The sequence below is a fragment of the Gorilla gorilla genome, chromosome 6 (assembly GCF_029281585.2).
Source record: "Gorilla gorilla gorilla isolate KB3781 chromosome 6, NHGRI_mGorGor1-v2.1_pri, whole genome shotgun sequence".
In the NCBI taxonomy this organism is placed as follows: Eukaryota; Metazoa; Chordata; class Mammalia; order Primates; family Hominidae; genus Gorilla; species Gorilla gorilla.
Window position 1 is genome coordinate 87,617,309 of NC_073230.2, and position 121,896 is coordinate 87,739,204.

At 52.3% G+C, this 121,896-nt stretch overlaps 7 protein-coding genes across 7 annotated transcripts; all 7 read right to left on the reverse strand.

Annotated features, from left to right (window-relative positions):
• Nucleotides 1–11,367: 11,367 nt before the first annotated feature.
• Nucleotides 11,368–39,617, reverse strand: MUC17 (mucin 17, cell surface associated). Its single transcript, XM_055347861.1, has 13 exons — nt 33,833–39,617; nt 32,771–32,823; nt 29,262–29,475; nt 22,259–22,390; nt 21,398–21,525; nt 20,988–21,046; nt 19,729–19,880; nt 18,678–18,746; nt 18,397–18,556; nt 17,212–17,373; nt 16,923–17,020; nt 12,230–12,375; nt 11,368–11,442 (listed from the first exon to the last, which is right to left on the reverse strand). The coding sequence occupies exons 1-13, from the start codon at nt 39,615–39,617 to the stop codon at nt 11,368–11,370; spliced, it is 7,233 nt and encodes a 2,410-aa protein (XP_055203836.1).
• A 4,876-nt stretch (nt 39,618–44,493) lies between these two features.
• LOC129523904 (mucin-17-like) lies at nt 44,494–50,102 on the reverse strand. The gene is made up of 2 exons (XM_055347862.1): nt 44,892–50,102; nt 44,494–44,514 (listed from the first exon to the last, which is right to left on the reverse strand). The coding sequence occupies exons 1-2, from the start codon at nt 50,100–50,102 to the stop codon at nt 44,494–44,496; spliced, it is 5,232 nt and encodes a 1,743-aa protein (XP_055203837.1).
• A 232-nt stretch (nt 50,103–50,334) lies between these two features.
• Nucleotides 50,335–56,204, reverse strand: LOC129523905 (mucin-17-like). Its single transcript, XM_055347863.1, has 3 exons — nt 51,569–56,204; nt 50,510–50,547; nt 50,335–50,385 (listed from the first exon to the last, which is right to left on the reverse strand). Exons 1-3 carry the CDS (start codon nt 56,202–56,204, stop codon nt 50,335–50,337), a joined length of 4,725 nt encoding a protein of 1,574 aa, XP_055203838.1.
• An 11,168-nt stretch (nt 56,205–67,372) lies between these two features.
• On the reverse strand, nt 67,373–88,080 carry LOC101147131 (mucin-12). Its single transcript, XM_019030451.4, has 11 exons — nt 80,661–88,080; nt 79,603–79,704; nt 77,413–77,540; nt 77,015–77,079; nt 73,725–73,876; nt 73,282–73,353; nt 73,030–73,192; nt 72,076–72,237; nt 70,479–70,555; nt 68,458–68,546; nt 67,373–67,716 (listed from the first exon to the last, which is right to left on the reverse strand). Exons 1-11 carry the CDS (start codon nt 88,078–88,080, stop codon nt 67,675–67,677), a joined length of 8,472 nt encoding a protein of 2,823 aa, XP_018885996.4. The 3' UTR covers nt 67,373–67,674.
• A 67-nt stretch (nt 88,081–88,147) lies between these two features.
• LOC134758806 (mucin-12-like) lies at nt 88,148–94,595 on the reverse strand. The gene is made up of 2 exons (XM_063708064.1): nt 88,483–94,595; nt 88,148–88,207 (listed from the first exon to the last, which is right to left on the reverse strand). Exons 1-2 carry the CDS (start codon nt 94,576–94,578, stop codon nt 88,148–88,150), a joined length of 6,156 nt encoding a protein of 2,051 aa, XP_063564134.1. The 5' UTR covers nt 94,579–94,595.
• Nucleotides 94,596–94,645: 50 nt separating this feature from the next.
• Nucleotides 94,646–104,325, reverse strand: LOC134758807 (mucin-12-like). The gene is made up of 2 exons (XM_063708065.1): nt 94,981–104,325; nt 94,646–94,705 (listed from the first exon to the last, which is right to left on the reverse strand). Exons 1-2 carry the CDS (start codon nt 104,323–104,325, stop codon nt 94,646–94,648), a joined length of 9,405 nt encoding a protein of 3,134 aa, XP_063564135.1.
• Nucleotides 104,326–104,392: 67 nt separating this feature from the next.
• On the reverse strand, nt 104,393–121,660 carry LOC134758808 (mucin-12-like). The gene is made up of 2 exons (XM_063708066.1): nt 104,728–121,660; nt 104,393–104,452 (listed from the first exon to the last, which is right to left on the reverse strand). The coding sequence occupies exons 1-2, from the start codon at nt 121,642–121,644 to the stop codon at nt 104,393–104,395; spliced, it is 16,977 nt and encodes a 5,658-aa protein (XP_063564136.1). The 5' UTR covers nt 121,645–121,660.
• Between the last annotated feature and the right edge of the window lie 236 nt (nt 121,661–121,896).

A 121,896-nucleotide genomic window follows, 5' to 3' on the forward strand; every position in this document is an offset into this window, starting at 1 on the left:
ATTAGCTGGCTGTGGTGGCGTGCGTCTGTGGTCCCAGCTACTCAGGAGGCTAAGGCAGGAGGATGACCTGAGCCCGGGAGGTGGAGGCTGTAGCGAGCCAAGATCACACCACTAAACTCCAGAGTGGGTGACAGAGCAAGACTCTGTCTCGAAGGAAGAAGAAAAAAAAAAAAAAGGCTGAGTATGGTAATGCTTGCAATCCCAGCATTAATTACATGCTTGTAATCCCTTACTTTGTGAGGCTAAGGTGGGTGGATCACTTGAGGTCAGGAGTTCGAGACCAGCTTTGCCAACATGGTGAAACCCTGTCTCTACTAAAAATAAAAAAAAATTAGCTGGGTGTAGTGGCACACAGGAGCTACTCGGGAGGCTGAGGCAGGAGAATCATCTGAGCCCAGAAGGTGGAGATTGCAGTGAGCCGAGATCATGCCACTGCACTCCAGCCTGGGCAGCAAGAGTGAAACTCCGTCTCAGAAAACAAAACAAAACAAAACAAAACAAAACAGAGGGAAATTGGCTGGGAGTGGTGGCTTACGCCTGTAATCCCAGCACTTTGGGAGGCCAAGGCAGGTGGATCACCTGAGGTCAGGAGCTCGAGATCAGCCTGGCCACCATGATGAAACCCTGTCTCTACTAAAAATACAAAAATTAGCCAGGTGTGGTAGCAGATGCCTGTAATCCCAGCTACCCAGGAGGCTGAGGCAGGAGAATCGCTTAGACCTGGGAGGTGGAGGTTGCAGAGAGCCGAGATTGCACCACTGCACTCTAGCCTGGGTAACAGAGCGAGACTCTGTCTCAAAAACAATAAAAAAAATAGAGGGAAATTGATTCACAGAGACAGGCCTGCAGTGGCAATGCCACATGAAGACAAAGGCAGGGATTGGAGTGATGCTTCTACGAGCCAAAGAATGCCAAAGATTGCCAGCCGACCACTGGGAGCTGGGGGGAGAGGCATGAACAGATTCTCCCTATGGGCCTCATAGAAAACCAGCCCCGTGGATACCCTGGTCTTGGACTTCTGCCCATCAGAACTGTGGGACAATAGATTTCTTTTGTTAAAGACCATCAGTGTAGTACTTTGTGATGGTGGCCCCAGGGAACTAGTATGAGCAGTTAGCTCCGCCCTGAGGTGTGTATGAGGTCTTGATCTGGTGCCTGGAGGATGAATCTTGTGGGGACAGCCGGGCTCATCCTCAGGCTCCTGGGCTCAGCCTGCCCTCCAGGTTTAAGCAGCGAAGCCACAGCAAACCCTTGGCCGTTTTAGCTTCAAATCAGTGCAGTGGTGCTCTGTGGCATCTCTGACTTATTGAGCCAAATTTCAGGCCTGGATATTCTCAACTCGGGTGTCTGCAACGCAGCCTCCTTCCGTAAGGGAGGAAGATGAGAAAATGCTGAATGCTTGGGCCTCTCAACTCTGACATGAGAATGCCCAAAAGGTCGTCTCTGCTGCGTCCATCTGGTCTACCTCTGCAGCATAGAAAGAGATACTTCCAGTGCTGTTGACAGAGGCTTCTCCCTGCTCAGGGCAGAGAATCCCAACACTGTGTATGTGTCAGGAGAAACCTGGCTCTGCCAGCCATGAGCCTGGGCTTGGACTGGTATTAGAGATGGGCAGTCCGCTTGCCTGAGTGTGCTATCATAGTGGGAAGCAAACATGCGCAGGGCCTGGCCCAGTGGCTCATGCCTGTAATCCTAGCACTTTGGGAGGCTGAGGCAGACACCTGAGGTCAGGAGTTTGAGACCAGCCTGGCCAATATGGTGAAACTCCCTCTCTACTAAAAATACAAAAATTAGCTGGGCGTGGTGGTGGGTGCCTGTAATCCTAGCTACTCAGGAGGCTGAGGCAGGAGAATCACTTGAACTCGGGAGACGGAGGTTGCAGTGAGCCGGGATCGTGCTGCTACACTCCAGTATGGGTGACAAGAGTGAAACTCTGTCTAAAAAAAAAAAAAAAACCAAACAAAAAATGCACATTGCAAGTCTACCCCAGGCAAACCACTTAACTCTTCACTTTCCTATCAGTACAAGGGCGATAAACATATTTGCTCCACAGAGATGTGAAGATCAAATAAAGGAATGCTGTGGTTTCAACCCTTTTCCATGTCTGGTCGGGAGGTGGAGGTTGCCGTGAGCTAAGATTACGCCACTGCACTCCAGCCTGGGTGACAGAGTGAGACTCCGTCTCAAATAACAACAACAACAACAACAAACTATATTAATAAGGCTGAGTGCAGTGGCACATGCCTGTAATCCCAGCTACTCGGGAGGCTGAGGCAGGAGAATCACTTGAACACAGGAGGCAGAGTTTGCAGTGAGCCGAGATTGCACCAGCGCACTCCAGCCTGGGCGACAAGAGTGAAACTCCGTCTCAAAAAAAAAAAAAAAAAATCAAGGGAAATATGATTGCATCTGCAAGGCTGGAGGCCACAGTTACCAGGGATGACAGGGCTCCAGCCCCTGGCAAGCCCTGCATGGTGGCCTGAGGGCTGTGGTCTCACTCTCTCTGGAAGCCTGGAATCCTTTCAGGGCATGCTGGGTTGAGAAACGGAGGTTGGGGAGCTATGAATTAATGTGTATGCATGAATCCTGGTACCAGCCCTGACTTATACCAATGGCTCACAAAGGGCTGCGTGATTATTGCAATCAGGGCAATTTTGGAAGGCATGGGAAATGCCTCCACCTGGCAGGGGCTATCAGTGGCCTGTGTTGGTCATGGAGAATAAAGTCATGCAGTCCTCACCTGGCATTACGGGCCCTCTTTTCCCAAAGATTCACAGTTTGAATTTTTATTTATTTATTTATTTTGAGACGGAGTCTCACTCTGCCGCCCAGGCTGGACTGCAGTGGCGTGATCTTGGCTCACTGCAAGCTCTGCCTCCTGGATTCACGCCATTCTCCTGCCTCAGCCTCCCGAGTAGCTGGGACTACAGGTGCCCACCACCACACCCGGCTAATTTTTTTGTTTTTGTTTTTTTTGTATTTTCAGTAGAGACAGGGTTTCACCGTGTTAGTCAGGATGGTCTCGATCTCCTGACCTCGTGATCTGCCCGCCTCGGCCTCCCAAAGTGCTGGGATTACAGGGGTGTGCCACTGCGCCTGGCCCAGTTGCTCTTGACCTTAGCACACCACAGCTCCTGGAACTCCACCTTGATGATGCTGACTTGACTGCCTGCCCCCTCTTCGCCTGCGCTGCCTCCCGCCCTTGGCTCCCACCAGGAGGCACTGAGCTAATCAGGCTGATGATCACCCAGGTTCAATTCCACTTTCCCTGGCTACGACATGCTGTAAATTTCCTTAGCTTCCTGGCTCCCCTGTGAGTCCTGCCTCTTGTCAGGCGGCCTGACTTAGGAAGCCGCCAGCTCCCCGACCTGCTGTATCATCGCAGATGAATCAGGCCTGCCTACCTTGGGGGTGTCATTTCAACAGGCCCTACAGAGTCACATCACCCACCGCAGCAAAGCACGACTGGTCACGTCTTCCCCCAGGTCTAGCACAACCTCTGGAGATCTAAACGGCAAGACCCTCCTGTTCTTCAAAAGCCATGTTATAATCTGCCTGCAAGAGAGCTGAATTTTACAAGATGCTTTGGAAAATGATTTCCCTCATCTCCATGCATCTCCAGGGCGGGGGAGAGGCATACATTTTCATTTATTGGTCAGGAGATGGTCCTTGAACTTCCAGCCTCCTGTCATTCTTGCCCCACCCCCAGGGTGTCTGGTGACTGAGGGTGACCTGAAAAGACTCAGAGGAGGAGAAGGAGAAAGATCAGACGCTGTGTTTATGCTCAAGCCAAGGGCCCCCTGGGATGCAGAAATAAGCTCTGCTTACCATTCCATTTGTCTTGATCCCTTCCAGAAAGGGAAAGGCTCGGCCGTGGGAGGAAAGCAGAAGACAGACAGCCCCAGGGGGCCCACAGCTTGCACTGCCTGAGCTGGGCTCTGTGGCCCACAGGGACTGGCTTTCTGTGGGGTTGGTGTAAGCATGCGTGAAGTAACCAGAACAAGTGAGAACTTGGTCACGTCGTGTTGATACAAGCCCAAAAGGATTATAAGAAGGACAGGGTGAATGTAACAGGAGACAGTTTTTTGTTTTTGTTTGAGATGGAGTCTCCCTCTGTTGCCCAGGCTGGAGAGCAGTGGCATGATCTCGGCTCAATACAACCTCTGCCTCCCAGGTTCAAGCAATTCTTCTGCCTCAGCCTCCCAAGTAGCTGGGATTACAGGCACCCGCCATCATGCCCGGCTAATTTTTGTATAGCCGGAGTTTCACCATGTTGGCCAGGCTGGTCTTGAACTCCTGCCCTCAGGTGATCCACCCACCTCGGTCTTCCAAAGTGCTGGGATTACAGCGTGAGTCACTACGCCCAGCCAGTAGATGTTTAAAAAACTTTGTGGATACGCCTGTAATCCCAGCACTTTGGGAGGCCGAGGCGGGTGGATCACTTGAGGTCAGGAGTTCGAGACCAGCCTGGCCAACATGGTGAAACCCCCCCCCCCCCATCTCTACTAAAAATAACAAAAATTAGCTGGTGTGATGGCAGGTGCTTGTAATCCCAGCTACTAGGGAGGCTGAGGCAGGAGAATTGCTTGAACCTGGGAGGTGGAGGTTGCAGTGAGCTGAGATCATGCCACTGCACTCCAGCCTGGGTGACAGAGTGAGACTCTGTCTTAAGAAACAAAACAAAACAAACAAACAAACAAAAACAACTTTGTGGAGATGAGTTGTTTTTGTTTTTTGTCTTGAGATGGGATCTTGCTCTGTGGCCCAGACTGGAGTGCAGTGACATGATCATAGCTCACTGCAGCCTCCAACTCCTGGGCTCAAGTGATCCTCCCACTTCAGCCTCCCAAGTAGCTGGGACTACAAGTGTGCATCACCATGCCTGGCTAATTTTTTGTAGAGATGGGGTCTTGCTATGTTGTCCAGGCTGGTCTTGAACTCCTGGGCTCAAGCAATCCTGCTGCCTTGGCCTCCCAAAGTGTTGGGATTACAGGCATGAGCCACTGTGCCTGGCCAAGAGAGATGAGTTTGTTTGTTTGTTTGTTTGTTTGTTTTTGAGACAGGTTCTCACTCTGTTGCCCAGGTTGAAGTGCAGTGGTGTGATCTCAGCTGATTGCAGCCTCGACAATCCAGGCTCAAGCAATCCTCTCACCTCAGCTTCCCAAGTAGCTGGGACTACAGGCACGCACCACCATGCCCAGCTAATTTTAAAACTTTTTGTAGAGATGGAGTATCACCATGTTGCCCAGGCTGGTCTTGAACTCCCAAGCTCAAGTGATTCTCCTGCCTCAGCCTCCCAAAAAGGGGAGGGATTACAGGCATGAGCCACTGTGCCTGGCCAAGGGAGAGAAGTTTTAATTAAAGTTAACAAGCATTCACGGCATCTTCTATGCACAAGGCACGGTGTTAGGTGCTGTGGGGTACAGAAAGTAACAAAGCCTCATCCTCACCCTGGAGCGAACAAGGGGAAATGATGAACGCAATGAGAGAAGTAGACAAAGGTGGTATCAGAGAGGGCTTCCTGGAGGAAGTGGAATTGGAGTTGCAGGATGGGTCAGGTTCTAGAGAGAGATATGTGGGAAGAGGAGGGTAGAGAAGTGGCCAGGAGGCCGAGTGCAGTGGCTCATGCCTATAATCCCAGCACTTTGGGAGGCCGAAACAGGCGGATCACCTGAGGTCAGGAGTTCGAGATCAGCCTGGCCAACATGGAGAAACCCCGTCTCTAATAAAAATACAAAAATTAGCTGGGTGTGGTGGCACGTGCCTGTAATTCCAGCTACTGGGGAGGCTAAGGCAGGAGAATAGCTTGAGCCTGGGAGGCGGAGGTTGCAGTGAGCCGAGTTCACACCACTGCACTCCAGCCTGGGTGACAGAAGGAGACTCTGCCTAAAAAAAATTAAAAAAAAAAAAGAAGGAGCTGCAGGGTGGCAGTTCGACAACCCACGTGCCACGTGGCCTGGGACATGGGTGGGTGGCGGAAGAGATGGAGTCAGGAGGAAAATGAGATCAGATTCCAGGGACATTGAAAACCATGCTGAGGTGGAGATATTGCTTTAATCAGAGGGCCAGGGCGTTAGTGTTGGAGCAGGTGAACCGCATAACTGGGAAGGCAATGGTGGGCTGTGGCAGGAAACAGTGATTGGCAGTGGGACAGACCACAGGGAGAGCAGCCGGTGGACGCCATGGGTTGGGTGCAAGGAGATGCCTGTGAACAGACTCAAGGGTCGGCAGGAGCAGCGCTGAAGGTCAAGCAGTGGTACGTGTGCACCTGCGTGACAGTGAGGAACGGTGCAGGTGACCCGAGGTGAGCACGGAGGGGTGGTCCCTGAGTGCCTCTTTGCCTTTAGGTCCTGTGTTAGTCCGTTTTTACATTGCTATAAAGCAACACCTGGGGCTGGGTAATTTCTCAAGAAAAGAGGTTGTATTTTGGCTCTCGGTTCTGCTGGCTGTCTGAGAAGCATAGCGGCATCTGCTTCTGTTGAGGGCCTTAAGAAGGCTCACAAACATGGAGGAAGGCGAAGACGGAGCCAGTCACATGGCGCACGCGCGAGAGAGACACGGGGAGAGAGAGAGAGAGAGAGAGAGAGAGAGAGAGAGAGAGAGAGAGAGAGAGAGAGAGACAGAGAGACAGAGAAAGTGCTTTTCTGGCGCACGCGCGAGAGAGACACGGGGAGAGAGAGAGAGAGAGAGAGAGAGAGAGAGAGAGAGAGAGAGAGAGAGAGAGACAGAGAAAGTGCTTTTCTTTTCTTTTCTTTTCTTTTTTGAGATGGAGTCTCGCTCTGTCGCCCAGGCTGGAGTGCAGTGGTGCAATCTCGGGTCACTGCAACCCCCACCCCGCAACAGGCTCAAGTGATTCTCCTGCCTCAGCCTCCGGAGTTGCTGAGATTACAGGCGCGGGCCACCACACCCTGCTAAGTTTTGTATTTTTATTAGAGACGAGGGTTTCTCTATGTTGGCCAGGCTGGTCTCGAACTCCTGACTTCAAGTGATCCACCTGCCTCGGCCTCCTAAAATGCTGGGATTACAGGCATGAGACACCATGCCCGGCTTATTTGGAGACAGGCTCTCCCCCTGTCACCCATGCTGGAGTGCAGTGGTGCGATCATAGCTCACTGCAGCCTCAACCTCCCAGGCTCATACAATCCTCCCGCCTCAGCCTCCTGAGTAGCTGGGATTACAGGTGTATGCCACCATGCCTAGCTAATTTTTTTAACTTTTGGTAGAGATGGGGGCAGGGAGGTCTCACTAGTTTGCCCAGGCTTGTCGCAAACTCCTAGGTTCAATCAATCCTCCCGTCTTGGCCTCCCAAAGTGCTGGGGTTACAGGTATGTGCCACTTTGCCTGGCCTAAACTCTTTTGAACAACCAGATCTCCCATGAACTAACTGAGTCAGAGCTCATTCATTTCCAAGGGGATGGTGCTGAGCCATTCATGAGGGATCTGCCCCGATGACTCAGTGCCACTAGGCCCCACTACCGACATCGGGGATAACATTTCAACATGAGATTTGGAAGGGACATGCATCCAAACCATATCAAGCCCCCACCAGACCCCTCTTTCTGTGACTTAGTGTATCTGCCTCCAACTATCTCTTTGCATCTCTATGCATTTGGATTTCTTGGTTTCTGCAAAGTGACAGGGCCAGCCTTCTGTCTTGCTTCAAGTCCAGCAATCACTCTTGTATGGTTGGAGGAAGAGAGAGAAGAAACTTAAGAGGGATGAGCTGCAAAGAGAGAATTATGACAGGGAAGCTGATGTAGTAATAGCTCATGTTTTCTCTCTCCCACTCTTTCTCTTTTAGAATTTTTTATATGCCAGAATTTGTTCCAAGCATTTTACATGTATTAACCCACTTTATCCCAAGAGTGGTCCCATGGGGAGGGCACATAAGTGATAGATAAGAACGCAGATTTGAGTCGGGCACTGTGGCTCACACCTGTAATCCCAGAACTTTCAGGAGGCCGAGGTGGTAGGATCGTTTGAAGTCAGGAGTTCGAGACCAGCCTGGGCAACATAGCAAGACCCCTGTCTCTATTTTTAAAATGTTAAAAATTAGCTGAGCATGGCAATGCACACCTGCAACTACTTAGGAGGCTGAGGCAAGAAGATTGCTTGAGCCCAGAAGTTTGAGGCTGCAGTGAACCATGATCGCACCACTGCACTCCAGCCTGGGTAACAGAGCAAGGCCCTGTCTCAAAAAAAAAAAAAAAAAGAACACAGGTTTGACCAGATGCCACCCTGTTTTCTAATCCCAGCCTCATACCCATTGGTTTCATGATCTTGGGCAAGTTGCTAGGATGTCTGCCTTGGTTGCCCTCATTGGTGGACTGGGAATGATGAAAGGTACTTTGCACATGGTAGGTGGTCATTGGGTTTATTTTTCTTTTTGAATACAGAGTTGTTTTGCTCTTATTGCCCTGGCTGGAGTGCAATGGTGCAATCTCGGCTCACTGTAACTTCTGCCTCCCAGGTTCAAGTGATTCTTCTGCCTCAGCCTCCCAAGTAGCTGGGGTTACAGATGTGTGCCACCACTCCTGGCTAATTTTCCTATTTTTAGTAGAGACAGGAATTCACCATGTTGGCCAGGATGGTCTCAAACTCCTGACCTCAGGTGATCCACCCGCCTCAGCCTCCCAAAGTGCTGAGATTACAGATGTGAGCCACCACGCCCAGCTACTCAGTTTTTTTGTTGTTGTTGTTGTGTGTGTGTGTGTGTGTGTTTTTTTTTTTTTTTACAGCTGAGGGAGCAGAGGTTCAGAGAGAAGAAGTTACTTTCCCAAGCTCACGCAGGTAGTAAATGGCTCACCAAGAGTGGACCTGGGCAGCCTATGGGTCTGGGTGCTCTGACCTGCCTCTCCGTTTCACAGATAGGATGAGAGAGTGGGAAGGTGCTGAGATTTCAGTTCCAGATGGGATGTGGGGTCTGTAGCCCTGTTAAGTCCCCCCTCCCATGGCCACAGATGCCTATGGGAGGCAGGAGGCAGGTCTGAAAGTAAAGATGTATGAATTCAGCTCAGTTTTGGGAACTGAGGATTGTTCATTACTGGGTATGTACTCCAAGGAAAAATAAACTATTCTACCCCCAACACACCTGCACCTGTAAGTTTATTGCAGCACTATTCACAGTAACAAAGACATGGAATCAACCTAGGTGCCCATCAGTGGTGGATTGGGCAAAGAAAATGTGGTACATGTACACCATGGAATACTATGCAGCCATAAATAAAACAATGAAATCGTCCTTTGCAGCAACGTGGATGCAACTAGAGGCCATTATCCTAAATGAATTAACACAAAGACAGAGAACCAAATACCGCATGTTCTCGCTTATAAGTGAGTGCTAAACGTTGAGTGTACATGGACGCAAATATGGGAACAGTTGACACTGGGGACCCCAAAATCAGAGAAGGAGGGAGGGGGTCAAGGGTCGGAAAAATACCTGTTGGGGCCGGGTGTGGTGGCTCATGCCTGTAATCTCAGCATTTTGGGAGGCCAAGGCAGGCAGATCACTTGAGGTCAGGCATTCGAGACCAGCCTGGCTAACATGGCAAAACTCCGTCTCTACTAAAAACATAAAAATTAACCAGGCATGGTGGTGCACGCCTGTAATCCCAGCTACTCGGGAGGCTGAGGCAGGAGAACCACTTGAACCCGGAAGGCAGAGGTTGCAGTGAGCTGAGATTGTGCCACTGCACTCCAGCCTGGGTGACCACGAGTCTCGGTCTCACAAAAAAAAAAAAAGAAGAAGAAAAGAAAAAAAAAGAAAAACTACCTATTGGGTACTATGCTCACTACCTGTGTGACAGATTTATTCATACTCTAAGCCTCAGCACCACACAATATACCTTTGAAACAAACCTGCACATGTACCCCTTGAGTCTAAAAATTTAAAAAAAAGGTCAGGTTCATGGTAATTTTTTATTTGTAATTTTTCTAATTTTTAATTTCCAATTTTGCTTAATTCGAAAAAATACATACCACTTTGGAGCAAATAGGACACAACGTTAACAACTGATAACTCCAGATGAAGGTTATATGGGGTTCACTGTTATATATACCTATATATGTGTAATTTTTTTTTTTTTTTTAAGACAGACTCTCTCTGTCACCCAGGCTGGAATGCAGTGGTACGATCTCCGCTCACTGCAACCTCCACCTCCCAGGTTCAAGCCATTCTCCTGCCTCAGCCTCCTAAGTAAGTGGGATTACAGGCATGCGCCACCATTCCCGGCTAGTTTTTGTATTTTTAATAGAGTCAGGGTTTTACCATGTTGGCCAGGCTGGTCTTGAACTTCTGACCTCAGGTGATCCGCCTGCCTCGACCTCCCAAAGTGCTGGGATTACAGGCGTGAGTCACCACGCCCAGGTAGGGTTCACTTTTTTAACTTTATTGTTTTAACTTCCCTGTAGATTTGCAAATTTTCAAAATTAAAAAAAAAAAAAAAAAGGCCGGGCATAGTGGCTCATGCCTGGAATCCCAGCATTTTGGGAGACAGAAGTGGTTGGATCGTTTGAGCCTAGGAATTCAAGACCAGCCTGGACAATACAGCGAAACCCCGTCTCTACGAAAAAATTAAAAATTAGCCGGGCGTGGTGGCCGGCATCTGTGGTCTCAGTTACTTGGGAGGCTGAGGCTGGAGGAATTCTTGAGCCCAGGAGCTCAAGGTTGCAGTGAGCAGTGATCACACCACTGTGCTTTGGCCTTTGCGAAAGAGTGAGACTTTGTCTCAAAAAAAGGAAAAGAAAAGAAACAATTTTGATGGCAAATATGGAAATGATCAAGTGTAACGGAATATTTTTGTCACAGGAGAGGCCAGAAGGGGACCGCTGAGAAACGGCATGGTGCCTGCAGGTGCTCAGAGAGTCCAGTAGGGGGAAGCAGAGTCCAGGTTCTGTCTCAGGTTAGGCTTTGAAGCGGGTGGCGGGTGGGACAGACTTTCAAGAATACCATGAATCCTGAGCGGCATGGCTGGAATAACAATAATTATTAAAAAGCGTCCTAGGAATATTAAGAAGGACAGCGATGAAAGAGGCTTTAGAAATAACCTAGTCCTTATTCGGCAGAAGGCAAGACTGAGTCCAAATAGATTTTTCCCAGATTTAACCCAAGGAATTCACGAGAAGGCTGGAAATAGAACCCAGGTCTCTATCTCTTTAGATGCATGGAAAGAAATAAAAGCCCGTTTTCAGAAGGAGAGCTTGGAAAATTTGGTTTTCTTTGGTAGGAAGTGAGTCTCTCTCTCTCTGTCTCTCTCTCTGCCTCTCTCTCTCCCCCCCCCCCCCGTGTGTATGTGTATGTGTGTGTGTGTGTGTCTGTCTGTCTGTCTGCCTTGCCTCTTGGACACCAGCAAATGGTGTCAGTGGAGTTCAAGGAATGGTCCTCTTTCCACTGCAAATCTCTCTCTTGTTGTCTTCAACCCCAAAAGCATCCGATTTTATGTTCTGGAGGAGAGAGAGAGAGTCTGGGAGGTTAGAAACAGGAGCTATGGGAAACAGGAGGAAAAGATCTGGGAACCATGAAAATTGTAATAAAATTGCTTTATTATTTTTAGTTACTACAAATATATATTATAATATTTACTAAGGAAAAAATCAGAACTCATAACAATAAGAACTTAAAAAATACCCACAATCTTATATACCAAAGGTAAATGCTCTATATTTAAATACAGGTGTTTTTCATGAAGATGGTATGCAATAATTCTTATGAGAGCATTTTGTGATATGTAAAGTGCATGCAGTCCAGTGTGCAAGGGGTCATGGTTGTAAACAGCGGGTCGAGGGCGCTGTCCATGGTACTGAACCCGGGGAGACGAGGGGAGGAACATCTCTGAGCTTGTTTGGAAGTGCTAGCAGGGAAGTCCAGACAGGTACTTGTATGCCTTTGACTGAAGCATGGTCCTCCTCTATCAGAGAAGGTCGTCCTCTCGTCCTCTTCAACTGAGCATGCAGCTTTAGGAGGGACACATATGGGGCAGCGAGGGAGGACGGGGACACCTGCCTACTCAGCCAGATCAACCAAATCAATCCTGGCGATCAATGGGGTCATAGATGTTGCAGTCAGAGTACCCTCAAATCTGGAGCGTCTTTGAAAAATGAGCAGGAAAGCCTAGCCTGATATCATGACAAGCCCATTGGAGCTTCCACGGGTTTCTATTTGAGAATCTCCCAGCACTGCTGTCTCTCCTCTTTCTCCTTGGTAAGTACAGGGCTTGTTTCCTGTACTTACAATGGGAACATTGAGTTCCCATGGAAGGCTCTCAATGGGAAAATGCTCCACCAAGCTTAGCCGGACTGGGATCTCCTCACTCCCAGACTTCTCAGCTCCATGCCTTAAAATGATGTCGTCATTACCTGAGGCCTCTGAATTCGGATCTGAAAAGAGAGATAAAACCAAGTGAGAGCTCAGCCCATGAGGAATTTGGGATTCTGGAAGCATAGGAGGATTGGGATAGGAAGTGTTCTGTTAAATTATTTTTATTTTTTATTATTTTTTTGAAACAGGGTCTTACTCTGCCATCCAGGCTGGAGTGCAGTGGCACAATCACAGCTCACTATGGCCTGTAACTTCTGGCCTCAAGCGATCCTCCCACCTCAGCCTCCCAAGTAGCTAGGACTACATGTGCACACAACCACACCTGAATAATTTTTAAATTTTTTGTAGAGATGAGGTTTCACTATGTTGCCCAGGGTGATCTCAAACTCCTGGGCTCAAGCGATCCATCCACTTCGACCTCCCAAAGTGCCGGGATTACAGGTGTGAGCCACTGTACCTGGCTATGATTATTATTTCTTTTATAGCAACAGAGTCTCACTTTATTGCCCAGGCTGGTCCTAAACTCCTGACTTCAGACAATCTTCCTGCCTTGGCCTCACGAAGTGCTGGGATTGCAGGCATGAGCCACCGCACCTGGCCTAAGTGGTTGGTTTAGAACTTGTCCCATTACCTGGATTCTAGCACAAACCAATTGTGCCTTCCCCTCCCCGCCAGGTAGGTTTACAGTTATCCTTGCTGGAGATTTCATCCTTGCCCAAAGGGCTATGTCAAGGGAACATAGCACCTGAAGACGTTCACACTTGTTATTTCTCCTACCCTCAAATATCCATCTAGTTTAAATCATATTAAGGCAGTGATCAAGGAGTGGTCACTTTTTGCCCAAGTGACCAATCTTGGCCTTAATCATGAGGGGAAAACCTGATGTTATATACTTGTTGAAGTGAGGCGATAGCATTATCTATGATATAACAAAAATGTTTAATCTGATTCCAGTTAAGCCTCTAGACCCAACCTCCAGTATTTCCAATCCTAGGATACCTCTAATACCTCTGATACTAAGGATGGGGGGGACAAGTTAGATGACACCATGAAACAAACCAGGAGTGTGAGACATTTTTCAAGACAACCATCCTAGACTCTTAAAAAAAGCAGTATGTTAAAAAATGTAGGAGCCCATTCTAGATTAAAAGACCAAAGAGACATAATTGAAGTCAGTGAGTGAAATCTGTTATATCTACATCTGAGAAAAAAAAATAGTAATAAAAGATGTCCTTGGGCTAATTGGAAACATTGGGTACCAGACGATATTGTGAAGTTATGATCAATGTATTGGATATAATCGTGGTATTGGGAAGTGTGTGCTGAAATGGTTACAGATCAAGTGTCAAAATGTTGGCAGCTGACTTTCAAATTATTCAGCAAAAATTAGTGAATAGATCAATACAAAGAAAGAAACATATGGCATGTTAAGCCTTGTTGAGCTAGATGGAATATGTAAGTATTTACTGCACTGCTATTTTGACTTTTATGTGTGTTTACAAATTAAAATAACTAAGTAAGTTGGCCATCAAGGATGTACTTAGAGTAGGGAAGGAAACCTCCGAACCTGAAGCCTCAGGGGTCAAGGGAAAGTGATTCTACCTTGCTACTTAGCTTTTATTCTTCCCCTGAGTTAGGCTTGTTTCCTGGCAGTATGGACCTGGGAGGATCACCTGGACCAATAAACTGTAAACATGGTTCTGTTTTTCTGAAGGTCCTACCATGTAGGAAAGGAGAAGAAGAAAGTCGCAGGGTTGGGGGAGGCCAGCATCCCATCCAGGCCCTTCTTACCTTTGTTTCAGGGTCTATGTGTCTCAAGGAGGGCTGGAAATTACTATAGATGGACTCCAGGTGGATGGAATCATCATCTTGTGGAGGGATGGAAAGCACCATGGAAACAGGAGGTTAGAAGGACAAACTTTCATCTCTCCCTTTAATCCCATCTGATGGAGGATGAGACAGTTTTTCTCTACCCCTAGGAAACTGCAAACCCTTGAAAATGTGACAAACTGTCAACATTACCTGACTCAGCAGCTCCCTAATACAGGCATATTAAGGCTATGAATTTTCTGAGTACAGCTGTAGCTGCATCCCACAAGTCTTGACACTAATTTCTCACTTTCACTATAATCTCTTATCTGATCCATACATTATTTAGACACTTGAAAAAAAATTCCAAAGATACGGGATTTTTGTTTTTGTTTTCCAAAACTATTTTTGTTATTGATTTCTAACATACTTGCATTATGGTCAGATAATATCGTCTGATTTAAATACTTTTTTATAAGTTTTTTGAGGCTTTTTTAATGGCCTGTGTATGGCCATCCTTAAAAGTTTTCTTGTGGACTCAGGTAATAAATGTGTACCCTCTATTTGTTGAATGCGGTGTTCTGTATTGTATTAAGGCTAATTATTTTGTACAAAAGTTCTGTAATCCTCACTGACTTTTGTCAATTACTAAGAGAGGCGTTTTAAAAATATCTTACCATGTTGGTGAATTTGTTAATTTTTTTCTTGCAGCTTTGTCAGTTTTTGCTTTATCTATTTTGAGATTGTACTAACAGAGCAAACAAATTAGACTTGTGTCTAACAGAGTAAGCCATTTCCTAATATTGATCATTTTTATACCTAGTAATTCTTTTTGCTTTAAAGTTTATGTGCCTGCAATGAGTACAGCTATACACAAAACAACAGACACTTTGTTTAGTATTACCCTGTTTTGTCTTTTCTACACTTTTGTTTCTAACCTTTGTGTTTCTATTTAACATGTACCTCCCACCGACAGTGGATACTTAGATTTTTTTTAAAAAAATCCTTTTTAAACTAGAGTTTAATCTACTTATATGTATTATGATTTGTGATATATTTGCATTACATCCTATCATTTTATTTTCTATTTTCTATGTGTCCTATCTCCTCTTCCTCTTCCCCTTCCTCCTCCTCCTTCTATGGAATCTTGCTCTGTTGCCCAGGCTGGAGTGTAGTGGTGCGATTTCAGCTCACTGCAGCCTCCACTTCCCAGGTTCCAGCGATTCTCCTGCCTCAGCCTCCCAGGTGGTTGGGATTACAGGCACATGCCACCATGTCCAGCTAATTTTTGTGTTTTTAGTAGAGACGGGGTTTACCATGTTGGCCAGGTTGGTCTGACCTCAGGTGACCCACTAGCCTCAGCCTCCCAAAGTGCTAGGATTACAGGCATGAGCCACATTTTTTTTTGTTTTGTTTTAGAGACAGGGTCTTGCTCTGTTGCCCAGGTTGGAGTGCAGTGGTGCAATCATAGCTCACGCAGCCTTGACCTCCTGGGCTCAAGTGATCCTCCTGACTCAGCCTCCTGAATAGCTAGGATTACAGGCATGCACCACTGTGCCTGGCTAATTTTTTTAATTTTTTGAACTCGTTATGTTGCCCAGGCTGGTCTTGAACTCCTGGCCTCAAGAGATCCTCCAGCCTCGGCCTCCCAAAGCATTGGGACTGTAAGCATGAGCCACTGCGTCTCACCTCCTTTTTCTTTTTCTCCCTTTCCTGCCTCTTTGTGGGTTGACTGGACTTTTCCTCATTCTAATCTTCCCCTTCTTTAGAATTTAAAGACTATTTTGAGAAATTTCTCATTCCACCTATTTCCTTCTTTAGAATTTAAAGACTCTATTTTTAGAAATTTTAACATGTGCATTTAACCTAGCAAAATCTAATGTTAGTCTCTTTACTGAGGTACAACTCCCCTGCTAATGAGCTCACCCACTCCCGAGCACTAATCTGTGCACTAGAGAAATCTACCACCCTCAAGGAACCTGTGTCTCCCCAGTGGTTCAGTTCACTATGCCCCATCCAGGGTCTCACAGGAGTCAGTAATGGAAATAAGGTTTTAGCTGTGGAGCCAAACATTTTGGAGTGGGAAATATTTTCCCCCTTCAGTCTATAAGCCTCAGGGTCTTCCCAGGTGCCTCCTAGGTACTCTTTTTTTTTTTTTTTTTTTTTTTTTTTTGACAGGGTCTTGTTCTGTTGCCCAGGCTGGAGTGCAGTGGTACAATCACGGCTCACTGCAGCCTCCATCTCCCAGGCTCAAGCAATTCTCCTGCCTCAGCCTCATGAGTAGTTGGGACTCCAGGTGCATGCCACCATGCCCAGATAATTTAAAATTTTTTTTCTTTTTTTTTTTTTTTGAGACGGAGTTTCGTGCTTGTTGCCCAGGCTGGAGTGCAATGACACAATCTCAGCTAACTGCAACCTCTGCCTCCCGGGTTCAAGTGATTCTCCTGCCTCAGCCTCCCAAGTAGCTGGGATTACAGGCACCTGCCACCACGCCCAGCTAATTTTTTTGTATTTTCAGTAGAGACAGGGTTTCACTATGTGGTCCAGGCTGGTCTCAAACTCCTGACCTCAAGTGGTCCACCTGCCTCAGCCTCCCTTTTTTATTTTTATTTATTTATTTTTTTTAAGAGATAGAGTTTTGCTGTGTTGTTGCCCAGGCTGATCTTGAGCTCCTGGCCTCAAGTAATACTCCTGCCTTGGCCTTTCAAAGTGCTGGGATTACAGGTGTGAGCCCACCGCACCCCCAGCCTGTTTCCACATTTTGAGCCATTCTGAGTTCAGAGAGGAAGGCCAATACCTTGGCAGATGTCAAAGCCAATGTTTTGGAAGGTCCCAGGAGCTGGTCCACCGCCCTCTTCTTGCCACTTGTATAACTGAGACAATCTGTACTTTTGCCTATTGATGGAAACATCAGAGAGACCCCATTAGGACTGGGGAACAGGAATAAGGACCAGGGACAAGCTGTATCCCCATTTTTAGCTGCCCCCACTGCCCACCTAGATGATGAAGTGATTAGAGACAGAGGGTTCAGAGGAAGAGGAGGAGCTGGAGGGAGTTGGAAGAGGAGGTGGTAGGGGCTCGCTCACCGTTTCACCTCTCTCTTGGAGCGGAAAACGAGCATCAGGAGAGCTACCAGGATGATCAGCATCAGCACGACCCCTGCCCCCACGAGGCCATACACCAGACTCTTCTGGGTGCCCTCGTTACAGGCCTCCCCACTGTACCAGTGAGTTTCCGTGGTCACGCAGCTGAAATGGGAGAGAAGCGGCAGGTTGGGGAGAGAGAACGGAGTCAGCACCAGCTTCAGACCTGGGCCCTGCCCAGTGGGTGTTTAATGAAGAGGAGGCAAGAAGAGATTGCCAGGGGGCATAAAGCAAGGCACCCCGAGGGGATAAACAGAGATGAAGACCAGCATCCCTGGAGGTGGTCCTCAAATGAGCTCAATTCCCACTCCAGGCTTTTAGATTTTGCCTCCAGTTGCAACCCAGGACCTAGGACGGTTGGCCCAACCCTGGGTCTTCCCTGGGCTGCACCCCCAGGGACTCCAGGACCCCACAGTGATCTTGCATCCACCCATTAACCTCCTCACTTCCAGCCTTCCTCTCTATCTAGAAAGCCAGGCTGCAGCCCTGATCCAGAGCTCCCATTACACCCCTGAAGCTCTTCTTCCCTGCTGCCTTGAGATGCCCTCTCTAAGCCCTGTTCCTTTCTTCCCCTTTCCAGCTTGTGACCCCCTCTTCCAGGAAGCCTTCCCAAATTAACTACTCAGGTCTTTGCCCACATGTGGCTTCTTCCCGCACCTGATGCTCCAGCTGTTCTCTCTCTTTGGTTCTGTTTAAAGTGACAATGTTTTTCTTTGCTTTCCTACCTCTGTGACTGGGCTAGAGGGCTTCTCCCCACTCCCCATATGGGTGTGTAACCTTCTGTTTCTATTTCACCAGCAGAGGATCTTGTTCTCTCTCTGGAGAGAGAGCAAGGCTCTGTCTCTGTTCCCTCAGTCGGACAACCTTCCCAGGAGGTTGTCACCGTCCTCAGCCCTCCTTAGCACAGAGAGGACATGGTTAGGCTGTTCTGGACACAGCCTTGGAGCTCAACTACTCATGTTTTTCCCTTATCCCCAACCCAATTCCTCTGCAGCTGGACACATTCAGGAGACGCTGGGACCTAGTCCCATGACCTTGGTCTCCAGGCAATGCCTGGGGTGAAGCCCTGCAGGGGTGGGGAGGACCAGGACATCTGGGCTGGGCTGGAGGAGATGGGGGAGCACTCACAGGCACCGGGGTCCACTTCGAAACATCTGGCACTTGCCGAAGTTACAGTTCTTGGAGACATTGAAGCGAGGCTCACAGGGGCTGATGCAGTATGGCTTCTGGTCCCGGTACTCCACTACGAAGTAGTCTCCATATTCCTTGGCCGTCTTCCGGCAGTCCTCTGGTGGGGGGTGCAGGGGCAGGGAGCAGCCGTGATCAGGGGGCTGGGGGGACACTGTCCCACTCCTCCTGGGCTCCCCACCTCTCCAGCCTTCCCCCAGACCCCTTGTGTTATCACCTACCTTCAGGGTCGTACTGGGTCACCGTAATGTTTTGCACTTGGGTGCCAGTGGTGTTGAAACACATCATGGCTGTGAAAGAGACACATAAAACCCCTCAAGACACATACACGCTTGTTCTGCGTCCTCAGGGAGCTGAGACATGTGTGTGTGTGAGAAGGGGGTGGGCTGTGATGGGGAGGTGGGAATCCGGCCCCGGCAGAGGGGCAGCATCAGCCTCGCGTCCAGTGACCCTCCAAGTGTCCTGAGCCTTTTTGTCCTATGCCTCCCTTTTCTCTCTTATTTTCTTTCTTTTTTTTTTTTTTTTTTTTTTTTTTTTTTTTTGAGATGGAGTATTGCTCTGTCACCCAGGCTTGAGTACAGTGGTGCAATCTCGGCTCACTGCAACCTCTGCTTCCTGGTTTCAAGCGATTCTCCTGCCTCAGCCTCCCAAGTAGCTAGAACTACAGGTGCCTGCCACCATGCCTGGCTAATTTTGTATTTTCAGTAGAGATGGGGTTTCACCATGTTGACCAGGATGGTTTCGAACTCCTGGCCTCAAGTGATCTGCCCGTCTCAGCCTCCCAAAGTGCTGGGATTACAGGCATGAGCCACCATGCCTGCCCAATGCCTCCTTCTTCCGTCTTCTGCCATGATCCACACACTTAGATGAACCCCTGTGTAACGAGGCCCATGGGTCCTCATTTCCAGCAGACTCCCCTGTCCTATAGCCCTTAGTCCTGGCGCCCTGCAAGATCTGGTCTGCTTGTATGTCTGGCCTTGCAGGTTCCAGGACAAATTCCTGGATCTCCATGTCCTCCTACTCTCTCCATTTGCCTTTGTCCCTTCCCCTACCCCAGGGAAAAAAATGGGCCAGAGGATGATGAAGGTTAAAGACTCTCTCGGCCCAATCCTGGGGCTTCTTTGCGCTGCAACCCCAGGGACTCTAGGACCCCACAGTGACTCTTGCACCCACCCATTAACCATCCTCACTCCCAGCCCTCCTCTCTATTAAGAAAGTCATGCCCCAGCTCTGATGCCTTCTCCCTTCCCTCCCTGGAAGCCCAGAGTTTACCTGAGCAATTATCATTAATCATTATTTGCTGCGCGGTCACTTTTGTGATTTTCTCTTTCACTACTTCGGTGGCATTGTCCAATACTGTCTTGTATTCTGGTGTGTACTTGGTTCTTAGGAGGACGTCATGCTCCACCACCACACTGCCAAGACTGAAGAGGGAAGGGAAGACGTCCTGGGGTCAGAATTGGGTGCTTACCTCTAGAATCTGTACCAGGCAAGCTTCACCCTCTCTGATCCCAAGGGAAGGCAGAGCTGGGGGCAGGACAGTTGGGGTGATGACTCTGTCCTAGGCATTTGGGGCAGGACAGTTTGGGGTGATGGCTCTGTCCTACGCACTGCACTGGGCCCCCTGCTATAGGAGTTCTCCCAGCAGCCTGTGCCTAAGAGAACTTTCCACAAAGGGAGTCTCCGGGAGGTCTTAGGGAAGCCTCAGCGATGAAGATGGATGGAGGAATGGGAACCACAGAAGAGGCCATCCTTGAGGTTTTTGGGTTTTTTGTTTTAGAGACAGAGTCTCACTCTGCTGCCCAGGCTGGAGAGCAATGGTGCGATCCTGGCTTACTCTAGCCTCTGACTCCTGGGCTCACATGATCCTCCTGCCTCGGATTCCTGAGTAGCTAGGTCTACAGGTGTATACCACCATGCCCTGCTAATTTTTGTATTTTCTGTAGAGACAAGGTCTTGCTGTGTTGCTCAGGCTGGTCTTGTGCTCCCGGCCTCAAATAATCCTTCCACCTCGGCCTCCCAGAGTGCTGGGATTACAGGTGTGAGCTACTGCACCTGGTGCCTCCTACATTTATATATTGAAGCCCTAACCTCCAGAACCTCAGAATGTGACTATATTTGGAGATAGGGTCTTTAAAGAGGTAAGTAAATTAAAATGAGGCCATTAGTGTAGGCCCTCATCCAGTCTGACTGGTGTCCTTATAAGAAGGGGAAATTTGGATATGCAGAGACAGGCAGCAGGGAGATGTGCACAGAGGAAAGACCATGCAAAGACACAGCAAGAAGGCAGCCACCCACAAGCCAAGGAGAGAGGCCTCCAGAGAAACCACACCCACCCAGACCTTCATCTTAGACCTCCAGCCCCTAGAACTGGGGGAAATAGATTTCTGTTGTTTAAGCCGCCCCATCGGTGGTATTCTGCAATAGCTGCCTGGGCACAGTAATGCAGGGGGCACAGTTCTAATTGCCTTTATAACTATGACCACTGCTTCCACGCCACAGACCCTCTTCCCACGGGCCCAGACACTTACCGTAGCTTTGTGATGTTCACCCCGACGTACTCAGGGATCCCAGAATACACAATATTCATCTGAAAGGCAAGGGGCCACTGTGTCATCCCAGAGGGACCATGGGGCCTTTCCGTGGGACATCAGGAGGTCACAGGACCAGGGGATGATCCTGTCCCGCAGCATCGTAGCAAACTCATCAAATGGAGTGGTTTCTTTCCAGAGACCTGCTCCACCCCAGGGGCCTCCTGCAGCTCCCAGGTAAAACCTGGCCTCATCTCTTCCCTCCTCCACTGGCAAGCCCTGAGGACATGGGGGCATGAGAGAACTCCCGCACATCTAACAAGGGAACAGCCCCCAGCTACCTTCTTACCCTACGGACTCTGCTCTGGGGGGAACTGAGTAGCCATGGGGCCTTACTCTCCCAGACTTACCTGTTCCGTGAATGTCTGATTGAACTCCTGGAATTCCTGGGAAGAGTGGTTTTTTAGCTCTTCGGTGAACTTCACACTGGTCACTGTCACAGTCAGTTCCATTTGGGCAGAGATAGTCTCCGGTGGCCCTGAGGCGGGTAGACTTACTGAGCAAAGCATCTCTGAGTTTCCTACTCAGAAGATCTGCCCCCAGCCTGGGTGGAGGGAGTGAGCTCCATTGTATTTTATGGTAAAATTTTGTGCCAAATTTGTATCCAAAATACACCTTCTTGTTTTATTTTCTTTTCTTTCCTTTTTATTCATTTTCTTTTCTTTCTTTATCACATTCCCTCTTTCTTTCTTTCTTTTTTCCTTCCTTCCTTCCTTCTTTCTTTTTTTTGACAGGGTATTGTTCTGTTGCTCAGGCTGGAGTGCAGTGGTGAGATCATAGCTCAGTGCAGTCTTGACCTCCTGGGCTCAAGCAATCCTCCCACATCAGCCTCCCAAGCAGCTAAGACTACAAGTATGCACCACCACACCCAGTCAAGTTTTTGTTTTTTTTTTTTAAATAAATAAATTAGATCTCAGTATGTTTCCCAGGCTGGTCTCAAGCTCCTGGCCTCAAGTGATCCTGCCTCATGCTCCCAAAGCACTGGAATTACAGGCGAGAGCCACCGTGCCTGGCCTATTTTATTCATTTTGTAATGCTTTAGCATTCGTAGCACTGGGTGGAAACAAAACAAAACAAAACAAAACAAAAAACACCACAGCCCAGAAGAGGCCCTATTCCTGGCCTCACATCAAGGTGGGGCAGGAACTGGTGCTTGTATGGAGGTCGGGTCCCAGGGCATGGGGTGGGGGAAGGCCTGGGGTTGCACTCACCTATGTCAATGCTGCTGACCACCTCCTCACACAACTCCCCATAATAGAGGTTGGAACACTGGCACTTGAGCCCATCCCAGGTGCCTCCATTTTTGCAGCGAGAGGCCGTATTCTGGCACCCATCTCCAAAGCCTGTGGAACAATCACAGAAGTTTTCTTTCCAAGTTCCTCCATTGAGGCACCTCACTGGAAGGAGCAGGGATCTACTGTGGTTACATGTTGAGCACAGCACTTTACAGCTTACAGTGCGTTTGCACGGACACTGTCTAATTTGTTTGTTTTTTGAGTCCGAGTTTTACCCTTGTCGCCCAGGCTGGAGTGCAATGGCGCGATCTTGGCTCACTGCAACCTCCACCTCCCAGGTTCAAGTGATTCTCCTGCCTCAGCCTCCTGAGTAGCTGAGATTACAGGCGTGTGCCACCACACCCAGCTAAGTTTTTGTATTTTTAGTAGAGATGGGGTTTCACCAGTTTGGCCAGGCTGGTCTCAAACTCCTGACCTCAGGTGATCTGCCCACCTCAGCCTCCCAAAGTGCTGGGATTACAAGTGTGAGCCACTGCGCCCGGCTCCGACACTGCCTAATATGATACTCTCATGAGACCCCAGGGGTGCACAGGACAGTTACTATTATCCTCACTTCACAGATACGCAAAGTGAGTCAGAGAGAGGCTAAGCCACCTCCGGATGGGTCCGAGTGCAGGCTACACTCCACCCAGTCCTAGTCCAGCATGCTTGACTTTACCCCAAAAACGTGAAGAAAGAGAAACCTGGTATTGTGAGAGGTGAGCGACACAGTCAGGGCTGAGGAAGGGAGAACCCGGGTGAACTTGAACAGTCTAGATTCCACCCAGGTTGAGAATTAGATGGTCGTTATTCCTCAACACCCACTTTGGAAAAGCCCATACTGGCAATCGTTACTGTTATGACTCATTCTGATTCTTTTTTAATTTACTGGGATGTGGAGTTTGAGGGAGGAGTTTAGATCTTATTTTATTTATTTATTTATTTTAATTTTTTTTTTTTTGAGACGGAGTCTTGCTCCGTCGCCCGGGCTGGAGTGCAGTGGCGCGATCTCGGCTCACTGCAAGCTCTGCCTCCCAGGTTCACGCCATTCTCCTACCTCAGCCTCCCAAGTAGCTGGGACTACAGGCACGCCTGCCACCACGCCCAGCTAATTTTTTGTATTTTTAATAGAGACGATGTTTCACCGTGTTAGCCAGGATGGTCTTGATCTCCTGACCTCGTGATCCACCCGCCTCAGCCTCCCAAAGTGCTGGGATTACAGGTGTGAGCCACTGTGCCGGGCATTTTATTATTTTTTTTTTTGAAACAGAGTCTCACCATCTCATTCAGGTTGGAGCGCAGTGGTGCAATCACAGCTCACTACAGCCTTGACCTCCTGGGCTTAAGCAATCCTCCCACCCTAGCCTCCCAAGTAACTGGGACTGCAGGCATGAATCACCATGCCTGGCTAATTTTTAAAATTTTTCTGTAGAGATGGGGTATTGCTCTGTTGCTCAGGCTGGTCTCAAACTCCTGGCCTTAACAAATTCTCCAGTCTCAGCCTCACGAAATCCTGGGATTACAGGTATGAGCCATCATGCCCAGCCTAACAACTCCTTTTTAAATTGCAATTCAACAAATAAACTCCTCTTAGTTTAAATAGGTAGGAAGTAGTGACAGCCAACTCTAGAATATCTGTGCCAATCAACCTGGAAAATCTAAAGCTCTGTTTTCTTTGGCTTTTCTTGAAACTCGCTGTGCCTGGGTAGATCAGTATTCAAGGTGTATTTTGTCTGGGGAAGTGCACGAGGTATGTATAGACTCTGCAAAGACCTGCCTCACCTCTGCCTTCCGGTTTACCCTAAACAGACTCAGAGAGCAGGATCCACACTTGTGAAAATCACAGCATGCAGCCTCTATTTATGGGCTTTTGCTCCAAGACGTTTGGAAAGAATAGAAGAGAGAAGTCAAGAGTCCTGGGCACACTGGAAACCCATACATCCTAAATCAGTCTCCTCCCTCTATCTCTCTCCCGCTTTCACTACTGAAGATGTCCAGACCTGAGCTAAGTGCCAAAACACAAGCTAGTCAGAAACAACAGAAGCAGATGCTGGGGCGCGTTCACCCATTGCTCAACAGTCTAAGGGAAGGCCAATCTCTGGGGAAGAAGAGGAAGACAGAAGGAGGACAATCTGCTTCAAAGATGTGACCCAGATGGTGGGTCCAGTGGCATTGCAGCCACCTGGCCTTTGTCGTGAGACACCTACGAGGCTTCCTGGAAATACAAGGTCCAGATCTCCCACCTGAAAATTCTCAGACCACTCATCTGAGAATCAGAGAGCTCAAGAAGACAAAGATATATTGGAGACAATCCAGAGAAAAAAGCCATATGATAGAAAATCCAGCCAGGCACGGTGGCTAACACCTGTAATCCTAACACTTTGGGAAGCTGAGGCGGGTGGATCACCTGAGGTCAGGAGTTCAAGAACAGCCTGGCCAACATGGTGAAACCCTGACTCTACTAAAAATACAAAAATTAGCTGGATGTGGTGGTGTGCTCTGTAATCCCAGCTACTTGGGAGGTTGAGGTGAGAGAATCGCTTGAACCCGGGAGGTGGAGGTTGCAGTGAGCCGTGATTGTGCCATTGCACTCCAGCCTGGGCAACAAGAGTGAAACTCCATCAAAAAAAAAAAAGAAAAAAGAAAAGAAAAGAAAAAAGAAAGAAAAGAAAAGAAAAAAGTTCAGGCAAAGTAGAATTCAGCAAAGGAAAAAAATCACAAAGTCCAGAGAAAACGTAGTAGTCAAAACCTGAAGAACCACCCTTCATCATCATCAATTCAAGATGGGATTGGGCAGTTCTGTGGGCAGACACAGATCATATACCTGTGAGCCTATTCATCTAAATAAATCAGTGTTTTCAAGTATTTTAATTAGCATACTTTAAAAAATGTATGCAAAATATTCTTAATCTGGGAGTCATACTCACAGGTCTATTAGTATATTACATGATTCATGTAATAAAATATGCAGGATATTATAATAGCAGGTATTGAATGGTGCAACGCTCACCCTAACAAGAGAGAAGAAGGCTGAGTGAAAGTTCTTGAGTCAGAGAAAGGAAAGGGATACGTAAGGACAGCAAAACACTCATAGGCATTGGAGGTAGAATTCAGAGCTGACAGAAGTGAAGGAATCTTCTTTTGCTTCTATAGTGGGTGCTCAGAGGATAAGATGAATCAAAATAAAAGTGAATGGTGGCAGAGATACTTGACAAAGGTACACATGAATGAATTGGCAAAAACCTTCTGCAAAAAAAAAGTTCGTACTTTAGTATGAACAAAATCAATGAGAAAATCCACTAGAAAGTTTACAAAGTAAACTAAAAAGTTTAAAAGAAAACAAACCACTCAGAGTTAATAACATCATGGCCCTCTCCCTCTCCCTCTCCCTCTCCCTCTCCCTCTCCCTCTCCCTCTCCCTCTCTTTCCACGGTCTCCCTCTGATGCCGAGCCAAAGCTGGACGGTACTGCTGCCATCTCAGCTCACTGCAACCTCCCTGCCTGATTCTCCTGCCTCAGCCTGCGCAGTGCCTGCGATTGCAGGCGCACGCCGCCCCGCCTGACTGGTTTTCGTATTTTTTTGGTGGAGACGGGGTTTCGCTGTGTTGGCCGGGCTGGTCCCCAGCTCCTAACCGCGAGTGATCGGCCAGCCTTGGCCTCCCGAGGTGCCGGGATTGCAGACGGAGTCTCGTTCACTAGGTGCTCAATGGTGCCCAGGCTGGAGTGCAGTGGCGTGATCTCGGCCCGCTACAACCACCTCCCAGCCGCCTGCCTTGGCCTCCCAAAGTGCCGAGATTGCAGCCTCTGCCCGGCTGCCGCCCCGTCTGGGAAGTGAGGAGCGTCTCTGCCTGGCCGCCCATCGTCCGGGATGTGAGGAGCCCCTCTGCCTGGCTGCCCAGTCTGGAAAGTGAGGAGCGTCTCTGCCCGGCCGCCATCCCATCTAGGAAACAAGGAGCGCCTCTTCCCGGCCGCCATCACATCTGGGAAGTGAGGAGCGTCTCTGCCCGGCCGCCCCGTCTGAGAAGTGAGGAGACCCTCTGCCTGGCAACCGCCCCGTCTGAGAAGTGAGGAGCCCCTCCGCCCGGCAGCCGCCCCGCCCGAGAAGTGAGGAGCCCCTCCGCCCAGCAGCCACCCCATCTGGGAAGTGAGGAGCATCTCCGCCCGGCAGCCACCTCGTCCGGGAGGGAGGTGGGGGGGCCAGCCCCCCACCCGGCCAGCCGCCCCGTCCGGGAGGGAGGTGGGGGGGCCAGCCCCCCGCCCGGCCAGCCGCCCCGTCGGGAAGGGAGGTGGGGGGGGGTCAGCCCCCCGCCCGGCCAGCCGCCCCATCTGGGAGGGAGGTGGGGGGGTTAGCCCACCGCCCAGCCTGCCGCCCTGTCCGGGAGGGAGGTGGGGGTTCGGCCCCCCGCCTGGCCGGCCACCCGGTCCAAGAGGTGAGGGGCGCCTCTGCCCGGCCGCCCCTACTGGGAAGTGAGGAGCCCCTCTGCCCGGCCAGCCGCTCCGTCCGGGAGGGAGGTGGGGGGGTTAGCCCCCCGCCTGGCCAGCCGCCCTGTCCGGGAGGTGAGGGGCACCTCTGCCCAGCCGCCCCTACTGGGAAGTGAGGAGCCCCCCCGCCCGGCCAGCCGCCCCGTCCGGGAGGTGAGGGGCGCCTCTGCCGGCCGCCCCTACTGGGAAGTGAGGAGCCCCTCTGCCCGGCCAGCCGCTCCGTCCGGGAGGGAGGTGGGGGGGTCAGCCCCCCGCCTGGCCAGCCGCCCCGTCCGGGAGGGAGGTGGGGGGGTCAGCCCCCGCCCGGCCAGCCGCCCCATCCGGGAGGGAGGTGGGGAGGTTAGCCCCCCGCCTGGCCAGCCGCCCCATCCGGGAGGTGAGGGGCGCCTCTGCCCGGCCGCCCCTACTGGGAAGTGAGGAGCCCCTCAGCCCGGCCAGCCGCCCCGTCCGGGAGGGAGGTGGGGGGGTCAGCCCACCGCCCAGCCTGCCGCCCTGTCCGGGAGGGAGGTGGGGGGTCAGCCCCCCGCCTGGCCAGCCGCCCCGTCAGGGAGGGAGGTGGGGGTGTCAGCCCACCGCCCAGCCTGCCGCCCTGTCCGGGAGGGAGGTGGGGGTTCGGCCCCCCGCCTGGCCAGCCACCCCATCCGGGAGGTGAGGGGCGCCTCTGCCCGGCCGCCCCTACTGGGAAGTGAGGAGCCCCTCTGCCCGGCCAGCCGCCCCGTCCAGGAGGGAGGTGGGGGGGGTCAGCCCCCTGCCCGGCCAGCCGCCCCATCCGGGAGGTGAGGGGCACCTCTGCCCGGCCGCCCCTACTGGGAAGTGAGGAGCCCCTCTGCCCGGCCACCACCCCGTCCTGGAGGTGTACCCAACAGCTCATTGAGAACGGGCCATGATGACAATGGCGGTTTTGTGGAATGGAAAGGGGGGAAAGGTGGGGGAAAGGTGGGGAAAAGATTGAGAAATTGGATGGTTGCCGTGTCTGTGTAGAAAGAGGTAGACATGGGAGACTTTTCATTTTGTTCTGTACTAAGAAAAAATTCTTCTGCCTTGGGATCCTGTTGATCTGTGACCCTACCCCCAACCCTGTGCTCTCTGAAACATGTGCTGTATCCACTCAGGGTTGAATGGATTAAGGGCGGTGCAAGATGTGCTTTGTTAAACAGATGCTTGAAGGCAGCATGCTCGTTAAGAGCCATCACCACTCCCTAATCTCAAGTACTCAGGGACACAAACACTGCGGAAGGCCGCAGGGTCCTCTGCCTAGGAAAACCAGAGAACTTTGTTCACTTGCTTATCTGCTGACCTTCCCTCCACTATTGTCCTGTAACCCTGCCAAATCCCGCTCTGCGAGAAACACCCAAGAATGATCAATAAAAAATAAAAAATAAAAAATAAATAAAATAAATGGGTAAATGATAATTAAAAAAAAAAAATAACATCATGGCATACAAAGTGCAATGGAATAGAGACATGCAGAATACAAAAGAGAGAAAACAGGACTTCTGGACAGAATACTGGAGATTGAGGTGCCCAGGCAAAGAGAGGTAATGCTGTGTTCAAAAAAGGGGAACTTGTGCAAGAAACAGTGAGAGCAGAGAAGTGAGAGAGTGCTGAGACAGAAAACCTTGATGCAGGTTTTATCAAAGGGAAGACAAGTAAGTCAGAGCAAAAGGAGTTTAGGAGTAAATGTTTAAGAAGAAAACCACAAAAAGTAGTGAGTGGAGATTGAAAAGAAAGGTCAGTTTCAAAAAGGAAAATTCTTTTGAAAAGTGTCTGTTCTTATCCTTTGCCCACTTTTTGATGGGGTTGTTTGATTTTTTTCTTGTAAATTTGTTTAAGTTCTTTGTAGATTCTGGATATTAGCTCTTTGTCAGATGGGTAGATTGCAAAAATTTTCTCCCATTCTGTAGGTTGCCTGTTCACTCCATGGAATACTATGCAGCCATTAAAAAAGGACGAGTTCACATCCTTTGTAGGGACATGGATGAAGCTGGAAACCATCATTCTGAGCAAACTATCACAAGGACAGAAAACCAAACACCACATGTTCTCACTCATAGGTGGGAACTGAACAATGAGAACACTTGGACACAGGGCAGGGAACATCACACACTGGGGCCTGCCATGGGGTAGGGGGATGGGGGAGGGATAGCATTACGAGAAATACCTAATGTAAATGATGAGTTAATGGGTGTAGCAAACCAACATGGCACACGTATACATAGGTAACAAACCTGCACGTTGTGCACATGTGCCCTAGAACTTACAGTATAATTTTTTAAAAAAAGGAAAATTCAAGAAATCACTTACATGTTGTGGTTGTTGGCACAGTAGGAGTTGAGGTGGGGTTGCTCTTAATTGTAGTATTCGTGGGGACAGCGGTGGTGGTCACTGTGGGGGAGGAAGTGGTCCGTGTGCTGGGTTTTGTCCTGGTGGTCATGGTAGTGACAGCCTCAGGGTTCACAGTCGTGGAGGAGGCAGAGGTTGTTGGAGGTGTACTGGAGTGAGCAGGAGGAAATATAGGTGGGATGGTTTGAGAAGTAATTGTTGACGGCCTGCTGGATTCTGATGAAGGGGTCACAGGACGGGTGGTGACAGAAGTAGAGGTGTGAGGTGTACTGGTTGCAGAAAGCGTTGATGCAGAAGTAGTGCAGCCTCTGCTGGTTGTGCTGGGTGTGCTGGGGGCAGTAGACATGGTCACATATGTGAGGGGAGCTGCAGTAGTCATTGCGGGTGTTGTAAATTCCTTAGTAGTTGAAAAAGATGTGGTGGTACTACTACTAGAGGTTGATGGTGTGTTTAGTTCAGTGGAAGTTATCACAGGGGTAGATACAGCACCAGTTGTTGCAGGAATGACATCAGCAGTAGAACTGGTGACAGGAGTGCTGGGAATAAAAATGGTTGTCCCAGGTGTGCTTCCTTCTGTGATCACTGATACAGATATGGTGGTGGCTACAGGAATTGTGGGAGGTGAAGCAGTGTCAGTAGAAGGGGTAAAAGTTGTGCTTGTGTAAAGAGGAGGTGTCGAAGCTGTGCTGGCCCCAGGAGAGCTAGTTGGAAGTGTGGTGCTGACAAGAAGAGTTGTTAATGGAGTGCTTCTTTCACTGGTAGTTGAAATACGTATGGTAGCGACTTCAGCAGGTATGGAGAATGAACCGGCTTTGGTAGAGGTGAGCAAAAGTGTGCTGGTATCACCAGGAGGTGTTGAAAGTGTGCTGGCCTCAGAAGGACTCGTCACAGATATAGGGCTGATGAGGAGAGTTGTCAATAAAGTGCTTCTTTCACTCGTAGTTGACATAGGCATGGTGGTGGTGCCTTCAAGAGTTGTAGGAGATGAACTGCCTTCAGAGGCAGTGGTCATGGACATGCTAGTGTCAACAGATGGTATGGAAGGGGTGCTACTCTCAGGAAACCTCGTAACAGGTGTGGTACTGACAAGAATAGTGGTCCCAAGGGTGCTTATTTCCATGGGCATTGACACAGACATGGTGGTGCTGTCAAGAGTTGCAGAAGATGAAATGGCTTCAGTAGAAGTGGTCACAGGTGTGCTGGTGACAACAGAAGGTGTGGAAAGGGTGCTGCCCTCAGAGCTGGTCACACATGTGGTGCTGACAGGCATAGTTGTTAATGGAGTGCTTCCTTCACTAGGCATCCAGATTGGCATGGTGGTACCTTCAGGAGTCACAGGAGATGAACTGACTTGGGTAGAAGTGGTCACAGGGGTGCTGGTGTCAAAAGGAAGTGTTGAGGCTGTGCCAGCCTCAGAAATGGTCACCGATGTGGTGCTGACAGGCAAAATTGTTAATGGAGTGCTTACTTCACTAGGAGTTGACATTTGCAGGGTGATAACTTCAGGAGGTGTAGGAGTATAAGTGGTCTGAGTAGAAGTGGTAACAAGTGTGCTTCTGGTAACAGAAGGTGTGGAAGGTGTGCTAGCCTCAGAACTGGTCACATGTGTGCTGCTGAGGGGCATAGTTGTTAATGAAGAGATTCCATCACTTGCAGTAGACATATGCTTAGTGGTGACCTGAAGAGTTACTGGAGATGAACTGGCTTGACTAGAACTGGTAACAAGAGTGTGGGAGTCAACAGGAGTTGTTGAAAGGGTGCTAACCTCAGAACTGAACACGGGCATGGTGCTGACAGGCATACTTGTTAGTGGAGTGCTTCGTTCACTATAAGCTGAGGTTGGCATGCTGGCACCGTCAGCAGTTGTAGGAGATGAACTGGCTACAGAATAAGTGGTCACAGGTGTGCTGGTGTCAGCAGGAGTTGTTGAAAGTGTGCTTGTTTCAGAACTGGCCACCGTTGTGGTGCTGAAAGGCACACTTGTTAATGTACTGTTTCCTTCACTAGGAGTTGAGGTTGGCAAGCTGGTACCTTCAGTGGTTGTAGGAGATGAACTGGCTTCAGTAGAAGTGGTCACGGGAGTGTTGGAGTCAACAGGAGTTGTTGAAAGGGAGTTAACCTCAGAACTGACCACCGGCGTGGTGCTGACAGGCATACTTGCTAATGTAGTGGTTCCTTCACTGGGACTTGAGGTTGGTATGCTGGTACCTTCAGCAGTTGTAGGAGATGAACTGGCTTCAGTAGAATTGGTGACAGGTGTGCTGGTATCAACAGGAGTTGTGGAAAGGGTGCTAGCCTCAGAACTGACCACTGGCATGGTGCTGACAGACATACTTGTTAGTGGAGTGCTTCCTTCACTATAAGTTGAGGTTGGCATGCTGTCACCGTCAGCAGTTGTAGGAGATGAATTGGCTTGAGAATAAGTGGTCACAGGTGTGCTGGTGTCAGCAGGAGTCGTTGAAAGTGTGCTCGTTTCAGAACTGGCCACCGTTGTGGTGCTGACAGGCACATTTGTTAAAGGAGTGCTTCCTTCACTAGGAGTTGAAGTTGGCATGCTGGTACCTTCAACAGTGGGAGGAGATGCACTGGCTTCAGTAGAAGTGGTCAAAGGAGTGTTGGAGTCAAGAGGAGTTGTTGAAAGGGTGCTAGCCTCAGAACTGGCCACCGGCATGTTGCTGACAGTTATACTTGTTAATGGAGTCGTTCCTTCACTAGGAGTTGAGGTTGGTATGCTGATACCTTCAGCAGTTGTAGGAGATGAACTGGCTTCAGTAGAAGTGGTGACAGGTGTGCTGGTGTCAACAGGAGTTGCTGAAAGGGTGCTAGCCTCAGAATTTACTACCGGCATGGTGCTGACAGGCACACTTGTTAATGGAGTATTTCCTTCACTAGGAGTTGAGGTTGGCATGCTGGTACCTTCAGAAGTTGTAGGAGATGTATGGGTTTCAGTAGAGGTGGTCACAGGTGTGCTGGTGTCAACAGGAGTTGTTGAAAGGGTGCTGATTGCAGAACTGGCCACCGTAGTGGTGCTGACAGGCATACTTGTTAATGGAGTGCTTTCTTCACTATAAGTTGAGGTTGGCATGCTGGTACCTTCAGCAGATGTAGGAGATGAACTGACTTCAGTAGAAGTGAGCACAGGACTGTTGGAGTCAACAGGAGTTGTTGAAAGGGTGCTAGCCTCAAGACTGGCCACTGGAGTGGTGCTGACAGGTATACCTGTTAATGGAGTACTTCCTTCACTAGGAGTTGAGATTGGCATGCTGGTACCTTTAGCAGTTGTAGGAGAGAAACTGGCTTCAGAAGAAGTGGTCACAGGTGTGCTGGTATCAGCAGGAGTTGTTGAAAGGGTGCTAGCCTCAGAACCGGCCACCGGAATGGTGCTGACAGACACAGTTGTTAAAGGAGTGCTTCCTTCACTACTAGTTGAGGTTGGCAAGCTGGTACCTTCAGCGGTTGTAGGAGATGAACTGGTTTCAGTAGGAGTGGTAACCGGAGTGTTGGAGTCAACAAGAGTTGTTGAAAGGGTGCTAGCCTCAGAACTGACCACTGGGGTGGTGCTGACAGGCATACTTGCTAACGGAGTGCTTCCTTCACTAGGACTTGAGGTTGGTATGCTGGTACCTTCAGCAGTTGTAGGAGATGCACTGGCTTCAGTAGAAGTGGTGACACGTGTGCTGGTGTCAACAGGATTTGTGGAAAGGGTGTTAGCCTCAGAACTGACCACTGGCATGGTGCTGACAGGCATACTTGTTAGTGGAGTGCTTCCTTCACTATAACTTGAGGTTGGCATGCTGGCACCGTAAGCAGTTGTAGGAGATGAACTGGCTTGAGAAAAAGGGGTCACAGGTGTGCTGGTGTCAGCAGGAGTTGTTGAAACTGTGCTCGTTTCAGAACTGGACACCATTGTGGTGCTGACAGGCACACTTGTTAATGGAGTGCCTCCTTCACTAGGAGTTGATGTTGGCAAGCTGGTACCTTCAGCGGTTGTAGGAGATGAACTGGCATCACTAGAAGTGGTCACCGGTGTGTTGGAGTCAACAGGAGTTGTTGAAAGGGAGTTAACATCAGAACTGACCACCGGCACGGTGCTGACAGGCATACTTGTTAGTGGAGTGCTTCCTTCACTATAAGTTGAGGTTGGCATGCTGTCACCGTCAGCAGTTGTGGGAGAGGAACTGGCTTGAGAATAAGTGGTCACAGGTGTGCTGGCGTCAGCAGGAGTTGTTGAATAGTTGCTCGTTTCAGAACTGGCCACCGTTGTGGTGCTGACAGGCACACTTGCTAAAGGAGTGCTTCCTTCCCTAGGAGTTGAGATTGGCCTGCTGGTATCTTCAGCAGATGTAGGAGAGGAACTGGCTACAGTAGAAGTGGTCACAGGTGTGCTGGGGTCAGCAGGAGTTGTTGAAAGGGTGCTAGCCTCAGAACTGGCCGCCGGAATGGTGCTGACAGACACAGTTGTTAATGGAGTGCTTCCTTCAGTAGTACTTGAGGTTGGCAAGCTGGTATCTTCAGCGCTTGTAGGAGATGAACTCGTTTCAGTAGAAGTGGTCACCGGAGTGTTGGAGTCAACAGGAGTTGTTGAAAGGGTGTTAGCCTCAGAACTGACCACCGGCGTGGTGCTGTCAGTCATACTTGCTAACGGAGTGCTTAGTTCACTAGGACTTGAGGTTGGTATGCTGGTACCTTGAGCAGTTGAAGGAGATGCACTGGCTTCAGTAGAAGTGGTGACAGGTGTGCTGGTGTCAACAGGAGTTGTGCAAAGGGTGTTAGCCTCAGAACTGACCACCGGCATGGTGCTCACAGGCATACTTGTTAGTGGAGTGCTTCCTTCACTATAAATTGAGGTTGGCATGCTGTCACCGTCAGCAGTTGTAGGAGATGAACTGGCTTGAGAATAAGTGTTCACAGGTGTGCCGGTGTCAGCAGGAGCTGTTGAAACTGTGCTCGTTTCAGAACTGGCCACCGTTGTGGTGCTCACAGGCCCACTTGTTAATGGAGTGCTTCCTTCACTAGGAGATGAGGTTGGCAAGCTGGTACCTTCCACGGTTGCAGGAGATGAACTGGGAACAGCAGAAGTGGTCACTGGTGTGTTGGAGTCAACAGGAGTTGTTGAAAGGAAGTTAACCTCAGAACTGACCACCGGCATGGTGCTGACAGGCATACTTGTTAGTGGAGTGCTTCCTTCACTGTAAGTGGAGGTTGGCATGCTGGCACCGTCAGCAGTTGTAGGAGATGAACTGGCTTGAGAATAAGTGGTCACAGGTGTGCTGGTGTCAGCAGGAGTTGTTGAACGTGTGCTCGTTTCAGAAATGGCCACCGTTGTGGTGCTGACAGGCACACTGGTTAATGGACTGTTTCCTTCACTAGGAGTTGAGGTTGGCAAGCTAGTACCTTCAGCGGTTGTAGGAGATGAACTGGTTTCAGTAGAAGTGGTCACCGGAGTGTTGGAGTCAACAGGAGCTTTTGAAAGGGTGTTAGCCTCAGAACTGACCACCGACGAGGTGCTGACCGGCATACCTGCTAATGGAGTGCTTCCTTCACTAGGCCTTGAGGTTGGTATGCTGCTACCTTCAGCAGTTGTAGGAGATGAACTGGCTTCAGTAGAAGTGGTGACAGGTGTGCTGGTGTCAACAGGAGTTGTGGAAAGCGTGTTAGCCTCAGAACTGACCACCGGCATGGTGCTGACAGGCATACTTGTTAGTGGAGTGCTTCCTTCACTATAAGTTGAGGTTGACATGCTGGCACCGTCAGCAGTTATAGGAGATGTACTGGCTTGAGAATAAGTGGTCACAGGTGTGCCGGTGTAAGCAGGAGTTGTTGAAAGGGTGCTCCTTTCCGAACTGGCCACCGTTGTGGTGCTGACAGGCACACTTGTTAAAGGAGTGCTTCCTTCACTAGGAGTTGAGCTTGGCATGCTGGTACCTTCAGCAGTTGTAGGAGATGAACTGGCTTCAGTAGAAGTGGTCAAAGAAGTGTTGGAGTCAAGAGGAGTTGTTGAAAGGGTGCTACCCTCAGAACTGGACACCGGCGTGTTGCTGACAGGTATAACTGTTAATGGAGTCGTTCCTTCACTAGGAGTTGAGGTTGGTATGCTGATACCTTCAGCAGTTGTACGAGATGAACTGGCTTCAGTAGAAGTGGTGACAGGTGTGCTGGTGTCAACAGGAGTTGCTGAAAGGGTGCTAGCCTCAGAACTGACTACTGGCATGGTGCTGACAGGCATACTTGTTAATGGAGTACTTCCTTCACTAGGAGTTGAGGTTGGCATACTGGTACCTTCAGAAGTTGCAGGAGATGTATGGGATTCAGTAGAGGTGGTCACAGGTGTGCTGGTGTCCACATGAGTTGTTGAAAGGGTGCTAGTCTCAGGACTGGCCACTGGAGTGGTGCTGACAGGTATATTTGTTAATGGAGTACTTCCTTCACTAGGAATTGAGATTGGCATGCCGGTACCTTCAGCAGTTGTAGGAGAGGAACCGGCTTCAGTAGAAGTGGTCACAGCTGTGCTGGTGTCAGCAGGAGTTGTTGAAAGGGTGCTAGCCTCAGAACTGGACACCAGAGTGTTGCTGACAGGTATACTTGTCAATGGAGTCGTTCCTTCACTAGGAGTTGAGGTTGGTATGCTGATACCTACGGCAGTTGTAGGAGATGAACTGGCTTCAGTAGAAGTGGTGACAGGTGTGCTGGTGTCAACAGGAGTTGTTGAAAGGGTGCTAGCCTCAGAACTGAGTATCGGCATGGTGCTCACAGGCATACTTGTTAATGGAGTACTTCCTTCACTAGAAGTTGAGGTTGGCATGCTGGTACCTTCAGAAGTTGTAGGAGATGTATGGGTTTCAGTAGAGGTGGTCACAGGTGTGCTGGTGTCAACAGGAGTTGTTGAAAGGGTGCTGATTGCAGAACTGGCCACCGTCGAGGTGCTGACAGGCATACTTGTTAATGGAGTGCTTCCTTCACTATAGATTGAGGTTGGCATGCTGGTACCTTCAGCAGATGTAGGAGATGAACTGACTTCAGTAGAAGTGAGCACAGGACTGTTGGAGTCAACAGGAGTTGTTGAAAGGGTGCTAGCCTCAGGACTGGCCACTGGAGTGGTGCTGACAGGTATACCTGTTAATGGAGTTCTTCCTTCACTAGGAGTTGAGATTGGCATGCTGGTACCTTCAGCAGTTGTAGGAGAGGAACTGGCTACAGTAGAAATGGTCACAGGTGTGCTGGTATCAGCAGGAGTTGTTGAAAGGGTGCTGGCCTCAGAACTGGCCACCGGAATGGTGCTGACAGACACAGTTGTTAAAGGAGTGCTTCCTTCACTAGTAGTAGAGGTTGGCAAGCTGGTACCTTCAGCGGTTGTAGGAGATGAACTGGTTTCAGTAGAAGTGGTCACCGGAGTGTTGGAGTCAACAGGAGTTTTTGAAAGGGTGTTAGCCTCAGAACTGACCACCGGCGTGGTGCTGACAGGCATGCTTGTTAGTGGAGTGCTTCCTTCACTAGGCCTTGAGATTGGTATGCTGGTACCTTCAGCAGTTATAGGAGATGGACTGGCTTGAGAATAAGTGGTCACAGGTGTGCCGGTGTAAGCAGGAGTTGTTGAAAGGGTGCTCGTTTCAGAAGTAGCCACCGTTGTGGTGCTGACAGCCACACTTGTTAAAGGAGTGCTTCCTTCACTAGGAGTTGAGCTTGGCATGCTGGTACCTTCAGCAGTGGGAGGAGATGAACTGGCTTCAGTAGAAGTGGTCAAAGAAGTGTTGGAGTCAAGAGGAGTTGTTGAAAGGCTGCTAGCCTCAGAACTGGCCACCAGCGTGTTGCTTACAGGTATAATTGTTAATGGAGTCGTTCCTTCACTAGGAGTTGAGGTTGGTATGCTGATACCTTCAGCAGTTGTAGGAGATGAACTGGCTTCAGTAGAAGTGGTGACAGGTGTGCTGGTGTCAACAGGAGTTGCTGAAAGGGTGCTAGCTTCAGAACTGACTACCGGCATGGTGCTGACAGGCATACTTGTTAATGGAGTACTTCCTTCACTAGGAGTTGAGGTTGGCATACTGGTACCTTCAGAAATTGTAGGAGATGTATGGCTTTCAGTAGAGGTGGTCACAGGTGTGCTGGTGTCAACAGGAGTTGTTGAAAGGGTGCTAGCCTCAGGACTGGCCACTGGAGTGGTGCTGACAGGTATACTTGTTAATGGAGTACTTGCTTCACTAGGAGTTGAGATTGGCATGCTGGTACCTTCAGCTATTGTAGGAGAGGAACTGGCTTCAGTAGAACTGGTCACAGGTGTGCTGGTGTCAGCAGGAGTTGTTGAAAGGGTGCTAGCCTCAGAACTGGCCACCGGCATGGTGCTGACAGACACAGTTGTTAATGGAGTGTTTCCTTCACTAGTAGTTGAGATTGGCAAGCTGGTACCTTCAGCGGTTGTAGGAGATGAGCTGGCTTCAGTAGAAGTCGTCACCGCAGTGCTGGTGTCAACAGGAGTTGTTGAAAGGGTATTAGCCACAGAACTGACCACCGGCGTGGTGCTGACAGGTATACTTGCTAATGGAGTGGTTCCTTCACTAGGACTTGAGGTTGGTATGCTGCTGCCTTCAGCAGTTGTAGGAGATGAACTGGCTTCAGTAGAAGTGGTGACAGGTGCGCTGATGTCAACAGGAGTTGTGGAAAGGGTGCTGGCCTCAGAACTGACCACCAGCGTGGTGCTGACAGACATACTTGTTAGTGGAGTGCTTCCTTCACTATAAGTTGAGGTTGGCAAGCTGATACCATCAGCAGTTGTAGGAGGTGAACTGGCTTGAGAATAAGTGGTCACAGGTGTGCTGGTGTCAGCAGGAGTTTTTGAAAGCATGCTCGTTTTAGAACTGGCCACCGTTGTGGTGCTGACAGGCATACTTGTTAATGGAGTACTTCCTTCATTAGGAGTTGAGGTTGGCAAGCTGGTACCTTCAGCAGTTGTAGGAGAGGAACTGGCTTCAGTAGAAGTGGTGACAGGTATGCTGGTGTCAACAGGAGTTGTTGAAAGGGTTTTAGCCTCAGAACTGGCAACCAGTGTGGTGCTGACAGGCATAGTTGTTAATGGAGTGCTTCTTTCTCCAGGAGTTGCGGTTAGCATGCTGGTACCTTCAGCGGTTGTAGGAGATGTACTGGCTTCAGTTGAAGTGGTCACCGGAGTGTTGGAGTCAACAGGAGTTGCTGAAAGGGTGTTAGCCTCAGAACTGGCCACTGGCCTGGTGCTTACAGGCATACTTGTTAATGGAGTGATTCCTTCACTAGGAGTTGAGGTTGGGATGCTGGTACTGTCAACAGTTGTTGGAGATGAACTGGCTTGAGAAGAAGTGGTCACACTTGTCCTGGTGTCAACAGGAGTTGTTGAAATGGTGTTAGCCTCAGAACTGGCCACTGGCATGGTGGTGACAATTATACTTGTTAATGGAGTACTTCCTTCCCTAGGAGTTGAAATTGGCATGCTCGTACCTTCAGCAGTTGTAGGAGAGGAACTGGCTTCAGTAGAACTGGTCACCGGAGTGTTGGACTCAACAGGAGTTGTTGAAAGGGTGTTAGCCTCAGAACTGGCCACTGGCGTGGTGGTGACAACTATACTTGTTAATGGAGTACTTCCTTCACTAGTTGAGATTGGCATGCTGGTACCTTCAGCAGTTGTAGGAGAGGAAGTGGCTTCAGTAGATGTGGTCACCGGAGTGTTGGCATCAACAGGAGTTGTTGAAAGGGTGTTAGCCTCAGAACTGGACACCAGCGTGGTGCTGACAGGTATACTTGTTAATGGAGTGCTTCTTTCACTAGGTGTTGAGGTTGGCATGCTAGTACCTTCAGCAGTTGTAGGAGATGAACTGGCTTCAGGAGAAGTGGTCACCGGAGTGTTGGAGTCAACAGGAGTTGTTGAAAGGGTGCTAGCCTCAGAACTGGCTACCGAGGTCGTGCTGACAGGCATACTTGTTAATGGAATGCTTCCTTCACTAACAGTTGAGGTTGGTATGCTGGTACCTTCAGCAATTGTAGGAGATAAACTGGCTTCAGTAGAAGTGGTGATAGGTGTGCTTATGTCAACAGGAGTAGTTGAAAGGGTGCTAGCCTCAGAACTGGTCAACGGCGTGGTGCTGACAGGCATACTTGTTAATGGAGTGCTTCCTTCACTAGGAGTTGATGTTGGCATACTGGCACCATCAGCAGTTGTAGGAGAGGAACTGGCTTCAGTTGAAGTGGTCACAGGTGTGCTGGTGTCAACAGGAGTTGGTGAAAGGGTGCTAGCCTCAGAACTGGCCACCAGTGTGGTGTTGACAGGCATACTTGTTAATGGAGTGCTTCCTTCAGTATAAGTTGAGGTTGGCATGCTGGTACCTTCAGCAGTTGTAGAAGATGAAGTGGCTTCAGTTGAAGTGGTCACAGGAGTGTTGGAGTCAACAGGAGTTGTTGAAAGGGTGCTAGCCTCAGAACTGGTCACCAGTGTGGTGCTGACAGACATAATTGTTATTGGAGTCCTTCTTTCACCATAAGTTGAGGTTGGCATGCTGGTACCTTCAGCAGTTGTAGGAGATGAACTAGCTTCACTAGAAGTCGTCACAAAAGTGTTGGAGTCAACAGGAATTGTTGAAGTGGTGCTTGCCTCGGAACTGGCCACCAGCGTGGTGCTGACCTCAGAACTGGCCACCGTCATGGTGCTGACAGGCATGTTTGTTAATGGAGTGCTTCCTTCACTAGGAGTTGAGGTTGGTATGCTGGTACCTTCAGCAGTTGTAGGAGAGGAACCGGCTTCAGTAGAAGTGGTCACAGCTGTGCTGGTGTCAGCAGGAGTTGTTGAAAGGGTGTTAGCCTCAGAACTGGCCACCGGCATGGTGCTGACAGACACAGTTGTTAATGGAGTGCTTCCTTCACTAGTAGTAGAGGTTGGCAAGCTGGTACTGGTACCTTCAGCAGTTGTAGGAGATGAACTGGCTTCAGTAGAAGAAGTCACTGGAGTGTTGGGGTCAATAGGAGTTGCTGAAAGGGTGTGAGCCTCAGATCTGACCACCGGCGTGGTGCTGACGGGCATACTTGCTAATGGAGTGCTTCCTTCACTGGGACTTGAGGTTGGTATGCTGGTACCTTCAGCAGTTGTAGGAGATGAACTGGCTTCAGTAGAAGTGGTGACAGGTGTGCTGGTGTCAACAGGAGTTGTGGAAAGGGTGCTAGCCTCACAACTGACCACCGGCATGGTCCTGACAGACATACTTGTTAGAGGAGTGCTTCCTTCACTATAAGTTGAGGTTGGCATGCTGGCACCATCAGCAGTTGTAGGAGATGAACTGGCTTCAGTAGAAGTGGTGACAGGTGTGCTGGTGTCAACAGGAGTTGTGGAAAGGGTGCTAGCCTCAGAACTGACCACCGGCAGGGTCCTGACAGACATACTTGTTAGAGGAGTGCTTCCTTCACTATAAGTTGAGGTTGGCATGCTGGCACCATCAGCAGTTGTAGGAGATGAACTGGCTTGAGAATAAGTGGTCACAGGTGTGCTGGCATCAGCAGGAGTTGTTGAAAGAGTGCTCATTTCCGAACTGGCCACCATTGTGGTGCTGACAGGCACACTTGTTAAAGGAGTGCTTCCTTCACGAGGAGTTGAGCTTGGCATGCTGGTACCTTCAGAAGTTGTAGGAGATGTATGGCTTTCAGTAGGGGTGGTCACAGGTGTGCTGGTGTCCACATGAGTTGTTGAAAGGGTGCTAGCCTCAGGACTGGCCACTGGAGTGGTGCTGACAGGTATATTTGTTAATGGAGTACTTCCTTCACTAGGAATTGAGATTGGCATGCCGGTACCTTCAGCAGTTGTAGGAGAGGAACCGGCTTCAGTAGAAGTGGTCACAGCTGTGCTGGTGTCAGCAGGAGTTGTTGAAAGGGTGTTAGCCTCAGAACTGGCCACCGGCATGGTGCTGACAGACACAGTTGTTAATGGAGTGCTTCCTTCACTAGTAGTAGAGGTTGGCAAGCTGGTACTGGTACCTTCAGCGGTTGTAGGAGATGAACTGGCTTCAGTAGAAGTAGTCACTGGAGTGTTGGGGTCAATAGGAGTTGCTGAAAGGGTGTGAGCCTCAGATCTGACCACCGGCGTGGTGCTGACAGGCATACTTGCTAATGGAGTGCTTCCTTCACTGGGACTTGAGGTTGGTATGCTGGTACCTTCAGCAGTTGTAGGAGATGAACTGGCTTCAGTAGAAGTGGTGACAGGTGTGCTGGTGTCAACAGGAGTTGTGGAAAGGGTGCTAGCCTCAGAACTGGACACCAGCGTGTTGCTGACAGGTATACTTATCAATGGAGTCGTTCCTTCACTAGGCCTTGAGGTTGGTATGCTGGCACCTTCAGCAGTTGTAGGAGATGAACTGGCTTCAGTAGAAGTGGTGACAGGTGTGCTGGTGTCAACAGGAGTTGTGGAAAGGGTGCTAGCCTCAGAACTGGACACCAGCGTGTTGCTGACAGGTATACTTGTTAGAGGAGTGCTTCCTTCACTATAAGTTGAGGTTGGCATGCTGGCACCATCAGCAGCTGTTGGAGATGAACTGGCTTGAGAATAAGTGGTCACAGGTGTGCTGGCGTCAGCAGGAGTTGTTGAAAGGGTGCTCGTTTCTGAACTGGCCACCGTTGTGGTGCTGACAGGCACACTTGTTAAAGGAGTGCTTCCTTCACTAGGAGTTGAGGTTGGCATGCTGGTACCTTCAGCAGTGGGAGGAGATGCACTGGCTTCAGTAGAAGTGGTCAAAGGAGTGTTGGAGTCAAGAGGAGTTGTTAAAAGGGTGCTGGCCTCAGAACTGGACACCAGCGTGTTGCTGACAGGTATACTTGTCAATGGAGTCGTTCCTTCACTAGGAGTTGAGGTTGGTATGCTGATACCTACGGCAGTTGTAGGAGATGAACTGGCTTCAGTAGAAGTGGTGACAGGTGTGCTGGTGTCAACAGGAGTTGTTGAAAGGGTGCTAGCCTCAGAACTGAGTATCGGCATGGTGCTCACAGGCATACTTGTTAATGGAGTACTTCCTTCACTAGAAGTTGAGGTTGGCATGCTGGTACCTTCAGAAGTTGTAGGAGATGTATGGGTTTCAGTAGAGGTGGTCACAGGTGTGCTGGTGTCAACAGGAGTTGTTGAAAGGGTGCTGATTGAAGAACTGGCCACCGTCGTGGTGCTGACAGGCATACTTGTTAATGGAGTGCTTCCTTCACTATAGATTGAGGTTGGCATGCTGGTACCTTCAGCAGATGTAGGAGATGAACTGACTTCAGTAGAAGTGACCATAGGACTGTTGGAGTCAACAGGAGTTGTTGAAAGGGTGCTAGCCTCAGGACTGGCCACTGGAGTGGTGCTGACAGGTATACCTGTTAATGGAGTTCTTCCTTCACTAGGAGTTGAGATTGGCATGCTGGTACCTTCAGCAGTTGTAGGAGAGGAACTGGCTACAGTAGAAATGGTCACAGGTGTGCTGGTATCAGCAGGAGTTGTTGAAAGGGTGCTAGCCTCAGAACTGGACACCAGAGTGTTGCTGACAGGTATACCTGTCAATGGAGTCGTTCCTTCACTAGGAGTTGAGGTTGGTATGCTGATACCTACGGCAGTTGTAGGAGATGAACTGGCTTCAGTAGAAGTGGTGACAGGTGTGCTGGTGTCAACAGGAGTTGTTGAAAGGGTGCTAGCCTCAGAACTGAGTATCGGCATGGTGCTCACAGGCATACTTGTTAGTGGAGTACTTCCTTCACTAGAAGTTGAGGTTGGCATGCTGGTACCTTCAGAAGTTGTAGGAGATGTATGGGTTTCAGTAGAGGTGGTCACAGGTGTGCTGGTGTCAACAGGAGTTGTTGAAAGGGTGCTGATTGCAGAACTGGCCACCGTCGTGGTGCTGACAGGCATACTTGTTAATGGAGTGCTTCCTTCACTATAGATTGAGGTTGGCATGCTGGTACCTTCAGCAGATGTAGGAGATGAACTGACTTCAGTAGAAGTGAGCACAGGACTGTTGGAGTCAACAGGAGTTGTTGAAAGGGTGCTAGCCTCAGGACTGGCCACTGGAGTGGTGCTGACAGGTATACCTGTTAATGGAGTTCTTCCTTCACTAGGAGTTGAGATTGGCATGCTGGTACCTTCAGCAGTTGTAGGAGAGGAACTGGCTACAGTAGAAATGGTCACAGGTGTGCTGGTATCAGCAGGAGTTGTTGAAAGGGTGCTGGCCTCAGAACTGGCCACCGGAATGGTGCTGACAGACACAGTTGTTAAAGGAGTGCTTCCTTCACTAGTAGTAGAGGTTGGCAAGCTGGTACCTTCAGCGGTTGTAGGAGATGAACTGGTTTCAGTAGAAGTGGTCACCGGAGTGTTGGAGTCAACAGGAGTTTTTGAAAGGGTGTTAGCCTCAGAACTGACCACCGGCGTGGTGCTGACAGGCATGCTTGTTAGTGGAGTGCTTCCTTCACTAGGCCTTGAGATTGGTATGCTGGTATCTTCAGCAGTTATAGGAGATGGACTGGCTTGAGAATAAGTGGTCACAGGTGTGCCGGTGTAAGCAGGAGTTGTTGAAAGGGTGCTCGTTTCAGAAGTAGCCACCGTTGTGGTGCTGACAGGCACACTTGTTAAAGGAGTGCTTCCTTCACTAGGAGTTGAGCTTGGCATGCTGGTACCTTCAGCAGTGGGAGGAGATGAACTGGCTTCAGTAGAAGTGGTCAAAGAAGTGTTGGAGTCAAGAGGAGTTGTTGAAAGGCTGCTAGCCTCAGAACTGGCCACCAGCGTGTTGCTTACAGGTATAATTGTTAATGGAGTCGTTCCTTCACTAGGAGTTGAGGTTGGTATGCTGATACCTTCAGCAGTTGTAGGAGATGAACTGGCTTCAGTAGAAGTGGTGACAGGTGTGCTGGTGTCAACAGGAGTTGCTGAAAGGGTGCTAGCTTCAGAACTGACTACCGGCATGGTGCTGACAGGCATACTTGTTAATGGAGTACTTCCTTCACTAGGAGTTGAGGTTGGCATACTGGTACCTTCAGAAATTGTAGGAGATGTATGGCTTTCAGTAGAGGTGGTCACAGGTGTGCTGGTGTCAACAGGAGTTGTTGAAAGGGTGCTAGCCTCAGGACTGGCCACTGGAGTGGTGCTGACAGGTATACTTGTTAATGGAGTACTTGCTTCACTAGGAGTTGAGATTGGCATGCTGGTACCTTCAGCTATTGTAGGAGAGGAACTGGCTTCAGTAGAAGTGGTCACAGGTGTGCTGGTGTCAGCAGGAGTTGTTGAAAGGGTGCTAGCCTCAGAACTGGCCACCGGCATGGTGCTGACAGACACAGTTGTTAAAGCAGTGCTTCCTTCACTAGTAGTAGAGGTTGGCAAGCTGGTACCTTCAGCGGTTGTAGGAGATGAACTGGTTTCAGTAGAAGTGGTCACCGGAGTGTTGGAGTCAACAGGAGTTTTTGAAAGGGTGTTAGCCTCAGAACTGACCACCGGCGTGGTGCTGACCGGCATACTTGCTAATGGAGTGCTTCCTTCACTAGGCCTTGAGATTGGTATGCTGGTACCTTCAGCAGTTGTAGGAGATGAATTGGCTTCAGTAGAAGTGGTGACAGGTGTGCTGGTGTCAATAGGAGTTGTGGAAAGGGTGCTAGCCTCAGAATTGACCACCGGCATGGTCCTGACAGACATACTTGTTAGAGGAGTGCTTTCTTCACTGTAAGTTGAGGTTGGCATGCTGGCACCATCAGCAGTTGTAGGAGATGAACTGGCTTGAGAATAAGTGGTCACAGGTGTGCTGGCGTCAGCAGGAGTTGTTGAAAGGGTGCTCATTTCCGAACTGGCCACCATTGTGGTGCTGACAGGCACACTTGTTAAAGGAGTGCTTCCTTCACTAGGAGTTGAGGTTGGCATGCTGGTACCTTCAGCAGTGGGAGGAGATGCACTGGCTTCAGTAGAAGTGGTCAAAGGAGTGTTGGAGTCAAGAGGAGTTGTTGAAAGGGTGCTAGCCTCAGAACTGGACACCAGAGTGTTGCTGACAGGTATACTTGTCAATGGAGTCGTTCCTTCACTAGGAGTTGAGGTTGGTATGCTGATACCTACGGCAGTTGTAGGAGATGAACTGGCTTCAGTAGAAGTGGTGACAGGTGTGCTGGTGTCAACAGGAGTTGTTGAAAGGGTGCTAGCCTCAGAACTGAGTATCGGCATGGTGCTCACAGGCATACTTGTTAATGGAGTACTTCCTTCACTAGAAGTTGAGGTTGGCATGCTGGTACCTTCAGAAGTTGTAGGAGATGTATGGGTTTCAGTAGAGGTGGTCACAGGTGTGCTGGTGTCAACAGGAGTTGTTGAAAGGGTGCTGATTGCAGAACTGGCCACCGTCGTGGTGCTGACAGGCATACTTGTTAATGGAGTGCTTCCTTCACTATAGATTGAGGTTGGCATGCTGGTACCTTCAGCAGATGTAGGAGATGAACTGACTTCAGTAGAAGTGAGCACAGGACTGTTGGAGTCAACAGGAGTTGTTGAAAGGGTGCTAGCCTCAGGACTGGCCACTGGAGTGGTGCTGACAGGTATACCTGTTAATGGAGTTCTTCCTTCACTAGGAGTTGAGATTGGCATGCTGGTACCTTCAGCAGTTGTAGGAGAGGAACTGGCTACAGTAGAAATGGTCACAGGTGTGCTGGTATCAGCAGGAGTTGTTGAAAGGGTGCTGGCCTCAGAACTGGCCACCGGAATGGTGCTGACAGACACAGTTGTTAAAGGAGTGCTTCCTTCACTAGTAGTAGAGGTTGGCAAGCTGGTACCTTCAGCGGTTGTAGGAGATGAACTGGTTTCAGTAGAAGTGGTCACCGGAGTGTTGGAGTCAACAGGAGTTTTTGAAAGGGTGTTAGCCTCAGAACTGACCACCGGCGTGGTGCTGACAGGCATGCTTGTTAGTGGAGTGCTTCCTTCACTAGGCCTTGAGATTGGTATGCTGGTACCTTCAGCAGTTATAGGAGATGGACTGGCTTGAGAATAAGTGGTCACAGGTGTGCCGGTGTAAGCAGGAGTTGTTGAAAGGGTGCTCGTTTCAGAAGTAGCCACCGTTGTGGTGCTGACAGCCACACTTGTTAAAGGAGTGCTTCCTTCACTAGGAGTTGAGCTTGGCATGCTGGTACCTTCAGCAGTGGGAGGAGATGAACTGGCTTCAGTAGAAGTGGTCAAAGAAGTGTTGGAGTCAAGAGGAGTTGTTGAAAGGCTGCTAGCCTCAGAACTGGCCACCAGCGTGTTGCTTACAGGTATAATTGTTAATGGAGTCGTTCCTTCACTAGGAGTTGAGGTTGGTATGCTGATACCTTCAGCAGTTGTAGGAGATGAACTGGCTTCAGTAGAAGTGGTGACAGGTGTGCTGGTGTCAACAGGAGTTGCTGAAAGGGTGCTAGCTTCAGAACTGACTACCGGCATGGTGCTGACAGGCATACTTGTTAATGGAGTACTTCCTTCACTAGGAGTTGAGGTTGGCATACTGGTACCTTCAGAAATTGTAGGAGATGTATGGCTTTCAGTAGAGGTGGTCACAGGTGTGCTGGTGTCAACAGGAGTTGTTGAAAGGGTGCTAGCCTCAGGACTGGCCACTGGAGTGGTGCTGACAGGTATACTTGTTAATGGAGTACTTGCTTCACTAGGAGTTGAGATTGGCATGCTGGTACCTTCAGCTATTGTAGGAGAGGAACTGGCTTCAGTAGAAGTGGTCACAGGTGTGCTGGTGTCAGCAGGAGTTGTTGAAAGGGTGCTAGCCTCAGAACTGGCCACCGGCATGGTGCTGACAGACACAGTTGTTAAAGGAGTGCTTCCTTCACTAGTAGTAGAGGTTGGCAAGCTGGTACCTTCAGCGGTTGTAGGAGATGAACTGGTTTCAGTAGAAGTGGTCACCGGAGTGTTGGAGTCAACAGGAGTTTTTGAAAGGGTGTTAGCCTCAGAACTGACCACCGGCGTGGTGCTGACCGGCATACTTGCTAATGGAGTGCTTCCTTCACTAGGCCTTGAGATTGGTATGCTGGTACCTTCAGCAGTTGTAGGAGATGAATTGGCTTCAGTAGAAGTGGTGACAGGTGTGCTGGTGTCAATAGGAGTTGTGGAAAGGGTGCTAGCCTCAGAATTGACCACCGGCATGGTCCTGACAGACATACTTGTTAGAGGAGTGCTTTCTTCACTGTAAGTTGAGGTTGGCATGCTGGCACCATCAGCAGTTGTAGGAGATGAACTGGCTTGAGAATAAGTGGTCACAGGTGTGCTGGCGTCAGCAGGAGTTGTTGAAAGGGTGCTCATTTCCGAACTGGCCACCATTGTGGTGCTGACAGGCACACTTGTTAAAGGAGTGCTTCCTTCACTAGGAGTTGAGGTTGGCATGCTGGTACCTTCAGCAGTGGGAGGAGATGCACTGGCTTCAGTAGAAGTGGTCAAAGGAGTGTTGGAGTCAAGAGGAGTTGTTGAAAGGGTGCTAGCCTCAGAACTGGACACCAGAGTGTTGCTGACAGGTATACTTGTCAATGGAGTCGTTCCTTCACTAGGAGTTGAGGTTGGTATGCTGATACCTACGGCAGTTGTAGGAGATGAACTGGCTTCAGTAGAAGTGGTGACAGGTGTGCTGGTGTCAACAGGAGTTGTTGAAAGGGTGCTAGCCTCAGAACTGAGTATCGGCATGGTGCTCACAGGCATACTTGTTAATGGAGTACTTCCTTCACTAGAAGTTGAGGTTGGCATGCTGGTACCTTCAGAAGTTGTAGGAGATGTATGGGTTTCAGTAGAGGTGGTCACAGGTGTGCTGGTGTCAACAGGAGTTGTTGAAAGGGTGCTGATTGCAGAACTGGCCACCGTCGTGGTGCTGACAGGCATACTTGTTAATGGAGTGCTTCCTTCACTATAGATTGAGGTTGGCATGCTGGTACCTTCAGCAGATGTAGGAGATGAACTGACTTCAGTAGAAGTGAGCACAGGACTGTTGGAGTCAACAGGAGTTGTTGAAAGGGTGCTAGCCTCAGGACTGGCCACTGGAGTGGTGCTGACAGGTATACCTGTTAATGTAGTTCTTCCTTCACTAGGAGTTGAGATTGGCATGCTGGTACTTTCAGCAGTTGTAGGAGAGGAACTGGCTACAGTAGAAATGGTCACAGGTGTGCTGGTATCAGCAGGAGTTGTTGAAAGGGTGCTGGCCTCAGAACTGGCCACCGGAATGGTGCTGACAGACACAGTTGTTAAAGGAGTGCTTCCTTCACTAGTAGTAGAGGTTGGCAAGCTGGTACCTTCAGCGGTTGTAGGAGATGAACTGGTTTCAGTAGAAGTGGTCACCGGAGTGTTGGAGTCAACAGGAGTTTTTGAAAGGGTGTTAGCCTCAGAACTGACCACCGGCGTGGTGCTGACAGGCATGCTTGTTAGTGGAGTGCTTCCTTCACTAGGCCTTGAGATTGGTATGCTGGTACCTTCAGCAGTTATAGGAGATGGACTGGCTTGAGAATAAGTGGTCACAGGTGTGCCGGTGTAAGCAGGAGTTGTTGAAAGGGTGCTCGTTTCAGAAGTAGCCACCGTTGTGGTGCTGACAGCCACACTTGTTAAAGGAGTGCTTCCTTCACTAGGAGTTGAGCTTGGCATGCTGGTACCTTCAGCAGTGGGAGGAGATGAACTGGCTTCAGTAGAAGTGGTCAAAGAAGTGTTGGAGTCAAGAGGAGTTGTTGAAAGGCTGCTAGCCTCAGAACTGGCCACCAGCGTGTTGCTTACAGGTATAATTGTTAATGGAGTCGTTCCTTCACTAGGAGTTGAGGTTGGTATGCTGATACCTTCAGCAGTTGTAGGAGATGAACTGGCTTCAGTAGAAGTGGTGACAGGTGTGCTGGTGTCAACAGGAGTTGCTGAAAGGGTGCTAGCTTCAGAACTGACTACCGGCATGGTGCTGACAGGCATACTTGTTAATGGAGTACTTCCTTCACTAGGAGTTGAGGTTGGCATACTGGTACCTTCAGAAATTGTAGGAGATGTATGGCTTTCAGTAGAGGTGGTCACAGGTGTGCTGGTGTCAACAGGAGTTGTTGAAAGGGTGCTAGCCTCAGGACTGGCCACTGGAGTGGTGCTGACAGGTATACTTGTTAATGGAGTACTTGCTTCACTAGGAGTTGAGATTGGCATGCTGGTACCTTCAGCTATTGTAGGAGAGGAACTGGCTTCAGTAGAAGTGGTCACAGGTGTGCTGGTGTCAGCAGGAGTTGTTGAAAGGGTGCTAGCCTCAGAACTGGCCACCGGCATGGTGCTGACAGACACAGTTGTTAATGGAGTGTTTCCTTCACTAGTAGTTGAGATTGGCAAGCTGGTACCTTCAGCGGTTGTAGGAGATGAGCTGGCTTCAGTAGAAGTCGTCACCGCAGTGCTGGTGTCAACAGGAGTTGTTGAAAGGGTATTAGCCACAGAACTGACCACCGGCGTGGTGCTGACAGGTATACTTGCTAATGGAGTGGTTCCTTCACTAGGACTTGAGGTTGGTATGCTGCTGCCTTCAGCAGTTGTAGGAGATGAACTGGCTTCAGTAGAAGTGGTGACAGGTGCGCTGATGTCAACAGGAGTTGTGGAAAGGGTGCTGGCCTCAGAACTGACCACCAGCGTGGTGCTGACAGACATACTTGTTAGTGGAGTGCTTCCTTCACTATAAGTTGAGGTTGGCAAGCTGATACCATCAGCAGTTGTAGGAGGTGAACTGGCTTGAGAATAAGTGGTCACAGGTGTGCTGGTGTCAGCAGGAGTTTTTGAAAGCATGCTCGTTTTAGAACTGGCCACCGTTGTGGTGCTGACAGGCATACTTGTTAATGGAGTACTTCCTTCATTAGGAGTTGAGGTTGGCAAGCTGGTACCTTCAGCAGTTGTAGGAGAGGAACTGGCTTCAGTAGAAGTGGTGACAGGTATGCTGGTGTCAACAGGAGTTGTTGAAAGGGTTTTAGCCTCAGAACTGGCAACCAGTGTGGTGCTGACAGGCATAGTTGTTAATGGAGTGCTTCTTTCTCCAGGAGTTGCGGTTAGCATGCTGGTACCTTCAGCGGTTGTAGGAGATGTACTGGCTTCAGTTGAAGTGGTCACCGGAGTGTTGGAGTCAACAGGAGTTGCTGAAAGGGTGTTAGCCTCAGAACTGGCCACTGGCCTGGTGCTTACAGGCATACTTGTTAATGGAGTGATTCCTTCACTAGGAGTTGAGGTTGGGATGCTGGTACTGTCAACAGTTGTTGGAGATGAACTGGCTTGAGAAGAAGTGGTCACACTTGTCCTGGTGTCAACAGGAGTTGTTGAAATGGTGTTAGCCTCAGAACTGGCCACTGGCATGGTGGTGACAATTATACTTGTTAATGGAGTACTTCCTTCCCTAGGAGTTGAAATTGGCATGCTCGTACCTTCAGCAGTTGTAGGAGAGGAACTGGCTTCAGTAGAACTGGTCACCGGAGTGTTGGACTCAACAGGAGTTGTTGAAAGGGTGTTAGCCTCAGAACTGGCCACTGGCGTGGTGGTGACAACTATACTTGTTAATGGAGTACTTCCTTCACTAGTTGAGATTGGCATGCTGGTACCTTCAGCAGTTGTAGGAGAGGAAGTGGCTTCAGTAGATGTGGTCACCGGAGTGTTGGCATCAACAGGAGTTGTTGAAAGGGTGTTAGCCTCAGAACTGGACACCAGCGTGGTGCTGACAGGTATACTTGTTAATGGAGTGCTTCTTTCACTAGGTGTTGAGGTTGGCATGCTAGTACCTTCAGCAGTTGTAGGAGATGAACTGGCTTCAGGAGAAGTGGTCACCGGAGTGTTGGAGTCAACAGGAGTTGTTGAAAGGGTGCTAGCCTCAGAACTGGCTACCGAGGTCGTGCTGACAGGCATACTTGTTAATGGAATGCTTCCTTCACTAACAGTTGAGGTTGGTATGCTGGTACCTTCAGCAATTGTAGGAGATAAACTGGCTTCAGTAGAAGTGGTGATAGGTGTGCTTATGTCAACAGGAGTAGTTGAAAGGGTGCTAGCCTCAGAACTGGTCAACGGCGTGGTGCTGACAGGCATACTTGTTAATGGAGTGCTTCCTTCACTAGGAGTTGATGTTGGCATACTGGCACCATCAGCAGTTGTAGGAGAGGAACTGGCTTCAGTTGAAGTGGTCACAGGTGTGCTGGTGTCAACAGGAGTTGGTGAAAGGGTGCTAGCCTCAGAACTGGCCACCAGTGTGGTGTTGACAGGCATACTTGTTAATGGAGTGCTTCTTTCAGTATAAGTTGAGGTTGGCATGCTGGTACCTTCAGCAGTTGTAGAAGATGAAGTGGCTTCAGTTGAAGTGGTCACAGGAGTGTTGGAGTCAACAGGAGTTGTTGAAAGGGTGCTAGCCTCAGAACTGGTCACCAGTGTGGTGCTGACAGACATAATTGTTATTGGAGTCCTTCTTTCACCATAAGTTGAGGTTGGCATGCTGGTACCTTCAGCAGTTGTAGGAGATGAACTAGCTTCACTAGAAGTCGTCACAAAAGTGTTGGAGTCAACAGGAATTGTTGAAGTGGTGCTTGCCTCGGAACTGGCCACCAGCGTGGTGCTGACCTCAGAACTGGCCACCGTCATGGTGCTGACAGGCATGTTTGTTAATGGAGTGCTTCCTTCACTAGGAGTTGAGGTTGGTATGCTGGTACCTTCAGCAGTTGTAGGAGAGGAACCGGCTTCAGTAGAAGTGGTCACAGCTGTGCTGGTGTCAGCAGGAGTTGTTGAAAGGGTGTTAGCCTCAGAACTGGCCACCGGCATGGTGCTGACAGACACAGTTGTTAATGGAGTGCTTCCTTCACTAGTAGTAGAGGTTGGCAAGCTGGTACTGGTACCTTCAGCAGTTGTAGGAGATGAACTGGCTTCAGTAGAAGTAGTCACTGGAGTGTTGGGGTCAATAGGAGTTGCTGAAAGGGTGTGAGCCTCAGATCTGACCACCGGCGTGGTGCTGACGGGCATACTTGCTAATGGAGTGCTTCCTTCACTGGGACTTGAGGTTGGTATGCTGGTACCTTCAGCAGTTGTAGGAGATGAACTGGCTTCAGTAGAAGTGGTGACAGGTGTGCTGGTGTCAACAGGAGTTGTGGAAAGGGTGCTAGCCTCAGAACTGACCACCGGCAGGGTCCTGACAGACATACTTGTTAGAGGAGTGCTTCCTTCACTATAAGTTGAGGTTGGCATGCTGGCACCATCAGCAGTTGTAGGAGATGAACTGGCTTGAGAATAAGTGGTCACAGGTGTGCTGGCATCAGCAGGAGTTGTTGAAAGAGTGCTCATTTCCGAACTGGCCACCATTGTGGTGCTGACAGGCACACTTGTTAAAGGAGTGCTTCCTTCACGAGGAGTTGAGCTTGGCATGCTGGTACCTTCAGAAGTTGTAGGAGATGTATGGCTTTCAGTAGGGGTGGTCACAGGTGTGCTGGTGTCCACATGAGTTGTTGAAAGGGTGCTAGCCTCAGGACTGGCCACTGGAGTGGTGCTGACAGGTATATTTGTTAATGGAGTACTTCCTTCACTAGGAATTGAGATTGGCATGCCGGTACCTTCAGCAGTTGTAGGAGAGGAACCGGCTTCAGTAGAAGTGGTCACAGCTGTGCTGGTGTCAGCAGGAGTTGTTGAAAGGGTGTTAGCCTCAGAACTGGCCACCGGCATGGTGCTGACAGACACAGTTGTTAATGGAGTGCTTCCTTCACTAGTAGTAGAGGTTGGCAAGCTGGTACTGGTACCTTCAGCGGTTGTAGGAGATGAACTGGCTTCAGTAGAAGTAGTCACTGGAGTGTTGGGGTCAATAGGAGTTGCTGAAAGGGTGTGAGCCTCAGATCTGACCACCGGCGTGGTGCTGACAGGCATACTTGCTAATGGAGTGCTTCCTTCACTGGGACTTGAGGTTGGTATGCTGGTACCTTCAGCAGTTGTAGGAGATGAACTGGCTTCAGTAGAAGTGGTGACAGGTGTGCTGGTGTCAACAGGAGTTGTGGAAAGGGTGCTAGCCTCAGAACTGGACACCAGCGTGTTGCTGACAGGTGTACTTGTCAATGGAGTCGTTCCTTCACTAGGCCTTGAGGTTGGTATGCTGGCACCTTCAGCAGTTGTAGGAGATGAACTGGCTTCAGTAGAAGTGGTGACAGGTGTGCTGGTGTCAACAGGAGTTGTGGAAAGGGTGCTAGCCTCAGAACTGGACACCAGCGTGTTGCTGACAGGTATACTTGTCAATGGAGTCGTTCCTTCACTAGACCTTGAGGTTGGTATGCTGGCACCTTCAGCAGTTGTAGGAGATGAACTGGCTTCAGTAGAAGTGGTGACAGGTGTGCTGGTGTCAACAGGAGTTGTGGAAAGGGTGCTAGCCTCAGAACTGACCACCGTCATGGTCCTGACAGACATACTTGTTAGAGGAGTGCTTCCTTCACTATAAGTTGAGGTTGGCATGCTGGCACCATCAGCAGCTGTTGGAGATGAACTGGCTTGAGAATAAGTGGTCACAGGTGTGCTGGCGTCAGCAGGAGTTGTTGAAAGGGTGCTCGTTTCTGAACTGGCCACCGTTGTGGTGCTGACAGGCACACTTGTTAAAGGACTGCTTCCTTCACTAGGAGTTGAGGTTGGCATGCTGGTACCTTCAGCAGTGGGAGGAGATGCACTGGCTTCAGTAGAAGTGGTCAAAGGAGTGTTGGAGTCAAGAGGAGTTGTTAAAAGGGTGCTAGCCTCAGAACTGGACACCAGCGTGTTGCTGACAGGTATACTTGTCAATGGAGTCGTTCCTTCACTAGGAGTTGAGGTTGGTATGCTGATACCTACGGCAGTTGTAGGAGATGAACTGGCTTCAGTAGAAGTGGTGACAGGTGTGCTGGTGTCAACAGGAGTTGTTGAAAGGGTGCTAGCCTCAGAACTGAGTATCGGCATGGTGCTCACAGGCATACTTGTTAATGGAGTACTTCCTTCACTAGAAGTTGAGGTTGGCATGCTGGTACCTTCAGAAGTTGTAGGAGATGTATGGGTTTCAGTAGAGGTGGTCACAGGTGTGCTGGTGTCAACAGGAGTTGTTGAAAGGGTGCTGATTGCAGAACTGGCCACCGTCGTGGTGCTGACAGGCATACTTGTTAATGGAGTGCTTCCTTCACTATAGATTGAGGTTGGCATGCTGGTACCTTCAGCAGATGTAGGAGATGAACTGACTTCAGTAGAAGTGACCATAGGACTGTTGGAGTCAACAGGAGTTGTTGAAAGGGTGCTAGCCTCAGGACTGGCCACTGGAGTGGTGCTGACAGGTATACCTGTTAATGGAGTTCTTCCTTCACTAGGAGTTGAGATTGGCATGCTGGTACCTTCAGCAGTTGTAGGAGAGGAACTGGCTACAGTAGAAATGGTCACAGGTGTGCTGGTATCAGCAGGAGTTGTTGAAAGGGTGCTAGCCTCAGAACTGGCCACCGGAATGGTGCTGACAGACACAGTTGTTAAAGGAGTGCTTCCTTCACTAGTAGTAGAGGTTGGCAAGCTGGTACCTTCAGCGGTTGTAGGAGATGAACTGGTTTCAGTAGAAGTGGTCACCGGAGTGTTGGAGTCAACAGGAGTTTTTGAAAGGGTGTTAGCCTCAGAACTGACCACCGGCGTGGTGCTGACAGGCATGCTTGTTAGTGGAGTGCTTCCTTCACTATAAGTTGAGGTTGACATGCTGATTCCGTCAGCAGTTATAGGAGATGGACTGGCTTGAGAATAAGTGGTCACAGGTGTGCCGGTGTAAGCAGGAGTTGTTGAAAGGGTGCTCGTTTCAGAAGTAGCCACCATTGTGGTGCTGACAGGCACACCTGTTAAAGGAGTGCTTCCTTCACTAGGAGTTGAGCTTGGCATGCTGGTACCTTCAGCAGTGGGAGGAGATGAACTGGCTTCAGTAGAAGTGGTCAAAGAAGTGTTGGAGTCAAGAGGAGTTGTTGAAAGGCTGCTAGCCTCAGAACTGGCCACCAGCGTGTTGCTGACAGGTATAGTTGTTAATGGAGTCGTTCCTTCACTAGGAGTTGAGGTTGGTATGCTGATACCTTCAGCAGTTGTAGGAGATGAACTGGCTTCAGTAGAAGTGGTGACAGGTGTGCTGGTGTCAACAGGAGTTGCTGAAAGGGTGCTAGCCTCAGAACTGACTACCGGCATGGTGCTGACAGGCATACTTGTTAATGGAGTACTTCCTTCACTAGGAGTTGAGGTTGGCATACTGGTACCTTCAGAAATTGTAGGAGATGTATGGCTTTCAGTAGAGGTGGTCACAGGTGTGCTGGTGTCAACAGGAGTTGTTGAAAGGGTGCTAGCCTCAGGACTGGCCACTGGAGTGGTGCTGACAGGTATACTTGTTAATGGAGTACTGGCTTCACTAGGAGTTGAGATTGGCATGCTGGTACCTTCAGCTATTGTAGGAGAGGAACTGGCTTCAGTAGAAGTGGTCACAGGTGTGCTGGTATCAGCAGGAGTTGTTGAAAGGGTGTTAGCCTCAGAACTGGCCACCGGCATGGTGCTGACAGACACAGTTGTTAATGGAGTGTTTCCTTCACTAGTAGTTGAGATTGGCAAGCTGGTACCTTCAGCGGTTGTAGGAGATGAGCTGGCTTCAGTAGAAGTCGTCACTGATGTGTTGGGGTCAATAGGAGTTGCTGAAAGGGTGTGAGCCTCAGATCTGACCACCGGCGTGGTGCTGACGGGCATACTTGCTAATGGAGTGCTTCCTTCACTGGGACTTGAGGTTGGTATGCTGGTACCTTCAGCAGTTGGAGGAGATGAATTCGCTTCAGTAGAAATGATCGCAGGTGTGCTGGTGTCAGGAGGAGTTGTTGAATGGGTGCTAGCCTCTGAACTGGCCACCGGCCTGGTGGTGACAGGCATACTTGTTAATGGAGTGCTTCCTTCACTGTTAGTTGATTTGGGCATGGTGGTGCTTTCAGGAGTAGTAGGAGATGAACTGGCCTGAGTAGAAGTGGTCAGAGGTGTGCTCTTATCACCCACAGTTGTTAAAGACGTGTTGGTCTCAGAACTGTTTAGAGGTGTGGTGCTGACAAAAACCACTGTTGATGAAGTGCTTTCTTCACTCAGTGTTGACATGGGCATGTCGGTGCTTTCAGGAGTTGCAGTAAATGAAGTGTCTCCAGTGGAACCGGGAAAAGGTGTGGTGCTGTCAGTGGTAGATTCTGAACCTGTTCTGGGTCCTGTTTTCATTCTGGTACTGGAGGCACCAGAAGTGTCTGAAGTCTCACTGGACTCAGTCAAGGTCATCTCAGAGTTTTCACTGTAACGGGAATATTCTCCTTGCTTCCAGAGGTGTGTAGGTGTGGTACCTGTGGCGGTGTTTGCCGCAGAACCTGTTTAAGATACAATGATATTTTCTTTAGGAGTTTCTTAGGGTTCTCTATGTCAGGAGTGATTGTAGTAGTTGGGCTTTATACTGAAAATGTGTTCAGATGAGTGATGTCATTTTTCTTTTTCAGGAAGAAGTGGAATCAGTTTCTCCAGTGTCTTAGTCTCTCCTGCCTTCCCTCCTACACTGTTAGGAATTGAACTCAACCTGAACGCCCTTTCTTCCACAGTCCCTGCCTGGGCGATTCCACATCTGCCTTGTAATTCCTGGCCCCAGATCTCAAGCCATCACACACTGTAAAATGTGGCAGCTTCACCAGCCTGGCAGGGGTCGCTCTAGCCCTTTTGCAGGTAAGCCACCTTCCCAGATCTTGGAGTCTGTTGCCTTACCTATCCTAATGAGCTGAGACAGCTGCTGGCACTGAGGGTCCCAGAGGTCCCCTTGGTTGCTGCACCCTCCTCCATCCCACACAGCCCTGTTCACGCTGAGGTCTGAAAGAGACAAAGGGGAGTTAGTATCCCAGAGCCACGATCCTCCTTTACTCTCTTGAAGCCTCTGAGTCTCTACTCCCTGCCCTGGAAAGTCCCCGGCCCCCGAACCAGTGTGCTGATTTCAGTTAGAAATCAGCCATGAGGATCCTGCCCCAGAAAGTAAAGCAAGAAGATGGGGCAGGGGGTTTGCTCCCCAGCCTGGGGGAGGTCCAGCAATGTCAAATTGTGCAGGTGGCATGTGCCCGTAGTTCCAGCACTTTGGGAGTCAGGGGGGACAGGATCGCTTGAGCCCAGGAGGTCAAGGCCTCCCGAATAGCTGGGATTACAGGCATGCGCCACCACACCCCAACTAATCTTGCATTTTTAGTAGAGATGGGGTTTCTCCACGTTGGTCAGGCTGGTCTCGAACTCCCGACCTCAGGTGATCTGCTGGCTTCGGCCTCCCAAAATGCTGGGATTACAGGCATGAACCACCACGTCCGGACTTATTTATTAATTTTTAAGAGACAGTGTCTCTCTGTATCGCCCAGGCTGGAGTGCAGTGGGGCAATCATAGCTTACTGCAACCTCAAATTCCTGGGCTCAAGCAATTCTTCCACTTCAGCCTCCTGAGTAGCTGGGACTACAGGCGTGAGACACCACGCCTAGTCAGTTTTTTAAAAGTTTTTTTTTTGTAGAGACAGGGGTCTCACTATGCTGCCCAGGCTGGTCTTGAACTCTGGGCCTCAAGGGATCCTGCTGCCTCAGCCTCCCAAAGTGCTGGGATTACAGGTATAAGCCACCGCATCCAGTCCAAAATAGCTTCTATAACTGTGTTCCGTATGTGCAATAATCCAATAGAAACATGGAAAAATGTGTATATAAACAAACAGAATTTCTAGAGATAAAAAAATACACCAGATGGGATTAAGGACAGATTAGACATTGAAGAAGAAAATAAATAATGATGTGAAGGGATGGCAATAGAAACTATCCACACTGAAAGACGTAAAGAAAAAATGAGCCGGGCGCGGTGGCTTATGCCTGTCATCCCAGCACTTTGAGAGGCCGAGGTGGGCAGATCACAAGGTCAGGAGTTCGAGACCAGCCTGGCAAATATGGTGAAACCCTGTCTCTACTAAAAATACAAAAATTAGCTGGGCATGATGGCATACACCTGTAGTCCCAGCTACTCGGGAGGCTGAGGCAGAAGAATCACTTGAACTGGGAGGCGGAGGTTGCAGTAAGCCAAGATTGTGCCACTGCACTCCAGCCTGGGTGACAGAGCAAGACTCCATCTCAAAAAAAAAAAAAAAAAAAGAATTAAAAAAAAATTTAAGGGTGAGGTGCGGTGGCTCACACCTGTAATCCCAGCAATTTGGGAAGCCCAGACAGGCAGATCACTTGAGCCCAGGAGTTCGAGACCAGCCTGGGCAACATGATGAAACCTCCATCTCAACAAAAAATACAAAAATTTGCTGGGCATCATGGCATGCACCTGTAGTGCCAGCTACTTGAGAGGCTGAGACAGGAGAACTGCTTGAGCCCGAAAGGTGGAGGTTGCAGTGAGCTGAGATTGCATCACTGCACTCCAGTCTGGGCAATGGAATGAAACCCTGTCTCAAAAAAAAAAGAATTTTTTTTTTTAAAGATTATCAGTAAGTGTTGGGACAACTTTAAGCAGCCTAATATATAGGAGTCCCTAAAGGCAAGGAGAAAAAGGGGTAACTAAAAAATATGTGAAGAAACAATGGCCCCAAATTTTCAAACTTGATAAAAACTATAAGCCCACAGCTCCAAAAAATTCAACAACTCCAAACATAAGAAACATGAAGAAAACTACCAGGGCACTCAGATTCTACAGATGTTAAAATGGAGATCTGTAAACAACTTTATGCCAATAAATTTGACAACTTAGATGAAATGAACAAATTCTCTGGAAGACACAAACTAGAAAAGCTCACTCAAGAATAAATAGATTGGCCAGGCATGGTGGTTCATGCTTGTAATCCCAGCCCTTTAGGGGACCGAGGGGAGGTGGATCACTTGAGACCAGGAGTTCGAGACCAGCCTGAGCAATAGAGAGAAACCTCATCTCTCAAGAAATATAAAATATAAAAATTAGGGCTGGGCGTGGGCCCTAGGTGCCCCACCCCCAACCTCACTTACTACCTTTCATCCACACTGGATTCATGCAAATTAATATAATATAATATAATATAATTTCTTTTTATTACTTTTAATAGACATACAGATGGGGTCTTGCTATGTTGCCCAGATAGTCTCAAGCTCTGGGTCCAAAGTGATCCTCCAGCCTCGGCCTCCCAAAATGCTGGAATTACAGACATGAGCCACTGTGTCTGGCATATTATCTTTCAATAATGAAAAAATAAAATAGGCCAGGCATGATGGCTCACACCTGTAATCCCAGCACTTTGGGAAGCCAAGTGGGGAGGGTTGCTTGAGGCCATGAGTTTGAGACCAGCCTCAGAAACATAGCAAGACCTCGTCTGTATTAAAAATAAAAAAAATTAGCTGGGCATGGTGGTGCGTGCCTGTAGTCCCAGGTACTCAAGAGGCTGAGGTAGGTGGATCACTTGAGGCCACAGTTTGAGATCAGCCTAGGCAACATGGTGAGATGCTACCTATACTAAAAAAAAATTAATTGGGCGTGGTGGTGCATACCTCTAGTCCCAGCTAATTGGGAGGCTGAGGCGGGAAGACCACTTGAGCCCAGGAGTTCAAGGCTGCAGTGAGCTATGATGGCGCCACCGCACTCCAGCCTGGGCAACAGAGCGAGGTCATATCTCTTAAAAACCACAAGAAATCTTTGAACAAAGGGCCTTGCATGTCCATTTTGCTCTGGGCCCTAAAATTATGTAACCAGTTTCATCTAGAACCAGATGAGAGGTCTCAGTCCCATTATCTCAGCACTATGAGCTGCATGAAGTCACTTAGTCTGTGGGGTGGTAGTGGCTGGGGTTGGCTACCTAAGACAGAGTGTGCCAGGGATGGAGTGGCAAGGCCAAGTTACCAAGGCCAACGAGGCTTCATGGCTCCCATAGCCAGCCCTCCTTATGGCAAAGCCAGGCCATAGGCCCAGGCCCACAGCAGGACTTCCTGGAAACAGCATACCCCTGTCCCTGCCTGGGCCTGGCCCCTGCAGGTAAATCCAGGCAGATATAGGAGGCCAAGGGCTCCCCGTGAGCACCTTCACTCCACTGTGCCCGGTAGGCCCTGACCCACTGACCCCCAAGAGGTGGGAAGAGGGTGGAGTCAGAGGGAAGTAAGAAAGCTTTGCAGGGGCGAGTATAGGAGACAAGGGGAGAGAAGGGACTGGGACTTGGACAGTGTTATTGGGGTGAGTCCACCACACACAGCAAGCACTCAGTTCCACAACATCCACTGTGTGGGCTCCTCCATAACTGCTTTCTTTTATTTTTATTTTTTCTTTCTTTCTTTTTTGAGACAAGGTCTCACTGTTGCCCAGGCTGGAGTACAGTCTTGGCTCACTGCAATCTCCGCCTCCTGGGTTCAAGCAATCCTTCAACTTCAGTCTCCCAAGTAGCTGGGACTACAGGCATGCATCACCATGCCCAGCTTTTTTTTTTTTTTTTTTTTTTTGAGAGAGAGATCTCACTCTGTCACCCAGGCTGGAGCGCAGTGGCATGATCCTGGCTCACTGCAACCTCCACCTCCCAGGTTCAAGAGATTTGCCTGCCTCAGCCTCCTGAGTAGCTGGGATTACAGGGGCACATAACTACACCTGGCTAATTTTTTTGTATTTTTAGTAGAGGCGGGGTTTCACCATGTTGGCCAGGCTGGTCTCGAACTCCTGACCTCATGCGATCCGCCCACCTTGGCCTCCCAAAGTGCTGGGATTACTGGTGTGAGCCACCGTGCTTGGCCTATATTTTTTGTAGAGATGGATTTTCACCATGTTAGCCAGGCTGGTCTTGAACTCCTGGCCTCAAGTGATCCGCCTGCCTTGGCCTCCGAAAGTGCTGGGATTACAGGTGTAAGCCACCATGCCCAGCCTCTTTTTTTTTTTTTTTCTTAAGACGGAGTCTCCCTCTGTCACCCAGGCTGGATTGCAGTGGTGCAAACATGGCTTATTGCAGACTCCACCTCCTGGCCTCAAGTGATCCTCCTACCTCAGCCTCCCAAATAGCTGGGACCACAGGCGCACACCACAATGCCTAATTTTTACATTTTTTTGTAGAGATGAAAGTCTCCCTGTGTTGCCCAGGCTGGTCTCAAACTTCTGGGCTCAAGCGATCCTCTCACCTCAACCTCCCAAAGTGCTGGGATTCCAGGCATGAACCACCCGTGCCTGGTCCTCTAATTGTTTTTATGTTGGCTCTGTTCTCCCCAACCCCATTACATTTTTCTTTTTTTTAGAGACGTGGTCTCCGTCTGTTACCCAGGCTGGAGTGCAGTGCTCAAGTGGGGTGCTGGTGGCCGTGGTCAGTCACCTAAGACAGAGTGTGCCAGCCTCCCAAAATGCTGAGATTACAGACATAAACCACTGCTCCTGGTCAACGATTTCTTTTTTTAAAAGAAGGCCTGCTCCCTCCCATCAAGATGGAGGTGGAGGTTGCAGTGAGCTGACATCGCGCTACAGCACTCCAGCCTGGGCGACAGGGCAAGGCGCCATCTCAGAAAAAAAAAAAGGAGGAGACAGAGTGGGGAGGCGGTTTGGGAGTGAAATAAAAGATCAGTGCTCAAGTGCTATTCTCCATTAATTTTGACCAATTACAGAGAAATAGATTGTTCATGTTGAAGCCAAAGCGTTCATCTGATCTCAGAAGGTTAGGGCAATGGGTTGGGTTGAGGCCCCGCAGACCAGGCAACTACCTCCCCACTGGAGGGCCATGGGAGGTGGGAGGATGGGGATGGAAGAGAAGGAGGCAGAAGGAGTTGTGGTCACAACCCCCCTTCTCCTCACTTGTTTCCTCCCTTGCCGTTTTGTTCCAGCTATTAGCAATTTCTTCTTTTTCTTTTTTTTTTTTGAGATAGAGACAGAGTCTCACTTTGTCGCCCAGGCTGGAGTGCAGTGATGCCACCTCGGCTCACGGCAACCTCTGCCTCCCAGGTTCAAGTGATTGTCGTGTCTCAGCCTCCTGAGGGGCTGAGATTACAGGCTTGTCACACCATGCCCAGATAATTTTTCTATTTTTAGTAGAGATGGGGTTTTGCCAGGTTGGCCAGGCTGATCTTGAACTCCTGACCTCAAGTGATCCACCGCCTCAGCCTCCCAAAGGGCTGGGATTACAGGCATGAATCACTACTCCTGGTCAGCAATTTCTCTTTAAAAAAAAAAAAAAAAGCCTTCTCCCTCCCATCAAAAAGTGGGCAAAAGTCATGAACAGACACTTCTCAAAAGAAGATCAACAAATGACCACCAAGCATATGAAAAAATGCTCAACATCCCTAATCATCAGGGAGATGCAAATTGAAACCACAATGAGATATAGAATATATCCCAGTCACAGTGATCGTTATTAAAAAGCCAAAAAAAAAACCGCAAATAGATGTTGGCATGGATGTGATAAAAAGGGAATGCTTATACATTGCTGACAGGAAGTAAATCAGTACAACCTCTATAGAAAACAGTATGGAGATTTCTCAAAGAACTCAAAGTACATCTGCCATTGGATCCTGCAATCCCACTACTGGGTATCTAATCAAAAGAAAACAAGTCACTGTATCAGGCAGGGGCAGTGGCTCATGCCTGTAATCCCCACAGTTTGGGAGGCTGAGGTGGACAAATCAGTTGAGGTCAGGAGTTCGAGACCAGCCCGGTCAACATGGCGAAACCCCCGTCTCTACTGAAAATACAAAAATTAGCCAGGCATAATTTAGCCAGCATTACAGGTGGTGAGCGCCTGTAATCCCAGCTACTTAGGAGGCTGAGGCAGGAGAATCACTTGAACCTGGGAGGCAGAGGTTGCAATGAACTGAGATAGTGTCACTGCACTCCAGCCTGGGATAGAGTGAGACCCTGTCTTAAAAAAATATAAAAACCAAAAATATTTCTTTTTAATTTTGAAAGGTCTGCTCCTCATGCCCCACCCCAGCAGGGTCTCCCCTCATTCCTTTCCGTTGTGAGCTGAACTGAACCCTAATCCCCAGTGCCCCAGAAGGTGGCCTTATTTGGAGATAGGGTTTTTGCAGGGGATCGAGTTAAACTGAGGTCACTAGCATGGGTCCTAACCCAACACAGAGACAGATACACCCGCAGCGAGAGGAAGTAAAGATGGAGGCAAAGCGTCTACCAGCCCAGGAACGCCAGAGATTGCCACCAACCACCAGCAACCAGGAAAGAGGCCTGGGACAGACCCTTCCCTGGCGACTTCAGAGGGATCATGGCCCTGTGACACCTCGGTTTTAGATTCTGGCCTCTAGGACAGCAAGGCAATCCATTTCTGTTATTGTAAGGCACGGAGATTGCTGTGCTTTATAATGACAGCCCCAGGGAGCAAAAACTACAGTTTTTTCTGGTCCCCTGTGGTTGCAGGGGTGGGTTTGAGGCAAGGAGAGTTAGTGCAGATTCCTGGAAGGCTCCCTGGAGGAGGTGGGTGTTTTTTATTTTTTTTTAGAGACAGGGTCTCACTCTGTCATCCAGGCTGGAGTGCAGTAGTGCAATCACAGCTCACTGCAGCCTCGACCTCCCAGGCTCAAGCAGTCCTCCCACCCCAGCCTCCCAGGTAGGTGGGACACAGGCGTGCATCACCATTTCCAGCTAATTTATTGTAGAGATGGGGTCTTGCTATGTTGCCCAGGATGGTCTCAAACTCCTAGGCTCAAGTGATCCTTCCAACTTGGCCTCCCAATATGCCTGGATTATAGGCATGAGCCACTGCATTTGGCCTGGGAGGAGAGCCTTGTTGATGGGAGTAGGGAGCTGGGGTAGACATTTGAAGTTTCCTTAGAATCTCTCAGGAGGGTACTGGGTGCAGTGGCTCACGCCTGTAATCCCAGCACTTTGGGAAGCCGAGGCAGGTGGATCACCTGAGATTCCGAGTTCAAGACCACCCTGGCCAACATGGCGAAACCCCGTCTCTACTAAAAATACACAAATTAGCTGGGTAATCCCAGCTACTCGGGAGGCTGAGGCAGGAGAATTGCTTGAACCTGGGAAGTGGAGGTTGCAGTGAGCTGAGATGGCGCCACCGCACTCCAGCCTGGGAGATAGACCGAGACTCCTCCTCAAATAAAAAAAAAATTCTCTCGGGAGGAGGACAAGAGTGTGATGGTGATGGAAGTGCTAGATGGGGACAGAGCCCTAGACAGGGATGGGGGGAGGGCAAAGGGATACCTGCCATGGACAGGTGACTGAGCACCCAGGCCTTGGTGGCCCTCGTGCTGGGTGTAGGGATGAGAGGGCATCTGTGATGGCAGGGCCGGACTGGGCGAACAGACAGGACATTGTGTTTTGTTGACAAGCAATATAACCAGGTGATCTGCAGGATGAGAGGGTGTGTGTGCTGGGAAGGACCAGGCTGAGGCCACTGCAGCTCTCTCTCTAGACCCACGCCCTGCCTTGGTATCCCCAGCCCCATGACTTCAGCAGGGGTGAGGCTCTGGGTCCCTGGAGAAGGGACATGGAAAGGGTCAGAGGCTGCTCAAAGCTGGCCAGGGTCCCAAAGGACAGCCAATGCCAGGCACAGAGATGGAGGAGCCACAGAATCCTGGAGAGTAGGAACAGGGTCTGAAAAGTCACATTCTACAGAGGCAGACTGAGGCTAGGGATGAAATCAATGATAACACGCAGAAAGTGGGGAGAGGCCAGGAGGGGGCCAAGGAGAGGTGGGGAGAAGAAGAAAGAGAAGAGAGGGGGAAGGAAGGGGCTAGAAGAACCCAGAAAGAGGGAAGGGAGGAGCAGAGAGAAAGAAAGGAGGGGGCCAGGAGCGGTGGCTCACCCCTGTAATCCCAGCACTTTGGGATCCCAAGGTGGGAGGACTACCTGAGATCAGGAGTTTGAGACCAGCCCGGTTAACATGGTGAAACCCTGTCCTTACTAAAAATATACAAAAACTAGCTGGGCATGGTGGCGCGTGGCTGTAATCCCAGCTACTCAAGAGCCTGAGGTGGGAGAATCGCTTGAACCCGGGAGGTAGAGGTTGCAGTGGGCTGACATCACGCTACAGAACTCCAGCCTGGGTGACAGAGCGAGGCTCCGTCTCAAAAAAAAAAAAAAAAAAAGGAGGAGACAGATGGGGGGTGAGGGTTGGGGAGGAAAACAAAAGATCATGTCTAAGATGCTATTATTAGAGATACATCACCAAGGGTCTGGAAGGCACAGAAAGTGCAAGGAAGGGAGTGTTTTCATTACAACGAATGGGCTGGCAGATCTGGGTGACATTGCCACAGGGTGACCTCTCCAGGGGCAGGGACCCTGAGGTCTATGGGTTCAGTTTCTGTCTTGGTTCCCCTGCGCCCTTCTCTGGGGGTAGGTGAGGGGCAGAGGGAGCTCCCAGAGAGTCCAACTGGAACCCACTGTCATCCCTCCTGCCCTGAGCCCCCCGGGGTCCCCATGGCTATGAAGCCCAAAGCGGCTGAGCTGGAACAATCCTCAGAGGTCCTAATGCCTTGTCTTTTGGGGAGACTGAGGCAGGAGATGAACTGAGCGGCCCCAGGGTACACAGCTGGTTCATGGCAGGATTAGAATCTGGGGCTCCTGAAACGCCATTTTGTGCCCATGTGGCTATGTCCCGGAAACATTCCTGGGGCACACAGCAGGGTGTGCTGGTGTGGGAGGTGACAGGGAGTTGGCGGGAACATTCACTGGGTAAGGATAGACTCTAATATGGGTTGAGCACCAGTCTTGTGCCAGGGATCATGCCTGGGGGGGAGCTCTTTTCAATCCCAGCAGCTGCCCTGAAAAGCAGGTATTATTCTTACTTTCCGGAGGGGAGACTGAGGCTCGGAAGGGGAAACTAAGGCTCAGAGACCTCAACTGGAAGAGGCTCCAATGCCCTGGCTCTTCCCCCAAAGCTCGCTGGGGAGAGAAGAGAAGTCCAGGGGGTAGGCACAGGGCTGAGCTCCAGGCAGAGGGCACCCCCCTATTGGTGTCCTGGAGGCAGCTCTCCCTCGGGGATGGGCAGACAGAGCAGGCTGGCCCCTGGGATGGGGGCCTCTTGGGCAGTGGGGCGTGGGGGTCACTCACCCTGCTCTGCAGCAGCTTGTGGGGGCAACAGCGAGAGGACCAAGGTCAGCAGACACAGCGCCATGGTCCCTGGCCTTGGTATCGGAGCTCTGAGCACGTCTCACTTGCCTGTCACCCCCAGAGGAGCTGGCGAAATGAGCCTCAGAGAAGGAAACTGATAAATAAATGGGTGCCAGAGACCTTTGGTCCCTGAGACACTGGGGATCAGGGGCCAGCCTGAGCCTGAGTCAGTCTGGAAGCTTCCCTCATGACTTGGGGCGCAGGGCCTGTTTCAGGCCAAAGGGCAGAGGGAGGGGGTGCCTCTCCCTGGCCCGGCAGCCCATAGGCATGAGGGTTATCAGCTTTATCACCCCAACAGAGGGGCAGCCCAGAGGGCCTGTAGGAGCCAGGGGGGAACTGATGAGATCCCCCGACTGAAGGTGGTGGGAGATGGGCAAGAGGGACTGGGCCTGAGCTGGGAAAGGAGGAGGGTACCACCTGCATTTGGCCCTAACCCCTAGCAGGGACACCCCCTTTGTCTCTTTTCTAACCCTTCTTATTGGCCGGGTATGGTGGCTCACACCTGTAATCCCAGCACTTTGGGAGGCTGACGCGGGAAGATCACTTGAGATGAGGAGTTTGAGACCAACCTGGCCAACATGATGAAACACCATCTCTACTAAAAATACAAAAATCAGCCAGACTTGGTGGCGGGCGCCTGTAATCCCAGCTACTCAGGAGGCTGAGGCAGGAGAATCGCTTGAACCTGGGAGGCAGAGGTTTTAGAGAGCCAAGATCGTGCCTCCGTACTCCAGCCTGGGCAACAGAGCAAGACTCTGTCTCGGAAAAAATAAATAAATAAAATAACCCTTCTTATTGTCCTATGAGTATGCCCTGAAGACATGGCCATGCCTGGACAGGGAGTTCTTGGGTTTGGTCTGTGGGTTCCGAGGTAAGCACGGCTCCCATGGCCATCTGGAGTGACCCTGCCCTGTGCAAGCTCAGCAGAGCCAAGTGCTCACTCCCTGGCCAACTGGGGTTGAATCTGAGGTCCTCTCCTGTCCCCAGAACCTGACATTAGGCTTTTCTGCCACAGGGACCTCAGCAGAGGCAGGCCTAGACCTGTCCTGACTGGAGCCGGGGAGGTGGCTCCCTGCCAAGACACAGGAAGGGGCCCAGAGCATTCATTCCATGCCCCATTCAGCAGCCATTCCTGGGAGAAATCCCATCCCAGGAGGGCTCTGACCCCCAACCTGACCCCAACTGCAGAAGGAGGAGAAGGAAACCTCTCACTTCTCATTCTGAGCTTTCAGATTTGCTTTTATTGGTAGGGAAATTCCAGAGTGGGGAGCCACCCAGGAGGAGACAGGGGTGCCGAGGCTTCTGGGAGTCTGGAAGCTCCCGGATGGAGGGGCTTACAGCCCCCAGCCTTCCCCAGCAGGAGCACAGGCAGGGGACTGGCCAAGTCTGTCATCTCAGAGCAGGACCGGCTTCAGGGCCTGACTTCAGTCTCCTCTTGACCCGCCCGGGAGGCTTGTGGTGGGCTCTGTGTTTGCAGCTCTCCTGAACAGAGCTAGATGAGGGTGGGAGGCCCCCATTGGCTCACACAGCGGATGCTACCATCTCCGGCCTCTGGATGTGGAGCTGGGGGACGGGAGAGAAGAGGTGAGGCCAAGGGGCAGACCCGGGAAAGGGGGAGCCCCAGGAGGAAGAGGGAGCCCTGGGGGGGAGGAGGGAACCCCAGGGGGAGGAGGGAGTCCCAGGGGGAGGGAGGGAGTCCTAGGGAGAGGAGGGAGTGGGGGGGAGGGGGGGAGTCCCAGGGGAAGGGGTGGCCCCAGGGTGAGGAGGGAGTCCTGGGGGAGGAGCGAGTCCCAGGGGTAGGGAGAGTCTCCCAGGGAGAGGGAGGGAGTCCTAGGGAGAGGAGGGAGTCCTGGGGGAGAAGGGAGTCCCGGGGGAAGGGAGGGAGTCCCTGGGGAAGGGAAGGGGTCCCAGGGGAAGGGAGGGAGTCCCAGGGGGAAGGGAAGGGGTCCCAGGGGAAGGGAGGGAGTCCCAGGGGGAAGGGAAGGGGTCCCAGGGGGAGGGAGGGAGTCCCAGGGGGAAGGGAAGGGGTCCCAGGGGGAGGGAGGGAGTCCCAGGGGGAAGGGAAGGGGTCCCAGGGGGAGGGAGGGAGTCCCAGGGGGAAAGGAAGGGGTCCCAGGGGGAGGGAGGGAGTCCCAGGGGGAAGGGAAGGGGTCCCAGGGGGAGGGAGGGAGTCCCGGGGGAAGGGAAGGGGTCCCAGGGGGAAGGGAGGGAGTCCCAGGGGGAGAAGGGAGTCCCGGGGGAAGAGGGAACCCCAGAGGAAGTGGAGCAGCCTCAGGGGGTGGGGGCAGCTCGCAGCTGAGTCACCTCTGTGCCAGAGTCAACAGTCTCCAGGGTGGGCCGGAAGTTGTTGTAGGCGTTCTCAAGGCCGAATCTGCTCTCCCTCAGATTCTGGTCTGTAGGGAGAGGCCGTGATGAGTGATGGGAGCCTTGGTAGGGGGAGGACTAGGGGGCAGAGGGGATTTCCTCTGGCAAAAGGAAGAGTCAGCCCGGCATCTGCCCTACACCCTTTCCCACTGCCGACCACCCCTCCGACCCTGCATCACTGGGCTGCGGGTAAGTGCAAAGCCTGCCTGGGGAGCCGCCCGCTGGACCCCGGAACAGGAGGGAGCGGAGCAGAAGCCCCCCACATGCACGGGGTGGAAGCGGGGGCCACGGAGGAGCGTGCGTTCAGCCCTGGACTCAGGGGTGAGGTCAGAGTGGAGCGGGAGACAGGGCTGGCTCTGGGTCAGCAGGGCCGCCCTCCTTCATAGCAACGGTAACCATAGCAGGCAAAAAAGCTGCGTCTGGAATCTTCCAGCATCCTCCCAGAGCACAGCGATCACTTACTTCCTGGTCCCGCAGAACCACTCACTCTCTGGACTCCGGGGCTCTCCCTGCACCTCTGACCCCTTTTTTCCTGCGTCCTCCTAGATCGGGGTCCTCATGCCCTACCTGTACTTCTACGGTGGCTCCTGGTGGGGGGGGTTCTCCTGTCACCCTCCTCACTTCTCACTCTGCATTCTCCCCGATGAATGGACAAACCTCTATTCCAGTACGTGGTTCAGGCTGCAGACCCCTCCCGGAGCTTCAGACAGGCACGAGCCTTGCAGCCTCCTCCTCAGCACCCACCAGCCCCCCAACTCAGTGTGCTCCACCGGCTGCTTCTCCCCCATCCTTCGGGGCCCAAGGGTTAGCTCGGACAATCCCGGAAATCCTCCCTCACTCCCTCTCCCTCTCCCACCCCCTCAGCCTCATCTCCACCAGGCTGCGTCTCCTCTCCCTCCCCCCACCCCCTCAGCCTCATCTCCACCAGGCTGCGTCTCCTCTCCCTCCCCCCACCCCCTCAGCCTCACTTCCTCCACCTGGTCTTCCTGCTTTAGTGCCCCCTGAATGGCCTTTTGAGTAAAAAAAATTCAAAATGTGACCGGGCATGGTGGTTCACGCCTGTAATCCCAGCACTTTCGGAGGCCAAGGCGGGCGGATCACCTAAGGTCTGGAGTTCGAGACCAGCCTGGCCAACATGATGAAACCCTGTCTCTACCGTCTCTACTAAAAATACAAAAATTAGCCACACGTGGTGGCATGCCTGTAATCACAGCTACTAGGGAGGCTGAGGGCAGGAGAATCGCTTGAACCTGGGAGACAGAAGTTGCAGTGAGCCAAGATCGTGACACTGTACTCCAGCCTGGGCGACAGAGCGAGACTCTGTCTCACAAAAAAAGGTGGGCGGCCAAAGCCCCTCAACCCCCCACCCCATTCCCAAAGCCCTGCCAACCTCATGTCCCTCACTCTTTCTTTGTGAGATTGACCTGCCTTCCCTTCCCCGCCAAAAGCAAGCTCTTTCCCAACTGCAGGCGTTTCTCATGCAGTGCCCCCTGCCTGGGGTGCCCTTTCCCTTGTCCTCACTGGGATAAGGCCTCCCTGCTTACTGGGCTCCCACTGTGTTGAAGGAGGAAGCACACCTGCTTACTCACCTGTTCAAGAGTCAGTCTCACCTGGGGGCTTATCTGACCCCCCCATCCCCACCCAGGCTGGGTCAGGTCCACCCCTCTGCTCCCTCTGCCCTGGGAATGGCCCTATCACCCCGCTTAGCTGAGTGTGCACTGGATGCCCTCACTGAGTTGGTCTCTGGGGGCAAGATCTGGTTCTCAACCACTCCTGCACCCTTGCACACAGCAGGGGTGGTGTCTGGGTCCGGGGCTGCAGCGGCAGGTGGGGAACGGGCTGTCAGTCACAGCCACCCCAAAGGGGGGCTGGACCCCACGTCACCCCCACAGGCACAGGCACCGCCTTGCCTTTCTTCACCCTCCAGCTCTGCTCATCTCCTTGCCCTTAACTAGAGGTACCTTCCCAGATGGCCGTCTTCTGGAAGATGCCAGGGGTGCCTTCCTTTCGCCACTGTTGAGGCACATCATACTGTTCCCTGCAGACAGAAATGCCATGAGCAGCTGTAGGCAAGGAGGCTGAGGAGGGACTTGGTGGACCCTGACCTTCAGCTTCCCTCGAGGGGACAGTCACAGCCACACCCCGAGTCAGAGATGGCAGCGATGATGGCAGAGAACAAAAAGTAGCATCACCATGGCTTCCCCTCTACAAAGGCAGGCACTGGCCAGGCCTCCTGGCTGCCCCTCACTCCCTTTAGTGGCCCTCAGTTTCCACATCCGTGAGATGGGGGCATAGGGTAGCTCCCTTCAATTGCTGACTTCAGGTCAGGTACTGTGCCAGGGTTTCCCAGCAACCTTCACAGGTGCATCTTATCCCATTTTACAGCTGGGAAAAGTGAGACCCAGACGCTCCATCTCAGCTTCCCCATGTGGTGCTGTGCTCTGTGGTGGCCAAGGTGAGTGATAACTAACTACAGGGAATGTCATTACATAGTCTGATTTCCACACATAAGCTTCTGTTTCCATTCTCTGTGTTATGGTTTGAATGTGACCCTTAAAATTCATGTGTTGGAAATTTAATCCCCAAGGCAGCAATGCTGAGAGGTAGGACTTTGAAGACATGATTAGGTCATGAAGGTGCTATCCTCATGAATGGATTAACGTCATTATCTCGAAAGTGGGTGTGTAATAAAAGCGAGTTCAGACAGCCAGGAGTGACAGCTCACACCTGTAATCCCAACAACTTTGTAGGCTGAGGTGAGATGACTGCTTGAGGCCAGGAGTTTCAGACCAGCCTGGGCAATATAGTGAGACCCTATTTCTACAACACATTTAATTTAATTTAATTTAATTTAAGGCCAGGCACGGTGGCTCACACCTGTAATCCCAGCACTTTGGAAAGCCACAGTGGGTGGATCACTCAAGGTCAGGAGTTCGAGACCAGCCTGGCCAACATGGTGAAACCCCGTTTCTACTAAAAATACAAAAATTAGCCAGGCATGGTGGAATGCACTTGTAATCCCAGCTACTCGAGAGGCTGAGGCACGAGAATCGCTGCAACCTGGGAGGCGGAGGTTGCAGTAAGCCGAGATCATGCCACTGCACTCCAGCCTGGGTGACAGCAAGACCCTGTCTCTTAAAGAAAAAAAAAAAGTGAGTTCAGCCCTCTCTTCCTCTCTGTCCATGTGATGCAGACTGCCATGTTGCCATGCTGTGATGCAGCAAGAAAGTCCTCACCAGATGCAGCCCCTTGATCTTGGACTTCCCAGCCTCCAGAACTGTGAGCCAAATAAACTTCTATTGTTTATCAATTACCCAGTGGTGGTATTCTGTTATAATAGCACAAAATGGACTAAAACACTGCCAAATTGATGTATCCTACAGGAAGGCCACCCTTTGCTGCACCCAGGGCTGGCAGGGTCTGGGCACCCCATCTGGCCTCAGCTGACCTCTCTGATTGCTGGCCTGGAAGGAGCAGAGCCTTAGGACATTCAGACAGTGGCCACCCCAGGATCTGTCCCCTCTGTGTGGGCCTGCGGTGCTGGCCCCACAAGCTCACCTGTGCCGTTTTCTCTGGGATAGGCTGAATAAGATGACTAGGATGATCAATGCGAGCAGCAGCACTGCCATCACAGCCCCCACGATCCCATACACGAGGCTCTTGGCAATGTTGAATTCACAGGTCTCCCCCCAGTACCAGTGTGTGTTCGTATTTGGGCACCTGGGGACACAGACAAGCTCAGGCTGATCCCCCGGGATCCCTCACATCCAATATCCCAAGGGTTAACCCACTCTCCTAAGCACAGGAAACCAGATCTCCCTCACTCCAAGGGCTGGAGCTCAGCCCCCAGAGAGCCTGGGTCCCTGACTTCCTCAGGCTGATGGGCACTGAGGGAGTTGGGGGGACCTGGAGACTACAGATCAGGAATTCAAATGACTAGGGCTCAAGGGGACCTGAGAGTGTTGGGTGTCTCGTCCAAGACACGTACCATTCACCCACCTAATCTCTAAGCATCTGCTACCTAAATGGGCCTGTTATCATGGTTTTTCTTTTGCACCTTAATTTATGGTCTGTGGACTTAGTGCTGTGGCTGCAGCTAGAGGTAGTCTTGACAGCATGGCAGAGATGACATAAGGGAAATTAACAATATAGACAGATACAGAGATTGAGATAGAGATACAGACAAAGATAGAGATAGAGATAGAGATAGAGATAGAGATAGAGATACAGATAAAGATAGAGATAGAGATAGATTTGGAAATTGACAGCATGAACTTTCTCAGGAAGGGATTGCCCAGCTTTGGGACCTCTGTGTCTATAATCTACTCCTACTCCTCACTCTTGTGGGTGTGGGGGGTGGGAATGAGGTTACAGGGGAGACGTATGTCCAGGAGTGGGGAGGAGGCACCTGCCAAGCTCTACTCAATCCCCCAACCCTGTGGGTGACTGCTGGGGAGGGGGAGGGCTCTATCACCAGGACAGAGTGGGTGCTGGGCTTATGGGGACACTCACAGGCAGTGGGGGCCACTGTGTTGCAGCTGACATGTGCCCAGGTTACAGTTCATTTGCGACTTCGTTCCTTTGGTGCACTTGTTCACACAGGCCAGCTTCCCATCCAAGACATCCACATAGTAGAACTGGGCATATCCTTCGGCAGCCTTCTGGGTGCATTGCTCTGGGGGAGAGGGGCAGGCAGCATGCATGAGCCTGGCCAAAGCATCCCAGCCCCCACTCTTAGTGCCCACGCGCCACGTAGTCGCTTACCCTGGAAGTCAAAGCCCGGCATCACCGATGAATCCACAAAAGTGTCTTCTTCACTATAGCACAGTATGACCTCTGCCGAGAGTGGATGGGAAGGAAGATGGAACAGAAACACTTCCCTCTGCCTCCCTGGGGGTAGCCAGGCCTCTCTCTTCTATACCATGCCCTCCCCTGGGCCAATGCCCGTGGGAGTCTTTGCCTACCCTGGACATGCAGCTGGGTTTGTGAGGAAGCTCAAATGGGGATATGATAGCCTCAGCCTGGGACCGAGAGGGGGCTGTTGGGAGCAGCTTTGGGATCTGGGGAAGGCACCCTGGCCCTGGCTTCTGGGTTCCTGTGGCAGAAGTCTTGGGAGTACCAGAAGAAAGAAGACATAGGGGAGGGAGAGGTCAAGGTCACTATCTCCAAGACACCCACAGGGGTCAAGGGGTTTTAGGTGAGCTTACTTCTGCAGGAATCAGGATCAAGAAGAGTTGTTCTGGTTTCATTCATAATCTTGGCCTTTACAATCTCTGCCAGGTTTTCAAACAGTTCCTCATACTCTAAAGTGTAGTCTGCCTCCAGGATGACATCGTTCTTGACCACGATGCTACCGTTGCTGGAAGTGGGAATCGTTTCATCAGTTACCCATGTCACCACCCAGCCAGCAAGTGGAGCCCAAGCACCCAGAGTGGTAATGGGAGCTGAAGCTGCCATGTGACCCAGAGGTGAGAAAGAATACAGAGTCTTCCCTCCAGCAGCTAACCACCCAGACAGAGGGAGGAGAGCGAAATGATTCAAGATCTCAAATATCAGTGATCATGATAAATGCCAATGAGTGAAATTCATCTCTCGCAAAATAGTGGCTCTTGGATGAACAGGTGGAGAAATTTGAATCCCTGTGTCCTGTTGATGCGAAAGTAAAATAGTGCAGCTGCTATGGAAAACAGTATGGAGCTCCTCAAAAAATTTAAAATAGAATTAATGCATGATCCAGCAATTCTACTTCTGGGTATGTATACAAAATAACTGAAAGCAGGTCTTGAATTTATATTTGTACCCTTGTGTTTTTATTAGCATTATTTACCATAGCCAAAAGGTGGAAGCAAACCAAGGGTCCATCAACAGACAAATGGAGAAACAAATGTGGTCTATTGTGGAATATTATTTAGCCTTAAAAAGGAAGTACAGGGCAGGAAGTGCGGTGGCTCATGCCTATCATCCCAGCAATTTGGGAGGCCGAGGTGGGAGGACTGCTTGAGACCAGGAGTTCAAGACCAGCCTGGGCAACATGTTGAGACTCCATCTCTACAAAAAATACAAAAATTAGCCAGCCAAGTTGGTGCACGCTTGTAGTCCCAGCTACTCAGGAGGCTACGTCAGGAGGATCGCTTGAGCCCAGGAGTTTGAGGCTGTGTTGAGCTATGATTGCACCACTGCACTTCAGGCAACAGAGCAAGACCCCATTTTTTAAAATTTAAAAAAGAAAGAAAAAGGTAAGTTTCTAACCTAGAAGCTACTCCTTCAATAGCCAATGATGCAGCTGGGGGGAGAGATCTTGAGACAAGGCAAGTCATCTGTCACTGTCATTTTGAAAGGTAAGTCAGTAGTAGGACTCAGGAGGACTTGGACAAAAAAAATCCTGAGCCAAAATGGAAAGACCAGGGTGCCAATGCTGAGCCAGGGGCAAGGTTGGGGCACCGGGACCCTCTCTTCCCTGCTGCAAGGACACGGCACCCTTGAGGCACCCTTCCCACCCGTCTATCTGCCTCTTTCCATTCTCCACTGGGGGCTCTGGCTAGATCTTAAATGTTGGTGCTTTCCAGCTTCGTTCCTGGGAGACCCTCGTTTTGTGCCATGACCCTCCCTCACCCCCGACCTGAGCCATCTCTTCCTACTCCCAGGACTTCCAGTGACATCCATCTGGGGATACCAATGCCTGTGTCTCTGATAATACCCTTTAGAGGCTGGGTGTGGTGGCTTACGCTTGTAATCCCAGCACTTTGGGAGGCCGAGGCGGGAAGATCACTTGAACCCAGGAGTTTGAGACCAGCCCGGGCAACATAGCAAGACCCCATCTCTGCAAAAATTACAAAAATTAGGCCGGGGCAATGGCTTACACCTGTAATCCCAGCATTTTGGGAAGCCAAGGCAGGTGGATCACTTGAGGTCAGGAGTTCGAGACCAGCCTGGCCAACGAGGTGAAACCCTGTCTCTACTAAAAATACAAAATTTAGCCGGGTGTGATGACATGTGCCTGTAGTCCCAGCTACTCGGGAAGCTAAGGCAGGATAATCACTTGAACCTGGGAGGTGAAGCTGCAGTGAGCCGAGATTGCACCACGGCACTCCAGCCCAGGCGACAGAGCAAGACTCTGTCTCAAAAAAAGCAAAACAAAAAAATTACAAAAATTAGCCAAGCACGATGGCGCAGGCCTGTAGTCCCAGCTACTCAAGAGGCTGAGGTGGGAGGATTGCTTGAACCCGAGAGGTTGAGCCTGCAGTGAGCCATAATTATGCCACTGCATTCCAGCCTGGGCAAGACAGCGAGATCCTGCCCCCCGATCCCCCCAAAATAAGACCCTTTAGGGCACATTCCACTGCTGCATCACGCAACCACTCCATGTGGCTGGGCCCTGGGCACTTGAAACTTGATGTGATGCACACTGAACTCATCATCTCCTTCCCCCATTCTACCCCTCATGACATTCCTCCATGCAGCACAGGGCACCCCACACCTCCAGCAGCCCAGAAATCTGCCCTCATTCCTCATTCTTCCCTCCCTCCTCTCCTGCAGCAAATCCCAGGTCTGCTGGTCCTGCCTCCCAAAGACCTTTCACACTGGACCTGTTTTCTCCTTTACTGTCACCTATCTGGTATAGGCCACCATCATCTCCAGTACAGGCTTCTGCTTATGCAATCTCTACCCTACAGCCAGACTGAGCTATCTACTCTGCAGACCAGACACTATCCCTCATGGGTCTACACTGCTGATGCCAAAAGTCTAACTAACTTGGCATGAGCCATCTTTCCAGCCTCCTCCCCCATCACTGCTCCTTTGCTCTTAAGCACCCAGCCGTTCTGAGCATCTTTAGGTTCCTGGAATCTGCCCTCCTCTCTCTCCCCTCTGGGCTTCTTCTCATCGATTCCTTCTGCTGCAACTGCCTCTCCTTCCCTTCCCTCTCTCTGGATCATTCCTTCTCATCCTTCAAGCCTCAGTTTTGCTGTTACATTTTTTTTTTCTTTTTTTAGAGATGGGATCTCGCTATGGTGCCCAGGCTAGTCTCGAATTCCTGGCCTGAAGTGATCCTCCCCCACTGGCCTCCCAAAGCATTGAGATTACATGCATGAACCACCACGCCCAGCCTGTTGCCAGTTTTTCCGGGAAGAATTCCTTCTGCCACACCAAGCTTTGCTTTTGGGACCTCTCCCAAAAGCACCCTGTGTGCCCGTTACTGAAACTCTAAGCAGACTGCTTAGCCACTTTTCCATCTGTGTTCTGCCACTCTGAGCTCCAGGAAAACTGGGACTACTGTGTTCCCAGCACCCAGCAGGGGGCTGGCTTTCAACAAATGTGTGTTGAGTGGATGAATGAATGAAGAATGAAGGTGTCACAGCCCCCGGTGTTCCCTAGCGGCTGCAGGCCTCTCTGACCCAACCAGTATTGATATTCTAGCCATTCATGATAGGAGGAGGCAGGAAAGCAGGGACAAGGAGGATTTCCCCACATCTATAAACCTGCCCCCCAATATACTCACAGCAATCTCCGAATGTTCACCCCTCTATACTGAGGAAGATTGTCGCCCTTCAAAACGACATCCATCTGAAAGAAACAAGGCAGCGAAGGTCACACAAAGCTAGAGCATGAAGACTCTCCTGTTCCCCTTCTTGAGGCAGCCCTAGGCACCTTTCTGTGGAGCCCAGGTAAGGTCCTATAGGAGGAACCACCAACCCAGGAAGCTCCCTCTGCCATAATGTGGGTCATGTGGAGCTGAAGGCTGGAAGCTCTCAAAGGACCTCCTTTCAAGACTTAGGGAGACTGGTAGGGAGGGGGCTCATGAGCAGAAGAACTCAGATCACTAAGTTGGGGTGCACCCCCCAATTTCCTCTCACGTGGGACATCACCCTGGGGTGTCTGGGTGTGCCCTGGTCTTACCCGATTCTTGAAGAGGGTACTGAAGTTCTGGTATTCCTGGGAGGATGCGTCATTCATCTTTTCTGTGAAATGTCTGTAAGTCACTTTCACTGTCATACCTAAAGTGGCGTTGAGTTTTTCTGGAGTTTCTGTGGGAAAAGGCCATGGTATGCGTGAGACAGCGACCTCCCAATAATGTCCCCCAGGATTGATACATTGTCTGCCTGTGGGTGTCTTGAAGGTGAAAGAAACTTAAGAGGAAGGTGGGGTCACTGTTCCCTGTCTCCCAAAACCCTGAGGAGCCAGTGGCCAGGAGGGAAAGGGACAGAACTAAGTACAGAAGCCCTTTGATGAGGGGGGCAGGTGAGCTAATGGAAAGGGCCCTGGGCCAGGTGCTGTGGCTCACACCTGTAATCCCAGTGCATTGGGGAGATGGGAAGACCTGCCTGGGCAACAAAGTGAGACCCTGTCTCCACAAAAATAAAAAAATTAACCAGGCATGGTAGTGCACGCCTGTAGTCCCAGCTACTCAGGAGGCTGAGGCCAGAGGATAACTTGAGCCCAGGAGTTCGAGGCTGTGGTGAGCTATGATCTGCACCTCTGCACTCCAGCCTGGGCCACAGAGTGAGACCCTATCTCAAAAGAAACGGAGGTTCCTAAAACTAAAAATAGAGCCACCGGCCGGGCGCGGTGGCTCACACCTGTAATCCCAGCACTTTGGGAGACCGAGGCGGGTGGATCACGAGGTCAGGAGATTGAGACAATCCTGGCTAACACGGTGAAACCCCATCTCTACTAAAAATACAAAAAAAAAAAAAAAAAAAAACAGCCAGGCATGGTGGCGGGCACCTGTAGTCACAGCTACTCGGGAGGCTGAGGCAGGAGAATGGTGTGAACCTGGGAGGTGAAGCTTGCAGTGAGCCGAGATCATGCCACTGCACTCCAGCCTGGGCAACAGAGCAAGACTCCATCTCAAAAAATAAAAAATAAAAATAGAGCTACCATACAATCCAGCAATCCCACTGCCGGGTATATACCCAAAAGAAAGGAAATCAGTACATTGAAGAGATCTCTGCACTCCCATGTTTGTTGCTGTTCACAATAGCCAAGACTTGGAAGCAACCCAAGTGTCCATTAACAGATGAATGGATAGAGAAAATGTGGTACATATACACAATGGAGTACTATTCAGCCATCAAAAAGAATGAGATCCTGTCAATTGCAACAACATGGATGGAACTGGAGGTCATTGTTAAGTGAAATAAACCAGGCACAGAAAGACAAACATTGCATGTTCTCACTTGTTAGTGGAATCTAAAAGTCCAAATAATTGAACTAATGGAGGCAGAGAGTAGAAGGATGGTTACCAGAGGCTGGGAAGGGTAGTAGAGTGGAGGTGAGAGGGAGGTGGGCATGGTTAATGGGTACAAAATATGTATAGTCAGAAAGGATGAATAAGATCTAGTATTTAACACGACAGAGTGACCACAGTCAATAATAATTTAATTGAACATTTAAAAACAACTAAAATAGCTGGGCACGATGGCTCATGCCTGTAATCCCAGCACCTTGGGAGGCCGAGGCAGGAGGATCACCTAAGATCAGTAGTTCCATACCAGCCTGGCCAATATGGTGAAACTCAGTCCCTATTAAAAATACAAAAATTAGCCAGGCATGGTGGCCCATGCCTGTAATCTCAACTACTCAGGAGGCTGAGGCAGGAGAATCACCTGAACCCAGGAGGTGGGGTTGCAGTGAGCCAAGATCGTGCCATCACACTCCAGCCTGGGAGACAGAGCGAGACTCCCTCTCAAAAAATAAAATAAAATAACTAAAATAGTACCATTGGATTGTTTGTAACATAAAGGTTAAATGCTTGAGGGAATGTGTACCCCATTCTCCATGCTGTGATTATTACACATTGCATTCCTGTAACAAAACATCTCATGTATACTCCATAAATATATACATCTACTATGTACCCCTAAAAATTAAAAATGAAAAAAATTCGACCACCCCATTTTTCTACCTTCTACTTTTGTCCCTGAAGGCAAAGGTAGAAGGTTCATGTTCTCCCTACAGTGTTGCTGGGAAGAGTCACACCTCCTCCACCTGCAAGTGAGGCAGTGGCTGATCCTTCCAACACTGCCATGCTGTTTTCAGGGGTGAAAGGGCCTGCAAAGAGCTGCAGATCTCAGAAAAGGTCATTACCTATAGGGAAGGATTCCAGAGGGGACAAGCACTGGTAACCAGCGTAGCCTTGGGGACAGACGCATTGTTTTCCATTCCAAATTTGTCCTTCCTGGCACAACCCTGTGGAGAGATAGAATCCACGGCAGTCACCGTGGGAGCCCAAAGAGCAAAAACACGCACTCCCATTCCAGGTCCAGTCACTCAGCATCGCACTGGAGAGCAGGACAATGCCAGATGACCGCACAGCAACGAAGATGCCTCTGCTGCCACCCCTGGCCCTGGGAGATAGTAAGAAAGGGAGGAGGAACAGCAGAGAGTAAGGAAACAAAAGATACAAGAGGTCCAGCTATGAAAAAAGCACTCTTATGTACCAAAAGAAGACAACTCTACCCATGGGATCACCTGGAACAGGGAGGAGAAAGAGTTGGAAATGTGAAACAAAACCACAGGAGGCCAGAGCAGATGCGGATTCTCGTGACGACAGACAGAAGGAGGCCGGGCGCGGTGGCTCACGCCTGTAATCCCAGCACTTTGGGAGACTGAGGTGGGTGGATCACATGAGGTCAGGAATTTGAGACTAGCTTGGTCAACATGGTAAAAACCCATCTCTACTAAAAAAACAAAAATTAGGTAGGCATGGTTGTGGGCACCGGTAATCCAAGCCACTTGGGAGGACAAGGTAGGAGAATCGCTTGAGCCCGGGAGGCAGAGGTTGCAGTGAACCAAGATCGTGTCATTGCACCCCAGCCTGGGCAACAGAGCAACACTCTGTCTCAAAAAAAAAAAAAAAAAAAATCCAGAGAGGAGGGGTTCATGGAAGGATGAAAAATAAATACATAAATAAAACCACCCTGGAGTCATAGAGGAAGGAGAGATTGTCATCATACATGTGTGGGGACCAGTGAATGGCACATGAACACTGGAAGTGGTATCGAACCCAGAAACTGGATAATCGGTAGACCCAAGTAAAGTGGAAGATAGAGGAAAAGAACCAAGAGAGTTTGTAATGGATGAAGAAGACTCATGGACAGGCCTGGAGAAGAAGCTAAACGTGGATGAAATGGAAAGAGCAGTACCTGGTGCTAAGGTTTCCAGGCTTTCAGTAGACACAATTGTAGAAGTGAAGCTTGGACTGGTGTGGAAGGTGGTAGATTCCTCAGTGAGGCCTGATGTGCTGGAACTGGCAGGAAAGAGTGTTGTGTAAGTAGGGGATGGGCTGATGTAGAAAGTTGTAGATTCTCCAACAAGGTCTGAGGCTGTGGAGCGGGCAGGTAAGGGTGTTGTTCCAGTTGCGTCTGAGCTGCTGTGGAAGGCTGTTGATTCCTGACCAATCTCTGTGGTTGTGAGGGTGGCAGGTAACACTGTGTGAGTGAAGCCTGGGCTGCCAGGGAAGGGTGTAGATTGTTGACTATGAATGGACGTTGTGTTGCTGTGAGAAAACGCTGTGGTTTCAGTTGAGCCTGGGCTGCTATAGAAGGTGGTAGATTCCTCACTAAGGCCTGGCATTGTGGTGCTGGCAGGTGACACTGTTGACAGAGCCGAGCCTGGTTGGCTGTGAGGGGTGGTAAATTCTTGAGCAAAGGATGAAGTTGTGATGCTGCCAGGGGACCGTGTTGTGTCAGTTGAGCCTGGCTTACTGTGGAAAGTTGTTGATTCCTGACTGAGGCCTGAGGTGGTGGTGCTGGCAGGGAACGCTGTTGTGTGTGTTGACCCTGCTTGGCTATACAAGCTGGTGGGTTCTCCACTGATGCTGGAGCTTGTCATGCTGGCAGGTGAGAGTGTTTGGTCTGGTGATCTGGAGCTACTGTAAAAGATGGTAGATTTTGCACTGAGGCCTGGTGTTGTGGTACTGCTGGGTAATGTTGTTTCCATTGAGCCTGGAGAGATGTAGAAGGTGGTAGATTCTGCAATGTGGCCCGAGGTAGTAAAATGGGCAGATAAGGGTGTGATTCCATTTGTATCTGGGCTGCTGTGGGATGCTGTTGATTTCTCAATATGACCTGAGGTTGTGGAGCTGTCAGGAAAGTGTGTTGTTGCAGTGGAGCCCGGGTTGCTGTGGTAGCTTGTAAATTCTTCAACAAGGGCACTGGTGGTGCTAGTAGGTGAAGATATTGTGTCTGTTGTGCTGCTGTGGAAAGTTGTTGATTCTTCACTACGGCCTGAAGTTGTGGAGCTTTCAGGGAAGTGCATTGTTGGAGTTGAGCCCGCGCTGCTGTAGTAGGTCGTAGATTCTTCAACAAGGCCTGAGGTTGTGGAGAGGGCAGTTGAGGGTGTTGTTGCAGTTTCACCTGGGCTGCTGTGGACTGCTGTCGATTCCTCACTACGGCCCAAGGTTGTGGAGTTGGCAGAAAAGTGTGTTGTTGGAGTTGAGCTCGGGCGGCTGTGGTAGGTTGTGGATACTTCAACAGGGGCTGCTGTGGTGCTGCGAGGTGAAGGTGTTGTGTCACTTGAGCTTGGCCAGCTCTGGAAAGTGGTAGATTCTTCCTGAAGGCCAGCGCTTGTGGAGCTGGCAGGGGTCAGTGTTGTGTGTAGCGAGCCAGTGCTGCTGTGGGTGGGTGTAGATGCCTCCACGGGGCCTGAGGTTATGGTGTCGTCAGGTAAGAGTGTGGTTTCAGTGGCGCCTGGGCTGCTGTGGAAGGTGGTAGATTGTTGACCAAGGGATGAGGCTGTGGTACTGCCAGGGGACAGTGTTGCCTCTGTTGAGCCTTGGCTGCTGTGGGAAGTCGTAGGTTCCTGACTGAGGCCTGAGGTGGTGGTGCTGTCAGGGAACGCTGTTGTGTGCGTTGAGCCTGGTTGACTGTGGGATGTGCTGGATTCTTCGCTGACGCCTGAGCTTGTTGTGGTTGCAGGTGAGAGTGTTGCATCTGGTGATCTGGGGCTAGTGTAGAAGGTGGTTGATTTCTCACTGAGGCTTGGTGTTGTGGGACTGCCGGGTAAAGTTGTTGTTTCGGTTGAGCTTGGACTGAGGCGTGAGGGTGTAGATTCTCCAACGAGGCCAGAGGTGGTGGAGCGGGCAGGTGAGAGTGTTGTTCCAGTTGAGCCTGAGCTGCTGGGAAAGGTTGTTGATTCCTCACCGAGGTCTGCGGTTGTGAGTGTGGCAGGTAACCCTGTTTGGGTGGAGACTGGGCTGCCGGGGAAGGCTGTAGATTCTTCAGTGAGGCCCGAGGTGGTGCTGTCCTCAGCGAACAGTGTTGTGTGAGTTGAGGCTGGCCGGCGGTGGAAGGTTGTAGGCTCTTCACCACGAACTGAGGTTGTGGTGCTGCGAGGGAACACTGTGGTTTCAGTTGAGCCTGGGCTGCTGCTGTAGGCGGTGGTAGATTCCTCACTGAGGCCTGGCGTGGTGGTGCTGGCAGGTGACACTGTTGAGTGAGTAGAACCTGGTTGGCTACGGGAGGTGGTGGATTCTTCACCGACGCCTAGGCTTGTCATGCTGGCAGGTGAGAGTGTTGTGGTTGGTGATCTGGGGCTGCTGTAGAAGGTGGTAGATGCCTCACTGAGGCCTGGTGTTGTGGTACTGCCAGGTAACGTTGTTATTTCAGTTGAGCCTGGACTGATGCGAGAGGTTGTAGATTCTCCACGACCTGAGGTTGTGGAGTGGGCAGGCGAGGGTGTTGTCCCACTTGCATCTGGGCTGCTGTGGAATATTGTTGATTTCTCACTGTGGCCCGAAGTTGTGGAGCTGGCAGGGAAGTGTGTTGTTGGAGTCGAGCCTGGGCTGCGGTGGTAGGTTGTAGATTCTTCAACAGGGGCTGTTGTGGTGCTAGGAGGTGAAGGCGTTGTGTGAGTTGAGGCTGGGTGGGTCTGGAAGGCGGTAGATTCTCCCTGAAGTCCAGGGCTTGTGGAGCTGGCAGGGGACAGTGTTGTGCGTGGTGAGCCAGTGCTGCTGTGGACGCGTGTAGATGCTTCAACGATGCCTGAGCTTGTGGTGCTGTCAGGGAAGAGTGTTGTGTGAGTGGAGCCTGGGCTGCTGTGGAAGGTTGTAGATTCTTGACCAAAGGATAAGGCTGTGGTACTGCCAGGGGACAGTGCTGTGTCAGTTGAACCTGGGCTGCTGTGGGAAGTTGTTGATTCCTGCCTGGGGCCTGAGGTGGTGGTGCTGGCAGGTAACGGTGTTGTATCCGTTGAGCCTGGGCTGCTGTGGGAAGTTGTAGAATCCCGACTGAGGCCTGGCGTGGTGGTGCTGTCAGGGAATGCTGTTGTGTGCGTTGAGCCTGGTCGGCTGTGGGAGGTGGTGGATTCTTCACTGACGCCTGAGCTTGTCGTGCTGGCAGGTGAGAGTGTTGTGGCTGGTGATCTGGGGCTACTGTGGAAAGTGGTAGATTTGTCACTGAGGCCTGGCGTTGTGGTACTGCCGGGTAACGCTGTCGTTTCCGTTGAGCCTGAACTGATGGGTGAGGTCGTAGATTCTCCAAGAAGAACTGAGGTTGTGGAGCGGGCAGGTAGGACTATTGTTCCCGTTGCGTCTTGGCTGCTGTGGGATGCTGTTGATTCCTCACTACGGCCTGAGGTTGTGGAGCTGTCAGGGAAGTGTGTTGTTGCAGTTGAGCCCGGGCTGCTGTGGTAGCTTGTAGGTTCTTCAACAAGGGCAGATGTGGTGCTAGGAGGTGAAGATATTGTGTGTGTTGTGCTGCTGTGGGAAGTTGTTGATTCTTCACCACGGCCTGAAGTTGTGGCGCTTTCAGGGAAGTGCGTTGTTTGAGTTGAGCCCGGGCTGCTGTGGTAGGTCGTAGATTCTTCAACGAGGCCTGAGGTTGTGGAGCGGGCAGGCGAGGGTGTTGTTGCAGTTGCAACTGGGCTGCTGTGGACTGTTGTCGATTCCTCACTACGGCCCAAGGTTGTGGAGCTGGCAGAAAAGTGGGTTGTTGGAGTTGAGCTCGGGCTGCTGTGGGAGGTTGTAGATAGCTCAACAAAGGCTGATGTGGTAGTAGGAGGTGCAGGCCTAGTGTCCTTTGAGCTTGGCCAGCTCTGGAAGGTGGTAGATTCTCCCTGACGGGTTGTAGAGCCGGCAGGGGACAGTGTTGTGTGTGGCGATCCAGTGCTGCTGTGGACGGGCGTAGATGCTTCAAGGAGGCCTGAGGTCGTGGTGTTGTCAGGTAAGAGTGTTGTTTCAGTGGAGCCTGGGCTGCTGTGGAAGGTAGTAGATTCTGGACCAAGGGATGATGCTGTGGTACTGCCAGGGGACAGTGTCGTGTCTGTGGAGCCTGGGCTGCTGTGGGAAGCTGTAGATTCCTGACTGAGGCCTGGCATGGTGGTACTGCCAGGGAATGCTGTTGTGTGCGTTGAGCCTGGTTGGCCGTGGGAGGTGGTGGATTCTTCACTGACGCCTGAGCTTGTCGTGCCGACAGGTGAGAGTGTTGTGTCCGGTGATCTGGGGCTACTGTAGAAGGTGGTAGATTTCTCACTCAGGCCTGCTGTTGTGGTACTGCCAGGTAATGCTGTTGTTTCCACTGAGCCTGAACTGATGGGTGACGTTGTAGGTTCTCCAACAAGAACTGAGGTTGCAGAGCGGGTAGGGAAGAGTGTTGTTCCAGTTGCACCTGGGCTGCTGTGGACTGTTGTTGATTCCTCACTACGGCCCAAGGTTGTGGAACTGGCAGAAAAGTGTGTTGTTGGAGTTGAGCTCGGGCGGCTGTGGTAGGTTGTGGATACTTCAACAGGGGCTGCTGTGGTGCCGCGAGGTGAAGGTGTTGTGTCACTCGAGCTTGGCCAGCTCTGGAAAGTGGTAGATTCTTCCTGAAGGCCAGTGCTTGTGGAGCTGGCAGGGGTCAGTGTTGTGTGTAGCGAGCCAGTGCTGCTGTGGGTGGGTGTAGATGCCTCCACGGGGCCTGAGGTTATGGTGTCGTCAGGTAAGAGTGTGGTTTCAGTGGCGCCTGGGCTGCTGTGGAAGGTGGTAGATTGTTGACCAAGGGATGAGGCTGTGGTACTGCCAGGGGACAGTGTTGCCTCTGTTGAGCCTTGGCTGCTGTGGGAAGTCGTAGGTTCCTGACTGAGGCCTGAGGTGGTGGTGCTGTCAGGGAACACTGTTGTGTGCGTTGAGCCTGGTTGACTGTGGGATGTGCTGGATTCTTCGCTGACGCCTGAGCTTGTTGTGGTTGCAGGTGAGAGTGTTGCATCTGGTGATCTGGGGCTAGTGTAGAAGGTGGTTGATTTCTCACTGAGGCTTGGTGTTGTGGGACTGCCGGGTAAAGTTGTTGTTTCGGTTGAGCTTGGACTGAGGCGTGAGGGTGTAGATTCTCCAACGAGGCCAGAGGTGGTGGAGCGGGCAGGTGAGAGTGTTGTTCCAGTTGAGCCTGAGCTGCTGGGAAAGGTTGTTGATTCCTCACCGAGGTCTGCGGTTGTGAGTGTGGCAGGTAACCCTGTTTGGGTGGAGACTGGGCTGCCGGGGAAGGCTGTAGATTCTTCAGTGAGGCCCGAGGTGGTGCTGTCCTCAGCGAACAGTGTTGTGTGAGTTGAGGCTGGCCGGCGGTGGAAGGTTGTAGGCTCTTCACCACGAACTGAGGTTGTGGTGCTGTGAGGGAACACTGTGGTTTCAGTTGAGCCTGGGCTGCTGCTGTAGGCGGTGGTAGATTCCTCACTGAGGCCTGGCGTGGTGGTGCTGGCAGGTGACACTGTTGAGTGAGTAGAACCTGGTTGGCTACGGGAGGTGGTGGATTCTTCACCGACGCCTAGGCTTGTCATGCTGGCAGGTGAGAGTGTTGTGGTTGGTGATCTGGGGCTGCTGTAGAAGGTGGTAGATGCCTCACTGAGGCCTGGTGTTGTGGTACTGCCAGGTAACGTTGTTATTTCAGTTGAGCCTGGACTGATGCGAGAGGTTGTAGATTCTCCACGACCTGAGGTTGTGGAGTGGGCAGGCGAGGGTGTTGTCCCACTTGCATCTGGGCTGCTGTGGAATATTGTTGATTTCTCACTGTGGCCCGAAGTTGTGGAGCTGGCAGGGAAGTGTGTTGTTGGAGTCGAGCCTGGGCTGCGGTGGTAGGTTGTAGATTCTTCAACAGGGGCTGTTGTGGTGCTAGGAGGTGAAGGCGTTGTGTGAGTTGAGGCTGGGTGGGTCTGGAAGGCGGTAGATTCTCCCTGAAGTCCAGGGCTTGTGGAGCTGGCAGGGGACAGTGTTGTGCGTGGTGAGCCAGTGCTGCTGTGGACGCGTGTAGATGCTTCAACGATGCCTGAGCTTGTGGTGCTGTCAGGGAAGAGTGTTGTGTGAGTGGAGCCTGGGCTGCTGTGGAAGGTTGTAGATTCTTGACCAAAGGATAAGGCTGTGGTACTGCCAGGGGACAGTGCTGTGTCAGTTGAACCTGGGCTGCTGTGGGAAGTTGTTGATTCCTGCCTGGGGCCTGAGGTGGTGGTGCTGGCAGGTAACGGTGTTGTATCCGTTGAGCCTGGGCTGCTGTGGGAAGTTGTAGAATCCCGACTGAGGCCTGGCGTGGTGGTGCTGTCAGGGAATGCTGTTGTGTGCGTTGAGCCTGGTCGGCTGTGGGAGGTGGTGGATTCTTCACTGACGCCTGAGCTTGTCGTGCTGGCAGGTGAGAGTATTGTGGCTGGTGATCTGGGGCTACTGTGGAAAGTGGTAGATTTGTCACTGAGGCCTGGCGTTGTGGTACTGCCGGGTAACGCTGTCGTTTCCGTTGAGCCTGAACTGATGGGTGAGGTCGTAGATTCTCCAAGAAGAACTGAGGTTGTGGAGCGGGCAGGTAGGACTATTGTTCCCGTTGCGTCTTGGCTGCTGTGGGATGCTGTTGATTCCTCACTACGGCCTGAGGTTGTGGAGCTGTCAGGGAAGTGTGTTGTTGCAGTTGAGCCCGGGCTGCTGTGGTAGCTTGTAGGTTCTTCAACAAGGGCAGATGTGGTGCTAGGAGGTGAAGATATTGTGTGTGTTGTGCTGCTGTGGGAAGTTGTTGATTCTTCACCACGGCCTGAAGTTGTGGCGCTTTCAGGGAAGTGCGTTGTTTGAGTTGAGCCCGGGCTGCTGTGGTAGGTCGTAGATTCTTCAACGAGGCCTGAGGTTGTGGAGCGGGCAGGCGAGGGTGTTGTTGCAGTTGCAACTGGGCTGCTGTGGACTGTTGTCGATTCCTCACTACGGCCCAAGGTTGTGGAGCTGGCAGAAAAGTGGGTTGTTGGAGTTGAGCTCGGGCTGCTGTGGGAGGTTGTAGATAGCTCAACAAAGGCTGATGTGGTAGTAGGAGGTGCAGGCCTAGTGTCCTTTGAGCTTGGCCAGCTCTGGAAGGTGGTAGATTCTCCCTGACGGGTTGTAGAGCCGGCAGGGGACAGTGTTGTGTGTGGCGATCCAGTGCTGCTGTGGACGGGCGTAGATGCTTCAAGGAGGCCTGAGGTCGTGGTGTTGTCAGGTAAGAGTGTTGTTTCAGTGGAGCCTGGGCTGCTGTGGAAGGTAGTAGATTCTGGACCAAGGGATGATGCTGTGGTACTGCCAGGGGACAGTGTCGTGTCTGTGGAGCCTGGGCTGCTGTGGGAAGCTGTAGATTCCTGACTGAGGCCTGGCATGGTGGTACTGCCAGGGAATGCTGTTGTGTGCGTTGAGCCTGGTTGGCCGTGGGAGGTGGTGGATTCTTCACTGACGCCTGAGCTTGTCGTGCCGACAGGTGAGAGTGTTGTGTCCGGTGATCTGGGGCTACTGTAGAAGGTGGTAGATTTCTCACTCAGGCCTGCTGTTGTGGTACTGCCAGGTAATGCTGTTGTTTCCACTGAGCCTGAACTGATGGGTGACGTTGTAGGTTCTCCAACAAGAACTGAGGTTGCAGAGCGGGTAGGGAAGAGTGTTGTTCCAGTTGCACCTGGGCTGCTGTGGACTGTTGTTGATTCCTCACTACGGCCCAAGGTTGTGGAACTGGCAGAAAAGTGTGTTGTTGGAGTTGAGCTCGGGCGGCTGTGGTAGGTTGTGGATACTTCAACAGGGGCTGCTGTGGTGCCGCGAGGTGAAGGTGTTGTGTCACTCGAGCTTGGCCAGCTCTGGAAAGTGGTAGATTCTTCCTGAAGGCCAGTGCTTGTGGAGCTGGCAGGGGTCAGTGTTGTGTGTAGCGAGCCAGTGCTGCTGTGGGTGGGTGTAGATGCCTCCACGGGGCCTGAGGTTATGGTGTCGTCAGGTAAGAGTGTGGTTTCAGTGGCGCCTGGGCTGCTGTGGAAGGTGGTAGATTGTTGACCAAGGGATGAGGCTGTGGTACTGCCAGGGGACAGTGTTGCCTCTGTTGAGCCTTGGCTGCTGTGGGAAGTCGTAGGTTCCTGACTGAGGCCTGAGGTGGTGGTGCTGTCAGGGAACGCTGTTGTGTGCGTTGAGCCTGGTTGACTGTGGGATGTGCTGGATTCTTCGCTGACGCCTGAGCTTGTTGTGGTTGCAGGTGAGAGTGTTGCATCTGGTGATCTGGGGCTAGTGTAGAAGGTGGTTGATTTCTCACTGAGGCTTGGTGTTGTGGGACTGCCGGGTAAAGTTGTTGTTTCGGTTGAGCTTGGACTGAGGCGTGAGGGTGTAGATTCTCCAACGAGGCCAGAGGTGGTGGAGCGGGCAGGTGAGAGTGTTGTTCCAGTTGAGCCTGAGCTGCTGGGAAAGGTTGTTGATTCCTCACCGAGGTCTGCGGTTGTGAGTGTGGCAGGTAACCCTGTTTGGGTGGAGACTGGGCTGCCGGGGAAGGCTGTAGATTCTTCAGTGAGGCCCGAGGTGGTGCTGTCCTCAGCGAACAGTGTTGTGTGAGTTGAGGCTGGCCGGCGGTGGAAGGTTGTAGGCTCTTCACCACGAACTGAGGTTGTGGTGCTGCGAGGGAACACTGTGGTTTCAGTTGAGCCTGGGCTGCTGCTGTAGGCGGTGGTAGATTCCTCACTGAGGCCTGGCGTGGTGGTGCTGGCAGGTGACACTGTTGAGTGAGTAGAACCTGGTTGGCTACGGGAGGTGGTGGATTCTTCACCGACGCCTAGGCTTGTCATGCTGGCAGGTGAGAGTGTTGTGGTTGGTGATCTGGGGCTGCTGTAGAAGGTGGTAGATGCCTCACTGAGGCCTGGTGTTGTGGTACTGCCAGGTAACGTTGTTATTTCAGTTGAGCCTGGACTGATGCGAGAGGTTGTAGATTCTCCACGACCTGAGGTTGTGGAGTGGGCAGGCGAGGGTGTTGTCCCACTTGCATCTGGGCTGCTGTGGAATATTGTTGATTTCTCACTGTGGCCCGAAGTTGTGGAGCTGGCAGGGAAGTGTGTTGTTGGAGTCGAGCCTGGGCTGCGGTGGTAGGTTGTAGATTCTTCAACAGGGGCTGTTGTGGTGCTAGGAGGTGAAGGCGTTGTGTGAGTTGAGGCTGGGTGGGTCTGGAAGGCGGTAGATTCTCCCTGAAGTCCAGGGCTTGTGGAGCTGGCAGGGGACAGTGTTGTGCGTGGTGAGCCAGTGCTGCTGTGGACGCGTGTAGATGCTTCAACGATGCCTGAGCTTGTGGTGCTGTCAGGGAAGAGTGTTGTGTGAGTGGAGCCTGGGCTGCTGTGGAAGGTTGTAGATTCTTGACCAAAGGATAAGGCTGTGGTACTGCCAGGGGACAGTGCTGTGTCAGTTGAACCTGGGCTGCTGTGGGAAGTTGTTGATTCCTGCCTGGGGCCTGAGGTGGTGGTGCTGGCAGGTAACGGTGTTGTATCCGTTGAGCCTGGGCTGCTGTGGGAAGTTGTAGAATCCCGACTGAGGCCTGGCGTGGTGGTGCTGTCAGGGAATGCTGTTGTGTGCGTTGAGCCTGGTCGGCTGTGGGAGGTGGTGGATTCTTCACTGACGCCTGAGCTTGTCGTGCTGGCAGGTGAGAGTGTTGTGGCTGGTGATCTGGGGCTACTGTGGAAAGTGGTAGATTTGTCACTGAGGCCTGGCGTTGTGGTACTGCCGGGTAACGCTGTCGTTTCCGTTGAGCCTGAACTGATGGGTGAGGTCGTAGATTCTCCAAGAAGAACTGAGGTTGTGGAGCGGGCAGGTAGGACTATTGTTCCCGTTGCGTCTTGGCTGCTGTGGGATGCTGTTGATTCCTCACTACGGCCTGAGGTTGTGGAGCTGTCAGGGAAGTGTGTTGTTGCAGTTGAGCCCGGGCTGCTGTGGTAGCTTGTAGGTTCTTCAACAAGGGCAGATGTGGTGCTAGGAGGTGAAGATATTGTGTGTGTTGTGCTGCTGTGGGAAGTTGTTGATTCTTCACCACGGCCTGAAGTTGTGGCGCTTTCAGGGAAGTGCGTTGTTTGAGTTGAGCCCGGGCTGCTGTGGTAGGTCGTAGATTCTTCAACGAGGCCTGAGGTTGTGGAGCGGGCAGGCGAGGGTGTTGTTGCAGTTGCAACTGGGCTGCTGTGGACTGTTGTCGATTCCTCACTACGGCCCAAGGTTGTGGAGCTGGCAGAAAAGTGGGTTGTTGGAGTTGAGCTCGGGCTGCTGTGGGAGGTTGTAGATAGCTCAACAAAGGCTGATGTGGTAGTAGGAGGTGCAGGCCTAGTGTCCTTTGAGCTTGGCCAGCTCTGGAAGGTGGTAGATTCTCCCTGACGGGTTGTAGAGCCGGCAGGGGACAGTGTTGTGTGTGGCGATCCAGTGCTGCTGTGGACGGGCGTAGATGCTTCAAGGAGGCCTGAGGTCGTGGTGTTGTCAGGTAAGAGTGTTGTTTCAGTGGAGCCTGGGCTGCTGTGGAAGGTAGTAGATTCTGGACCAAGGGATGATGCTGTGGTACTGCCAGGGGACAGTGTCGTGTCTGTGGAGCCTGGGCTGCTGTGGGAAGCTGTAGATTCCTGACTGAGGCCTGGCATGGTGGTACCGCCAGGGAATGCTGTTGTGTGCGTTGAGCCTGGTTGGCCGTGGGAGGTGGTGGATTCTTCACTGACGCCTGAGCTTGTCGTGCCGACAGGTGAGAGTGTTGTGTCCGGTGATCTGGGGCTACTGTAGAAGGTGGTAGATTTCTCACTCAGGCCTGCTGTTGTGGTACTGCCAGGTAATGCTGTTGTTTCCACTGAGCCTGAACTGATGGGTGACGTTGTAGGTTCTCCAACAAGAACTGAGGTTGCAGAGCGGGTAGGGAAGAGTGTTGTTCCAGTTGCACCTGGGCTGCTGTGGACTGTTGTTGATTCCTCACTACGGCCCAAGGTTGTGGAACTGGCAGAAAAGTGTGTTGTTGGAGTTGAGCTCGGGCGGCTGTGGTAGGTTGTGGATACTTCAACAGGGGCTGCTGTGGTGCCACGAGGTGAAGGTGTTGTGTCACTCGAGCTTGGCCAGCTCTGGAAAGTGGTAGATTCTTCCTGAAGGCCAGTGCTTGTGGAGCTGGCAGGGGTCAGTGTTGTGTGTAGCGAGCCAGTGCTGCTGTGGGTGGGTGTAGATGCCTCCACGGGGCCTGAGGTTATGGTGTCGTCAGGTAAGAGTGTGGTTTCAGTGGCGCCTGGGCTGCTGTGGAAGGTGGTAGATTGTTGACCAAGGGATGAGGCTGTGGTACTGCCAGGGGACAGTGTTGCCTCTGTTGAGCCTTGGCTGCTGTGGGAAGTCGTAGGTTCCTGACTGAGGCCTGAGGTGGTGGTGCTGTCAGGGAACGCTGTTGTGTGCGTTGAGCCTGGTTGACTGTGGGATGTGCTGGATTCTTCGCTGACGCCTGAGCTTGTTGTGGTTGCAGGTGAGAGTGTTGCATCTGGTGATCTGGGGCTAGTGTAGAAGGTGGTTGATTTCTCACTGAGGCTTGGTGTTGTGGGACTGCCGGGTAAAGTTGTTGTTTCGGTTGAGCTTGGACTGAGGCGTGAGGGTGTAGATTCTCCAACGAGGCCAGAGGTGGTGGAGCGGGCAGGTGAGAGTGTTGTTCCAGTTGAGCCTGAGCTGCTGGGAAAGGTTGTTGATTCCTCACCGAGGTCTGCGGTTGTGAGTGTGGCAGGTAACCCTGTTTGGGTGGAGACTGGGCTGCCGGGGAAGGCTGTAGATTCTTCAGTGAGGCCCGAGGTGGTGCTGTCCTCAGCGAACAGTGTTGTGTGAGTTGAGGCTGGCCGGCTGTGGAAGGTTGTAGGCTCTTCACCACGAACTGAGGTTGTGGTGCTGCGAGGGAACACTGTGGTTTCAGTTGAGCCTGGGCTGCTGCTGTAGGCGGTGGTAGATTCCTCACTGAGGCCTGGCGTGGTGGTGCTGGCAGGTGACACTGTTGAGTGAGTAGAACCTGGTTGGCTACGGGAGGTGGTGGATTCTTCACCGACGCCTAGGCTTGTCATGCTGGCAGGTGAGAGTGTTGTGGTTGGTGATCTGGGGCTGCTGTAGAAGGTGGTAGATGCCTCACTGAGGCCTGGTGTTGTGGTACTGCCAGGTAACGTTGTTATTTCAGTTGAGCCTGGACTGATGCGAGAGGTTGTAGATTCTCCACGACCTGAGGTTGTGGAGTGGGCAGGCGAGGGTGTTGTCCCACTTGCATCTGGGCTGCTGTGGAATATTGTTGATTTCTCACTGTGGCCCGAAGTTGTGGAGCTGGCAGGGAAGTGTGTTGTTGGAGTCGAGCCTGGGCTGCGGTGGTAGGTTGTAGATTCTTCAACAGGGGCTGTTGTGGTGCTAGGAGGTGAAGGCGTTGTGTGAGTTGAGGCTGGGTGGGTCTGGAAGGCGGTAGATTCTCCCTGAAGTCCAGGGCTTGTGGAGCTGGCAGGGGACAGTGTTGTGCGTGGTGAGCCAGTGCTGCTGTGGACGCGTGTAGATGCTTCAACGATGCCTGAGCTTGTGGTGCTGTCAGGGAAGAGTGTTGTGTGAGTGGAGCCTGGGCTGCTGTGGAAGGTTGTAGATTCTTGACCAAAGGATAAGGCTGTGGTACTGCCAGGGGACAGTGCTGTGTCAGTTGAACCTGGGCTGCTGTGGGAAGTTGTTGATTCCTGCCTGGGGCCTGAGGTGGTGGTGCTGGCAGGTAACGGTGTTGTATCCGTTGAGCCTGGGCTGCTGTGGGAAGTTGTAGAATCCCGACTGAGGCCTGGCGTGGTGGTGCTGTCAGGGAATGCTGTTGTGTGCGTTGAGCCTGGTCGGCTGTGGGAGGTGGTGGATCCTTCACTGACGCCTGAGCTTGTCGTGCTGGCAGGTGAGAGTGTTGTGGCTGGTGATCTGGGGCTACTGTGGAAAGTGGTAGATTTGTCACTGAGGCCTGGCGTTGTGGTACTGCCGGGTAACGCTGTCGTTTCCGTTGAGCCTGAACTGATGGGTGAGGTCGTAGATTCTCCAAGAAGAACTGAGGTTGTGGAGCGGGCAGGTAGGACTATTGTTCCCGTTGCGTCTTGGCTGCTGTGGGATGCTGTTGATTCCTCACTACGGCCTGAGGTTGTGGAGCTGTCAGGGAAGTGTGTTGTTGCAGTTGAGCCCGGGCTGCTGTGGTAGCTTGTAGGTTCTTCAACAAGGGCAGATGTGGTGCTAGGAGGTGAAGATATTGTGTGTGTTGTGCTGCTGTGGGAAGTTGTTGATTCTTCACCACGGCCTGAAGTTGTGGCGCTTTCAGGGAAGTGCGTTGTTTGAGTTGAGCCCGGGCTGCTGTGGTAGGTCGTAGATTCTTCAACGAGGCCTGAGGTTGTGGAGCGGGCAGGCGAGGGTGTTGTTGCAGTTGCAACTGGGCTGCTGTGGACTGTTGTCGATTCCTCACTACGGCCCAAGGTTGTGGAGCTGGCAGAAAAGTGGGTTGTTGGAGTTGAGCTCGGGCTGCTGTGGGAGGTTGTAGATAGCTCAACAAAGGCTGATGTGGTAGTAGGAGGTGCAGGCCTAGTGTCCTTTGAGCTTGGCCAGCTCTGGAAGGTGGTAGATTCTCCCTGACGGGTTGTAGAGCCGGCAGGGGACAGTGTTGTGTGTGGCGATCCAGTGCTGCTGTGGACGGGCGTAGATGCTTCAAGGAGGCCTGAGGTCGTGGTGTTGTCAGGTAAGAGTGTTGTTTCAGTGGAGCCTGGGCTGCTGTGGAAGGTAGTAGATTCTGGACCAAGGGATGATGCTGTGGTACTGCCAGGGGACAGTGTCGTGTCTGTGGAGCCTGGGCTGCTGTGGGAAGCTGTAGATTCCTGACTGAGGCCTGGCATGGTGGTACCGCCAGGGAATGCTGTTGTGTGCGTTGAGCCTGGTTGGCCGTGGGAGGTGGTGGATTCTTCACTGACGCCTGAGCTTGTCGTGCCGACAGGTGAGAGTGTTGTGTCCGGTGATCTGGGGCTACTGTAGAAGGTGGTAGATTTCTCACTCAGGCCTGCTGTTGTGGTACTGCCAGGTAATGCTGTTGTTTCCACTGAGCCTGAACTGATGGGTGACGTTGTAGGTTCTCCAACAAGAACTGAGGTTGCAGAGCGGGTAGGGAAGAGTGTTGTTCCAGTTGCACCTGGGCTGCTGTGGACTGTTGTTGATTCCTCACTACGGCCCAAGGTTGTGGAACTGGCAGAAAAGTGTGTTGTTGGAGTTGAGCTCGGGCGGCTGTGGTAGGTTGTGGATACTTCAACAGGGGCTGCTGTGGTGCCACGAGGTGAAGGTGTTGTGTCACTCGAGCTTGGCCAGCTCTGGAAAGTGGTAGATTCTTCCTGAAGGCCAGTGCTTGTGGAGCTGGCAGGGGTCAGTGTTGTGTGTAGCGAGCCAGTGCTGCTGTGGGTGGGTGTAGATGCCTCCACGGGGCCTGAGGTTATGGTGTCGTCAGGTAAGAGTGTGGTTTCAGTGGCGCCTGGGCTGCTGTGGAAGGTGGTAGATTGTTGACCAAGGGATGAGGCTGTGGTACTTCCAGGGGACAGTGTTGCCTCTGTTGAGCCTTGGCTGCTGTGGGAAGTCGTAGGTTCCTGACTGAGGCCTGAGGTGGTGGTGCTGTCAGGGAACGCTGTTGTGTGCGTTGAGCCTGGTTGACTGTGGGATGTGCTGGATTCTTCGCTGACGCCTGAGCTTGTTGTGGTTGCAGGTGAGAGTGTTGCATCTGGTGATCTGGGGCTAGTGTAGAAGGTGGTTGATTTCTCACTGAGGCTTGGTGTTGTGGGACTGCCGGGTAAAGTTGTTGTTTCGGTTGAGCTTGGACTGAGGCGTGAGGGTGTAGATTCTCCAACGAGGCCAGAGGTGGTGGAGCGGGCAGGTGAGAGTGTTGTTCCAGTTGAGCCTGAGCTGCTGGGAAAGGTTGTTGATTCCTCACCGAGGTCTGCGGTTGTGAGTGTGGCAGGTAACCCTGTTTGGGTGGAGACTGGGCTGCCGGGGAAGGCTGTAGATTCTTCAGTGAGGCCCGAGGTGGTGCTGTCCTCAGCGAACAGTGTTGTGTGAGTTGAGGCTGGCCGGCGGTGGAAGGTTGTAGGCTCTTCACCACGAACTGAGGTTGTGGTGCTGCGAGGGAACACTGTGGTTTCAGTTGAGCCTGGGCTGCTGCTGTAGGCGGTGGTAGATTCCTCACTGAGGCCTGGCGTGGTGGTGCTGGCAGGTGACACTGTTGAGTGAGTAGAACCTGGTTGGCTACGGGAGGTGGTGGATTCTTCACCGACGCCTAGGCTTGTCATGCTGGCAGGTGAGAGTGTTGTGGTTGGTGATCTGGGGCTGCTGTAGAAGGTGGTAGATGCCTCACTGAGGCCTGGTGTTGTGGTACTGCCAGGTAACGTTGTTATTTCAGTTGAGCCTGGACTGATGCGAGAGGTTGTAGATTCTCCACGACCTGAGGTTGTGGAGTGGGCAGGCGAGGGTGTTGTCCCACTTGCATCTGGGCTGCTGTGGAATATTGTTGATTTCTCACTGTGGCCCGAAGTTGTGGAGCTGGCAGGGAAGTGTGTTGTTGGAGTCGAGCCTGGGCTGCGGTGGTAGGTTGTAGATTCTTCAACAGGGGCTGTTGTGGTGCTAGGAGGTGAAGGCGTTGTGTGAGTTGAGGCTGGGTGGGTCTGGAAGGCGGTAGATTCTCCCTGAAGTCCAGGGCTTGTGGAGCTGGCAGGGGACAGTGTTGTGCGTGGTGAGCCAGTGCTGCTGTGGACGCGTGTAGATGCTTCAACGATGCCTGAGCTTGTGGTGCTGTCAGGGAAGAGTGTTGTGTGAGTGGAGCCTGGGCTGCTGTGGAAGGTTGTAGATTCTTGACCAAAGGATAAGGCTGTGGTACTGCCAGGGGACAGTGCTGTGTCAGTTGAACCTGGGCTGCTGTGGGAAGTTGTTGATTCCTGCCTGGGGCCTGAGGTGGTGGTGCTGGCAGGTAACGGTGTTGTATCCGTTGAGCCTGGGCTGCTGTGGGAAGTTGTAGAATCCCGACTGAGGCCTGGCGTGGTGGTGCTGTCAGGGAATGCTGTTGTGTGCGTTGAGCCTGGTCGGCTGTGGGAGGTGGTGGATCCTTCACTGACGCCTGAGCTTGTCGTGCTGGCAGGTGAGAGTGTTGTGGCTGGTGATCTGGGGCTACTGTGGAAAGTGGTAGATTTGTCACTGAGGCCTGGCGTTGTGGTACTGCCGGGTAACGCTGTCGTTTCCGTTGAGCCTGAACTGATGGGTGAGGTCGTAGATTCTCCAAGAAGAACTGAGGTTGTGGAGCGGGCAGGTAGGACTATTGTTCCCGTTGCGTCTTGGCTGCTGTGGGATGCTGTTGATTCCTCACTACGGCCTGAGGTTGTGGAGCTGTCAGGGAAGTGTGTTGTTGCAGTTGAGCCCGGGCTGCTGTGGTAGCTTGTAGGTTCTTCAACAAGGGCAGATGTGGTGCTAGGAGGTGAAGATATTGTGTGTGTTGTGCTGCTGTGGGAAGTTGTTGATTCTTCACCACGGCCTGAAGTTGTGGCGCTTTCAGGGAAGTGCGTTGTTTGAGTTGAGCCCGGGCTGCTGTGGTAGGTCGTAGATTCTTCAACGAGGCCTGAGGTTGTGGAGCGGGCAGGCGAGGGTGTTGTTGCAGTTGCAACTGGGCTGCTGTGGACTGTTGTCGATTCCTCACTACGGCCCAAGGTTGTGGAGCTGGCAGAAAAGTGGGTTGTTGGAGTTGAGCTCGGGCTGCTGTGGGAGGTTGTAGATAGCTCAACAAAGGCTGATGTGGTAGTAGGAGGTGCAGGCCTAGTGTCCTTTGAGCTTGGCCAGCTCTGGAAGGTGGTAGATTCTCCCTGACGGGTTGTAGAGCCGGCAGGGGACAGTGTTGTGTGTGGCGATCCAGTGCTGCTGTGGACGGGCGTAGATGCTTCAAGGAGGCCTGAGGTCGTGGTGTTGTCAGGTAAGAGTGTTGTTTCAGTGGAGCCTGGGCTGCTGTGGAAGGTAGTAGATTCTGGACCAAGGGATGATGCTGTGGTACTGCCAGGGGACAGTGTCGTGTCTGTGGAGCCTGGGCTGCTGTGGGAAGCTGTAGATTCCTGACTGAGGCCTGGCATGGTGGTACCGCCAGGGAATGCTGTTGTGTGCGTTGAGCCTGGTTGGCCGTGGGAGGTGGTGGATTCTTCACTGACGCCTGAGCTTGTCGTGCCGACAGGTGAGAGTGTTGTGTCCGGTGATCTGGGGCTACTGTAGAAGGTGGTAGATTTCTCACTCAGGCCTGCTGTTGTGGTACTGCCAGGTAATGCTGTTGTTTCCACTGAGCCTGAACTGATGGGTGACGTTGTAGGTTCTCCAACAAGAACTGAGGTTGCAGAGCGGGTAGGGAAGAGTGTTGTTCCAGTTGCACCTGGGCTGCTGTGGACTGTTGTTGATTCCTCACTACGGCCCAAGGTTGTGGAACTGGCAGAAAAGTGTGTTGTTGGAGTTGAGCTCGGGCGGCTGTGGTAGGTTGTGGATACTTCAACAGGGGCTGCTGTGGTGCCGCGAGGTGAAGGTGTTGTGTCACTCGAGCTTGGCCAGCTCTGGAAAGTGGTAGATTCTTCCTGAAGGCCAGTGCTTGTGGAGCTGGCAGGGGTCAGTGTTGTGTGTAGCGAGCCAGTGCTGCTGTGGGTGGGTGTAGATGCCTCCACGGGGCCTGAGGTTATGGTGTCGTCAGGTAAGAGTGTGGTTTCAGTGGCGCCTGGGCTGCTGTGGAAGGTGGTAGATTGTTGACCAAGGGATGAGGCTGTGGTACTGCCAGGGGACAGTGTTGCCTCTGTTGAGCCTTGGCTGCTGTGGGAAGTCGTAGGTTCCTGACTGAGGCCTGAGGTGGTGGTGCTGTCAGGGAACGCTGTTGTGTGCGTTGAGCCTGGTTGACTGTGGGATGTGCTGGATTCTTCGCTGACGCCTGAGCTTGTTGTGGTTGCAGGTGAGAGTGTTGCATCTGGTGATCTGGGGCTAGTGTAGAAGGTGGTTGATTTCTCACTGAGGCTTGGTGTTGTGGGACTGCCGGGTAAAGTTGTTGTTTCGGTTGAGCTTGGACTGAGGCGTGAGGGTGTAGATTCTCCAACGAGGCCAGAGGTGGTGGAGCGGGCAGGTGAGAGTGTTGTTCCAGTTGAGCCTGAGCTGCTGGGAAAGGTTGTTGATTCCTCACCGAGGTCTGCGGTTGTGAGTGTGGCAGGTAACCCTGTTTGGGTGGAGACTGGGCTGCCGGGGAAGGCTGTAGATTCTTCAGTGAGGCCCGAGGTGGTGCTGTCCTCAGCGAACAGTGTTGTGTGAGTTGAGGCTGGCCGGCGGTGGAAGGTTGTAGGCTCTTCACCACGAACTGAGGTTGTGGTGCTGCGAGGGAACACTGTGGTTTCAGTTGAGCCTGGGCTGCTGCTGTAGGCGGTGGTAGATTCCTCACTGAGGCCTGGCGTGGTGGTGCTGGCAGGTGACACTGTTGAGTGAGTAGAACCTGGTTGGCTACGGGAGGTGGTGGATTCTTCACCGACGCCTAGGCTTGTCATGCTGGCAGGTGAGAGTGTTGTGGTTGGTGATCTGGGGCTGCTGTAGAAGGTGGTAGATGCCTCACTGAGGCCTGGTGTTGTGGTACTGCCAGGTAACGTTGTTATTTCAGTTGAGCCTGGACTGATGCGAGAGGTTGTAGATTCTCCACGACCTGAGGTTGTGGAGTGGGCAGGCGAGGGTGTTGTCCCACTTGCATCTGGGCTGCTGTGGAATATTGTTGATTTCTCACCGTGGCCCGAAGTTGTGGAGCTGGCAGGGAAGTGTGTTGTTGGAGTCGAGCCTGGGCTGCGGTGGTAGGTTGTAGATTCTTCAACAGGGGCTGTTGTGGTGCTAGGAGGTGAAGGCGTTGTGTGAGTTGAGGCTGGGTGGGTCTGGAAGGCGGTAGATTCTCCCTGAAGTCCAGGGCTTGTGGAGCTGGCAGGGGACAGTGTTGTGCGTGGTGAGCCAGTGCTGCTGTGGACGCGTGTAGATGCTTCAACGATGCCTGAGCTTGTGGTGCTGTCAGGGAAGAGTGTTGTGTGAGTGGAGCCTGGGCTGCTGTGGAAGGTTGTAGATTCTTGACCAAAGGATAAGGCTGTGGTACTGCCAGGGGACAGTGCTGTGTCAGTTGAACCTGGGCTGCTGTGGGAAGTTGTTGATTCCTGCCTGGGGCCTGAGGTGGTGGTGCTGGCAGGTAACGGTGTTGTATCCGTTGAGCCTGGGCTGCTGTGGGAAGTTGTAGAATCCCGACTGAGGCCTGGCGTGGTGGTGCTGTCAGGGAATGCTGTTGTGTGCGTTGAGCCTGGTCGGCTGTGGGAGGTGGTGGATTCTTCACTGACGCCTGAGCTTGTCGTGCTGGCAGGTGAGAGTGTTGTGGCTGGTGATCTGGGGCTACTGTGGAAAGTGGTAGATTTGTCACTGAGGCCTGGCGTTGTGGTACTGCCGGGTAACGCTGTCGTTTCCGTTGAGCCTGAACTGATGGGTGAGGTCGTAGATTCTCCAAGAAGAACTGAGGTTGTGGAGCGGGCAGGTAGGACTATTGTTCCCGTTGCGTCTTGGCTGCTGTGGGATGCTGTTGATTCCTCACTACGGCCTGAGGTTGTGGAGCTGTCAGGGAAGTGTGTTGTTGCAGTTGAGCCCGGGCTGCTGTGGTAGCTTGTAGGTTCTTCAACAAGGGCAGATGTGGTGCTAGGAGGTGAAGATATTGTGTGTGTTGTGCTGCTGTGGGAAGTTGTTGATTCTTCACCACGGCCTGAAGTTGTGGCGCTTTCAGGGAAGTGCGTTGTTTGAGTTGAGCCCGGGCTGCTGTGGTAGGTCGTAGATTCTTCAACGAGGCCTGAGGTTGTGGAGCGGGCAGGCGAGGGTGTTGTTGCAGTTGCAACTGGGCTGCTGTGGACTGTTGTCGATTCCTCACTACGGCCCAAGGTTGTGGAGCTGGCAGAAAAGTGGGTTGTTGGAGTTGAGCTCGGGCTGCTGTGGGAGGTTGTAGATAGCTCAACAAAGGCTGATGTGGTAGTAGGAGGTGCAGGCCTAGTGTCCTTTGAGCTTGGCCAGCTCTGGAAGGTGGTAGATTCTCCCTGACGGGTTGTAGAGCCGGCAGGGGACAGTGTTGTGTGTGGCGATCCAGTGCTGCTGTGGACGGGCGTAGATGCTTCAAGGAGGCCTGAGGTCGTGGTGTTGTCAGGTAAGAGTGTTGTTTCAGTGGAGCCTGGGCTGCTGTGGAAGGTAGTAGATTCTGGACCAAGGGATGATGCTGTGGTACTGCCAGGGGACAGTGTCGTGTCTGTGGAGCCTGGGCTGCTGTGGGAAGCTGTAGATTCCTGACTGAGGCCTGGCATGGTGGTACCGCCAGGGAATGCTGTTGTGTGCGTTGAGCCTGGTTGGCCGTGGGAGGTGGTGGATTCTTCACTGACGCCTGAGCTTGTCGTGCCGACAGGTGAGAGTGTTGTGTCCGGTGATCTGGGGCTACTGTAGAAGGTGGTAGATTTCTCACTCAGGCCTGCTGTTGTGGTACTGCCAGGTAATGCTGTTGTTTCCACTGAGCCTGAACTGATGGGTGACGTTGTAGGTTCTCCAACAAGAACTGAGGTTGCAGAGCGGGTAGGGAAGAGTGTTGTTCCAGTTGCACCTGGGCTGCTGTGGACTGTTGTTGATTCCTCACTACGGCCCAAGGTTGTGGAACTGGCAGAAAAGTGTGTTGTTGGAGTTGAGCTCGGGCGGCTGTGGTAGGTTGTGGATACTTCAACAGGGGCTGCTGTGGTGCCACGAGGTGAAGGTGTTGTGTCACTCGAGCTTGGCCAGCTCTGGAAAGTGGTAGATTCTTCCTGAAGGCCAGTGCTTGTGGAGCTGGCAGGGGTCAGTGTTGTGTGTAGCGAGCCAGTGCTGCTGTGGGTGGGTGTAGATGCCTCCACGGGGCCTGAGGTTATGGTGTCGTCAGGTAAGAGTGTGGTTTCAGTGGCGCCTGGGCTGCTGTGGAAGGTGGTAGATTGTTGACCAAGGGATGAGGCTGTGGTACTGCCAGGGGACAGTGTTGCCTCTGTTGAGCCTTGGCTGCTGTGGGAAGTCGTAGGTTCCTGACTGAGGCCTGAGGTGGTGGTGCTGTCAGGGAACGCTGTTGTGTGCGTTGAGCCTGGTTGACTGTGGGATGTGCTGGATTCTTCGCTGACGCCTGAGCTTGTTGTGGTTGCAGGTGAGAGTGTTGCATCTGGTGATCTGGGGCTAGTGTAGAAGGTGGTTGATTTCTCACTGAGGCTTGGTGTTGTGGGACTGCCGGGTAAAGTTGTTGTTTCGGTTGAGCTTGGACTGAGGCGTGAGGGTGTAGATTCTCCAACGAGGCCAGAGGTGGTGGAGCGGGCAGGTGAGAGTGTTGTTCCAGTTGAGCCTGAGCTGCTGGGAAAGGTTGTTGATTCCTCACCGAGGTCTGCGGTTGTGAGTGTGGCAGGTAACCCTGTTTGGGTGGAGACTGGGCTGCCGGGGAAGGCTGTAGATTCTTCAGTGAGGCCCGAGGTGGTGCTGTCCTCAGCGAACAGTGTTGTGTGAGTTGAGGCTGGCCGGCGGTGGAAGGTTGTAGGCTCTTCACCACGAACTGAGGTTGTGGTGCTGCGAGGGAACACTGTGGTTTCAGTTGAGCCTGGGCTGCTGCTGTAGGCGGTGGTAGATTCCTCACTGAGGCCTGGCGTGGTGGTGCTGGCAGGTGACACTGTTGAGTGAGTAGAACCTGGTTGGCTACGGGAGGTGGTGGATTCTTCACCGACGCCTAGGCTTGTCATGCTGGCAGGTGAGAGTGTTGTGGTTGGTGATCTGGGGCTGCTGTAGAAGGTGGTAGATGCCTCACTGAGGCCTGGTGTTGTGGTACTGCCAGGTAACGTTGTTATTTCAGTTGAGCCTGGACTGATGCGAGAGGTTGTAGATTCTCCACGACCTGAGGTTGTGGAGTGGGCAGGCGAGGGTGTTGTCCCACTTGCATCTGGGCTGCTGTGGAATATTGTTGATTTCTCACTGTGGCCCGAAGTTGTGGAGCTGGCAGGGAAGTGTGTTGTTGGAGTCGAGCCTGGGCTGCGGTGGTAGGTTGTAGATTCTTCAACAGGGGCTGTTGTGGTGCTAGGAGGTGAAGGCGTTGTGTGAGTTGAGGCTGGGTGGGTCTGGAAGGCGGTAGATTCTCCCTGAAGTCCAGGGCTTGTGGAGCTGGCAGGGGACAGTGTTGTGCGTGGTGAGCCAGTGCTGCTGTGGACGCGTGTAGATGCTTCAACGATGCCTGAGCTTGTGGTGCTGTCAGGGAAGAGTGTTGTGTGAGTGGAGCCTGGGCTGCTGTGGAAGGTTGTAGATTCTTGACCAAAGGATAAGGCTGTGGTACTGCCAGGGGACAGTGCTGTGTCAGTTGAACCTGGGCTGCTGTGGGAAGTTGTTGATTCCTGCCTGGGGCCTGAGGTGGTGGTGCTGGCAGGTAACGGTGTTGTATCCGTTGAGCCTGGGCTGCTGTGGGAAGTTGTAGAATCCCGACTGAGGCCTGGCGTGGTGGTGCTGTCAGGGAATGCTGTTGTGTGCGTTGAGCCTGGTCGGCTGTGGGAGGTGGTGGATCCTTCACTGACGCCTGAGCTTGTCGTGCTGGCAGGTGAGAGTGTTGTGGCTGGTGATCTGGGGCTACTGTGGAAAGTGGTAGATTTGTCACTGAGGCCTGGCGTTGTGGTACTGCCGGGTAACGCTGTCGTTTCCGTTGAGCCTGAACTGATGGGTGAGGTCGTAGATTCTCCAAGAAGAACTGAGGTTGTGGAGCGGGCAGGTAGGACTATTGTTCCCGTTGCGTCTTGGCTGCTGTGGGATGCTGTTGATTCCTCACTACGGCCTGAGGTTGTGGAGCTGTCAGGGAAGTGTGTTGTTGCAGTTGAGCCCGGGCTGCTGTGGTAGCTTGTAGGTTCTTCAACAAGGGCAGATGTGGTGCTAGGAGGTGAAGATATTGTGTGTGTTGTGCTGCTGTGGGAAGTTGTTGATTCTTCACCACGGCCTGAAGTTGTGGCGCTTTCAGGGAAGTGCGTTGTTTGAGTTGAGCCCGGGCTGCTGTGGTAGGTCGTAGATTCTTCAACGAGGCCTGAGGTTGTGGAGCGGGCAGGCGAGGGTGTTGTTGCAGTTGCAACTGGGCTGCTGTGGACTGTTGTCGATTCCTCACTACGGCCCAAGGTTGTGGAGCTGGCAGAAAAGTGGGTTGTTGGAGTTGAGCTCGGGCTGCTGTGGGAGGTTGTAGATAGCTCAACAAAGGCTGATGTGGTAGTAGGAGGTGCAGGCCTAGTGTCCTTTGAGCTTGGCCAGCTCTGGAAGGTGGTAGATTCTCCCTGACGGGTTGTAGAGCCGGCAGGGGACAGTGTTGTGTGTGGCGATCCAGTGCTGCTGTGGACGGGCGTAGATGCTTCAAGGAGGCCTGAGGTCGTGGTGTTGTCAGGTAAGAGTGTTGTTTCAGTGGAGCCTGGGCTGCTGTGGAAGGTAGTAGATTCTGGACCAAGGGATGATGCTGTGGTACTGCCAGGGGACAGTGTCGTGTCTGTGGAGCCTGGGCTGCTGTGGGAAGCTGTAGATTCCTGACTGAGGCCTGGCATGGTGGTACCGCCAGGGAATGCTGTTGTGTGCGTTGAGCCTGGTTGGCCGTGGGAGGTGGTGGATTCTTCACTGACGCCTGAGCTTGTCGTGCCGACAGGTGAGAGTGTTGTGTCCGGTGATCTGGGGCTACTGTAGAAGGTGGTAGATTTCTCACTCAGGCCTGCTGTTGTGGTACTGCCAGGTAATGCTGTTGTTTCCACTGAGCCTGAACTGATGGGTGACGTTGTAGGTTCTCCAACAAGAACTGAGGTTGCAGAGCGGGTAGGGAAGAGTGTTGTTCCAGTTGCACCTGGGCTGCTGTGGACTGTTGTTGATTCCTCACTACGGCCCAAGGTTGTGGAACTGGCAGAAAAGTGTGTTGTTGGAGTTGAGCTCGGGCGGCTGTGGTAGGTTGTGGATACTTCAACAGGGGCTGCTGTGGTGCCACGAGGTGAAGGTGTTGTGTCACTCGAGCTTGGCCAGCTCTGGAAAGTGGTAGATTCTTCCTGAAGGCCAGTGCTTGTGGAGCTGGCAGGGGTCAGTGTTGTGTGTAGCGAGCCAGTGCTGCTGTGGGTGGGTGTAGATGCCTCCACGGGGCCTGAGGTTATGGTGTCGTCAGGTAAGAGTGTGGTTTCAGTGGCGCCTGGGCTGCTGTGGAAGGTGGTAGATTGTTGACCAAGGGATGAGGCTGTGGTACTTCCAGGGGACAGTGTTGCCTCTGTTGAGCCTTGGCTGCTGTGGGAAGTCGTAGGTTCCTGACTGAGGCCTGAGGTGGTGGTGCTGTCAGGGAACGCTGTTGTGTGCGTTGAGCCTGGTTGACTGTGGGATGTGCTGGATTCTTCGCTGACGCCTGAGCTTGTTGTGGTTGCAGGTGAGAGTGTTGCATCTGGTGATCTGGGGCTAGTGTAGAAGGTGGTTGATTTCTCACTGAGGCTTGGTGTTGTGGGACTGCCGGGTAAAGTTGTTGTTTCGGTTGAGCTTGGACTGAGGCGTGAGGGTGTAGATTCTCCAACGAGGCCAGAGGTGGTGGAGCGGGCAGGTGAGAGTGTTGTTCCAGTTGAGCCTGAGCTGCTGGGAAAGGTTGTTGATTCCTCACCGAGGTCTGCGGTTGTGAGTGTGGCAGGTAACCCTGTTTGGGTGGAGACTGGGCTGCCGGGGAAGGCTGTAGATTCTTCAGTGAGGCCCGAGGTGGTGCTGTCCTCAGCGAACAGTGTTGTGTGAGTTGAGGCTGGCCGGCTGTGGAAGGTTGTAGGCTCTTCACCACGAACTGAGGTTGTGGTGCTGCGAGGGAACACTGTGGTTTCAGTTGAGCCTGGGCTGCTGCTGTAGGCGGTGGTAGATTCCTCACTGAGGCCTGGCGTGGTGGTGCTGGCAGGTGACACTGTTGAGTGAGTAGAACCTGGTTGGCTACGGGAGGTGGTGGATTCTTCACCGACGCCTAGGCTTGTCATGCTGGCAGGTGAGAGTGTTGTGGTTGGTGATCTGGGGCTGCTGTAGAAGGTGGTAGATGCCTCACTGAGGCCTGGTGTTGTGGTACTGCCAGGTAACGTTGTTATTTCAGTTGAGCCTGGACTGATGCGAGAGGTTGTAGATTCTCCACGACCTGAGGTTGTGGAGTGGGCAGGCGAGGGTGTTGTCCCACTTGCATCTGGGCTGCTGTGGAATATTGTTGATTTCTCACTGTGGCCCGAAGTTGTGGAGCTGGCAGGGAAGTGTGTTGTTGGAGTCGAGCCTGGGCTGCGGTGGTAGGTTGTAGATTCTTCAACAGGGGCTGTTGTGGTGCTAGGAGGTGAAGGCGTTGTGTGAGTTGAGGCTGGGTGGGTCTGGAAGGCGGTAGATTCTCCCTGAAGTCCAGGGCTTGTGGAGCTGGCAGGGGACAGTGTTGTGCGTGGTGAGCCAGTGCTGCTGTGGACGCGTGTAGATGCTTCAACGATGCCTGAGCTTGTGGTGCTGTCAGGGAAGAGTGTTGTGTGAGTGGAGCCTGGGCTGCTGTGGAAGGTTGTAGATTCTTGACCAAAGGATAAGGCTGTGGTACTGCCAGGGGACAGTGCTGTGTCAGTTGAACCTGGGCTGCTGTGGGAAGTTGTTGATTCCTGCCTGGGGCCTGAGGTGGTGGTGCTGGCAGGTAACGGTGTTGTATCCGTTGAGCCTGGGCTGCTGTGGGAAGTTGTAGAATCCCGACTGAGGCCTGGCGTGGTGGTGCTGTCAGGGAATGCTGTTGTGTGCGTTGAGCCTGGTCGGCTGTGGGAGGTGGTGGATCCTTCACTGACGCCTGAGCTTGTCGTGCTGGCAGGTGAGAGTGTTGTGGCTGGTGATCTGGGGCTACTGTGGAAAGTGGTAGATTTGTCACTGAGGCCTGGCGTTGTGGTACTGCCGGGTAACGCTGTCGTTTCCGTTGAGCCTGAACTGATGGGTGAGGTCGTAGATTCTCCAAGAAGAACTGAGGTTGTGGAGCGGGCAGGTAGGACTATTGTTCCCGTTGCGTCTTGGCTGCTGTGGGATGCTGTTGATTCCTCACTACGGCCTGAGGTTGTGGAGCTGTCAGGGAAGTGTGTTGTTGCAGTTGAGCCCGGGCTGCTGTGGTAGCTTGTAGGTTCTTCAACAAGGGCAGATGTGGTGCTAGGAGGTGAAGATATTGTGTGTGTTGTGCTGCTGTGGGAAGTTGTTGATTCTTCACCACGGCCTGAAGTTGTGGCGCTTTCAGGGAAGTGCGTTGTTTGAGTTGAGCCCGGGCTGCTGTGGTAGGTCGTAGATTCTTCAACGAGGCCTGAGGTTGTGGAGCGGGCAGGCGAGGGTGTTGTTGCAGTTGCAACTGGGCTGCTGTGGACTGTTGTCGATTCCTCACTACGGCCCAAGGTTGTGGAGCTGGCAGAAAAGTGGGTTGTTGGAGTTGAGCTCGGGCTGCTGTGGGAGGTTGTAGATAGCTCAACAAAGGCTGATGTGGTAGTAGGAGGTGCAGGCCTAGTGTCCTTTGAGCTTGGCCAGCTCTGGAAGGTGGTAGATTCTCCCTGACGGGTTGTAGAGCCGGCAGGGGACAGTGTTGTGTGTGGCGATCCAGTGCTGCTGTGGACGGGCGTAGATGCTTCAAGGAGGCCTGAGGTCGTGGTGTTGTCAGGTAAGAGTGTTGTTTCAGTGGAGCCTGGGCTGCTGTGGAAGGTAGTAGATTCTGGACCAAGGGATGATGCTGTGGTACTGCCAGGGGACAGTGTCGTGTCTGTGGAGCCTGGGCTGCTGTGGGAAGCTGTAGATTCCTGACTGAGGCCTGGCATGGTGGTACCGCCAGGGAATGCTGTTGTGTGCGTTGAGCCTGGTCGGCCGTGGGAGGTGGTGGATTCTTCACTGACGCCTGAGCTTGTCGTGCCGACAGGTGAGAGTGTTGTGTCCGGTGATCTGGGGCTACTGTAGAAGGTGGTAGATTTCTCACTCAGGCCTGCTGTTGTGGTACTGCCAGGTAATGCTGTTGTTTCCACTGAGCCTGAACTGATGGGTGACGTTGTAGGTTCTCCAACAAGAACTGAGGTTGCAGAGCGGGTAGGGAAGAGTGTTGTTCCAGTTGCACCTGGGCTGCTGTGGACTGTTGTTGATTCCTCACTACGGCCCAAGGTTGTGGAACTGGCAGAAAAGTGTGTTGTTGGAGTTGAGCTCGGGCGGCTGTGGTAGGTTGTGGATACTTCAACAGGGGCTGCTGTGGTGCCACGAGGTGAAGGTGTTGTGTCACTCGAGCTTGGCCAGCTCTGGAAAGTGGTAGATTCTTCCTGAAGGCCAGTGCTTGTGGAGCTGGCAGGGGTCAGTGTTGTGTGTAGCGAGCCAGTGCTGCTGTGGGTGGGTGTAGATGCCTCCACGGGGCCTGAGGTTATGGTGTCGTCAGGTAAGAGTGTGGTTTCAGTGGCGCCTGGGCTGCTGTGGAAGGTGGTAGATTGTTGACCAAGGGATGAGGCTGTGGTACTGCCAGGGGACAGTGTTGCCTCTGTTGAGCCTTGGCTGCTGTGGGAAGTCGTAGGTTCCTGACTGAGGCCTGAGGTGGTGGTGCTGTCAGGGAACGCTGTTGTGTGCGTTGAGCCTGGTTGACTGTGGGATGTGCTGGATTCTTCGCTGACGCCTGAGCTTGTTGTGGTTGCAGGTGAGAGTGTTGCATCTGGTGATCTGGGGCTAGTGTAGAAGGTGGTTGATTTCTCACTGAGGCTTGGTGTTGTGGGACTGCCGGGTAAAGTTGTTGTTTTGGTTGAGCTTGGACTGAGGCGTGAGGGTGTAGATTCTCCAACGAGGCCAGAGGTGGTGGAGCGGGCAGGTGAGAGTGTTGTTCCAGTTGAGCCTGAGCTGCTGGGAAAGGTTGTTGATTCCTCACCGAGGTCTGCGGTTGTGAGTGTGGCAGGTAACCCTGTTTGGGTGGAGACTGGGCTGCCGGGGAAGGCTGTAGATTCTTCAGTGAGGCCCGAGGTGGTGCTGTCCTCAGCGAACAGTGTTGTGTGAGTTGAGGCTGGCCGGCGGTGGAAGGTTGTAGGCTCTTCACCACGAACTGAGGTTGTGGTGCTGCGAGGGAACACTGTGGTTTCAGTTGAGCCTGGGCTGCTGCTGTAGGCGGTGGTAGATTCCTCACTGAGGCCTGGCGTGGTGGTGCTGGCAGGTGACACTGTTGAGTGAGTAGAACCTGGTTGGCTACGGGAGGTGGTGGATTCTTCACCGACGCCTAGGCTTGTCATGCTGGCAGGTGAGAGTGTTGTGGTTGGTGATCTGGGGCTGCTGTAGAAGGTGGTAGATGCCTCACTGAGGCCTGGTGTTGTGGTACTGCCAGGTAACGTTGTTATTTCAGTTGAGCCTGGACTGATGCGAGAGGTTGTAGATTCTCCACGACCTGAGGTTGTGGAGTGGGCAGGCGAGGGTGTTGTCCCACTTGCATCTGGGCTGCTGTGGAATATTGTTGATTTCTCACTGTGGCCCGAAGTTGTGGAGCTGGCAGGGAAGTGTGTTGTTGGAGTCGAGCCTGGGCTGCAGTGGTAGGTTGTAGATTCTTCAACAGGGGCTGTTGTGGTGCTAGGAGGTGAAGGCGTTGTGTGAGTTGAGGCTGGGTGGGTCTGGAAGGCGGTAGATTCTCCCTGAAGTCCAGGGCTTGTGGAGCTGGCAGGGGACAGTGTTGTGCGTGGTGAGCCAGTGCTGCTGTGGACGCGTGTAGATGCTTCAACGATGCCTGAGCTTGTGGTGCTGTCAGGGAAGAGTGTTGTGTGAGTGGAGCCTGGGCTGCTGTGGAAGGTTGTAGATTCTTGACCAAAGGATAAGGCTGTGGTACTGCCAGGGGACAGTGCTGTGTCAGTTGAACCTGGGCTGCTGTGGGAAGTTGTTGATTCCTGCCTGGGGCCTGAGGTGGTGGTGCTGGCAGGTAACGGTGTTGTATCCGTTGAGCCTGGGCTGCTGTGGGAAGTTGTAGAATCCCGACTGAGGCCTGGCGTGGTGGTGCTGTCAGGGAATGCTGTTGTGTGCGTTGAGCCTGGTCGGCTGTGGGAGGTGGTGGATCCTTCACTGACGCCTGAGCTTGTCGTGCTGGCAGGTGAGAGTGTTGTGGCTGGTGATCTGGGGCTACTGTGGAAAGTGGTAGATTTGTCACTGAGGCCTGGCGTTGTGGTACTGCCGGGTAACGCTGTCGTTTCCGTTGAGCCTGAACTGATGGGTGAGGTCGTAGATTCTCCAAGAAGAACTGAGGTTGTGGAGCGGGCAGGTAGGACTATTGTTCCCGTTGCGTCTTGGCTGCTGTGGGATGCTGTTGATTCCTCACTACGGCCTGAGGTTGTGGAGCTGTCAGGGAAGTGTGTTGTTGCAGTTGAGCCCGGGCTGCTGTGGTAGCTTGTAGGTTCTTCAACAAGGGCAGATGTGGTGCTAGGAGGTGAAGATATTGTGTGTGTTGTGCTGCTGTGGGAAGTTGTTGATTCTTCACCACGGCCTGAAGTTGTGGCGCTTTCAGGGAAGTGCGTTGTTTGAGTTGAGCCCGGGCTGCTGTGGTAGGTCGTAGATTCTTCAACGAGGCCTGAGGTTGTGGAGCGGGCAGGCGAGGGTGTTGTTGCAGTTGCAACTGGGCTGCTGTGCACTGTTGTCGATTCCTCACTACGGCCCAAGGTTGTGGAGCTGGCAGAAAAGTGGGTTGTTGGAGTTGAGCTTGGGCTGCTGTGGGAGGTTGTAGATAGCTCAACAAAGGCTGATGTGGTAGTAGGAGGTGCAGGCCTAGTGTCCTTTGAGCTTGGCCAGCTCTGGAAGGTGGTAGATTCTCCCTGACGGGTTGTAGAGCCGGCAGGGGACAGTGTTGTGTGTGGCGATCCAGTGCTGCTGTGGACGGGCGTAGATGCTTCAAGGAGGCCTGAGGTCGTGGTGTTGTCAGGTAAGAGTGTTGTTTCAGTGGAGCCTGGGCTGCTGTGGAAGGTAGTAGATTCTGGACCAAGGGATGATGCTGTGGTACTGCCAGGGGACAGTGTCGTGTCTGTGGAGCCTGGGCTGCTGTGGGAAGCTGTAGATTCCTGACTGAGGCCTGGCATGGTGGTACCGCCAGGGAATGCTGTTGTGTGCGTTGAGCCTGGTTGGCCGTGGGAGGTGGTGGATTCTTCACTGACGCCTGAGCTTGTCGTGCCGACAGGTGAGAGTGTTGTGTCCGGTGATCTGGGGCTACTGTAGAAGGTGGTAGATTTCTCACTCAGGCCTGCTGTTGTGGTACTGCCAGGTAATGCTGTTGTTTCCACTGAGCCTGAACTGATGGGTGACGTTGTAGGTTCTCCAACAAGAACTGAGGTTGCAGAGCGGGTAGGGAAGAGTGTTGTTCCAGTTGCACCTGGGCTGCTGTGGACTGTTGTTGATTCCTCACTACGGCCCAAGGTTGTGGAACTGGCAGAAAAGTGTGTTGTTGGAGTTGAGCTCGGGCGGCTGTGGTAGGTTGTGGATACTTCAACAGGGGCTGCTGTGGTGCCACGAGGTGAAGGTGTTGTGTCACTCAAGCTTGGCCAGCTCTGGAAAGTGGTAGATTCTTCCTGAAGGCCAGTGCTTGTGGAGCTGGCAGGGGTCAGTGTTGTGTGTAGCGAGCCAGTGCTGCTGTGGGTGGGTGTAGATGCCTCCACGGGGCCTGAGGTTATGGTGTCGTCAGGTAAGAGTGTGGTTTCAGTGGCGCCTGGGCTGCTGTGGAAGGTGGTAGATTGTTGACCAAGGGATGAGGCTGTGGTACTGCCAGGGGACAGTGTTGCCTCTGTTGAGCCTTGGCTGCTGTGGGAAGTCGTAGGTTCCTGACTGAGGCCTGAGGTGGTGGTGCTGTCAGGGAACGCTGTTGTGTGCGTTGAGCCTGGTTGACTGTGGGATGTGCTGGATTCTTCGCTGACGCCTGAGCTTGTTGTGGTTGCAGGTGAGAGTGTTGCATCTGGTGATCTGGGGCTAGTGTAGAAGGTGGTTGATTTCTCACTGAGGCTTGGTGTTGTGGGACTGCCGGGTAAAGTTGTTGTTTCGGTTGAGCTTGGACTGAGGCGTGAGGGTGTAGATTCTCCAACGAGGCCAGAGGTGGTGGAGCGGGCAGGTGAGAGTGTTGTTCCAGTTGAGCCTGAGCTGCTGGGAAAGGTTGTTGATTCCTCACCGAGGTCTGCGGTTGTGAGTGTGGCAGGTAACCCTGTTTGGGTGGAGACTGGGCTGCCGGGGAAGGCTGTAGATTCTTCAGTGAGGCCCGAGGTGGTGCTGTCCTCAGCGAACAGTGTTGTGTGAGTTGAGGCTGGCCGGCTGTGGAAGGTTGTAGGCTCTTCACCACGAACTGAGGTTGTGGTGCTGCGAGGGAACACTGTGGTTTCAGTTGAGCCTGGGCTGCTGCTGTAGGCGGTGGTAGATTCCTCACTGAGGCCTGGCGTGGTGGTGCTGGCAGGTGACACTGTTGAGTGAGTAGAACCTGGTTGGCTACGGGAGGTGGTGGATTCTTCACCGACGCCTAGGCTTGTCATGCTGGCAGGTGAGAGTGTTGTGGTTGGTGATCTGGGGCTGCTGTAGAAGGTGGTAGATGCCTCACTGAGGCCTGGTGTTGTGGTACTGCCAGGTAACGTTGTTATTTCAGTTGAGCCTGGACTGATGCGAGAGGTTGTAGATTCTCCACGACCTGAGGTTGTGGAGTGGGCAGGCGAGGGTGTTGTCCCACTTGCATCTGGGCTGCTGTGGAATATTGTTGATTTCTCACTGTGGCCCGAAGTTGTGGAGCTGGCAGGGAAGTGTGTTGTTGGAGTCGAGCCTGGGCTGCGGTGGTAGGTTGTAGATTCTTCAACAGGGGCTGTTGTGGTGCTAGGAGGTGAAGGCGTTGTGTGAGTTGAGGCTGGGTGGGTCTGGAAGGCGGTAGATTCTCCCTGAAGTCCAGGGCTTGTGGAGCTGGCAGGGGACAGTGTTGTGCGTGGTGAGCCAGTGCTGCTGTGGACGCGTGTAGATGCTTCAACGATGCCTGAGCTTGTGGTGCTGTCAGGGAAGAGTGTTGTGTGAGTGGAGCCTGGGCTGCTGTGGAAGGTTGTAGATTCTTGACCAAAGGATAAGGCTGTGGTACTGCCAGGGGACAGTGCTGTGTCAGTTGAACCTGGGCTGCTGTGGGAAGTTGTTGATTCCTGCCTGGGGCCTGAGGTGGTGGTGCTGGCAGGTAACGGTGTTGTATCCGTTGAGCCTGGGCTGCTGTGGGAAGTTGTAGAATCCCGACTGAGGCCTGGCGTGGTGGTGCTGTCAGGGAATGCTGTTGTGTGCGTTGAGCCTGGTCGGCTGTGGGAGGTGGTGGATTCTTCACTGACGCCTGAGCTTGTCGTGCTGGCAGGTGAGAGTGTTGTGGCTGGTGATCTGGGGCTACTGTGGAAAGTGGTAGATTTGTCACTGAGGCCTGGCGTTGTGGTACTGCCGGGTAACGCTGTCGTTTCCGTTGAGCCTGAACTGATGGGTGAGGTCGTAGATTCTCCAAGAAGAACTGAGGTTGTGGAGCGGGCAGGTAGGACTATTGTTCCCGTTGCGTCTTGGCTGCTGTGGGATGCTGTTGATTCCTCACTACGGCCTGAGGTTGTGGAGCTGTCAGGGAAGTGTGTTGTTGCAGTTGAGCCCGGGCTGCTGTGGTAGCTTGTAGGTTCTTCAACAAGGGCAGATGTGGTGCTAGGAGGTGAAGATATTGTGTGTGTTGTGCTGCTGTGGGAAGTTGTTGATTCTTCACCACGACCTGAAGTTGTGGCGCTTTCAGGGAAGTGCGTTGTTTGAGTTGAGCCCGGGCTGCTGTGGTAGGTCGTAGATTCTTCAACGAGGCCTGAGGTTGTGGAGCGGGCAGGCGAGGGTGTTGTTGCAGTTGCAACTGGGCTGCTGTGGACTGTTGTCGATTCCTCACTACGGCCCAAGGTTGTGGAGCTGGCAGAAAAGTGGGTTGTTGGAGTTGAGCTCGGGCTGCTGTGGGAGGTTGTAGATAGCTCAACAAAGGCTGATGTGGTAGTAGGAGGTGCAGGCCTAGTGTCCTTTGAGCTTGGCCAGCTCTGGAAGGTGGTAGATTCTCCCTGACGGGTTGTAGAGCCGGCAGGGGACAGTGTTGTGTGTGGCGATCCAGTGCTGCTGTGGACGGGCGTAGATGCTTCAAGGAGGCCTGAGGTCGTGGTGTTGTCAGGTAAGAGTGTTGTTTCAGTGGAGCCTGGGCTGCTGTGGAAGGTAGTAGATTCTGGACCAAGGGATGATGCTGTGGTACTGCCAGGGGACAGTGTCGTGTCTGTGGAGCCTGGGCTGCTGTGGGAAGCTGTAGATTCCTGACTGAGGCCTGGCATGGTGGTACCGCCAGGGAATGCTGTTGTGTGCGTTGAGCCTGGTCGGCCGTGGGAGGTGGTGGATTCTTCACTGACGCCTGAGCTTGTCGTGCCGACAGGTGAGAGTGTTGTGTCCGGTGATCTGGGGCTACTGTAGAAGGTGGTAGATTTCTCACTCAGGCCTGCTGTTGTGGTACTGCCAGGTAATGCTGTTGTTTCCACTGAGCCTGAACTGATGGGTGACATTGTAGGTTCTCCAACAAGAACTGAGGTTGCAGAGCGGGTAGGGAAGAGTGTTGTTCCAGTTGCACCTGGGCTGCTGTGGACTGTTGTTGATTCCTCACTACGGCCCAAGGTTGTGGAACTGGCAGAAAAGTGTGTTGTTGGAGTTGAGCTCGGGCGGCTGTGGTAGGTTGTGGATACTTCAACAGGGGCTGCTGTGGTGCCACGAGGTGAAGGTGTTGTGTCACTCGAGCTTGGCCAGCTCTGGAAAGTGGTAGATTCTTCCTGAAGGCCAGTGCTTGTGGAGCTGGCAGGGGTCAGTGTTGTGTGTAGCGAGCCAGTGCTGCTGTGGGTGGGTGTAGATGCCTCCACGGGGCCTGAGGTTATGGTGTCGTCAGGTAAGAGTGTGGTTTCAGTGGCGCCTGGGCTGCTGTGGAAGGTGGTAGATTGTTGACCAAGGGATGAGGCTGTGGTACTTCCAGGGGACAGTGTTGCCTCTGTTGAGCCTTGGCTGCTGTGGGAAGTCGTAGGTTCCTGACTGAGGCCTGAGGTGGTGGTGCTGTCAGGGAACACTGTTGTGTGCGTTGAGCCTGGTTGACTGTGGGATGTGCTGGATTCTTCGCTGACGCCTGAGCTTGTTGTGGTTGCAGGTGAGAGTGTTGCATCTGGTGATCTGGGGCTAGTGTAGAAGGTGGTTGATTTCTCACTGAGGCTTGGTGTTGTGGGACTGCCGGGTAAAGTTGTTGTTTCGGTTGAGCTTGGACTGAGGCGTGAGGGTGTAGATTCTCCAACGAGGCCAGAGGTGGTGGAGCGGGCAGGTGAGAGTGTTGTTCCAGTTGAGCCTGAGCTGCTGGGAAAGGTTGTTGATTCCTCACCGAGGTCTGCGGTTGTGAGTGTGGCAGGTAACCCTGTTTGGGTGGAGACTGGGCTGCCGGGGAAGGCTGTAGATTCTTCAGTGAGGCCCGAGGTGGTGCTGTCCTCAGCGAACAGTGTTGTGTGAGTTGAGGCTGGCCGGCTGTGGAAGGTTGTAGGCTCTTCACCACGAACTGAGGTTGTGGTGCTGCGAGGGAACACTGTGGTTTCAGTTGAGCCTGGGCTGCTGCTGTAGGCGGTGGTAGATTCCTCACTGAGGCCTGGCGTGGTGGTGCTGGCAGGTGACACTGTTGAGTGAGTAGAACCTGGTTGGCTACGGGAGGTGGTGGATTCTTCACCGACGCCTAGGCTTGTCATGCTAGCAGGTGAGAGTGTTGTGGTTGGTGATCTGGGGCTGCTGTAGAAGGTGGTAGATGCCTCACTGAGGCCTGGTGTTGTGGTACTGCCAGGTAACGTTGTTATTTCAGTTGAGCCTGGACTGATGCGAGAGGTTGTAGATTCTCCACGACCTGAGGTTGTGGAGTGGGCAGGCGAGGGTGTTGTCCCACTTGCATCTGGGCTGCTGTGGAATATTGTTGATTTCTCACTGTGGCCCGAAGTTGTGGAGCTGGCAGGGAAGTGTGTTGTTGGAGTCGAGCCTGGGCTGCGGTGGTAGGTTGTAGATTCTTCAACAGGGGCTGTTGTGGTGCTAGGAGGTGAAGGCGTTGTGTGAGTTGAGGCTGGGTGGGTCTGGAAGGCGGTAGATTCTCCCTGAAGTCCAGGGCTTGTGGAGCTGGCAGGGGACAGTGTTGTGCGTGGTGAGCCAGTGCTGCTGTGGACGCGTGTAGATGCTTCAACGATGCCTGAGCTTGTGGTGCTGTCAGGGAAGAGTGTTGTGTGAGTGGAGCCTGGGCTGCTGTGGAAGGTTGTAGATTCTTGACCAAAGGATAAGGCTGTGGTACTGCCAGGGGACAGTGCTGTGTCAGTTGAACCTGGGCTGCTGTGGGAAGTTGTTGATTCCTGCCTGGGGCCTGAGGTGGTGGTGCTGGCAGGTAACGGTGTTGTATCCGTTGAGCCTGGGCTGCTGTGGGAAGTTGTAGAATCCCGACTGAGGCCTGGCGTGGTGGTGCTGTCAGGGAATGCTGTTGTGTGCGTTGAGCCTGGTCGGCTGTGGGAGGTGGTGGATTCTTCACTGACGCCTGAGCTTGTCGTGCTGGCAGGTGAGAGTGTTGTGGCTGGTGATCTGGGGCTACTGTGGAAAGTGGTAGATTTGTCACTGAGGCCTGGCGTTGTGGTACTGCCGGGTAACGCTGTCGTTTCCGTTGAGCCTGAACTGATGGGTGAGGTCGTAGATTCTCCAAGAAGAACTGAGGTTGTGGAGCGGGCAGGTAGGACTATTGTTCCCGTTGCGTCTTGGCTGCTGTGGGATGCTGTTGATTCCTCACTACGGCCTGAGGTTGTGGAGCTGTCAGGGAAGTGTGTTGTTGCAGTTGAGCCCGGGCTGCTGTGGTAGCTTGTAGGTTCTTCAACAAGGGCAGATGTGGTGCTAGGAGGTGAAGATATTGTGTGTGTTGTGCTGCTGTGGGAAGTTGTTGATTCTTCACCACGGCCTGAAGTTGTGGCGCTTTCAGGGAAGTGCGTTGTTTGAGTTGAGCCCGGGCTGCTGTGGTAGGTCGTAGATTCTTCAACGAGGCCTGAGGTTGTGGAGCGGGCAGGCGAGGGTGTTGTTGCAGTTGCAACTGGGCTGCTGTGGACTGTTGTCGATTCCTCACTACGGCCCAAGGTTGTGGAGCTGGCAGAAAAGTGGGTTGTTGGAGTTGAGCTCGGGCTGCTGTGGGAGGTTGTAGATAGCTCAACAAAGGCTGATGTGGTAGTAGGAGGTGCAGGCCTAGTGTCCTTTGAGCTTGGCCAGCTCTGGAAGGTGGTAGATTCTCCCTGACGGGTTGTAGAGCCGGCAGGGGACAGTGTTGTGTGTGGCGATCCAGTGCTGCTGTGGACGGGCGTAGATGCTTCAAGGAGGCCTGAGGTCGTGGTGTTGTCAGGTAAGAGTGTTGTTTCAGTGGAGCCTGGGCTGCTGTGGAAGGTAGTAGATTCTGGACCAAGGGATGATGCTGTGGTACTGCCAGGGGACAGTGTCGTGTCTGTGGAGCCTGGGCTGCTGTGGGAAGCTGTAGATTCCTGACTGAGGCCTGGCATGGTGGTACCGCCAGGGAATGCTGTTGTGTGCGTTGAGCCTGGTCGGCCGTGGGAGGTGGTGGATTCTTCACTGACGCCTGAGCTTGTCGTGCCGACAGGTGAGAGTGTTGTGTCCGGTGATCTGGGGCTACTGTAGAAGGTGGTAGATTTCTCACTCAGGCCTGCTGTTGTGGTACTGCCAGGTAATGCTGTTGTTTCCACTGAGCCTGAACTGATGGGTGACGTTGTAGGTTCTCCAACAAGAACTGAGGTTGCAGAGCGGGTAGGGAAGAGTGTTGTTCCAGTTGCACCTGGGCTGCTGTGGACTGTTGTTGATTCCTCACTACGGCCCAAGGTTGTGGAACTGGCAGAAAAGTGTGTTGTTGGAGTTGAGCTCGGGCGGCTGTGGTAGGTTGTGGATACTTCAACAGGGGCTGCTGTGGTGCCGCGAGGTGAAGGTGTTGTGTCACTCGAGCTTGGCCAGCTCTGGAAAGTGGTAGATTCTTCCTGAAGGCCAGTGCTTGTGGAGCTGGCAGGGGTCAGTGTTGTGTGTAGCGAGCCAGTGCTGCTGTGGGTGGGTGTAGATGCCTCCACGGGGCCTGAGGTTATGGTGTCGTCAGGTAAGAGTGTGGTTTCAGTGGCGCCTGGGCTGCTGTGGAAGGTGGTAGATTGTTGACCAAGGGATGAGGCTGTGGTACTGCCAGGGGACAGTGTTGCCTCTGTTGAGCCTTGGCTGCTGTGGGAAGTCGTAGGTTCCTGACTGAGGCCTGAGGTGGTGGTGCTGTCAGGGAACGCTGTTGTGTGCGTTGAGCCTGGTTGACTGTGGGATGTGCTGGATTCTTCGCTGACGCCTGAGCTTGTTGTGGTTGCAGGTGAGAGTGTTGCATCTGGTGATCTGGGGCTAGTGTAGAAGGTGGTTGATTTCTCACTGAGGCTTGGTGTTGTGGGACTGCCGGGTAAAGTTGTTGTTTCGGTTGAGCTTGGACTGAGGCGTGAGGGTGTAGATTCTCCAACGAGGCCAGAGGTGGTGGAGCGGGCAGGTGAGAGTGTTGTTCCAGTTGAGCCTGAGCTGCTGGGAAAGGTTGTTGATTCCTCACCGAGGTCTGCGGTTGTGAGTGTGGCAGGTAACCCTGTTTGGGTGGAGACTGGGCTGCCGGGGAAGGCTGTAGATTCTTCAGTGAGGCCCGAGGTGGTGCTGTCCTCAGCGAACAGTGTTGTGTGAGTTGAGGCTGGCCGGCTGTGGAAGGTTGTAGGCTCTTCACCACGAACTGAGGTTGTGGTGCTGCGAGGGAACACTGTGGTTTCAGTTGAGCCTGGGCTGCTGCTGTAGGCGGTGGTAGATTCCTCACTGAGGCCTGGCGTGGTGGTGCTGGCAGGTGACACTGTTGAGTGAGTAGAACCTGGTTGGCTACGGGAGGTGGTGGATTCTTCACCGACGCCTAGGCTTGTCATGCTGGCAGGTGAGAGTGTTGTGGTTGGTGATCTGGGGCTGCTGTAGAAGGTGGTAGATGCCTCACTGAGGCCTGGTGTTGTGGTACTGCCAGGTAACGTTGTTATTTCAGTTGAGCCTGGACTGATGCGAGAGGTTGTAGATTCTCCACGACCTGAGGTTGTGGAGTGGGCAGGCGAGGGTGTTGTCCCACTTGCATCTGGGCTGCTGTGGAATATTGTTGATTTCTCACTGTGGCCCGAAGTTGTGGAGCTGGCAGGGAAGTGTGTTGTTGGAGTCGAGCCTGGGCTGCGGTGGTAGGTTGTAGATTCTTCAACAGGGGCTGTTGTGGTGCTAGGAGGTGAAGGCGTTGTGTGAGTTGAGGCTGGGTGGGTCTGGAAGGCGGTAGATTCTCCCTGAAGTCCAGGGCTTGTGGAGCTGGCAGGGGACAGTGTTGTGCGTGGTGAGCCAGTGCTGCTGTGGACGCGTGTAGATGCTTCAACGATGCCTGAGCTTGTGGTGCTGTCAGGGAAGAGTGTTGTGTGAGTGGAGCCTGGGCTGCTGTGGAAGGTTGTAGATTCTTGACCAAAGGATAAGGCTGTGGTACTGCCAGGGGACAGTGCTGTGTCAGTTGAACCTGGGCTGCTGTGGGAAGTTGTTGATTCCTGCCTGGGGCCTGAGGTGGTGGTGCTGGCAGGTAACGGTGTTGTATCCGTTGAGCCTGGGCTGCTGTGGGAAGTTGTAGAATCCCGACTGAGGCCTGGCGTGGTGGTGCTGTCAGGGAATGCTGTTGTGTGCGTTGAGCCTGGTCGGCTGTGGGAGGTGGTGGATTCTTCACTGACGCCTGAGCTTGTCGTGCTGGCAGGTGAGAGTGTTGTGGCTGGTGATCTGGGGCTACTGTGGAAAGTGGTAGATTTGTCACTGAGGCCTGGCGTTGTGGTACTGCCGGGTAACGCTGTCGTTTCCGTTGAGCCTGAACTGATGGGTGAGGTCGTAGATTCTCCAAGAAGAACTGAGGTTGTGGAGCGGGCAGGTAGGACTATTGTTCCCGTTGCGTCTTGGCTGCTGTGGGATGCTGTTGATTCCTCACTACGGCCTGAGGTTGTGGAGCTGTCAGGGAAGTGTGTTGTTGCAGTTGAGCCCGGGCTGCTGTGGTAGCTTGTAGGTTCTTCAACAAGGGCAGATGTGGTGCTAGGAGGTGAAGATATTGTGTGTGTTGTGCTGCTGTGGGAAGTTGTTGATTCTTCACCACGACCTGAAGTTGTGGCGCTTTCAGGGAAGTGCGTTGTTTGAGTTGAGCCCGGGCTGCTGTGGTAGGTCGTAGATTCTTCAACGAGGCCTGAGGTTGTGGAGCGGGCAGGCGAGGGTGTTGTTGCAGTTGCAACTGGGCTGCTGTGGACTGTTGTCGATTCCTCACTACGGCCCAAGGTTGTGGAGCTGGCAGAAAAGTGGGTTGTTGGAGTTGAGCTCGGGCTGCTGTGGGAGGTTGTAGATAGCTCAACAAAGGCTGATGTGGTAGTAGGAGGTGCAGGCCTAGTGTCCTTTGAGCTTGGCCAGCTCTGGAAGGTGGTAGATTCTCCCTGACGGGTTGTAGAGCCGGCAGGGGACAGTGTTGTGTGTGGCGATCCAGTGCTGCTGTGGACGGGCGTAGATGCTTCAAGGAGGCCTGAGGTCGTGGTGTTGTCAGGTAAGAGTGTTGTTTCAGTGGAGCCTGGGCTGCTGTGGAAGGTAGTAGATTCTGGACCAAGGGATGATGCTGTGGTACTGCCAGGGGACAGTGTCGTGTCTGTGGAGCCTGGGCTGCTGTGGGAAGCTGTAGATTCCTGACTGAGGCCTGGCATGGTGGTACCGCCAGGGAATGCTGTTGTGTGCGTTGAGCCTGGTCGGCCGTGGGAGGTGGTGGATTCTTCACTGACGCCTGAGCTTGTCGTGCTGGCAGGTGAGAGTGTTGTGGCTGGTGATCTGGGGCTACTGTGGAAAGTGGTAGATTTGTCACTGAGGCCTGGCGTTGTGGTACTGCCGGGTAACGCTGTCGTTTCCGTTGAGCCTGAACTGATGGGTGAGGTCGTAGATTCTCCAAGAAGAACTGAGGTTGTGGAGCGGGCAGGTAGGACTATTGTTCCCGTTGCGTCTTGGCTGCTGTGGGATGCTGTTGATTCCTCACTACGGCCTGAGGTTGTGGAGCTGTCAGGGAAGTGTGTTGTTGCAGTTGAGCCCGGGCTGCTGTGGTAGCTTGTAGGTTCTTCAACAAGGGCAGATGTGGTGCTAGGAGGTGAAGATATTGTGTGTGTTGTGCTGCTGTGGGAAGTTGTTGATTCTTCACCACGGCCTGAAGTTGTGGCGCTTTCAGGGAAGTGCGTTGTTTGAGTTGAGCCCGGGCTGCTGTGGTAGGTCGTAGATTCTTCAACGAGGCCTGAGGTTGTGGAGCGGGCAGGCGAGGGTGTTGTTGCAGTTGCAACTGGGCTGCTGTGGACTGTTGTCGATTCCTCACTACGGCCCAAGGTTGTGGAGCTGGCAGAAAAGTGGGTTGTTGGAGTTGAGCTCGGGCTGCTGTGGGAGGTTGTAGATAGCTCAACAAAGGCTGATGTGGTAGTAGGAGGTGCAGGCCTAGTGTCCTTTGAGCTTGGCCAGCTCTGGAAGGTGGTAGATTCTCCCTGACGGGTTGTAGAGCCGGCAGGGGACAGTGTTGTGTGTGGCGATCCAGTGCTGCTGTGGACGGGCGTAGATGCTTCAAGGAGGCCTGAGGTCGTGGTGTTGTCAGGTAAGAGTGTTGTTTCAGTGGAGCCTGGGCTGCTGTGGAAGGTAGTAGATTCTGGACCAAGGGATGATGCTGTGGTACTGCCAGGGGACAGTGTCGTGTCTGTGGAGCCTGGGCTGCTGTGGGAAGCTGTAGATTCCTGACTGAGGCCTGGCATGGTGGTACCGCCAGGGAATGCTGTTGTGTGCGTTGAGCCTGGTCGGCCGTGGGAGGTGGTGGATTCTTCACTGACGCCTGAGCTTGTCGTGCCGACAGGTGAGAGTGTTGTGTCCGGTGATCTGGGGCTACTGTAGAAGGTGGTAGATTTCTCACTCAGGCCTGCTGTTGTGGTACTGCCAGGTAATGCTGTTGTTTCCACTGAGCCTGAACTGATGGGTGACATTGTAGGTTCTCCAACAAGAACTGAGGT

What these genes read in the sequence shown, in the direction of transcription:
- MUC17 (XM_055347861.1), bottom strand. Translation starts at nt 39,617, where the DNA reads ATGTCTGTCAGCACCACACTGGTGACCAGTTCTGAGGCTAGCACCCTT. An exon ending in GACCCAGTACGACCCTGAAG is followed by an intron (nt 18,557 to 18,677) that starts GTAGGTGATAAC and finishes ACCCCCCACCAG; the next exon opens with AGGACTGCCGGAAGACGGCC. An exon ending in TCCAAGAGAGAGGTGAAACG is followed by an intron (nt 17,021 to 17,211) that starts GTGAGCGAGCCC and finishes TTCCATCAATAG; the next exon opens with GCAAAAGTACAGATTGTCTC.
- LOC129523904 (XM_055347862.1), bottom strand. Translation starts at nt 50,102, where the DNA reads ATGCCTGTCAGCACCACACTGGTTGCCAGTTCTGAGGCTAAAACCCTT. An exon ending in CTGCTGACGCCAGCACACCT is followed by an intron (nt 44,515 to 44,891) that starts GTGACCACTTAT and finishes TACTGAAACCAG; the next exon opens with TTCATCTCCTACAACCGCTG.
- LOC129523905 (XM_055347863.1), bottom strand. Translation starts at nt 56,204, where the DNA reads ATGCCCATGTCAACACTGAGTGAAGAAAGCACTTCATCAACAGTGGTT. An exon ending in ATCTCCTACAACTGCTGAAG is followed by an intron (nt 50,548 to 51,568) that starts GTACCAGCATGC and finishes TCCGGTGACCAG; the next exon opens with TTCTACTGAAGCCAGTTCCT. An exon ending in CTCTCCTACAACTGCTGAAG is followed by an intron (nt 50,386 to 50,509) that starts GTACGAGCATGC and finishes TGTTGACACCAG; the next exon opens with GACAAGTGTGACCACTTCTT.
- LOC101147131 (XM_019030451.4), bottom strand. Translation starts at nt 88,080, where the DNA reads ATGCCAGGCCTCAGTCAGGAATCTACAGCTTCCCACAGCAGCCCAGGC. An exon ending in CCTGGAAACCTTAGCACCAG is followed by an intron (nt 79,705 to 80,660) that starts GTACTGCTCTTT and finishes ATCTCTCCACAG; the next exon opens with GGTTGTGCCAGGAAGGACAA. An exon ending in GTACCCTCTTCAAGAATCGG is followed by an intron (nt 77,080 to 77,412) that starts GTAAGACCAGGG and finishes TGTTTCTTTCAG; the next exon opens with ATGGATGTCGTTTTGAAGGG.
- LOC134758806 (XM_063708064.1), bottom strand. Translation starts at nt 94,578, where the DNA reads ATGCCAGGCCTCAGTCAGGAATCTACAGCTTCCCACAGCAGCCCAGGC. An exon ending in CCACAGCAGCCCCTGTTGAA is followed by an intron (nt 88,208 to 88,482) that starts GTATCCACAACC and finishes CTTCTACAGTAG; the next exon opens with CCCCAGATCACCGGACACAA.
- LOC134758807 (XM_063708065.1), bottom strand. Translation starts at nt 104,325, where the DNA reads ATGCCAGGCCTCAGTCAGGAATCTACAGCTTCCCACAGCAGCCCAGGC. An exon ending in CCACAGCAGCCCCTGTTGAA is followed by an intron (nt 94,706 to 94,980) that starts GTATCCACAACC and finishes CTTCTACAGTAG; the next exon opens with CCCCAGATCACCGGACACAA.
- LOC134758808 (XM_063708066.1), bottom strand. Translation starts at nt 121,644, where the DNA reads ATGCCAGGCCTCAGTCAGGAATCTACAGCTTCCCACAGCAGCCCAGGC. An exon ending in CCACAGCAGCCCCTGTTGAA is followed by an intron (nt 104,453 to 104,727) that starts GTATCCACAACC and finishes CTTCTACAGTAG; the next exon opens with CCCCAGATCACCGGACACAA.